General features: G+C 39.8%; 1 non-coding gene and 1 pseudogene across 1 annotated transcript; one reads left to right on the top strand and one right to left on the bottom strand.

Annotated features, from left to right (window-relative positions):
* Nucleotides 1–26,825: 26,825 nt before the first annotated feature.
* LOC138076855 (gamma-enolase-like) lies at nucleotides 26,826–124,488 on the top strand (annotated as a pseudogene).
* Nucleotides 48,008–48,114, bottom strand: LOC138093414 (U6 spliceosomal RNA). Its single transcript, XR_011146088.1, has one exon. It is a non-coding gene; the product is annotated as a U6 spliceosomal RNA (small nuclear RNA).
* Nucleotides 124,489–140,972: the final 16,484 nt, after the last annotated feature.

Below are 140,972 nucleotides of genomic sequence, written 5' to 3'. Positions count from 1 at the left end.
TAAACTGTGCTTATACCAATTTCAGAAGTTAGCAGTGGGTAGCCAAGCTTGTTTTATCTATACTCCAGCCTCCTTGCCCCAGGTTATTTTGAGAGAGATCATTCGATTCATACATGCACGTTAGGCACTTTCTCCTTCCAACAAAAATTCCACGTCGGAAAAGTGAATACCTAAGTATTGCCAAAGCAAGAGAGCTTTCAGAAACTTGAAGATGTTTTCTCAGAAGCCCAAGATCCAATGAGGGATTCTAAACAACTAGTGATATATGTGGAGTACTTTGATGTTCATTAATAAATGAAATGAAATGCATTGAATATGTAACTTATGCGTTCAAAATGATAAAAGAGGGCAAAAACAAAACAAACCCAACTCAGTTACCTTTGGAAAGATGTTGAGGAATTATTCTGAAAACTGGATATCTGAAGAGAAAGAAGAATTTATCCTGCCTTATCCCAGGATAATCAAATAATTGAGGGGAAGAATTATAGAATTATTGTAGTTAATATATGGAGAATAAGTGTTAGAATATCACCATTTTAAAATTCCAGATAAATTGACAAGAGCTAGGCAGTGCTTATCAGTGGCTGCTGAAGCTATTAATTGAAAAGCTGATGACGAACTTTGGATGAAATGGCAGCACCTGATGAACTCATTGGTTAATCTTCATGATGTGCCTTATAATACAATTCAATTAAAAGTGCCCAGCACCATCTGTGACTTCCCTGGTGGCTCAGACAGTAAAGTGTCTGTCTACAATGCAGGAGACCCAGGTTCTATGCCTGGGTTGGGAAGATCCCCTGGAGAAGGAAATGGCAATCCACTCCAGTACTATTGCCTGGAAAATCCCATGGACAGAGGAGCCTGGTGGGCTACGATCCGTGGGGTCTCAAAGGGTTGGACACGACTGAGCCACTTCACTTCAGCACCATCTATGAAGTGTCTTGATGGGGGCAGGGGGCTAGGGACCTCGAATTTGATCAAGCCTCCAGATCTGTCCATTAATAGAAAATGAACAGCACAAAGGGACATGTTGCAGGACACCATAGGAATACAATCAACAAAATCCAGAATAGGGATAATTCTACAGGATAAATGTCTCGGCCTTGTTAACAAATTGCAAGAAAAGGGAGGGGGACCCTTTAAGTTAAAAGAAAGTGACACAAAGTAAATACAGATAGCACCTTTGTATCCTGATTTGAAAAAATCTACTTTAAAACCAAGTGGAAACATAAATTTGAACAACTGAACAATAAGATGGATGTCTTGAGTAATCTCATCCCTTTTAATTTTGTGCTTGCTTTATTATGTGGAAAAACCATGAAACTATGCTGCTGCTGCTAAATTGCTTCAGTCGTGTCCGACTCTGTGTGACCCCATAGACAGCAGCCCACCAGGCTCCCCCTTCCCTGGGATTCTCCAGGCAAGAACACGAGTGGGTTGCCATTTCCTTCTCCAGTGCGTGAAGGTGAAGACGCTTAGTCGTGTCTGACTCTTAGCGACCCCATGGACTGCAGCCTACCAGGCTCCTCCGCCCATGGGATTTTCCAGACAAGAGTACTGGAGTGGGGTGCCATTGCCTTTTCTGAAACTATGCTAAGTGAGCTATATATCTAAATTTTGAATAAAGACATTTTAGTTCTCTTTCTTTTGAAGTTATTTGCCACTGGTCACAAGAATAGTGGCAGATCTAGGGCTCACTGTTGATTTTCTGGTTGACTTCAGCATTCTCTCTGCAATGTGTGTGCTCATTTGCTTGGTGGTGTCTGACTCTTGTGACCTGTGGACCACAGCCCACTAGGCTCCTCTGCTCATGGACTTTTCAGGCAAATTGTTTCTGTGCTTGGTTTTTCAGTCATGTCTGACTTTGTGACCCTATGGACCATAGCCTGCTAGGCTTCTCTGTCCATGGGGATTCTCCAGGCAAGATTACTCAAGTCGATTGCCATATCCTTCTCTAGGGGATCTTCCCAATCCAGGGATTGAACCTAGGTCTTCCACATTGCAGGTGGATTCTTCACCATATGAGCTACCAAGGAAGCCCATGAATACTGGAGTGGATAGCCAGCCTATCCCTTCTCCAGGGGATCTTCCCAACTCAGGAATCAAACTGGGGTCTCCTGCATTGAAGGCAGATTCTATTACCAGCTGAGCTACCAGGGAAGTCTAGGCAAACTGTTAGTGGGCTGCTGTTTTCCAGGGGATCTCCCTGACCCAGGGATCAAACCCGCATCTCTGGCATCTCTTTTCATTGGCAGGTGGGTTGTTTACCACTGAGCCACCTGGGAATCCCTTCTATACCATGTTGCAACTTTTAAGAACCAGAAGGATATAGTTGAAGATGACCATATAAATATAATTGCATAGAACATTTACATGCATTCTCAATTTTTAATAAATTAGTGGAGGGAAAGTTTTGTGAGGGCAAGGAGAAGTAGAGAAATCCAAGTTAAGATGCAAGGTTAAAAAAGTTAGGAGAGAGACTTAGGAAAAAGAGTAGAAAGAGAAAAGGGTAAGATCTTTTTTGCTTTGACCTTGAAATGTTAGACCTCTCATAGATCTATATAGATTACTTAGATTACTCTTGCCAACAAGAGTGTACTAATATATTGTCAACTATAAACTGGCACTTGCCATCTACCTCTACAAGGATTAAATCATGTACTTCTGCAACTGCTGATTTTCAACAACCCCTGAAAGGAGTTCAGAGTGGAGAGCAGAAATGAGGCACTGCTGAGGAGAAAACTGTCAGGACAGGTCTTCAGATATTTTCAGGAGCCCATTTTATGAGCCTAATTCTTATATCACCTCATATCTAGAAAAGCACTGAAGTCCTTTGTGATGACAGTTGTCCGTCGTGACTGACAGAAACCCGCAAAAAATATGTACTATATTGATGTATTTCTGCTTCAGCAAATCAGCCTATATACTGACCTCCTCCCTGCCTCTTTGGCGCAGTTTCTCAGAGCTATCTGAAATGCAGTCTCCTGGCATATAGTCTCCACTTTACCCCAAATAAAACAACTTGCAGCTCTTGTGCTTTTTATTTTTTCAGCCGACAACATTCTGTCTCTGGGACCTGCCTCAGCCTTTCAAGGTTATTTATTTTTTCCACTTTTATTTATCCTATAGATAACTTGAAACTGTACATCATGTCTTATACTCCAGGTTCTAAGAATACATAAGGTCTGCCTTGTAAGGTGACAAACCATTAAAGTAAGCTCAACCCTATGCAGTCAGGCCTGGGAGTTAATTTTAGCTTTCCTTTTAGAAGTTTATCTCAGGTGTTTAGGTAACAAAATCCTGAGGGGTCACCTATAGGCTTTTAGATGAAGATAGAACAAGCAGAAGCAATATTGTTGCTGCTAAGTCGCTTGTTGTGTCTGACTTTGTGCGACCCCATAGACGGCAGCCCACCAGCTCCCCCATCTCTGGGATTCTCCAGGCAAGAACACTGGAGTGGGTTGCCATTTCCTTCTCCAATGCATGAAAGTGAAAGTGAAGTCACTCAGTCGTGTCCTACTCTTAGCGACCCCATGGACTTCAGCCCACCAGGCTCCTCCGTCCATGGGATTTTCCAGGCAAGAGTACTGGAGTGGGGTGCCTTTGCCTTCAGTACTCTGCTTGTTTCTTTTTAATCCTGGAACAACGTCAGTGGCTCTTCAGTGACATTGAGTGGTCTCACTGTTTTTACATTTTTTTAATTTTATACTTAAAGACATTAATTATTGGTTTTAGTTTTTTTGTAAAATGTATTCATTTTTTTTTTCCTTTTTTTTAGCTACCCAGATGACTTAATTCTACTTACAGTGTTCTAAGGACTTCCCATGTAGGTTATCTACATTTTTTAAAACAATCACTTGGTAACTTTGAAAGGTGTGTTTTCAATTGTCTCATCAACAATTCTAAAAGTCAATCTTTTATAATTTTTTTAAATCAATGCCAATATTTTTGAGTTACTTTGATTTTTTCCTACTATTACTGGGACCGTATATTATTGTGTTCCTTTTATATGATATTTTTCAGACATAAATTATTTTCAAATACTGGGGAAGTAGAATAAGGTAGCAATTAGGAGAAGTTACAGGCAGATTTTGGTCTTAAACTAGTTAACGATACGAGTGTACTCTTAGACATAATGAAGGTTTGAGTATAATTCTTTCCTGTCTTCCTCTGTAACTAATATTCTCATTTAAAAAGTCATTTGCTGTTGCTAAAGCCACAAATAGAAATCTCAAACACTTAACACATGTCCCCCATGGAAAAATAATTTCTCTGGTGTCATCTGAGAAAAGGCCATGAAAAAGAGATAGACATCTTTGAACTGCTAAAAATGTATACTTAGATGTTTCCAGAGAGTTTGAATTTCTTCCTTGACACTTTGCCAGTTGTTCTCCTGGACAGATTATTTAACATCCACGAGATAGCGTTCGCATTAAAGAAACACAGAATGTCCTCTCCGACTCTTTCTATAAGTTTACTGGCCAGATGCAGTAATGTATGGGAAAACACTTTGTAAGCTGTAAAGTTCTATACAAGTGCATGGTAATAACAAGCATTGATGGTTTGCCCAGAGAGAAAGACGAGGCTTCATTCAAGGATTAAATAATTGGCTTCTTGCTAGCTTTTAATGCACAGGCACCCATGCCTTTCACCTCTTTATAATGTAAGGCTTTTTTTTCCCATGATCCAGCGGATGTTGGCAATTTGATCTCTGGTTCCTCTGCCTTTTCTAAAACCAGCTTGAACATCAGGAAGTTCACGGTTCACGTATTGCTGAAGCCTGGCTTGGAGAATTTTGAGCATTACTTTACTAGCATGTGAGATGAGTGCAATTGTGTGGTAGTTTGAGCATTCTTTGGCATTGCCTTTCTTTGGAATTGGAATGAAAACTGACCTTTTTCAGTCCCATGGGCACTGCTGAGTTTTCCAAATTTGCTGGCATATTGAGTGCAGCACTTTCACAGCATCATCTTTTAGGATTTGAAATAGCTCAACTGGAATGCCATCACCTCCACTAGCTTTGTTCATAGTGATGCTTTCTAAGGCCCACTTGACTTCTCATTCCAGGATGTCTGGCTCTAGATGGACTGCAAGGAGGTCCAACCAGTCCATTCTGAGGGAGATTAGCCCTGGGATTTCTTTGGAAGGAATGATGCTAAAGCTGAAACTCCAGTACTTTGGCTACCTCATGCGAAGAGTTGACTCATTGAAAAAATTCTGATGCTGGGAGGGATTGGGGGCAGGAGGAGAAGGGGACGACAGAGGATGAGATGGCTGGATGGCATCACGGACTCGATGGATGTGAGTCTGAGTGAACTCCGGGAGTTGGTGATGGACAGGGAGGCCTGGTGTGCTGTGACTCATGGGGTCTCAAGGAGTCGGACACGACTGAGCGACTGAACTGAACTGAACTGAATGTAAGGCTCTAAACCAGTTTTAGCAGGGGGAGAGGAAGCAGATATTTTTAGAAAACATCCTGTGGTTTAGATGAAATTGCCAAAGATATGATTCAGCATGAGAAATTTGAGTTTCCAGGTTCTTATGCTTCACGTGTGTGTGTCCTTGGTTACTCAGTCATGTCTGACTGTTTGCGACCCCATGGACCATAGCCCGTCAGGCTCCTCTGTCCATGGGATCTTTTAGGCAAGGGTCCTGGAGTGGGTTGCCATTTCCTCCTCCAGGGGATCTTCCCAAGGCAGGGATCAAACTTGAGTCTCTTGCATTGGCAAGTGGATTCTTTACTGCTGATCTACCTGGGAAGCCCTCTTATGCTTCATAGGATAATTATAATCAAAAGGAAAACAAAAATCACCAACTCTCTTGGGGGGAGGGGAATTGTTTCAAGACTATTTGTTAAATTGTCACTTTTGAAGCTTAATTTTTGCATCTTTCCTTGAAATATCTAAAGTAAGAAAAATGTCAGTTACTTAAATAAATCTCAGTTATAGAAAAAAAATGATACTTAAGGTATAGCCACTTGTTTTCAGCTCATGGTTTTACTTAGAACTTTCTTTATCTGATCAAAATTAAATGAAACCAGTATAGTATATATAACTTGAGCCTTACAGTTTTCAAAAGAAATACAGTGGTGCTGATATGAAAAAATATGCAAAGTTACTACTAATAAATAATGGACACTTTATCCCTATAGTACCAGTAAAAATGGGACAGAATCAGATGAATTCTTCTACTTGGCTTGCCACAACATGAGTCTAGGGCAAGGATTTAGTAAAGGGATAGGGATACTGGAAGGCAAAGAGAAATTGCTTGACAGATCCAGAGATTTTCTTTACCCTTTTGGATGCCTATGTAAGAATTTCCAAAAGTAATACAAGAATATATGCCCATTGAAATCACCCCTCTCCCCCACCTCAGCTCTTCTTTCCTTCAAATAAGCAACGGCTTTTTTTGCTACCTGTGTTGAATTGCATTGATGTAACCATACATACAGATTTTTATATAATGAAGATCATACTATGTAATAGGCATTATACTAGTCTTCAGCTGGAGTGTGTGTGTGTGTGTGTGTGTGTGTGTGAATCAGAACCCATCAGTCTAAATCTATTTCATTTTTCTAAATCAGAGGTTGGCAAACATTTTCTGTGATACTTTGTAGTCCATGTGGTCTTTGTTGCAATTCCTGAACTCTATCCTATAGCACAAAAGCAGCTGTAGACAATACAAAAACTCCTGATGGTTGTGTTCAATAAAGCTTTATTTGCAAAAACAGGCCAAGTTTGGCCCATGGGAGGAGTTTGCCAACCTCTGTTCTAAACTGTTATATAGTGCTTCTGCTAAAAATAACCATTCTTCTGAAATCATACCCAAATTTTTCTCTATTAAACACAACTGTTTTGAATATCTTTATACAAAGAACACTGTACATATTTAAGTATTTCTGTAGAAGGTGAATACCAGCTCAAAGATATTTGTATTTAAATATGAAAACATAGCTTCCAAACTCTCCAAAGACTGACCAGCTTACACTCCCCAAAACTGTGTGAGAATGGGCTTCGTACTGCCTGCCAACACTGATTCTTTCTTTTATATTTACGTATATTTTTGGCTGTGCCCCACAGTTGGCAGTATCTTAGCTCCCCAACCAGCGATCAGACCCGGGCCCCAGCTGTGAAAGTGCTGAGTCCTAACTACTGGTCTGCCAAGGAATTCCTAGAGTCCACTGTTTAAAATTATCATCCTAGCCCTCAACATTATCACTTTTATCTGACCTACCTAAATTATTTGTGAATATGTCTATACATATCCATGAAAATAAGTTGAATTTAAGGAAGGAAAAAAAATGTATCATGGGCCCAAGAGCAGGACCTGATCTCATAACACCCAGGAATAATTTGTAAGTATAATGTACCAAGTTCATTGTCCAGAGCTCTTTATTCTCATCTGGAAAAAGAAAAATGAAAGAAATTGTGTTCATGTCACTATATTCCATTTCATAAAACACTGTTGCAAATGCTATAAGGAGTGATGGGCCAAGATAACGTCGTAGTTTACCTCTGTGCCTTCGAGGCTGGAGAGCCCCACTTTGGGGCTCAGATGGCAAAAAGATTCTGCCTGCAAGGCAGGAGCCACAGGTTTGATCACTAGGCCAGGAAGATTCCCTGGAGAGAAGAAAGGCTACCCACTTCAGTATTCTTGCCTGGAGAAATCCATGGACAGAGGAGCCTGGAGGGCTACAGTCTACGGGATCGCAGAGTGGGACACAGCTGAATGAATAACACTTTCACTTTTCAAAGGAGGTTAATGGTTTATTTTTATTTTTATGAGTATTATATGTAAAATACTATTTCCCTTACTACTGATACTTAGCTGATGAAGCTTGAGAGAGCTAATAATACCCTTTTACCTTCCTACCTTATTTAGAGTAAATTGAGAGACAGATGCTGCAATCAAAAAGACAGAGAATATTGCCTATGCTATTGAGAAAGCTGTTGGACAGCATGACCTATATCCCTCATAACAACAGCTTTCTTAATGCTATATCCTATAATGAAACTTCCGCACTTTTAGCAGAGTTGGAAAATGACAGACCTTCTGCCATTGGTAGTCTCTCCTTGGAAAACATCTCAGAGAGTTTGCGATTCATAAGATAGTCATATCCCATAAGGAAGGAGAAAGAGAAAGTGTCTGAACCACACATATCCAGTTCCCTTTCCTAACTCACCAGTTAGATGAGTCACTGGGGACGGGGAGAAGACCGGCCAGGAGTGTCCCTCTCAGTCAGTCCTTCCACTTGGAAATGAGTCAGTCAATGTCTTGCTCCAACACTATAGCTCTAGCCCTTGCATTTTTGATGGCCATGTAATTGTTTTGTGAACTGCTTGCTGTTATCCTTTGACCATTTTTAAAAAGCTGGTTCATATTTTTCTGTTGATTTATAGGAGTGCCTCATCTTATTAAGGATATTAATCTTTGGCTATTAGCCACAATGACTGCATTTATCAAATTTAAGCTGCCATTGCTTGTAAGATGCCTTTATTTTATATATTCATAAAGGAAGGGAGGTTAAAAAAATATTGCTGATGAAGCTGTGTCACAGTGAATATTATCACTTAGAATTTTCTTTTAATGTATTGAAAGAGCTTGTTTAGACATTTTGAGTGTGTACTTAAAAGGGAAAATATAAGAAAAATTGATTGGCTAAGGGATTTGCCAAGTCAAAATTCATCTACTGTCTAGACTTACTTTTCTCTACAGTACCCTCTCTGTATGTGTTTTTCCACACTCTATGTCATCCTTTGTGTCATCAAGTACATTGGTACAGCCACATTTCTCCAAAGAGTGCTTTGGTGCTGGGTCCAGAATTTTTTTCCAAGTCATAGCCACCAATTCTTTAGGTTTTGATACTGGAACTTTCTTGAGCTTACCAATAGAAGTAACGGGATTTCAGACAAAAAGGAAAAAGACTCATATTTTTCTCCTTAAATGGTTCTTGAATAGTGTGTCAACCAAAGTGTTAGGAGATTGCGCCTTTTCAATGATAAGGAGAGTATCAACCGCATTTGAACATGTGCAGGCAGTGGCTCCACTTCACAACCACAGCCTGGTAGACAGCAAATGTAAGACACAGAGATGGTAAAACGAATGTTGATTCAGATATATTAAAATTTAAAGACATGCTTGTGTTCTAACTGGTGAATTAGAGTGCTTTTTTCCAATGTGTCATGACTTTTTTTTTTTTCTTTCTGTGGTAAAATATATAAAACATTTGTCATTTAAGTATTTTAAGTGTGCAATTCAGTGGCTATTAATTACAGTCACAATATTGTGCAGCCATCACCAGATTTCAAAAATGTTACATCATCTCAAGCAAAACTCTGTACATAATTAAGCAACAGCTGCACATTATCCCTTTCCCCAACCCCAGGCTTCTAATTTACTTCCTATCTCTATGAATTTGTCTATTCTAGATATCTCATGTAAGTGGAGTCATACAACATTTGTCGTTTTGTGTCTGGCTTCCTTAGCTTGGCATAATATTTTTAAGGCTCACTCGTGTGGTAGTGTATGCTGCTGCTGCTGCTGCTAAGTCGTTTCAGTCATGTCTGACTTTGTGCGACACCATAGATGGTAGCCCAACAAGCTCCTCTGTCCCTGGGATTATCCAGGCAAGAATACTGGAGTGGGTTGTAGTGTATAGCAGACTTTTATTCCTTATTATGAATGAATAACATTCTATTGTGTGTCTCTACAACATCATCTATATATGTTGATGAATGCTCGGATAATTTCCATCTCTTGGCTACTGTAAATAATCCTGAATGGAACGTTGGCCTATGGGTGACTGAGTTCCTGTTTTCAATTTTGGAGGTTATATACAGGAGTAGAATTGCTGGGTAACGTGGGATTTTTATTTTTAACTTGCTCAGAGATCTCCAAACTGTCACACATATTTTAATTCTTATTATATCTGGTTTGCACTAAGGAGATGAATAGCAAGTTGTTCATTGTTGTCCCAGAGTTGGTAAGGGTGCAGCAATTGCTGTGAGAAAACCAGGAGCAACGTCAACAGTGTCCACAGAGGAGTATGTCTTACTAAGTGCAAGAGTGCCCAGAGGTTCCTTCTTAATTATATGTTTAGAAACAAAGGGATTAGCCATTGTAAATAAATCTAAGGAATAAGCCTCTATACCCAGAGTTACTGAACAGTTCATCTCTTGAAAATTTGGAGCAGCAGGTGAAGAGCTAAATGGCTCTGCCTAAGAAAAGAGAGAGACAGAAACCACAGAGATGACCTGGAGCTTGCGGAGAGAAGCCACCAGAAGGAAGGAGGGAGAGAGAAGAAAGAATTGATTTAAGTCTGTTAACATCATTTTAAATGCGGGTCCCCAGAGCACATACTAAGTGATAGGATTTGTGCTTAACACTTTAAATCAAATCTTTAAGGCAAGACAGGTAGGCTGTTTCCTTTTTACATACTGGAAACTATGGCCTTAGAAGTTAAGTGCCTGCCCAAGGCCACAGAGCTAGTGAACTGCAAAAATGGGGTTTGTCCCTCTCCCGCAGCCCTTTTCACTCTGCCACTCTGGCCCTATAAGTTCCATATTTGAGAGTCTTTCTTTCACAGCCACTCTTCCCTGCCTACCGTTGTCAGAAAGGACAAGGCCTCTTGTCCTTGCCTTGCCCTTCCCGGGACTCGCTGGTGTTCTGCGGTGATCCTGCCTGGAGCTGTGTGGCTCCTTCAGTGTGTCTAGCGTCTGGTTGTGTGCTGTGTGTTTGCTCAGTGTGTCCGACTCTCTGTGACCCCATGGTCTGTAGCCTGCCAAGCTCTTCTGTCCATGGAATCCCCCAGGCAAGAATACCGGAGTGGGTTGTCATTTTCTACTCCAGGGGATCTTTCCAACCGAGGAATCAAACCTACATCTCCTGCATTGGCAGGAGGACTCTTTGCCGTTGAGTAGCCACCAGGGAAGCCCCTGGTGTCTGGTTAGTGACATACAAAGCTTCATTCCTAAACTCTTAAACCATCCCTTGTGCTGCGGGTGTGAATTTGCTTTATTTTAGCTTCCTCTGTCGACTTTTGTGCATAGTTCAAAGTCCTATCTCTTCCTGCATGTTGGGGCCACCCATTTTTACAGGAGAAAAGATAATTTATGCACTACCCTTCTAAAGGATACCTACCCACATATTCTATCCCTGCCCTCTCAGGAGACCCTCTATTTCCTATTTATTTATTTATATTTCAAAGACTGTCTCTCCTAAGAGCCATATTCAGGGATCCTATGTCCCTGGGGCCATATCTGCCACTTCAAGGGGTCTCAGATTTGTCATACTTTCTTTCCCCTGTTACTCTGAGCATTACAGTTACCTAGCACACACGTGCGGTACTAATTTGGTGATTAAATGATTGTCATAATAATATTCTCCAAAACACAACTTCCTCTCACTGATTTCCTCCTCAAGTGATTTAGTCACTAAGTCATGTCCTGCTTTATGGACTGTAGCCCACCAGGCTCTCCGTCCATGGGATTCTCCAGGCAAGAATATTGGAGTGGGTTGCCATTTCCTTCTCCAGAGGATCTTTCCAACCCAGGGATCAAACCCGTATTTCCTGCATTGGCAGGCAGATTCTTTACCATCTGAGCCACCAGGGAATCCTCCTCAAGAATTTGCACTTATTTTCTGTTTTCAAAAATTTCATCCCAGTTCTCTGCTCAAGACCTATAGGGGACAGGAGCACCAAGAGCAGGGGTCCTAGCTAGGAACCTTAATTTACTGTGGGGCTTCAGGGCACAGAGGAAGCTGATTAGAGGTCCTAACTCAACACCCAAGGGCAAGTACTGGGTGATATTGTAAAGAATTTAGAAAAGCTAGACATCTCTTTAAGGGATTAATTGAAAAAAGGATGGTCCATCTATGCAGTCAAATACTGATACCTTCTGGCACTTAAAATGATAATGCAGAGATACATTTATTCACATGGAAATGGGTGAATCCAGATATGTAGGGCCTGAAGTTTACAGAATTTCTTTAAGAAGATAGATTCAGATACCTATAAAAGGGGTCTATGCTTATGGGAACTTTAAAGCTTAAGTTTCATAAATATACTTTGGGAAAAAAAACGGGTTTCTGAATAGCATCTAAAACTTTGTTCTTATTTCAGAAAAGCCTAATTGGCAACGTAGAGGGTTGCTAGCAGTCATTATCTGTTGTATTTTTACTTTTAGTATATTTTCACTTTGTATACTTGTAATGTGATTATATATGTGTGTATATGCATATACATATATGTGTGCATTTCAAATGTATATGTGATTTATATTTATATATATATAGGAATTCCCTGGCTATCCAGTGATTAAAACTCTGTGCTTCCACTGCACGGGTCCTGGATTTGATCCCTGGTTGGGGAACAAAGATCCCACTTGCTGCATGGAGTGGCCAAAACAAACAAGCAAATAAAAACAAAACAAATATATTGTTTTTCACTTGAAGACCATGAGTCATCCAGACTTCTTTAGTCCAAAGGGCTAGGCAAATTAAGAGACTCCAGGTCCTAGATAGTAGGATAGAAGGTTGGGAAAGCAGATGTAAGTAAGGTTTAAGCCAGAGAGTAGGAGCCAGAGGAATTCTCCAAGAATTGGTTGCCAGGTATGTTTTTATTTATTTATTTTTAAATTGAAGGGTAATTGCTTTATAGAATTGTATGGGTTTCTGCAAAACATCAGTAAGCTTTATTAAGCTTTCTAGAGTTACAGAAAAGTTGCAAAGATAGTACAAGATAGTTCCCGTATAACTCTCATCTGCTTTCCCCTATCATCAGCATTTTTCATCTCAGTGGTAATTTTGTCAGAACTAAAGACCCAATAGGTGCCCACTAGGTGCTAGGTGCTCAGTCGTGTCCAGCTCTTTGCAACCCCATGGACTGTAGCCCTCCCTCCAAGCTCCTCTGTCCACGGAATTTTCTAAGCAAGAATACTGGCGTGGGTTTCCATCTATCCTTCAGGGAATCTTCCTGACCCAGGAATTGAAACCGTGTCTCCTGCATTGGCAGGCGAATTATTTACCACCGAGCCATCTGGGAAGCCCAAGGACCCAATGTTGGTATATTGTTAACTTGGTTCCATACTCTATTTAGATTTCACTAGTTTTTGCTTAATGTCCCATTTCTGTTCCAGAATGTCACATTACTTTTAGTCCTCATCTCCCCAACCTCCTCTCGTCTATGACAATTTCTCAAACTTCCCTTGATCTTAATGTCCTTGGCAATTTTGAAGGGTACTGTCTGATGTTTTCCTCATAGTTAGACCAGGGTTATGGGATTTGGGGAGAATGACCAGACAGGTGTCGTACCATTCTTGTCCCATTAGGGTTGATGTTCATACCAAGAGTTCATGTTACCAGCATGACTTATCACTGATGAATGTCAACCTCGATCACCTCTTTTAGGTAGTTTTTACCAGGTTTTTCCACTGTAAAGTTACTTTTTTTTCACTTTTCTATTCTATTCTTTGAAAGCAGGTCACTAAGTACAGACTATACTGGAGCGGCAGGGAGTTAGGCTGCATCTTTCAGAGGAGAAGTATCTTCATAAATTATTTGGAATTCTATCATATGATAGATTTGTCTCTTCTCCCCCATTTGTTTACGTATTTAATCATTTATTTATATCAGTACAGACTTCTGGGTATTTATTTTATATTTTAGTGACAACCCAATACTGTATTATTTATTGTATTGTTTAAATTGTTTTAGCTTTGGCCATTGAGAGCTCTTCAGATGGGCTCCTGTGTCTTTTTGACATGATGGGATCATTTGTTTTTTGAGCATTTCCTTACCTGCTGGCACTACAAAGCCCTCCAGATTCATCTCTTGTATTCCCTGCTCCAGCCCTAGAATCAGCCATTTTTCCAAAGACCACTGGTTCCTTAATTGGAGAATGATACAGAAAGCAACATGTGGGCCCTCAGTAGGACTGTTGCTACTGGAGTGTCATTGCTTCTAAGCCTTTCAGTGCACAGAGCTAGGAAATGTATGCATGTTTATTAACATACATGTGTTGCTATTGTTTAGTTTCCAAGTCATATCCATGTTTTTGTGACCCCGATGGACTATAGCCTGCCAGGCTTCTTTGTCCATGGGATTTCCCAGGCAAGCATACTGGAGTGGGTTGCCATGCCCTCCTCCAAAGGATTGCATCTCTTATGTTTCCTGTATTGGCAGGCGGGTTCTTTACCACTAGCGCCACCTGGGAAGCCCAGCCTTTGGGAGAGGCTGTGTTAATTTCTTTCTTCCTGCCATCCACAGGTGGACACGGTCCTGAACAAAGGCATTTTAGTTTAATATTCAGACAGAGGGGCAGGGGTCCCTGAGGCAGGCCATTATGTGTGGACAGTATCCTTTTCATGAACAGAAGCAGCGGGAAGGAAAGGTTAAAGGAAAAGAAACAGATCCAACATGGAGTCAGAATTGCCTCTTCCCTGCAACACTGCCTTGGTTTGGGTCTTCTTTCATGACATAGGCCTTGGCTTTCCAGGTGGTTCAGTGGCAAAGACTGCCTGCTGATGCAGCAGACGTGGGATATGCCAGTTTGATCCTTGGGTCAGAAAAATCCTTTGGAGGAGGATAGAGGAGGAAATGCAACCCATTCCAGTATTCTTGCCTGGGAAATTCCATGGACGGAGCCTGGTGGGTCACAGTCCATGTGGTCTTAAAGAGTTGGACATGACTGAGTGACTAAGCACCTTGGCCCCTGAAATTCATATCCTCCTTCTCATTTGATCTGCTCCCACTCAATAAACTTCTATAATTTAAGTCCACATCACCAATATTTGAGGGTTTCCGACTCATATTGTTCTGTTAAGATATGTCTAAAATGGATTTGCTTTTGATGTACATAGTGCTAGGACGATGAATATTAAAAAGGAGTAGAAAATAAAGGCATGAGGCAATGCTTTTTTTAAAAAGATTTATCTCATTTTTTATGGTAGCCACAATAAAAATTGAAGGTAGAAAGATATAGAAGCATCGTTACATTTCTCTCTCAATTTTAATTTTTTTCTTGTGATGTATACTTTTTCAAGTACAGGTATTTCACTCTGATTTTGAGAAAATAATCTGTTCACTCTTCAGTTCAGTTCAGTTCAGTTCAGTCGCTCAGTCATGTCCGACTCTTTGCGACACCATGAATCGCAGCACACCAGGCCTCCTTGTCCATCACCAACTCCCGGAGTTCACTCAGATTCACGTCCATCGAGTCAGTGATGCCATCCAGCCATCTCATCCTCGGTTGTCCCCTTTTCCTCCTGCCCTCAATCCCTCCCAACATCAAAGTTTTTTCCAATGAGTCAACTCTTTGCATGAGGTGGCCAAAGTACTGGAGTTTCAGCTTTAGTATCATTCCTTCCAAAGAAATCCCAGGGTTGATCTCCTTCAGAATGGACTGGTTGGATCTTGCAGTCCAAGGGACTCTCAAGAGTCTTCTCCAACACCACAGTTCAAAAGCATCACTTCTTCAGCGCTCAGCCTTTTTCACAGTCCAACTCTCACATTCATACATGACTACTGGAAAAACCATAGCCTTGACTAGATGGACCTTAGTTGGCAAAGTAATGTCTCTGTTCACTCTTAATTGGATTCATAAAGCTAAGTTCTCAATTTTAAGTATGCTGTTACCATCTCTAAAATCTAGATGAATCTTGGCAATTATGGGGAATATAGTTAATCTCTCTAGATCTTTAGCAATACTTTTGTTATTCTGACAAGCTATCCAGATAGTCAAAAACATACCTAGGTGATTCAGTCCCTGAAGAAAAATGTATTTATGTCATACTTTTGGATGAATAAATTCCTTAAGAAAACATTATAGTATTTTGGGTCCTTTTAGAAATTCCTAGCAATTCTTTCCCCGTAAGTGTTTTTACTAATTAAGAAGCATTTACTTACTATCTTCTTGGTGTGGCTGGATGGCATCACTGACTCGATGGACGTGAGTCTGGGTGAACTCCGGGAGTTGGTGATGGACAGGGAGGTCTGGCGTGCTGCAATTCATGGGGTCGCAAAGAGTCGGACATGACTGAGCGACTGAACTGAACTGAACTGAGAGGGATAAAGGGAGAAGGAAATGGCACCCCACTCCAGTACTGCTGCCTGGAGAATCCCATGGGCGGAGGAGCCTGGTAGGCTGCAGTCCATGGGGTCTCTAAGAGTCGGACACGACTGAGTGACTTCGCATTGACTTTTCACTTTCATGTATTGGAGAAGGAAATGGCAATCCACTCCAGTGTTCTTGCCTGGAGAATCCCAGGGATGGGGAGCCTGGTGGGCTGCCATCTATGGGGTCGCACAGAGTCAGACACAACTGAAGCGACTTAGCAGCTGCAGCAGCAGCAGCAGAGGGATAAAGAGTGATTAAAAAACTATGAATTCAAGTCATTTGTTTTTTATTTACCCTGCCTGCCTGGTTTTAATAAAAATTCTGAGTTTTGGCCACTGCTACAAAGTAAGGTTCATATCTGTTTTGTGTTTCCTTTTAAAATACTTTCAAGTCACATGTTAGGAAATAACCCATCAGTTGAGATTAGCTTTTGAGTTTACATGCCACCTCAGATTATATTTAGTGCTACTGGCAAACGATTTTATGGGTCTGCGGATCTTTCAACTTTGTTCAAGTTTTTGGCAACATTTTTTTCTGTGTGTGATATTTGTTTCCTCTTGGCAAGTTTCTGACAACTTGATACCTTTAAAAATATATCTCTGTGATGTGATCTTCAATACTTGCCTTGCACCATTTTATATTTTGACACTAAAAAGTTAGTTTGTACCAGCCTTGAGCTCAACAAAATATATGCTCATATGTGTTGCCACATTTTAAGAGGTTGTCCTTTCTGTGGAGGGCATTTCTGTTTGTGGATGAATGTGCAGAGAATTACATATATGAGAAACTGGGAAAAAGAAGAAGAGTTGTGGACCAGGGAACTCATCCTTCACCTAACCACCGCCTGTCTTCAACAAGACCAGAAAGCAATGATGAAACAGTTTTCAGCCTGTTTCCAAAGAGAAGGCTGTTGAAAAATCATTCCTAAAGGCAGGAAAAGCTTAATCTGAAGAAGTAGGACACATTCTTTTTTTTTTTTCTGTCTGTTTACATTTGAAATCTTTAGAAGAGCAAGTTCATCTTTACCACTTTCAAGTGATTTAAAAGGACATCAGAATGAGCTGTCTCATCAAAGTAAACCATTAGTACCTTAGTTTACTGGGTTTCCCAGGTGGTGCAGTGGTATACCACCTGCCTACCAATGCAGAGATGCAAGAGATGCTAGTTCCATTTTCTCTGGGTCGGGAAGATCCCTTGGAGCAGGACAGAAAATGGCAACCCACTCCAGTATTCTTGCCTCGAAAATCAAATGGACAGAGGAGCGTGGTGGGCTACAGTCCATGGAGTCACAAAGAGTCGGACATGGTTGAGCTCTCACACACACACACCTTAGTTTACTGTAAGTTAACATTTTTGGAAAATGTTGAGTTTCCCCTTTTCCCTCTGAGCAGCTGCCTTGTATATATATATATATATATATATGCATGCCTGGGCAACAGTGATGCTGGTGGAAGGAAAGAGAATGTTTAGGACATTTTCTTTGCTCTCTACTGAGGAAAACCAAAATTCAATTGTGTGCTTTACTCTGTAGGATGCCAGGAGGCAGTCCTTGACAAAACCTCCAATGTAATTTCCATAGGGAAGCTGTGACCCTAAAAGAACTCTCTTATAGTGTTCCAGATTTGAATTCCATCTGTACCCACTTTTTAGTTTTTTTTTTCTGTCACCCCAGAGCTGAGACACTGTGAATAATCTCTTCATCTCTGAGGTTAGGTCAGACCTGGAGGATGACATAACAAAATGCCTGACCCTTAAGGTTGAATTAGCTCTTTGGCTTTGAGAACAGATGTTCTTTGCTGAGGGCTACTACAATGTCTACCTGAATGTCTTCATCTTAGACAGTGTGGCATCAAGATCAGGATGGCTGCAACCTCAGGGTGAAGGCTGTTTTTATTTCTGTTAAACATCATTTGACAGAGAAGACTTGAATGCTGCTGTTTAGCTATGACAAAGCTAGTGACGTCTATGGGTAAATTTAAGGATATACATTCTCAGAGCATACTTAAGCATTTTAAGGATACTTTGTCCAATTCTTTAAAAAATACAGTTTGTCTCTTGAATTGTAATAGTTCAGAATATTAAATTTTAAAATTGAGAGCATTTGCTGAGCTTTTGAGAAAAAAGATTTAGATGCCTGAATATTTATGAGTGAGGCCTCTCTTTACCACTACTGAGCTGAATAATCATGGGAAAATCACTTCTCATTGATTTTCATATTTTTCCTCTTACAAGGAAATAGGATTAAATTATTCCTAGGGATATTTGCAGCTGCAGTTTTTTATAATTTCAAGTTCTTATGAGTTGACTGTGGTCTTTATGATACACTTAAGTATCATATCTTAAAAATTCTCTAGAAATCCTGTTTTGAACATAGTAACTATGCTGTGTTCTGAAATAATATCTACTATATCATTGGATAAGTCATATTGAACAAGTTACTAAAAGGTGGTTAAATATTTTAAAATACTCTTCTGATAAACATTACAACTTTAAGGAACTGGAAGTCTATCAGCACGATGGGAAGTAAACACGCATAACTAGAATATGAGTTAAAATGGTTGTATTAAAAGCTTCCTGGAGAGTTAGATGTGTTTTGTAAACTTCAGTGGGTCATAGCAGACTTCGTGTGAGAAACAAGTTGGTGCAGAAAGATGAGACCAAGGGATAAAGTTCTTCTCAGATCTATTTTTCCATGTTTTCCTGTGAGTAATTTTACTAACTTAGTAAAATATATTTGCTTTCATAGACATTCATGTGTGTGTGATGTGTGCTTTGTTGGAGGAGGTGTGGTGTTGATGGAGACGAATGTGGATGATCTCATTGCTAAATAAATGCGATTCCCTATAATTTGGTAAAGCTTTTTTTTTTTTAATCTATAGGAACTGTTTTTAAATTTGTATTTATTTTTAATTGGAGGACAATTGCATTATAATGTTGTGGTGGTTTCTGCTGTACAACAGCGTGAATCATCTGTAAATACACATATATTCCCTCCCTTCTTGAGTCTCCCTCCCACCCACTTCCCATCCCACCCTTCTAGGTCATCACAGAGCACCAAGCTGAGCTCCCTGGGCTATACAGCAACTTCCCACTAGCTATCTATTTTACACATAATAGTGTATGTGATCATATCAGTGATACTCTCTCAATTTGTCCCATACAGGAACTGTTTTAAAGCATTATAACATTGTGTTTCCTTTACACATTTTTTAAGTCTCTAAATAGCTGTGTGTTTTATTAGATCCTAAATATTAAAAGTCTCATCAGATTTCTCTCAAATATTTATAAAATAAAATTATACTCATATTTAAAATAGAACATGAATGTTCCCCTGTGGAAAAGATGCATTAAATATGACTGAGCCCCTTCCTTGGTTTATTTTTCTCGATGACACTTTTTATAAGTAGTATGTATTTTAGTTGCTTATTTTCTTATTTTCACTTGCAAAACTGGCTGCCAGCATCTCAGCCCAGTGTGTCAGGGGGCATCTCAAAGAGAATGGGGTAAATGAGCTGGTCTGATGCTTTGAAAATACGTATATCTGGATGAAATTGCCTATTTACTACACTATTCTATTATACACCATCTATGGGCTTTAAATACCAAAATATGAACACATTACATCTCCAATATCTCCTTTTAGAGTTTCCATTAAACATCACTTACCTGTGATTTATCTTTTAATTAAAATATTTATTGGCATAATTAAATAAACTGTAGATGGATTACTAAAATCATCTTAGAAATAGTACCTAAGGATCATTTGTTTATACTAAGAAAGTGACTTAAATGGGTGAATCTTTCCAATAATTGTTTTTTTCCAACAATTCTTCTATTGAAATTATTCCTTATAAGTAAAAGGGATGATGGCTACTAAAAAGCAGAATTTGTATTCTCAGGAAAACTTTTTCTTATTAGGAACAAATTCCAAATTATTATCATTATTATTTTTTTTTTTTTTTGTGAAATAGTTTCTAATGCTTCTTGCCCTGTAAAGTTTAGCATCTATTCCTGATTTTGCTTTTATTATGTATTTGTGCTGTGCTGTGCTTAGTTGCTCAGTCTTGTCCGGCTCTTAGTGAACCCATGACTACAGCCCACCAGGCTCCTCTGTCCATGGGGATTCTCCAGGCAAGAATACTGGAGTGGATTGCCATGCCCTCCTCCAGGGGATCTTCCCAACTCAGGGATCAAACCCAGGTCTCCTACACTGCAGGTGGATTCTTTACCATCTGAGCCACCAGGGAAGCCCAAGAATACTGCAGTGGGTAGCCTATTCCTTCTCCAGAGGATCTTCCCAACCCGGAAATCGAACTGGGGTCTATGCGAGATTAAAATTGATACAGTCTCTGTGCTCAGTCATGTTCAACTCTTTGCGACCCCATGGACTGTAGCCTGTCAGGCTCCTCTGTCCATGGGGATTCTCCAGGCAAGGATACTGAGTGGGTTGCCATGCCCTCCTCCAGGGGATCTTTCCAACCCAGGGATTGAACCCAGGTCTCCTGCATTGCTGGCAGATTCTTTACCATCTAAGCCACCAGGGAAACCCTTAGATCCCTGAAATACTGAACTAAATTAACAAGTCAGAAGGAAAATGTGACATTTCTTTTATACGTAATTACTGATTGAAGAATAGAGCATTGGTATTTTGCTCCAACAGAACCTGTTTCAAAACTTTCAGTGCTATCAAGGCAAACATAATAAGATTTGTTAAAATATTTATAGGAAAGAAATGACTCTAATGTCAAAATGAACATTAAGAAAAGCATGTAAACATGACAGAATCAGGAAAATGACACATTATTATCAAAGTGCATAGCCATCAGATGAAAGATAGGAAATACACAGCAGCTGGGAAATTTGAAGGCTAAATGCTTCCAGTATTATATTTGGAAAATAGTACAAACCACCAGCATCTAAGAAATGACAGACTGTCTAGTGAAACTTCTCTACCATCAGGAAGAAAATGCATGAATGAGAAAGTGTGGTCACACACCATTATGTTAAATCACTAGGTGCAGAGTTCAGAACTGGCATTAAACAGAAATTCTTGCCTGCCAGAGGGAAAAGTGGAGGGGATATTATGGTCAATATCCTTTGATTGTAAGTAATTCAACCTAGCTTGTGTGTGTTTTTTTAAAGTATTGATTATAAGTGGCTCATATGCTGATGGCATGACTGTGGCTAGGCTTCAGAAAGGAAGTAACTCCAGGAACTGGGAAACATCAGTTTCTCCCCATTTCTTGACTCTCCTTCTTCCTTGAAGTGTGCTGTGAGCGCAGATCTAATTCTGGCTAGGAGGACATTCAAAGACTATGTATACATGAACTGATAGGATAAAGCTAATGTGGTTTTTGTAGTGTTGATCATGAACAGGTTGGACCTGGGATGGTGACTCTTTGAACAAATTTGAGAATCCTTCAGGCTTATGATCAATGTGAAGGGAACCTGGGGTTAGAGCTAGTGTGTCATAGTAGGGCAGATTAGAAAGTAAATGTTCATGAGATCTGATATATGGGAGGTGGAGGCTCTAGAAAAGGACCAGGGGCTTGGCTTGTCCTTCTTGTCCTTTTAATTGAGAGAAGATTCTTCCCTGGACTCCTCGCATGGCTTGCCTCCTTCTGCCTCAGTACAAATGTCACCTACTCAGAGAGGACTTCCCTGTCCATTCTATTTAATGAAACCCCTATACACATTTATGATACTCTTCCATAATTACTGTGTTCCCCTTTAAAGCTTTATTTTTTTGAAATTGTCATATTTGTTCACTCATCTTTTGTCTGTTTTCATCTTCTTCCTCTCTTTATGACATCTGAGACCTTTTCTGAGTTGTTCTCCTTAGTATCTCTATCATCTAGCATGATGCCTAGCACATAACAGGTGCACAATAGCCATCTGTTGCATAAATGACTAGGAGCATATTTGCTGCTCTAGAATTGGAGCTAGGAGTAGTGTGTGGTACTAGGAGCTGGGGATGTATAGTATCTTGATTCTGTAGCAGAGTGAAGCTTTCTCTGGTCCAATCAGAGGAGAGTCTGCCCTTACAAGTTATTGGGGCCTAAAAGGACTTATTTATTATATCTATGCTTTAGCATCATTGGGAAATCAAGACTTATCAGCTAAGTTGGGGCTCAGTCATAGTGTAGGAGAGGACATTATGTGCTCAGAGTGTAAAGGGGCCTTAGGTACATCAGACACCTCTGTGCTTTATCTCCAAGATTCAAGGAAAGAGAAATGCTGGTTTGGAGAAAGAAAGAAGTGCTTGGGGCTATTACAGTGAATTTCTAATAGAGACCTTGGAGGGTGTTAATGAAGCAAGAATTTATTTTAAGTCACATCTATACATTTGAAATACTTGAATTAGAGTCTATAAGAAGGTAGGATATCTGCAGGTAAGCTTGAATTTTGGTGTTAGGATGCCATGGTTTTCCTCATAAAGTTTATCAATGTCTTTAATATCATAGGACTCAAACAAGGTAACACAATTGTACAGTTTCTTCCTTTGGATTGTCTTTCTGAGGAAGGCATTTTATGAAAGGATAAGATGTATGTCCATTTAAAGAAGAGGATATTCCCTGAGAGGGGAGCTGGAGTGAAATTTGGATGAAGGTAGGAAAGTTGGTCACTCGCAAGGATTATCTTTTTCACTAGAGTTCAGTTCAGTTCAGTTGCTCAGTCGTGTTGACTCTTTGCGACCCCATGAATCACAGCACGCCAGGCCTCCCTGTCCATCACCAACGCCTGGAGTTCACTCAAACTCATGTCCATCGAGTCAGTGATGCCACTCAGCCATCTCATCCTCTGTCGCCCCCTTCTCCTCCTGCCCCCAATCCCTCCCAGAATCAGAATCTTTTCCAATGAGTCAACTCTTTGCATGAGGTGGCCAAAGTACTGGAGTTTCAGCTTTAGCATCATTCCTTCCAAAGAACACCAAGGATTGATCTCCTTTAGAATGGACTGGTTGGATCTCCTTGCAGTCCAAGGGACTCTCAAGAGTCTTCTCCAACACCACAGTTCAAAAGCATCAATTCTTCGGAGCTCAGCTTTCTTCACAGTCCAACTCTCACATCCATACATGACTACTGGAAAAACCATAGCCTTGACTAGACAGACCTTTGTTGGCAAAGTAATGTCTCTGCTTTTGAAAATGCTATCTAGATTGGTCATAACTTTCCTTCCAAGGAGTAAGCGTCTTTTAATTTCATGGCTGCAGTCATCATCTGCAGTGATTTTGGAGCCCCAAAAATAAATTCTCACACTGTTTCCACTGTTTCCCCACCTATTTCCCATGAAGTGATGGGACCAGATGCCATGATCTTCGTTTTCTGAATGTTGACCTTTAAGCCAACTTTTTCCCTCTCCTCTTTCACTTGCATCAAGAGGCTTTTAAGTTCCTCTTCACTTTCTGCCATAAGGGTGGTGTCATCTGCATATCTGAGGTTATTGATATTTCTCCCAGAAGTCTTGATTCCAGCTTGTGGTTCTTCCAGCCCAGTGTTTCTCATGATGTACTCTGCATGGAAGTTAAATAAACAGGGTGACAATATACAGCCTTGACATACTCCTTTTCCTATCTGGAACCAGTCTGTTGTTCCATGTCCAGTTCTAACTGTTGCTTCCTGACCTGCATATAGGTTTCTCAAGAGGCAGGTCAGGTGGTCTGGGATTCCCATCTCTTTTAGAATTTTCCACAGTTTATTGTGATCCACACAGTCAAAGGCTTTGGCATAGTCAATAAAGCAGAAATAGATGTTTTTCTGGAACTCTCTTGCTTTTTCCATGATCCAGCAGATGTTGGCAATTTGATCTCTGTTTCCTCTGCCTTTTCTAAAACCAGCTTGAACATCTGGAAGTTGATGGTTCACGTATTGCTGAAGCCTGGCTTGGAGAATTTTGAGTATTACTTTATTAGCGTGTGAGATGAGTACAATTGTGCGATAGTTTTAGCATTCTTTGGCATTGCCTTTCTTTGGGATTGGAATGAAAACTGACCTTTTCCAGTCCCATGGCCACTGCTGAGTTTTCCAAACTTGCTGGCATATTGAGTGCAGCACTTTCACAGCATCATCTTTCAGGATTTGAAACAGCTCAACTGGAATTCCATCACCTCCACTAGCTTTATTTGTAGTGATGCTTTCTAAGGCCCATTTGACTTCTCATTCCAGGATATCTGGCTCTAGGTGAGTGATCACACCATCATGATTATCTTGGTTGTGAAGATCTTTTTTGTGCAGTTCTTCTGTGTATTCCTGCCACCTCTTCTTAATATTTTCTGCTTCTTTTAGGTCCATACCATTTCTGTCCTTTATTGAGCCCAACTAGAACTTCGACTCAAATGGCAGATTTTGGTAACATTGCATTGAAAATATGTTGCAAGTTTGTCTATATTATAGCCTGAAAATCTATTTTAAAAATCTTTTTTATATACTGGTCACTACTTTAATTGTTTTTATCTAAGAATAAACTTGTTTTTGCACCATCAGGAAACTATGTTCCCTGAATGCCAATTTCAGCAATCTCAGACTAAACAAATGAGCCTAACTTTAGTAACTCGTGGCTTTTACCACAGTCTCTTCTCCCTATATTTATGAATCTCTGATTTATATTCTTTCTGGAGGAAATTAAGTAAGAGAGTTAAGATTTGCTTATTCTAGAATGTGTTAGAAAAAGTGATATTTTAGCTTAATCTCTCCTGAATTCTCCCCTTAGAGGAATTCGCACCTTTAGATCATCTGTGCTTCTCAGGGTTGGTGTGAAAACACATTCAAGAACTTCAGGCCTTCACAGGTTAAATGTCATGTCTTAATCTTAAGTCTGCATCCTCTGTTCCAAGTTCTGATGAAACTGCTGAGTGAATCTCCACTGGCTTTTCAGAAAAACCCAGCTCCTATACAGAGGAGTAGGACCTAGGTCCAGTATATGCGCCTTTCCTAAGAGCACATTTCCCTTAGGCTGAGGTATTCTAAGAACTGGTGAAGGTGGGGTCCAAGGAGAAAGAAAATGTAGTTTATGGTGACTATCAGAATGCCAGATCCCACTGAAGGGTAGACTGGAGTAGGCAGATATAGGGTTTTTTCTCTTCTGTCTGTACAATTTCCAAATCTAGTTTCTTTCAAGATCTTTTCACCAGACTTCTGCTTCTAGCCAAGAGAGAATACAGAGATTGAATTTAATCTCCTGCTTTAAACAAACAAGAAAACAAGACAAAAATATATGAAAAATAGTTTTCAAGACACTGACATAAGCAAAGACAGATAAGCAAAGATCTTTGAAAGATGTGAAGCATGTGAAGTTAGCCATAGCTGTACTTTTATTCCCTGAGAGAGTTTCTAGGCCTTGGTGAAGAAAAAGTACACTGAGGCAGAGAACAGTGGACTCTCTGAGTTAAGGAGATGCTGCCCAGCGTCCAGAGATATTATGGTAGGTAGGGTTAACAGGAAGAGTTCACAGTATTGAAAGGAGAGAACTGCATAGAGCGAGAGTCTCTGAAATCGGCAGAATTCTCTGGTATTCGAGAGTACTAATCAACACATACTGAGGTCAAGGAACAAATGTGTGTGCTGTGTTCAGTCATGTCCAGCTCCTTTCAACTTCATGAACTGTAGTGCACCAGGCTCCCCTGTCCATGGAATTTTCCAGGCAAGAATACTGGAGTGGATTGCCATTTCCTGCTCAAGGGTATCTTCCTAATCCAGGGATGAAACCCACATCTCCTTTGTCTCCTGCTTTGCAGGCAGATACTTTACCACTAAGCCATCCAAGAAGTTCAGGAAAGAACTATTAAAAAAAAAAAGATTAAAGGTGATAGAACCTGGTATTCACACACTGCTAAGAAGAGGGCCTGATTTTACTAGCCACACTCAATAAAATCTCGCAATTCAGGGCACTGACTTATGGAGAGTAATTAATCGGCCCTAAACTAAATGTTACTCTAGTTCTACTTAACATACCTTAAAAGCAAAGTCTAAAGATTTCAAAATTTCCCCAAATAACTGCGTTGAAGAAGAAAATTTGAGAACATACAAAAAACATGCAGCCTTCAATGATATAAAAATCACAATGTCTGGCATCCAATCAAAGATTATCAGGTGCTTAATGGAGCAGAGATACATGACCCATTATGATGTGAAAACTCCATCAGCTGAAGCTGACCCAGAACTGGATTAAGATAAGGACATTAAACCATATTCAAAAAGCTAAATAGAATATCTTTAAAAGACTCAAACTTCTGGAGATGAAAGCCACAAGGACTGAAATTTTAAATATGATGAATAGAATGAACAACAGATAAGACATTACAAGAAAGAAAAAGATTAGTATACCGGAGACATAACAATAAAATGTATCTAAAATGAACCATTGAGAGACAAAAGGACAGAAAAGAAAAGTGCATTAGTGAGCTTTGGGACAACTTCAGGCAGCCTAATATGATTGTCTTTGGAGTTTCTGGAGAAAGGGAGTGGGGCATAGAAAAATATTTAAATAAGTAACGGCTGAATAGTTTTCACAGTTGTTGAAATTTTAAACCCGCAGATCCTAGAGCTCAATGAATCCCATTCACGAGAAACATAAAGAAACTAAACCGTCATATCAAGACTGAATTATTTAGAAGGAGTGATGAAAAGGAAATTTTAAAAACAGCTAAAGGAGAAAAGAAAAAAAATACTATAGATGAATAAAGGTAAGACTGATGACAGATTTATCAGAAACGATGCAAGACAAAGATGTCCACACTGGTATGGAGGTTTTTGCTCCCCGCTTTCCTCGACACTGTCACAGAGAGGGTTTGGGGCATCGCATTATAGCCTTGCAAGGCTGGATCCCTTGTTTAGCCTGCCCACTCCACTTTTGAAAGTGTGTGTCACCCCTATGTTGTGAGCAAGTTTCTCTGTGCCATTTTTCCAACAGTGTTATTTCTTAATTAACGTATACACATTTTTTTTAGACATAATGTTATTGGACACTTACTGGACTATAGTGTAAACTTAGTTTTATATGCACTAGGAAACCAAAAAATTCGTGTGACTTGTTATTACAGTATTCACTTTATTGCAGTGGTCTGCAACCAAACTCACAATATCCTTAAGATGTGTCTGTATACTTAAAAAAATAATGATCTAAAATAATGTGAACTCTATCAATAAAATTTTATATGTGTTAAACATGATTAGTCAGATTCATATTAAACTCCTAAAATTGTCCTGAAAATGTAATTTATTTTATGTGTCCTTGTTTTAAAATGATTTTTTTTGGCCCATATTGGACATTAACCCTCAATGAGATTTATGATTTGGAATTAATTATATTGCCCTCTAGTGCTACAGACATCACATGATTTGGCTTTCCCATGGAAGCACAAGACATAAAGCCTCTGAGGACAAGGTTCTTGTGTTTGCTTGCATAGCCTTCTCTTTTTTCTTTATATGTTCACTCAAAAATATGTGCCAAGGAGGGATGGAATAGTAATTCCTGGAAAATAATTCCTCTTTGTCTTTTTCCTTTGGCATTGTGACTTTCATTTCTACCGACTGGAGAACAGTAAAAACTAATCTTTATTAATAATATTCTTCAAATTGCATTTTTACAATATTTCAGGAGTGTCATTTGTGTTAAGAAGTCCATATTAAGCATTTTTATAATTTTAAATATAAACTCTCATAAAATATCCTTAATTGCTCATCTGTGTTTCTGAAACATTTTCTTTTGGATTTAGAGACTTCTTTATGTCCCTGAGAAACTCCACTCAGAGGACAAATCTGCAGGTAATTTTTGTGACAATTGGTATAATTTAAATGGATTTGTTGGGATTGGGAGTGACTAAAAATTGTTGGTGGGATTGATAGCATAATCACATGAAAAGTTGCATACAGATGTTTATAGCAGCTTTATTCATATCTGTCTAAGCTTGGAAGCAACTAAGGATGTCCTTCAGTAGATGAATGAATGAATAAACTGCGGTACCACCAGATAATGGAATATTACTTACTGCTAAAAAGAAATGAACTATCAAGTCATTAAAAAAATGGGATAAGCTTGAATGCATATTACTAAGTAAAAGAAGACAATCCAAAGAGGCTATATACTGTATGATCCCAACTGTATGACACTTTGGAAAAAAGCGAAACTATTTGGAGACAGTAAAAATAACAGTGGTTGCCATGGGTACAAGGGTGAGGTAATGAATAGGTAAAGCAGTGAAAGGATTTCTGGGGCAGTGAAACTATTCTGCATGCTATAGTGATGTGTACTTGAATTGCATGTGTGCATGTGTGCTAAGTCCCTTTAGTCAGTCCGACTCTTGGCGACGCTATAGACCGTAGCCCACCAGGCTCCTCTGTCCATGAGATTCTCCAGGCAAGAATATTGGAGTGGGTTGCTGTGCTGTCCTCCAGGGGATCTTCTGGACCCAGCGATGGAACCCAATCTCTTAAGTCTCCCTCATTGGCAGGCAGGTTCTTTACCACTAGCACCACCTGGAGAGCCCTGTGCTTGAACTGCATGTGTATCAAAACACATGAAATGTATAACATCAAGAGTGAATGAAGGACTTCCCTGATGGTGCAATGGTTAAGAATCCGCCAGCCAAAGCAGAGGATGCAGGTATGACCCTTGGTCTGGGAGGGATCAACTAAGCACTCTGTGCCACAAATCCTGAGCCTGCACACCTAGAGCCCAGGCTTCGAAACAAGAGAAGCCACCACAATGAGAAGCCTGTGTTTTGCAATGAAGAGTAGCCCTGCTTGCTGCAAGTAGAGAAAGTCTGTGTGCATCAGGAAAAACTCAGTGCGGCCAAAACCAATAAATAAATAATTTTTAAAAAGAGTGAATCGATAGAAAGAAACATACTGCTCTGATGGGGAATGTTGATAGTCGAGGAGGCTATGCATATGAGGGGACAGAGGGTATACAAGAGCTCTGTACTTTCAGTCAGTTTCTATTCAGTTTCACTGTGAATCTAAAATTGTTCTTTTTTAAAACAAACAAACAAACAAACTTTTAGTTTAAAAAATTGTTGGTGGGCATTTGGAACTGAGATTCCATTTGATGCAATGAAAATAACATGAAGGCCCTTGAATCTGACAAGCATTACTTGAAATTTTATGATCATTAGTCTGAAAACTTTGTGAAGTTTAACTTCTCTAGGACTCAGTTTTCTTGAGAATAAGTTAAGTGAATAATATTTATCATATAGAATTTATATGAGGAGGAACTTAGATAACTCTCTACATGCTCAATAAATAGTAGCTATCATTTGTAACATAATATAATTCAGATTCAGGGCCAAGGGGACTCATCCTTCATACCAGTGGGAGAACAAGAAAGGCAATAGATAAAACTACACCTTTTCAGAAGCAGTTTATGGGAGACAGAGAAAAGATTAAATTTGACCAGGCTCAAGTATATTGTATTTAAATTTTTTCCCCTTTTACTCTAGCAGTGATAATGTGAGATCTCTTTTGATAAATTGTTTGTATCTTAAAAAATATCATGCATACTCCCCCTAGAAAAGGTATTCAAATGATCTAGTATTGGAAATGGTGCATAAAAAGCCATTATTTCTTGATGAATTTGCCCTCCAAATATTAGAAATGACTAATATTTCTAAAAAAATATTGTTGTTTAGTCACTCAGTCATGTCTGACTCTTTGCAGCCCCATCGACTGTAGCCTGACGGGCTCCTCTGTCCATGGGATTTCCCAGGCAGTGCTGGAGAAGGTTGCCATTTCCTTCTCCAGGGCATCTTCTTGACCCAGGGATCGAACCCAAGTCTCCTGCATTAGTAGTCGAATTCTTTACCACTGAACCACCAGGGAAGCCCCATTTCTAAAAATAGAAGAAAGGAAAATACATACCTGAAAAACATTGCTAGGAAGGAGTAGTAACAGTATGCTGTATCCTAGTCAGTAATCTTACTGAGAAATTAAACTTGCAGTGGGGCTGATAAATGGGGAGTAATGACAGGACAAATATCTTGAAAAATACAAAAAGGAAAATTGAAGGCAGTTAGGAGAAGTAGATAACTATAACTGTCAGATAGCTTCTTTTTCATTTTGTTTTACCCTACACCAAAAATCCTCACTTAAGAAAACAAAATTATGTGCCACAGCATCCATTCCTCCCTTTTTTCTTCCTAACAATCCCCTACCCCTCCTTTTTGTTAATATCGCCCCTTTGTCCCTTGAAGCCCATAGGCTTCAGGTAAGAAAACTTCCCCTGGTTCTAGGGACTGGGATCACTGACTACTCATAATCCCTCTTCTTTGTCAGTGATTGCTGCAGAAATGAGCATGTGATGTGGCCCAGTTTGTGCCAATGAGATGTAAAGAAAGGTTTGCTAAGTGCTTCAGGGAAAGACATTTTCTTGCTCTTAAGAAAGAGCCGCTCAAAAGGGTTATTCCCCCTTTCTCTGGTCATCACAGAGGTGCAGATAAAAAGCTCAGAACCGCCACAGCCCTTTTTCCACCATGCAAAAGCTAATCTACGGGTGAAACGAATTCACAGTGGAGGACTTAGTGAATGACAGAGAAGTAGGGCTGGAGTTACTGGCTTGTTCCAGACCTACACTATGCCTTCCTCTGGAATTCTGGGTATGAACCTATACATATTCTTATCCGAGATAGCTTATAGTTTAATTTGCAGCTGAAAGCATCCCAGCTAATATCTGCTGACTAATGAACTATTAGAAATGGTTATTTCTGACGTATTGGTTTTTATTAACATTGTACACAAAAAATGTTAACAAAGATATGGTAAGACTTTTAGGTCAAGGCATGCCGGGGTCCAGCCCCTGTGGATCCAGGGAATTCGAAGGGTGGATGGCGTTGGTGTGGAAAGACTTGTTTATTTATTAATATAAGATTAGATTAAGAAACTATAGTGTAGTAAGAAGATTAAGTGGAGGAAGAGGGCTGAATAGCTTGGTTTACGCGGAAGACCAATAAAATTCCAGGCAAGGAATTTGCACCATCTACATTGGGCCACCGGCGCCCGCTTGAATATCTAAGGGTGCCTCGCCTTAAGCTCCCTTTCGCGCGGGTCTTAACAGCCAGGGCAAGTAAGTAGACCTGGCGAGCCTCCACGCCCCAGATGGAAATTCAGCCTGAAATTAAAGTAAAGAGCAGAGGGAGGGAAAGAGAGAGAAGAAGAGAGAGAGAGAGACACGGTGGGGAGCCAGATTCCCAAGAAACCAGGCCGAGAGACTAGTTCTAGAAACTGGTCCGAGAAGCTGGTCCCATCCTTTATTGTTCAGAAGGCCTTTTATACTTTTGATAAAACACGGAGATCAATGGGTAACAGAAAATTATGTAGCATTCGCAACCCAGACTCTTTCTGTATATCATTTTGTATACAAAAGGTCTCAGGTGATTTACATTATCTTCTGGCCAAGAGGCTTGTTAACACTTTTTGGCTCTCTTCCTTAATGAATGTTAATTTTGTTTCTCCTGAAGTGTTTTTCTTTAATCTACATCTCCTTAAAGCGCTAAAGTTACATCTCTATAGAACAAAGGCGCAGTGGGTTATAACAAAGAAGGTACTTAACTCAAAGATCTAATGTTGCTCATACAAGGTCTACTACTTGTTTTTCTATATACCAACTATATCTAAAAATAAAGGATATGAAAATTCAGCAGCAAGCATTGACTCAACAAATGAAACTTTTAATCAGTCCTATTCTAAAGATTTTGACTCCTCGGAAGCTCCTACATTCCTAGGATGTTTTAAGGTTCCTGTGCCTCCTGCGGTCAGGAGGCCTCAAACAATCACATGCGCAGCTGTACAAGTCCTGCAGGCAGGCCAGAAAGCCATCAGAGGGGTATTTGGATTGAAACACTCTTTCAAATGCAGAAGACTAAAGCCCTGAATTGACTTTTTCCAGAGAATGTCAGAAGAGTGGAAAAGCAGAGCACAAAAACCGGCAGATTTTTGTTGGGGTACATGCTTAGGAATTTCCAGAGGGGTCCCTGAAGTCTGAGCACTCCTATGCGTATGTCAGCTTCCTTCCTCATGACCTTGTCACGGGCGGGATTCCTCACACTGGCTCCCGGCAAAGGCATAGGATAAAGAAGAGTTTCCCAGGTGGCACAGTGGTAAAGAATTCACCTGAAAGTTGGGAGACGTGTGTTCGATCCCTGGGTTGGGAAGATCCCCTGGAGCAGGAAATGACAACCCACTCCAGTATTCTTGTTTGGAAAATCCCCATGGACAGAGAAGCCTGGCAAACTACAGTCCATGGAGTTGTAAGAGTCTGACATGACAGAGCATACACACACACACACACACACACGCACACACACACACACACACACAGAATAAAGAAAATCAGGAATTTGATACCCTAGGAAAAGAGTTCTGAAAAGGTGTTTGATTTGACTATCTGGAGCTACCACACCATTCATTTTTTAATGATTAAGCCCTTATGCTAATATCCTTTTGATTCACTTTGTTTTTTGACAATTTTATGAATTATATGACCTCATACCTATCTGGGTTACAGACAGCAGAAACATCATGAATATCTGTGTAACAGAATTGGAATAGATTCATGGGACTTAATCATATCGTGAATAAGGGAAGCTGAGTAATACTAACAGTTATAGAAAGGATGATGGCAAGGGATTTTTTTTGTAACTGGATTTAATATAACTGTAACTTCAGATGTAATAGCCTTTTAAGACTAGGTTTGCTAACAGGTCTAAAGGATGAATGTGTTATCAGATTGTGGAGATAGAATCACACTGATGCTTTCTATGATATAAAAATAACCTGTCTTGATTTTTCAATATACAAGTAATTAGCAACATATAGGAGGACAGCACATTTTCCCTAGTTATCTTGGACTGACTTTCATGTACTTTGCATTTTACTTGTAAATCTTCTTGATGGGAATGGAATTAGAATGCCACTGATGACGAGTAAATGTAGTATGTCATTCATGATGAAATAAATGTGTATTTGTTAAATCAATCAATGAATGAAGACTTTTTCACCTTTGTTTTAGTTACCACTTAAGCACATGGCTAGTAGAATAATCCTATATAGTTAAGATGCTGGATGCTACAAACCACTCATGAAACTCTTCACATTGCTTTATTGTTAGATATTACTTTTTTGTTCTAGATCCAGGTTCATCTTTCCAGGTGCCTATAGAACATTTTCATATGCATGTTCTACTATCAGCTCAAACTTTATATCTTGTCTGGATCTTCTTCTCATCTCCCCACCCCTCTTTTCAACTGGTGACTTGCCTCTCTCCCCATCACTAAGGGATACGTCTACAAGGCACCATTCACTTTTTTCTCTCCATTATCTCTCTTATTTAATTAGCCATGGAGCCTTGTTTACTCTTCCTTTGGAATGTCCCTTTCTTCCCAGTCCCATGGCTACAGCCCTTCACTGACTCATTGTTGTTATAGGCATGTCACTCTTTCCTAGCCTCTATTTACCTCCAAGTCAAATCACACCACACATTTTGGCCAGATTAATCTAACTAAAACATTGCTTTCATTGTAGCTTTCTTTGTCTTGAGAACTCACAGCAACTGTATGTGACTTGAAGTTTGAAATCCAATTGAACTTGACTGTCATTCAAGGTCGTTTATTATCAGTCTAACATTACTGATAGTAATTGTCTTTTAAATCTCCTCAGACTAAACTCTCTGCTGTAAGTTGGTTTCTGGCACAAACTTGGCACAACCCCACAACATTACTTATGTTGTTTCTGCCAGAAATGCCCGTTTTTAAATCCTTATCCAATTCAATCCCTTCCCTTGCTTTTTTGCCTTCATACCTGACTCTCAATTCAAATATCTATGCCATGCTTTCTTCAAGTTGAGCTAAATCTTACTTCTATTAAGTTTGTGTGATATACTCAGTTGCTAAGTCATATCTGACTCTTTGCAATCCCAGGGACTGTATCCCACCACACTCCCCTGTCCATAGGGTTTTCCAGGCAAGAATATTGGAGTGGGCTGCCATTTCCTTCTCTAGGGGATCTTCCTGACCCAGGGATCGAACCTGTGTCTCCTGCATTGGCAGGTGAATTCTTGACCAGAGTCACCTGAGAAATAATTGTGACTATCTCAGTTCAGTTACTCCTTCCTGAAGGAGCATATCCCCAAGACTAAATTGCCTCAAGTTGTTTAAAGTTATAAAATTGGATTGTCAGTACTATGCAACTTTGAATGGAGGCCTCCCAGGTGGTGCTAGTGGTGAAGAACCCTGCTTGCCAATGCAGAAGGCATAAGAGACCTGGGTTCAATCCCTGGGTTGGGAAGATCCCTAAGGGGAGGGCATGGCAGCCCACTCCAGTATTCTTGCCTGGAGAATCCCACTGGACAAAGAGCCTGGCAGGCTCCAGTCCATATGGTCACATAGAGTCATTCATGACTGAATCAACTTAACACACACACACACACACACACACACACACACACACGCAGCCAAGCCTCTGCTCCATTTCTGGCTGGATGTAGGGAGTGACAAGCCCTGGAGCCATGATTCCAGTCATAATATAGCTTGGTGGTTATCTACTAACTGTGGTTTTCCTCTTTGTGGCTTCCTTAATAGGAATTTCTCCAATGGAAAAGATAATTAAATGTTGACTTTAAAAATTCTTTCCTTATGCATAGGTACACTGTAGTTATAAAATCTACCCTGTGTTGGGAGAATGCTTTAAAATCATTTAAAATAATATTTAGGAAAAAAAACCCCTAATGATTGGACTTGTACCAATATATGTAAAAAAGCATAATAAAAAATTGGTTATATTTTTATCTTAGTATATCAAAATTTATGTACTCGAAAAAAGACTGGAATATTATTATTAGCAGTGGTTATTTTGGATGATGGTTATTGAATGACTTGCTATCTTTTAAAATACTTTATTTTTTAAACTTGTGTTTCAGAGAAGTACAGTAATGCATAGTTCAAGTAGTCTATAGAAGATACTGTTTAAGCAGGTAAAGTCCAGATATGTGCTGCATTTTTTGAAAAGCATTAGGAGTATGAATAAATAGGTCAAAAATTATTTATTCGGGCTTACAGGACACAAAGATAGTTAAATGCAATATAGTAACTATTTTGCTTTGAATTTCTAAAATTAAGAAAGTAAAAGACGTTACTTTAACACTAATTTTTGTTTTGTTTATATTTTTATTATTATTAAAAATTTAAAGCATACTGAAAAGTATAGAGAACACTATATATAAACACCTGTATATCTCCTACTGGGATTTTACAATTATTGAAACTTCTGCTGTATTTCTATTTTATAGGAAATCTTATAGAATAAATTATAAGCATCCTAACATTTTATCCCTAAATAGTTCAGAATGAATTTCTTAGAAAATGATTGCAGTTTTATACATAATTACAGTTCTATTATCACCACTAAAAATAGAATAATGATTGCCTTACGCTATCTTGTATTGAGCCAATATTCCAATTTTCTGTCTTGTCCCTAACATGTCTTTTATAGCTAGTTACTGAACCCAAGATCCTAACCAGGAACACACAGTGTATTGGCTGTGATGTTTCTTATTTGTTTTTATTTACAACATCCACGTTGCCCTCCTTCCCTCCCTTCCTTCCTTTCTTCCCTCTCCATGGTATTAACTTGTGGATGAGCTGCTGCTGCTGCTGAGTCGCTTCAGTCGTGCCGAACTCTGTGCGACCCCATAGACAGCAGCCCACCAGGCTCCGCCGTCCTTGGGATTCTCCAGGCAAGAACACTGGAGTGGGTTGCCATTTCCTTCTCCAATGCATGAAGTGAAAAGTGAAAGTGAAGTCACTCAGCCGTGTCAGACTCTTTGCAACCGAATGGACTGCAGCCTACCAGGCTCCTCCGTCCATGGGATTTTCCAGGCAAGAGTACTGGAGTGGGTTGCCATTGCCTTCTGTGGATGAGCTAGTTGCCTGGTAAAAACCCCTGCTTTTTGAATTTGTTTAATTGCTTTCTGGTGATGCTGCTTTAACTTGTTCTTCCAGCTCCTGTTTTTCTATAAACCAGAAGTTTGATCTTTAGGAGTGCTTCCATTCAAGTACATTTCGACACAAATACTTTATTAGTAATGTCACCTAGTTCCTAATGCATCCAACTCTCTTCCACCATTGTGCTGACACTAATCCCTGAGTCCAAGAGGCCCCAGCCAGATCTTTTCCCACAAAGCCGCATTCCTCTCCTCCAGCCAAGTCTCTCCAGTGATGCCTCAGCATCAATTTAAGATTGATTAGTTTTCTGAAAATGAAATCCTCTAATTAAATTAAGTAGTTAACATTTAAATACACTTAAATTTTAGACAGTAAAATTGTCTAAATTGTCTGTCTACAATGCGAGAGACCTGGGTTCAGTTCCTGGGTTGGGAAGATCCCCTGGAGAAGGAAATGGCAATCCATTCTGGCACTATTGCCTGGAAAATCCCATGGACAGAGGAGCCTGGTAGGCTACAGTCCATGGGGTTGCAAAGAGTCAGACACGACTGAGTGACAGAGCTAAGTTTTAGAAATCCCTTGGAGTATGTGAAAAATATCTTTGACTCTGAAATATGGTCTTCCAAATATAAATACTGTATTAAAGCAAATGACTTAGCGGGTTAATTCATTTTTCTTCAAGTGTTCAGTTCAGTCGCTCAGTCATGTCTAACTCTTTGTGACCCCATGAATCACAGCACGCCAGGCCTCCCTGTCTATCACCAACTCCCGGAGTTCACTCAAACTCACATCCATCCAGTCAGTGATGCCATCCAGCCATCTTATCCTCTGTCATCCCCTTTTCCTCCTGCCCCCAATCCTTCCCTGAATCAGAGTCTTTTCCAATGAGTCAACTCTTCGCATGAGGTGGCCACAGTATTGGAGTTTCAGCTTTAGCATCAGTCCATCCAAAGAACACTCAGGACTGATCTCCTTTAGGATGGACTGGTTGGATCTTCTTGCAGTCCAAGGGACTCTCAAGAGTCTTCTCCAACACCACAGTTCAAAAGCATCAATTCTTCAGTGCTCAGCTTTCTTCACAGTCCAACTCTTACATCCATACGTGACTACTGGAAAAACCATAGCCTTGACTAGATGGACCTTTGTTGGACAACTAATGTCTCTGCAGGTGTTAGCTCAATTCTTTTTTCACATTTTGCTAAATAAACATATCGATATGTGTCATGCATGCTGCAGAACTGTTGGCTTCTGCTGTGTAGGCATCCCAGGGCCCTTATGCTGCCTCTTTTCTGGGGCTCACAGGAGCCAGAACACAAGTGCCCTTGTGTATGCTTCCCTGTGCTTCCCAAGGCATGCCTTCTGCCAGTCAAAACTGGCTGTTCCCACTGTGCCAACCTCTCACATCGGTCCCTGGGCTTTTGCCAGTTTTTAAACTTGGCATGAGAACTTGTACTGCAAAAGTTTGTGTTACTACATTTACAGCTCACTTTAAATTCTAGGCAAAAATATAACTCCCCAGTGTTTCTTTGGGAGAGTACTTAAATACCCCTTTTGAACTTTCGGCACTCGGCACATGCACTTGTGTGAAAGGTGCTAAATACTTATGCAATTTAAATAAAAATTTAAATGAAAGCCTGTAACCATAATCGACTGTGTATATTTGCTGTGGTTATTATAGGGCATCACTTACCTAATTAATGGAATATACACTTGATTCATTGACATTTCTGAATGGCGTCTAGGATGTGGCCACAAACTTGCTCATGCACTTCATAATATTCTTAGTGACATTATCATTGGAAGTTATGTGCTCAAAACAAGTGGAGGAGTGAATTGATTACTAACTTGGTCTTTAATCGAGCAGATTTATATATCAAGATGCGTTGTCCTTGTGTTATTTTCAGATTGCAGAAAAAAACACTCCTTTAAATATGGATTGTTGGGAAAAAGTATAAGTTAGAAATATGAGAAATGTAGATGAAGAAGTAGATAGAAATAGAAACACTTATTTTTTTCACAGTTATAGATAATCTGCTTTCCACTTTAGAAATGCCTTTGACTGGAAAGGATTATATAGTATATGTTCTTCAAGCTATTATGTAAAATTTTATTTCTCCATGAGTTCCTAAGCTAGAAGCCAAAACAATGTTTTTTTGGGCCTAAGTGCATTGCTTGATCTTGCAGAGCCTATTTCATGGTCTGCTAGATCCTAATGGAGACGGCTGGTAATGAGAAAATATTTATTTATATATAAAATAAATTTACAACAGAGTGCAAAAAGTGTGTAAGCAAGCAGTACCAGATTTAAAAAATTCATAGTGAGACCATATGAATGTTTCTAGTTTTTTCTGAGAGAACCATCTCTCTACACACACAATTTAGCTGCCTTGTGTTCGTGTGTGTGTGTGTGTGTGTGTGTGTGTGTGTGTTTGTGTGTGTTTATTAGTTGCTCAGTCCCGTCCAACTCTTTGCAACCCCATGGACTGTAGCCCACCAGGCTCCTCTCTCCACGGAGAATCCCATGAATAATATTGCAGTGGGTAGCCATTCCTTTCTCCAGGGGATTTTCTCAACCCAGTTTACCTACATTGCAGGCAGATTCTTTACCATCTGAACCATCAGGGAAGCCTCTGTGTGTGTGTGTGTGTGTGTGTGTCTGTGTGTGTGTATTCCTCTTACTCAGCGGTACGTGAGTGCCTTGGGGTATCATAGCGGATGACTCTTGCTGTATAACTTAAGCTCTAGGATTCTTACTATCCTAAGAACTATTTATCAGATTGCTGCTTTCCTGAAAATTGATTAATAGCAAATGTTGAGTTTATTTGTTTGAGGCAAGTTCTGTGCCCCAGTTAAGTGATTTATATATTTCACCATCTAAGAACTGTAAAAGAAACTTCTATAGGGTCTTTCAGTGACCTTAGTAGCTGATGTGTTAATAACATTTCACACTGACGATTTGTGGCAGGCTTCTTGCCCAAAGCTCTGTAGTGAATTATTGCTGCATTGCAGATTACAGTTTAATTCCTTTAAAAAAAAAAAAAAAAAGCCTCATTGATGTTTGGGCTGCAGGATCCAAAACCATACTCAGTCTGCTACATCTTGGAAAAACTCATCCGTTTAGATGGAACTCATGAGATTCATAAATACACTTTGTGCCAAAAAGCATAATGTGATACCTTGATTAGTGAAAGCTCTAGGAACTGGTCTCCTTTATGATGAAACTGGCACTATTAAAACTGTGGGAGGTAAAAGTTTGTATGTGGTAAACCGGCTTGACAAATGGCACCGCACGGCTTCCACTTGTCCCATCTAAATACAGGAGGCCAAGGCTACAAGGAACAAAATGGTGAGGCTGTCAAAATATGCCTCACCCTGTGGAACCAATGCCCTCCTATGCTCTTTACCCTCAACTTTCCCAGAAGAAGAAAGCCTAATAACTCTCACTTTCATTAGCTTTCCTTGTTGACTGAATGCCTCTTGATGAGCAAATTATAAAATGGCAGTCTATATCCTCAGTTTGGCACGAAACTTTTGTTTGCCCCAGAGTGTTTTGTTTTGTTTGCGGGAATGAGTTAGTTGTCAATGTTCTGAAAATACAAACATTTTACATAAAAGTAGGGGTCAGCATCTGTCTTGAAATACCAGAAGCTCTTGTAACATTTGTAACCATGCGGACTTTCCCCTGACCACCCAAACTTGAAGCTGGGGGGTGTCTGGCCTCTGCAGATGGAGTGTGCCCTTTATGGGAAACTCATCATTGCCCCTCCTCAGTTGCTTCACTCATCTATGTCCCCTGCTTGCCCTTGTGGACATTTTATTTTTATGTTTTTGTTGTTGAATACTTATTCATTTACTTGACTGTGTCAGGTCTTAACTGTGGCCCATGAGAGCTTCGTTGCAAATGTAGGATCTTCGTCTAGTTGCTGTGTATTGCCTTGGTTGCCCTGTGGCATGTAGGATCTTAGTTCCCTGGCCAGGGATTGAACCCACATACCCTGCATTGGAACACAGATTCCTAACCACTGGACCACCAAAGAAGTCCCTGGACATTTGTTTGGATTCTTGTATTTCATGACTATTTTACCCTCAACGGAATGCCCAGGTGATACAGTGGTGAAGAATTCGCTTGCCAAGGCAAGAAACACAGGTTCAATCCCTGGGTTAGAAAAATCCCCTGGAGTAGAAAATAGCAATCCACTTCACTGTTCTTGCCTGGGAAATGCCATGGACAAAGGAGCCCGGCCGGCTACAGTCCATGGGGTTGCAAAGAGTCAGACATGACTGAGCATGCACTCACACATGCCTACTCTCAATAGCACTTAATGTTTTACAAACTTAAGTTTTATACCTAAACATTCAAATTATGAAGGGGAATATTTGGTTTCCTCTTAAAAGAGTATTAGACCTTGGGAAGCAGGTATATAAGAGACTCAAGTCATATGGTCTGTAGACCATGAAAGTAAAGTTGTCACTCCTATTAAAGATAGCATGCTGGGTGTGGGTGGAGGAAAGAAATAGATGAAGGAGATTAAAAGGTACAAACTTCCCCTAGCAAAATAAACAAGTTTTGGGTATGAAGTGTACCATATGGGGACTGTAGTATGTAATATCTTTGTGTGACATGTCACACATGTCAACTAGACATATTGTGTATAAATATTGAATCACTATAATGTGTAATGGGCTTCCCTTGTGGCTCAGCTGGTAAAGAATCCACCTACAATGCGGGAGACCTGGGTTCTTTCCCTGGGTTGGGAAGATCCCCTGGAGAAGGGAAAGGCTACCCACTCTAGTATTTTGGCCTGGAGAATTCCATGGACCGTAGAGTCCATGGGGTTGCAAAGAGTTGGACGCGACTGAGTGACTTTCGCTTTCGCTTTCATATTGTGTAACTGGAGCTAACATAGTCTAGAAGGTCAATTATGCTTCAAAAACAAATAAAGCCATAGAAACAGAGATCAGATTTGTTATCAGAAATGAAGGCGTCAGAGGAAGGGGAATTGGATGAAGACAGTCAAAAGGTACAAACTCCCAGTTATAGATAAATAGGAACTAGGGATATGATGTACAACATGACAAATTAACACTGCTGAATGTTACATATGAAAGCTGTTGCTGCTGCTGCTACTACTGCTGCTAAGTCACTTCAGTCATGTCCAACTCTGTGCAACCCCATAAGAGCAACCCACCAGGCTCCCCCATCCCTGGGATTCTCTAGGCAAGAATACTGGAGTGGGTTGCCATTTCCTTCTCCAATGCATGAAAGTGAAAAGTGAAAGTGAAGTCACTCAGTCGTGTCCGACTCTTCGCTACCCCATGGACTGCAGCCTACCAGGCTCCTCCATCCATGGGATTTTCCAGGCAAGAGTACTGGAGTGGGGTGCCATTGCCTTCTCCAATGAAAGTTGTTAACTCTTAGCAAATACTAATAGGTCTCATCACATAAAAAGTATTTTTTTTCTGTTTCTTTAATTTTGTATCTATATGAGATGATGGATTCTCACTAAACTTATTATGCCAGTTCTTTAGTGATTTGTATAATTCAAATCATTATGCTGGGCACCTTAAATGTATATAGTTGTCATAGTAATGTGCTCAATCATGTCCGAGTCTTTGTGACCTCATGGACTGTAGCCTGCCAGGCTCCTCTGTCCATGGGATGTTCCAGGCAAGAATACTGGAGTGGGTTGCCCTGTCCTTTTCTAGGGATCATCCCAACCCAGGGATTGAACCCATGTCTCTTGTATCTCTTACACTGGCAGGTGGGCTCTTTACTACTGCATCACCTGCTGCTGCTGCTGCTGCTGCTGCTAAGTCGCTTCAGTTGTGTCCGACTCTGTGCGACCCCATAGACGGCACCACCTGGGACACCCTTAAATGTATATAGTGCTGTATGTCAATTATATCTGAATAAAACTCATAAAAAAATGAAAAAAATTCAAATGAAGGGGGAAGAATGATACTACATTGTTTTCCCTAGACTACTCTTCCCTGTCTCTCCTCCTCCTCTATTCTTCTGGGTCAGCACTGGTACTTACTGGGATATCTGGAGCTGGATGAAGATGTTTCCTTTGCTACAGGGTCTTACTGAAACCTGGACTGTCTTGCCCTTTAACATATCACCTGGTGAATCTTTTCCAATCAACTTTCCCCCAAACCTTCTGCTTTTAACTACAGGGTTAATACTAGGTTTCTTTCTTAAACTCCTTTAACATGACTTCTCATCATTTACTTGAACACTGACTTGTAGGAGGACTATTTTATGTTTTCCAGCAGATTTGATGCTATTTTCTTTAGTATTTTGTCATATTTCTATATTATATGTCATATTTTTACCTTCCAACTTGAAGGTCTGAAGCTAACACCTAGATCTTTTGATTTTTTTTTCTGTCTTGCTTATGAAATAGTTGATGAATAAGTGTGTCATTGTAACGCATTCTCTTCATTAATAGAGGTATTACTGCAAGCCTGTGTTAATGTCCCACTGGAAATAAGCCTGCAGGAATGCTCATATTTTCAACAGGTTTTATTTGCTGAATTTCTCCCCGGTGGATTCTTTCAGAGTAAAGTAAGAAAAATGCATTTTTATGCCTGGCATTTGGATTTTATTTTAAAATTGCCCATTGTTTTTACACACAGTTGTATATACTGCTGCCTAAGGGTGCTTTGTAAAATTGCTTGTTCTTGAAACCTGTTGATCATAAAGTTAGCACTTGGGGCTTTTCTGTTCTGTCCCAAGTTGGATTTGCTGGGGAGCAATGAATTCAGACTGAGCCGAGAGCATTCCTTCAGTCTACCCAGGATAGGATCATGTACAAAGATGCTTTTGTTTCTATCCATTGGGATGTATGGTAACGGGATTTTACTAACCTAATATTTGTCCGGGGCATTGATGGTATAAAAATAATGTCCTGAGAGGGAGAATACTTATTTCTCATATGAGCTTAGAGACAAAGACTTAGTTTGGAAACATGTAAGAATATGGTGTGCTCGGAGTCAGGCTTGGCCTTTTGTGCCCAGTGATGGTACAGATCCCAGGGTATATGCGGGAATGTGAACCTGAAGGTCAAGGAAAACCAAGTGGGAGACCAGGGAGAACACATGTGATGGGGACAGAAGTTTTTTCTTTTTCTAAGACCCCAAGCTTGCCAACTTATTTCTCTTTTTAAAATATTAATTATTTATTTACTTTTGGCTGCATCAGGCCTTAGTTGCAGCAGGCAGGATCTTAGGTGTGGTTGTGGGCTTCTCTCCAGCTGCAGAGCAAGGGCTTAGTTGCCCTGTGGCATGTGGGATACTAGTTCCCTGACCAAGGATCGAACCCGAGTCCCCTGCACTGGAAGGTAAATTCTTAACCACTGGACTGCCAGAGAAGTCCCAGAAGTTTGTTCTTTTTCTTTTTTAGCAACAACCTTGAAGGAAATTTGGGGGATATTCCTTTAATTACTCTACTTTTTCTCTCATTTTACCCACTTCTTAAATATGTAGACACTCTTCAGAGTTTTATCCACAATTACAGTGTTAGTGGAGTTGATTCAGTGGAAAAGTGAGTTGATTCAGCCAGGGCATTGAATCCCATGGATTCTCAGGGGCCCATTTTAGTACAATTTTCCCTAGTATTGATTATAGTCATTAACTAGACAATTACATTTACAGAGCATTGTGACACCAATAAAATTACACCTGAGTAAAATTTAGTTCTTTGGCTTCATTTTCTTAAACTGATAGAATATCAAATCTCAATATGATATCTAAGGCTCCCTATATGATTTGACTGTAGTTGATTTCTCCAGATTCATCTCTCACTTAAGGTTCTTATATGCTATGTGCCACTGAACTGCTTTTTTTTCATCCTTTCCCTTCATCAGTGAGTGTGGAATACAATTTAAAAAATTAATAAAAATATAAATCTCTTTTTAAAAAACAAAACAAGACAATAACAACAACAATAAAACCCAGAAAACTTTGCCCCTAGTTTCTGGCACAGAGCTCCTAAAACACTTGTAATTTCCCAAGTGAGAAGAGCACTAGGAGCATCTTTTGTCTTTATATTGGATCTTTGACTCCAGTTCCTAATACAAAACTCCTAAATCCATTGGAATTTCCTGGATGATAGAAGTATCTTTTGTTCTAATAAGATGACTCTTGGTGGACTCCTGCATGGGGGCTGGCTATGAGAAAGACCAAGCTGTGATTAAAAGATTGGAACTTTCAGCCCCACCACCATTCCTTAAGGAAGCAGACAGGAGCTAGGTATTAAGTTAATGTTCCATCATACCTTCATGATGAAGCCTCCATAAAAATCCCAATGCTACAGGATTTGAAGAGCTTTGGGGTTTGTGAACACATCTACATGTTAAGAGAGTGGCATATCCCACATCCACAGGGACAGAAGCTCCTGCACTGGGGACCCTTCTGAACCTCGCCATTTATGTTTCTTCCTCTAGCTCTTCATTCTTATCCTTTGTTGTATCCCTTGCAATAAACCAGTGTATGCTAAGTGACTTCCATAAGTTTTTCTAACGAATTATGGAACCCAAAGTGGGGTGGTGGGAACCCTGACCCATATAGACAGTGGGTAAGAAGTTCAGGTGACGATCAGAGATTTGCAGTTGCTGTCTGAAGTGGGTCAGTCTTGTGAGCCCTTAATTTGCGGGATCTGGTGCTCACTTCAGGTATACCATGTTGTTGCAGGAAGGGAGACCCCTTCCATGGCCCGAGAGTGGGCTCTTGTCTAACACTCGGAAATAAATTGTCTGAGGAGACACATGAGCTGACAAAGCAAGAGGCTTTGTTGGGAAAGGGCACCTGGGCAGAGAGCAGTAAGGTAAGGGAACCCAGAACTGCTCAGTCATGTGGCTCATAGTCTTGAGTTTTATGGTGATGGGACTGGTTTTTGGGTTGTCTTTGGCCAGTCATTCTGACTCAAGGTCCTTCCTAGTGGCACAGTCATTGCTCAGCCAAAATGGATGCCAGCAAGAAGGATTCTGGGAGGTGGTCGGACATGTGGTGTCTCCTTTAGACCTTTCCCAAACTCTCCTGGTTGGTGGGAGCTTATTAGCTCCGTGTTCCTTACTAGGACCTCCTGTCATAAAATAACTCACACAAATGGTTGTGATGGTGCCTGGTCAGGGTGGGCAGTTTTAGCCAGTGTGCTTCCCTTAAGAATGTCAGATTTCAATTATGAAGACCCAGCTCTCTGGTATTGCAGAGAATTGCTTGATGTGTGGAAAACCCAAACATCTTATGTCAGAAGTATTATGAGAACAAAGGAAAATACAGGAGTATTTTTCCTCGACCATGGAAGAAATATCCCTCTGTGCATTTTCGTTTGCTGTATGTCACCCACCTTTGAAGACCTAGGTCAAATGTCACCAACTCCACGAAGATTCCCAGAGCACCTTATAGAAGAAATCTGTTCTTCCTTTATTTTCCCCACTGTATTTTAATATCTCTATTTTATTGCACTCCATTTGCCTTTAAAAAAACACACATTTATTTATTTGGCTATGTTGAGTCTTAGTTGCAGTATTTGGGCTCTCTAGTTGTGGTTCACAGGCTCAGTAGTTGCCGCACAAAGACTTAATTCCTCCATAGCATATGAGATTTCAGTTCCCTGACCAGGATTGAATCCACGTTCCCTGCACTGGAAGGTGGATTCTTAACCACTGGACAATTAGGGAAGCCCCTGCCTTATGTTTGCAGTTGCTTGTATCTCTATCTTAATTCTCACAAAAAAGAGATACATATAAGTGTGTGTATATATACATACATATATATGATGTCTCACATAATATATATTATATATAATATCACAAAAAGTTATATATATGCATATAAAATGTCACAAAAGATTATATGTAGAGGCAGAATTGCCATGTTGCTCGTCTTTTTATTTCCTGTAGTACTCAACACAGTATCCTAAGCCCAATAGATGCACAGTTGGGGCAATAGATGTTTATATTAAAAGATTTGTAGATATTTGGAATAGCTACTTGCCAAAAGAATTAATTTGATACCCAAAATATGAAGTAGAAGGAAAGTATATTATTTGGGCAAAAAAATAGACTTGGACGTTTGGGAACATGGTAGTTTAGAGTATCATGAGGTAAGTATAAATTGGAAAGCGGTTAAAATAATATTAATGTGAGATTCAGGGAATAAGGGAGAACTGGGGCTGAAAATATTCATACCTAACAAGTTCTGATTGGCCCACTAATTCTCAACTTGTATGTGGTTCAGTTCAGGGAAATCTGCCAATTTGAGCAATGTGACTTAAGCTCCATGATTCAACTATTATCTCAGGCATAATGGGTATTTGTGCACAATGAAAGAAAAATTCTCTCACAATGTCATATATACCCACTGTGGGAGGGAAAAATGCATAAATGCAGGCATGCTAAGTCACTTCAGTTGTGTCTGACTCTTTGCAACCCTGAGAACTGTAGCCCACCAGGCTCCTCTGTCCATGGGATTTTCCAGGCCACTGGACCACCAAGAAAGCCTCTGACTTGCTTTTAAACTAAAAAAAAAAAACTTTTTTGTCTATGGGATAAAATATAAATTCCTTAAAGTGCCCTTGATGAATCATCCTCTACTCCTCTCCAGCCTCAGTTCCCATCGGTGGTGCTGTCCTCCCATGGGTGCTGTCCTCCAGCCACTGATTATCATCAGTCCCACAAACAAATTATTTCCTCTCATCCTGCTATGCCCTTTCTCATGCTGCTCCTCCTTCTTCAAATATGGACACCTTCAGCCTCCCTTCTCTACTGGTTAAAATTCTATTGCCCTTCAAGGCAAAACTAAAGGTTAGCTCATCAGTGCTTGCCTAGCATGATGGAGCTGTTCACCTGCAGTGCTTCCACAATATTTTATAGGCCTGTGTCAGACCACGAGTCACATTGTTCTGTCATTATTACTCCTCTGACAGCTTCCGCCACTGCTGTGGGACCTTTTTATAGGACATACAGTCAAGGATTCCATGACTTATGTTGGTCTCCCCTGCTGAGCACAGGATGGACTTGCTGCATAGTAGGCACTTTCTACCCAGGGTGTTTGCTGTACAATAATAACAACTGTGAAATTATTCTTTCTGCTGCAGTGTTTAAAACTTGTTGTTCCTGTTAAGGATGCAAGTGATTGAGGCTGCTGCTGCTGCTGCTGCTGCTGCTGCTAAGTCACTTCAGTCGTATCCGACTCTGTGCAACCCCATAGATGGCAGCCCACCAGGCTTCCCGGTCCCTGGGATTCTCCAGGCAAGAACGCTGGAGTGGGTTGCCATTTCCTTCTCCAATGCATGAAAGTGAAAAGTGAAAGTGAAGACGCTCAGTCTTGTCCAACTCTTAGTGGCCCCATGGACTGCAGCCTACCAGGCTCCTCTGTCCATGGGATTGTCCAGGCAAGAGTACTGGAGTGGGTTGACATTGCCTTCTCTGAGATATTGAGGCACTGTTTTTGAAATATTACCTTGCTGAAATATGTATAAAACCAGAATTGCTGCCAATGGCAACTCTAGCCAAAAAGGAAATCCATTGTTACTAAGCTTCACTAAATACCTTACCTGCAGCAATCACTAGAATTTCTGCTTGGAAGAAGGGCCTCCTTTTTATTTTTTATGAGTAAAAATTACACTTAAAAATATTTTTATTGGAGTATAGTTGCTTAACAAAGTTGTGTTAGTTTCTACTGTACAGTAAAGTGAATCACCTATATGTATACATATATCCCCTCTATTTTGGATTTCCTTCCCATTTAGGTCACCTCAGGTTGAAGTAGAGTTCCTTGAGCTATACCATAGGTTCTCAGTAGTTATCTATTTTATACATACTATCAATAGTGTATATGTGTCAATTTTAATCTCCCAATTCATCCCACCCTCCTCTCCTTCCTCCTTTGTATCATATATTTGTTCCCTGTGTCTATGTCTCTATTTCTGTTTGCAAATAGGATCATCTTTACCATATTTCAAAAATACGGACCACTTCACAAATTTGCATATCATCCTTGCACAAGGGTCATGCTAATCTTCACTGTATCATTCCAATTTTAGTAGATGTGCTACCAAAGCAAGCACAGAGTTGCACTTTATGGGGCTTGCCTGGCGGTTCAGTGGTAAAGAATCCACCTGCCAATGCAGGAAACGTGGGTTTGATCCCTTGTCTGGGAAGATCCCACAGGCCACAGAGCAACTAAGCCATTGAACCCCAACTACTGGGCCTGCGCTCTAGAGCCTGGGAGCCTCAACTACTGAAGCCCATGTGCCTAGGGCCCGTGCTCTACAACAAGAGAAGCCGCTGCAGTGAGAAGCCTGTGACCCACAACTAGAGAGTAGCCCTCGCTTGCTGCAACTAGAGAAAAGCCTGTGCCGCGACAGAGACCCTGCACAGCCCAAAGTAAATGAATAGCTTATTTTTTTTTTAAGTTACACTTTCCGATTAGAAAAGAAAGCACAGCAATTTGTGTTATCTGAATAGCATCTTTCTGCTTCCTGCCCATTTTTTTCCTCTCCCATATAGACTAGACAAAAGAGAGACTCTGGGGTCCTGATCTGTGGGAAATGATTCAGCAGCAGATCTTGAATGAGAAAAAGCACAAATATTGTTCTTTGACCTTAAATACTCATGAGCAGCAATTACAAGACCCTTCAAGAATATCAGCACTAAGCTGTTCTGGAGTCTAACTCCAGAAACTTTCCTCTCTACCATGTGTTTCTCAAGTGATTGTCTTACTATTATTACCCAAGGAGGGCAGAGAAAAATTGCCTTTAAAAAATTGATATTAAAAAAAAAGGTTTATTTTTTAATTTTATTTTTTATGTAAAATTGCAATTTAGAGTCTTCAAATAACTGACTTTATCTTTCATGTTTCTTTGTATAGCTGCTGAAAACTCAAAACCAAGCATCAAGCTGAAACTACATGTGATTCACTTTATTTCTGTTAGTGACAGCTTCCTGTGGTGGTTAAGAAGTGGGGTAGGTTTATATTTTAACTGCCTGGGCAAGTTGTATGAACTCTCTGTGCCTCAGTTTCCTCATCTGTAAAGCAGACATGATAAGGACATCTACTTCATAGGGAGTTGTGCATTCAATGACCTGTAATTTCCAAATAGTTAAGAAGGGTGCCTGAAACACAGGAAGTGTTGTGTGAGTGTTCATAAAATATATAAATGTTCCCATAGGAGTGGATGGTGTGTGTGAACCCCCTCTATCATATACTCTTTGGTAGTGTTGACAAAAATTAATCAGTTGATCTAAGAAAGAAGTAGAAAATTTTACTGGAGTCAAATTGAGGATTATAACCTAGGAATAGCATCTCAGAAAGCTCTGAAAACTGTTCTGCACAGTTATTTAACTTTTTTGAGACAGAGGGCTGTACATTAAATGACAGCTTGCACAATCTAGATACAAGATCAGAAAGGAATGTTATCTTTTAAGAAGTTGTCTTGTTGATGCTAGGAGAAAAATGCCAGAAGAATGCTTTGTATGGTTGAACCAGTATTTCTGCTGATGGGGGTTGTTTGGCAGATATATAATGCTGATACACAAGGCACAGTAGAGAGGAGAGAGGAAGCCAAAAGGCAGAGAAAAAAATTTAATGCTTATTTTTTTGTCTTGCCATGAAATACAAATTGTATTTCACAGTTGAAAAAGGAACAGTGAGAATGGTTGCCTTTTTTGTTTTTAACTTTTTGAAGCACTGTCAAGTATATTTTCTAGATTGATCTTTACTACAATACTGGGAGAAAGGGAACAATAGATAAAAACATTAACATCTGAGTGACTTGACCACAGATGATTAACAGCATGGAGAGGGGCAACTAAAGTCTTTTGACTTTCCGAGGGCATCTGCATTCTTAAAAAATTGGACTGCATGATTAGAAATCAATATGTGTTTAAGTCAAAAATATTTTATTGATAAAATGACAAGCTTTAGCCTGTTTGTTTTTAAAATGCCTACAAAGGTATTTTTAAAAAATTATTGTGTCCAACTTTATCTACAAAATACAAAGTCTGAGTTGTCATTATTGATTAATTTTGACCTAGTCAGTAAGAATGTTAATGTTTATAGAGAACAGACGGGTGGTTGCCAAGATGGGAGCAGGGTGGGAGAGAGAGGGATTGGGAGTTTAATAGATATATATACTGAATCACTTTGCTTTACAAAAGAAATTAACATCACATTGTAAACCAACTATATTTCAATCAAAAAGAATATTAATGTTTAATATAGTGAAATAGCCTGTGCTATGACTAGAGCTTTTCAGTAATTGCCAGGTTCTTCTGGTAAATATTGGGAGTCTACCTGCAATGCGGGAGACTTGAGCTCGATCCCTGGGTTGGGAAGATCCCCTGGAGAAAGAAATGGCAACCCACTCCAGTATTCTTGCCTGGAAAATTCCATGGACTGAGGAGCCTGGTAGGCTACAGTCCATGGGGTCGCAAAGAGTCGGACATGACTGAGCGACTTCACTTCTACTGATAATTCTGGATCTTTTAGGCCATCTGTCTCCCACCACCCTATCCGAGGTGTATATTAGAATTAAAGTAAGATTTTGGCCAAATTCTATGAAGCAAGCCATTACTTATTAGCAAACGGATGTCATAGAACCTATTCTTGAATCTTAAACACCCTACTCCCAGTCATCAGACACTTGATTAATGAGATACTAGGCTTTATCCCCAGGCTCTGCCATGGATGGGAGAGGGTATGTGTTAGTTGCTCAGTTGTGTCTGACTCTTTGCGACCCCACGGGGTGGAGCCTGATAGGCTCCTCCATCCATGTGATTTTCTAGGTAAGAATACTGGAGTGGGTTGCCATTTCCTTCTCCAGGGGATCTTCCTGACTCAGGGATCAAACCCTGGTCTCCAGCTTTGCAAGCAGACTCTTTATCATCTGAGCCACCAGGGAAGTCCAAAATGTCTATGGGATGACTTCCCTGGTGGTCCACTTGCTAAGAATCTGCCTGCCAATGCACGGGAAGTGGATTCAATCCCTGGTCTGGGAAGTTCATGCCGAGGGGCAACTAAGCCGTTGGGGAGGAAATAGTATCAAAGGCTTTTGAAACTAAGGCATTTGCTATTTGTAAAAAATTTGCATGCACGAAGAACAAGGGAGCATCTATCAGTCAGAAGTCAGATACTTCAATTCTTAGGAAATAAAAGTGACTCAAGTATATATTTTGAAAATGAGAATATTAACAGTAAATTAGATCAAATGTGAATTTTTTAAAAATAAAATATACATTTGAAACAAGGATGTTGTGCTTAGTCACTCAATTATATCCAAGTCTTTATAACCCCATGAGCTGTATCCCATCAAGCTCCTATGTCCATGGGGATTCTCCAGGCAAGAATACTGAGGAGGTTGCCTTTCTCAGGGGATCTTCCCAACCCAGGGGATGTCCCTCCTCCAGGGGATCTTCCCAACCCAGGGATGGAAACCAGGTCTTCCACATTGCAGGTGGATTCTTACTGTCTGAGCCACCAGGGAAGCCCTGAAACAAGGGAGACGTAAATGAAGTGAATACAGATCTGAAGAGAAATTCAGATATCCACCGAAAAGAATGAGTCAAGTTATTACTTTGGAAGAGCAAAGAGCATTGTGATTTTGAAGGGTTCATGAAATTGCTTCCAGAGAGAAAAAATTAAGGATTTTAAAAGTGAATTGGAAGTTAAAACTTTATAACATTTGTTATAAATGTCTGTTGATTATAGAGGTTCTGATTTTTGTCATCATCTTCTCTCTTCTCTGGATAGAAAAATCCACATATTTATACCTACATTTTATTGCTATTTATTTTATTTCTTATTTTATTTCTTTGACTGTGCCAGGCCTTAGTTGTGGCATGTTGGATCTTTGATACTCATTGAGGTATGCAGGAGCTTTAGTTGCAGCATGTGGAATATAGTTCCTTGACCAGGGGTAGAACCTGGGCCCCCTACATTGAGAGTGTAGGGTCTTAGCCACTGGGTCACCAGGGAAGTCCCTGTAACTGTTTTTTTTTTTTTTAATATAATTTTTAATTAACTCTGTTAACTCTGCTTTTTTAAGCACTGTTATTATTCACTGTAAGAGATACTTGGGAAAGGTGAACCTGTGAGAAATGGGTTAGAAGGAAAATGCCTTATACAGAGCAGCAAAAGTGAGATAAAGAAGGAATGAATGACTTTTCAAATTTATAGTGCAGTCTTGAGGTTACTTGTCCTGTGTCTCCATGCAGGACTTTCAGGCTTCCTTGTACCATGGTATTGCTCAAGGAGCTCCAGAGAGAGAGTCAATATAAAGAGATTTATTTTAAGGACTTGGCTCAAACAATTATGGAGGCTGGCAAGTTCCACAGTCTACCATGAATAAGTAGGGGACCCAGGAAAATCAATGGTGTGGTTCCAGTTTGACTCCAAAGGTCTGACAACCAGGATCAATAGTGTAACTTTTAGTCCAAGTCAAGACTTGAAAACCAGAGGGCCCAATGGTGTAAATCCCAGTGTGAAGGCAGAAGACCAATGTCTGTTCAAGCAATTAGACAGAGAGAGAAAATTCCCCCTTCCTCAACTTTCTGTTCTATTCAGGTCCTCCACCATTCGGATGATGCCCACCAGCGCTGAGGAGGAGCATCTGCTTAACTCAGTTCACCATTTCACATGTTAATCTCTTCTAGAAATACCTCCTTCCCCTCTCCCCGCATATCCAGAAGTAATGCTTAAACCAGATACCTGGGTACCCTGGAGACCAATCCCAGGTGGTCTTTTCAGGAATACTCTGAGTCCCACTTTTATTTGTTTATTTATTTATTTGGCTGCACCAGGTCTTAGTTGCAGCACGTGGGATCTAGTTCCGTAACCAGGGATCCAACTCAGGCCCCCTGCATTGGGAGCAGAGTCTTAGCCACTGGACCACCAATGACATTCTCCCACTTATGAATTTTGTGTCAATTATCCTCAGTCTTCAAGAGGTGGTGATCCTTTAGCCAGTTCCCCTGAATTCCATTTCTTTCTATTGCCTGATTCTTCTGTTTAACCATAGAACTCTGCAGTTCCCTCCCAAATCAATCTCCTCACTTGGGGATCCTGAGAAATTTAGTCTTGGGACCTGGTGAAATTTTGTGTTCTTTTATATTCTTCAGATCATGTATGTCTTAAAAATATTTAAGATGGTTTTAGTTGGATGTGTACCTTTTCTGTGGCTTTCTCTGTACCCAGGTTATGCCTTATTAAGTCTTTCTATTGATATTTTCCATGAATTAGAAAATGCCTTTTAACTGATGTTTTTACATTTATTTGCTTCTGTATTCTTCATTGACAGACGATTCAATAAGACCATCTTGATTGAGTACAAAGCAATAGAAATATTTTTTCAGTCCTTTTTTCTCAGGTTATTTTACACTAGCCTCCTCTACCCCCATGTATTATTATGGATTTATGGCTCTACAGATTTTAAGTATGAGTCAATTTCAGCCAGTTTTCTCCTTTTGATGCTCAGATAACCACAGCTTTGGGCAATGAGAGCCCCATTATAGTTGGTGTTATTTTGGTACAATCTCATAAGCTTGCTTACTTTTTGGCCAGTAAGATGCTTTTCACTTGCATTGTGATTTCTTTGAAATCTGGGAAAAGCAGTATTGGTGGTCATAGAACCTGGTGCTAGGATACATTTCAGAAGTGACATTGCAGAATCAGGAAAGGTTTAAGGGAGGAGGTTGTTTGTTAAATTTTCTAAAGAAATGAGGCAGTCTTGCCTAATGGGCATATTTCCCATGAGAAATTTCCACTCCCATTCTATCAACAGATAGAATTTAATTCTTGATTTAAAAATATTTCCTTCTTTCTTTTATACTACTATACAATATATAGTATACTATACATGTCTTATAGGAATCTATCAATAGATTTCTAAGACACTCAAAATAGTTACTTACTATATTAACAGTACCATAGCTTCAAGATAAATATACAACATTAATTAATACACATAGTAAAATTACTAAAATCCAAACATTTCTATGTATTTCCTTTTGTTTTTAAACTGCATTACTCTAAGGATTTGCAGTTAAATTGCTCTGTTCTAGAAATTATACAGCTTTTGTGTAGCTGTATAATTATAATGTGATGGATAATTTAGTTCAACTGTTTCCATTAGCTTTCATTTTGAGGGCCTTGGCATATTATTAGCTGATTATCTAATTCTTAAAACAGGAGGCTTTTAGCTGCTAGTCTTTCCTTGGAGGCTATTGTCAATTAGGAGAGAGAAAAGTCTGCTCTACTTGAGACAAAATAAAATGCAAATAGCTCAGTTTTCAAAATTCTGTACATTGTCTATAACATCATCATCCCTAATAAAAACATAAAAGTAAAGCATATTTAAAATATTTTCCTGATAGCTCAGTTGATAAAGAATCTGCCAGCAGTGCAGGAGACCCTGGGTTGATTCCTGGGTCAGGCAGATTCACTGGAGAAGGGATAGGCTATCCACTCCAGTATTCTTGGCCTTCCCTTGTAGCTCAGCTGGTAAAGAATCTGCCTGCAATGAGGAATAGCTGGGTTCAATCCCTAGGCTAGGAAGATCCCCTGAAGATGGGAAAGGCTACCCATTCCAATATTCTGGCCTAGAGAATTCCAAGGACTGTATAGTCCATGGGATCCCAAAGAGTCAGACACGACTGAGCAACTTTCATTTTGTTTCAATATTCTTAAATTTCTAGAATATCAACATCTATGCATTTTTTGTATAATATTTAGTTATATATATTTTGCATGCATGCTCTGCCCACCAGGCTCCTCTGTTCATGGGATTTTTTTCAGGCAAGAATACTGGAATGGATTGCCATTTCTTTCTCCAGGGGATCTTCCCAACCCAGGGATTGAACCAATCCAAATCACCTGCCTCTCCACATTGGCAGGTAAGATCTTTACCACTGAGCCACCTAGGAAGCTCTTATATATATTTTAAAATCTGCTAAATCATCTAATTTTAAAACATTTAAATTTATTTTGCTTCCTTTTCTGAGCTACAAATTCTTTTTTTTCTTTTGATTTTACAATATAACATCCTAAGGAATCAACGTCTCATGACTTACATTGTTATACCAAGTTTCAGTTCAGTTCAATTCAGTCGCTCAGTCGTGTCCGACTCTTTGTGACCTCATGAATCTCAGCATGCCAGGCCTCCCTGCCCATCACCAACTCCCGGAGTTCACTCAGATTCACATTCATCGAGTCAGTGATGCCATCCAGCCATCTCATCTTCTGTCGTCCCCTTCTCCCCCTGCCCCCAATCCATCCCAGCATCAAAGTCTTTTACAGTGAGTCAACTCCTCGTATGAGGTGGCCAAAGTACTGGAGTTTCAATATGATCCTAACTGAGAGATTTGGATTTGTATATTGTAAACTTGGTAAACTATCCAAATCTCTCCGTTAGGATCATATTGACCCAATAGTGTCAAAGTCTTCCATGTTGTTCCAGGGATATCAAGGCAACACCTCATATATTACAACTCATGTAATTATCAAAGAGCAAAACATGGATATATGGACTTTTCAGGCTTTTTCTGGAATAAAATATCAAAAATACTTCATATACGTTATTGATATCCTTAGTTTAATAATGATTCTAATAAACAATTCTAATAAAACAATTCTAATACAATTCTAATAAAAAATTCTGTGTTTTAGAAGCCCTTGCCAAAGCACAGATCGATAATATCTTAGGGTTTATGAATTCATACTTCAAGAATCCAATGAGGAATGTTATAAATCTATCAACAGTATATCCAAATAAAACGCAGCTGATTTAAAAAATAATTAGAGAATGTGGAAGATTTTATACTCAAAAAAATTCAAGTGGAAACTTTTCCATGGATTCATGTAAATTTCACATTATCTCAGGGTCTTGTTAGAATTGTATTTGTAAAGTATGAGTGAGTGAAGTCGCTCAGTCGTGTCTGACTCTTTGCTACCCCATGGACTGTAGCCCGCCAGGCTTCTCCATCCATGGGATTCTACAGGCAAGAATACTGGAGTGGGTTGTCGTTTCCTTCTCCAAGGGATCTTCCTGACCCAGGGATTGAACCCAGGTCTCCCGCATTGCAGGCAGACGCTTTAATCTCTGAGCCACCAGGGAGGCACCTGTAAAGTATACCCAGGTTTAAAATTATAACACACTTTAATTACACTTCATTTCAAGTGAAAGAAATGTCATATTTTACATAAAATGTTGGCTCTTCAGTTTTAGTGCAGAAATTCAAATTCTTGAATGGAAACAAATATGCTATGCTCAAGATTCCTCACTTCATATCTCATAGTAATTGTTCTTGTAGCTAGGGTACAATATAAAATTATATTCCTTGCAATTCATGTACACCAATAGAAATTTCATTTTGATTATTCAAGTTTTTTAATAAAATTATGGTGTGAGATTTAAAGATGTCAAAGATTAGTAGGTAGATAGTTAAAAACATAATGCTTATATAAATATAGAATGAGTCAAAGATATATTCAACTCCATTAAAGAGGAAACCAGCAGGGTGGCGCCCTGGACCAAAGGAATATTCAAAAAAGAGTGCTGAAATAAGAGCAGTAAATAGGTGCAAAACAGGACAATAAAGCTTCAATCTTTGGGTTGTATTTTCTATAGGGTAGACATTATTTACATCTCTATCAGATCAAAATCATTTGCAGTTTATCTCTATTCTGCAAGTTGATATCTAACTTTACAGCATCTGAACTTTAATTAATGGTAGATAGATAGTGAGTCAAACAAAAGAATACTCCCCTAGTTGACTGACTCTTATTAAATAATGTTCCAGTATGACAATGAAAAGGCATACATTCATCTTTTTGCCTTTTTTCCATGTACTGTATATATATTTCCTAACAGGGGTTTTGCAGCAACAGCACCAACAAAACCACCTCAAACTTGCAGTGAATGTTTTGGAAATGAAAGTAAGATAAACTATGAAATTAAAGTAGAGGGAAGTAATGAGGTCACCTCTTCCCCAATTTTCTAGAACTGAAGTCTTTACATTTCCAGATTCTAAACCGACATCTTCCTCACCTCCTTCCTCTCTTTTTATTTACTTTCAAAGACTGGCCTCAGACTCAGTCCGAGTATCAATTATTGGTACTTGTTACTGGTCTTTATCAGACCAAAGATAGCTGTTTTTGTTTTGAATGTAAAGTCGCTCAGTCCTGTTTGACTCTTTGCAACCCCACGGACTGTAATCTACTAGGCTCCTCCATCCAGGCAAGATACTGGTTTTCCAGGCAAGAATACTAGAGTGGGTTGCCATTTCCTTCTCCATAGACACTTCTAGTAAACAAATTAAAATTATTTAGTATATTTTTAAAATTTCATACACAGATTTTTCAGTGTCATCCTGTCTTTCTGGTTAAAAAATCAACTTTCATATTTGATGAAATAGTCTACTTTAGATTCAATATGTTTTATACTTTTTAACTGTATTCATTTAAAAATAGACATTTTATATGGTAAATGTGTTTGGAGTGCTCCTTTTCAAACAGACAGTTCTTAAGATTCTTAAAGAATTTAGAACACCATTTGTAATTCAGCAACTTTATACTTGTATCTATGCAAACAAGTTTTTTTTTTTTAAGATAATATTTTTTAGGAAAATACTTCTCATCTGTGGAAGAGAAATTATATTACAACCTAAAGCAGAGTTGCTTACAGTTACACCTGATTGAATTTCAACATCTACTCACTGCTTCCTGGTAGACTAATAATTTTTCTATCCTACTATTCTTTGTAGTTTAGTCTTACTTAAGGAGAGGGGTTATTTTGATCTGCTAAGCTCGACTCTGTGCGACCTCATAGGCGGCAGCCCAACAGGCTCCCCTGTCCCTGGGATTCTCCAGACAAGAACACTGGAGTGGGTTGCCATTTCCTTCTCCAATGCATGAAAGTGAAAAGTGAAAGTGAAGTCACTCAGTCGTGTCCAACTCTTTGCGACCCCATGGACTACAGCCTACCAGGCTCCTCTGTCCATGGGATTTTCCAGGCAAGAGTACTGGAGTGGGGTGCCATCACCTTCTCCCTATTTTGATCTACTTTATACTATTTAAAAATGAAGGAATGGAGAGCAGAAAAATTAATTTCTGAAAAAAAAAAGACTTTTCCTGGGGATAAGTTTCTGTTCCATTTACTATAAATGGAATGACCACCACTGGCCATTATTTCTAAGGTGTGACCTCCTCAGTGTTTAGGAACTTCAATAATACTGTTTTGAACATTTAATCTTATACTGCGGTAGTTGTTCAGAAACTTTCCTGCCATCCTGAGGAAGGAAATCTGGAAGCTGGTAGGGGCTTACTGTGTGGGTGGTTATAAGCCTAGAAACCAAGTATAAAGGTTGTCGAGGTTATTGGGCACTATTTATCAATGCCAGGAGTTTCACAGTCATAGTCTGGTGGTGAGACCTGGCCTGTACCCTCTAAGGTAGGAGGATTAGAATTTTTACTCCTGGGGCCTTTTAGCAGATTCATTTATAAGGTTTGTCCCCACATTCTCTCTTTGTACTTAGTAAGGTTTTCAACTGCTCCTGAGCATCTGAGAGGGAGTCAATTAAAATATGGTTTGTGTGTGTGTGTGTGTGCGCGCACATGTGTGTGCTTCTTTTTCCCATAGATACCAGACTTCATCTGGCCAGAATGAAATTTTTCCATCAGGAAAACATTTTCTATTTTTTCCTGAGATGATTCAGGTCATGATGATCCTAAAAGTGATCAAGGGAATACCTTGGGTCATCGCTGGTAAACCAAATTATACAGAATGTAGTCCATTTGGTTGAAAATAACTGAGCAGGGCATGGCTTCACCTTCCTAATTTTGGACAGAGAGTGTCTGTTAAAAGTGGATCCCTGGTAAAGAATCCAGCTGCCAATGCAGGAGACACGGGTTCAATCCCTGGTTTGGGAAGATCCCACAGGCCACAGAGCAGCTAGGCCAGTGTGTCACAACTACTGAGCCTGTGCTCTGGAGCCGGAGAGCTGCAGCTACTGAATCCTCGTGCCACAGCTGCTGAAGTCTGTTTACCCTGGAGTGCATGCTCTGCAGCAAGAGAAGACATTGCAATGAGGAGCCCGCGCACCACCACTAGAGAGTAGACCTTGCCCTCTGCAACTAGGGAAAAGCCAGCTCAGCAATGAACACCCAGCACAGCCAAAAATAAAAACAAATAAATGAAATTATCTTTTAAAAAGTGGATCTTGCTTAAGGATGAAAATAGGCTCCGTTGAAAAAAAATCTTTTATGGAATCTTTGTAGACAATGTATTATGTGGTGGGGAGCGATGACAGAGAATGGAGCAAGCAAGTGTGGAATCAAGCTCAATGTACCTGAAACAATGAAAGTCTTTGGAGAAGGAAATGGGAATCCACTCCAGTATTCTTGCCTGGAGAATTCCATGGACAGAGGAGCCTGGTGGGCTACAGTCCATGGAGTGCAAAGAGTCAGACATGACTGAGTGACTGACACTTTGGAAGTGAAACCTGCTCAGGAGAGGTTTTTGGAGATTTCCTAAGACTTTTTCCTGTAGCCCATCCACTCTTTTTCAGGAACTGTTCTTTTCCCCAACTACACCAAAGTATGGTGAGAAAAATCCAGCATAACATTTATCACTTTGGAGGATGAAATGATGGGTCAGTCATTTCAGTCAGAGTCCAGAACTATCATACAACAGTTTTTAACACACCAACTTAAAAGCAATTATTTATTTTGCAAGTTTAGGAGAAAACAGTAAAGAAAAGATCAAATACACATTTGAAAAGAAATTCAAATAAGCATTTTAAAAAGAAAGGATAATAGAGTAAATAAACATTTGAAATAGAAGGGAGTCAATTGAGAGTCAATTCAGAACAAAGGAGTGTTTCCTGCCATGTAATGTATTCAAGGCAGTTATACCGTAAGGCCTTTCCAGGTGGCTTTCCCAGGTGGGTAAAGAATTCACCTTCACTGTAGAACACGAAGGAGACTGGGGTTCAATCTCTGGTTAGGGAAGATCCCCTGGAGGAGGGCATGACAACCCACTCCAGTATTCTTGCCTGGAGAATCCCATGGATAGAGGAACCTGGTGGGCTACAGTTCATAGGTTAGAAAAGAGTCGGACAAGACTGAAGCAACTGGGCACTCAAGTGCACCTTAAGGATATCTTTGCTATTGGAATTACTACGTTTCTTAGAATATAGGACATAATAAAGTTCCATGGGTTAGGAAGGCTTCTTTCATTATCATCACTGTTTGGCAGTGAGACCTTTGGTGACTTATGTAACCTCTCTGTGCTTGTTTCTTCGTCTGTGCTACATGGCTCTGCATGTCTTAGAGGGTTCGGAGAGAATGCATGAGTTGCTACATGTATGAAGCTTAGAACAGTACACACAGTAAATGATCAGTAAATCTTAGTTCTTCCTACTTCCAAGCTTCACTCTGACATGGACACAAGCCGTGTTTTTCTGTTCTAGTGACCCCACATGAACTCTGGAGTGGTCAAGCCACAAAGTCACTGGGGAACTGGGGAGACCCCAGAACCCAATGGGGCAAGGGGCTTAGAGTGTGCGGCTTGCTGACTGTTGTGCTCTCTTCATTCAAGGGTAGTAGAATCTGTATAATCATTTTAGTCCAGGTTAACACTGTTGAACACCATTTTTTTCACACCTGAAATTTATTTTCTAAATATCCTCTATGTTTATTAGTAAACATCCTGGTGCATATTTCAATAATGGCATTTAAAGGACTTAATAGACACCCCTGTCATGTAGGTTTCTGACTGGAATCTTCTAGTCACTAACAAGCCGTCTGAGGATATAGATTAATGTTCAGTTCAGTTCAGTTCAGTCGCTCAGTCGTGTCCGACTCTTTGCGACCCCATGAATTGCAGCACGCCAGGTCTCCCTGTCCATCACCAACTCCCGGAGTTCACTCAGACTTACGTCCATCGAGTCAGTGATGCCATCCAGCCATCTCATCCTCTGTCATCCCCTTCTCCTCCTGCCCCCAGTCCCTCCCAGCATCAGAGTCTTTTCCAGTGAGTAATTTACACATATATATCGCACTATTTTGGAGAAGGCAATGGCACCCCACTCCAGTACTCTTGCCTGGCAAATCCCATGGAGGGAGGAGCCTGGTAGACTGCAGTCCATGGGGTCGCTGGGAGTCGGACATGACTGAGCGACTTCACTTTCACTTTTCACTTTCATGCATTGGAGAAGGAAATGGCAACCCACTCCAGTGTTCTTGCCTGGAGAATCCCAGGTACGGGGGAGCCTGGTGGGCTGCCGTCTATGGGGTCGCACAGAGTGTGACATGACTGAAGCGACTTAGCTTAGCATCACACTATTTGGGCTTCCCCTGTGGGTCAATGGTAAAGAATTTGCCTTAAATGCAGGAGACACAGGAGATATGGGTTCTATCCCTAGAGGAGGGCATGGCAACCCACCCCAATATTCTTGCCTGGAGAATCCCATGGACAGAGGAGCATGACAGTCTGGGATACATAGGATCACAAAGGGTTGGAAACGACTGAAGCAAGTGAGCACATATGCACACATCATACTATTTATACTTAAAAATCACCACACAGATAATATGACCTCTCAGTAAATATGGGAGAAAGTTTAAGACACAGATCAGTTTTGACCCCGAGATTCCTTGTTAGATTCCTCTGTCAGTCTAGACTATACTGAAATGTTTATAAAGCAGGGCCCACATATAATATTGATGCGTTTGAACTGTGGTGTTGGAGAAGACTCTTGAGAGTCCCTTGGACTGCAAGGAGATCCAACCAGTCCGTTCTGAAGGAGATCAACCCTGGGATTTCTTTGGAAAGAATAATGCTAAAGCTGAAGCTCCAGTACTTCGGACACCTCATACGAAGAGTTGACTCATTGGAAAAGACTCTGATGCTGGGAGGGATTGGGGGCAGGAGGAGAAGGGGACGACCGAGGATGAGATGGCTGGATGGCATCACTGACTCAATCGACATGGGTTTGGGTGGACTCCAGGAGCTGGTGATGGACAGGGAGGCCTGGAGTGCTGCGGTTCATGGGGTTGTAGAGTCGGACACGACTGAGCAACTGAACTGAACTCAACCGAACATACAATATTTTTACCATTTCTCTCCTTACCAATACAGCTGCATTGATTTAACTTAGACATCAGGTTGGTATCATAAAGTAAAATATTATTACAAAGGATAGTTTATGTGACAGGAAATAAATCATGCAAGCCGTATAAAGAATTTTAAGTCTCTTTATATCAAAGTTACAGTTTTTCATATTTGTGCAGAGAATTGTCTTAAAAGCAACTATTAGCGAAATATTGCAGAAAATTGTGGTGTGATGAATATAGAAATATTCTTTTTCTGAGCAAAGGGACTTGGAGACTTGAGATGGAAGCTTTGAAAATACAGAAGCATAAATTCACAGAATATATCTTCCTTGTTTAAAGTGAATATGCCTTCACTTTTGAAGGAGAAACATGGTGAAAGGTTTTGAAGAGATGGAAGTGAAAAAATAATGATGTAAAAAATAGAGAATCATAACTCTTAAAAAAGTTGAATGTAATTTTTATTTTAAAACATTTTTATCTTTATAGAAAAAAAATGTGAAATAATACAAGGTTCTAATATGTCCTACATGCAAGTTTCCCCTATTATGAAAATCTTAGTGTGATACATTCATTGTGATTAATGAACAAAGTTTGATAGATTACTATTAACGACAGTCCATTCTTCATTCAAATTGCCTCAGTTTTTCACCAGGATACCATATTTAGTTCTCATGCCTCCTTTAGACTCCTTGGGGATATGATAGCTTCTCATTCCTTCTTTTTGATGACCTTGACACTTTTAAATAGCATAGTTCTGGGATTTTGTAGAATGTCTCTCAATTTAAATTTTCTCTGAAGTTTTTCTCATGATTAGACTTGGGCCATGAGTTTTTAGGAGAAAGACCACTGAGATAAAGCGACCTTTATCACATCTTATCTAGGGTGCTGCTGCTGCTAAGTTGCTTCAGTCGTGTCCAACTCTGTGTGACGCCATAGACGGCAGCCCATTAAGCTCCCCCATCCCTGGGATTCTCCAGGCAAGAACACTGGAGTGGGTTGCCATTTCCTTCTCCAATGCATGAAAGTGAAAATGAAAGTGAAGTCGCTCAGTTGTGTCCGACTCTGTGCGACCCCATGGACTGCAGCTCACCAGGCTCCTCCATCCATGGATTTTCCAGGCAAGGGTACTGGAGTGGGGTGTCATTAGGGTACATTGTGTCAAAATGAAGGAATGATCACTGATCATGATACTGATCATGATTACCTGGCACAGGTAGTGTTTGTCAGGTGTCATCCCTGTAAAAGTGATTTTTTTTCCCTCTTACCATACTGTACTTTGGGTAAAAGTCATTCTGCACAGACTACATTTAAGGAATACAGAGAAAATCTTAAATTTTAGAAGCTATGTAAAATGCAAAAGTTAGGAAAATGCACACGCAGAAAGACATGCCTATACACATCATTCAGTAGCTTAAATTTTTTCACCTATGAATGAACTATGAAAATATTTTCATGCCAAAAAATGTTTCTCCAGCATTGATGGCAACAGCTGCAGTTATTCCATGGTGCTAATGAACCATCATCCATTCAGCTGTCCATTGTTGGTTGTGTGAATGTAGACTCTGGGAACAGTAAAGCCCGAGGACACGGGTGTGCATTCCTCACAACCAACAGCTTAGTGCAGAGCAACTTGAGAGAAGGCTTGTTGTTGTCATTATTTTTCTGAGTCTTCACTGTGCTGTGACACAGAGAAGCTCACCTATTTCCTAATTCTATCTTCTACTTTCGTAAGACACCAAAGTAGTACATACAATGCATTTAATATATTTTAAGATATTTTATACATGCAGAGCAGATATAAGCTAATCTCCAATATTGCCAGAAAAACTATTGACACTTGGAAGTGAAGTGAAAGTCGCTCAGTAATGTCCGACTCTTTGTGACTCCATGGACTATACACTCCATGGAATTCTCTAGGCCAGAATACTGGAGTGGGTAGCCTTTCCCATCTCCAGGGGATCTTCCCAACCCAGGGATCAAACCCAGGTGTCCTGCATTGCAAGCAGGTTCTTTACCAACTGAGCCACAAGGGAAGTCCTTGACACTTGGAAATAGGTAAAAGAGATTACTGGGTATTCTTTCAGTTTCGTGCTGAGCTCTTATTAACTGGGCCTTGTATAATTCTGTGGGACAAAAGTTAACTTGTAAATTTATGTCAGGTAATATGCAGATAATTTCTGTCCAGTGGAATAGGTAACCTCAGCTGTTGGTCATTAACCAGTTTCAAATCTAAACCAGTAATCTTATCCTAATATTTTCTCCTTAAATTGCCTACGCATACTTTTTCAAATGTTCTTTGAACCATTTCTCTCATTAAATAATGAGTTAAATAAAATCTTTAGCATGTGTTTATATTTGCTTGAGAGCCATGATTTGCCATTTTGAAATTATATTTTGACAATATTATATAATGAAGGTTGTTTATATTGACATTTAAGCACCACTTTAAGATCCTGAAAGGTGCTTTGATTATGATGTTTTAGCTGAATACTATTTTCTTTTCGTGGAATTTTCTATATAGTCTAGTAGCACAATATTCTGTGATACATTCTAGTTTAATGAATACTTATTCATTGAAAAGAAGGTTAACCTGATTATATAATCAGAAGGTTTCATTTCCTACATATTTGTGGAAATATGAATTTAGTACAGTTAGAAAATGAAGTTGGAATAAATGGCAGAATTATTAGGTAAAATTTGACAGCATTGTTGGATCCAATTTTTATACTGGGGTTTTGCTTTACTCAGGTGTTAACAAACTGTATTCTATGGGTCAAACTGAGTGTGTCACTTGTTTTAGTTAATGAAATTTTATTGGCCCACAGCCGTGTTCATTCTTCAAAGTGTCGTCGATGGCTGTTTTTATGGTATAACTGCAGAGCTGGATAGTTGTAACAGAGACCATGTGGCCTGCAAATCCTAAAATATTTGCTATATGACTTCTAACAGAAGAAGGTTTTCAACTCTTGGCTTTACTTGTTCTAGGATAAGACTTTTCATCATACTTGGGTAATTGTTCTCCTTTACTAACAGAGGACCTTGAAGAGCAAAATATAATAGCAACAGCTGCTTTTCTGTTTTGCAGTGGAAATACTTAAAAGCCTAATCTACTTCTAATATTTTATTGATCAACATACATATTTATTACATTTATTAAATAAATATACTTTGAACTTCTCATTTGTGAGCTAGTCTTATGCAATCAAACTTTCTAAAATATTTGCATTTTACTGTTGACAGTTGATTCTGAGTCATAAGATAGTTTAATAGTTTAGTCTGGCAAATAATTGCTTGCCTTGGGTATATAATAGCCTTTGCTGAACGGAGCAGATAAAATACTTCCGTCATTTTACTCTAGGCCCACTGTCTGATGAAATGACAGAAAGTAATATATTTTGGGTAATATTTATAAAACTGCATTTTGGTAAGTGTGTTTCCAAACAGAAGAAATCAGATTTCATGTTAGTGAAAAATTAAAGGAGAAGTACATATTTTCATTTATTACAGATAGAACATCTTTTACTTCATGAATTAGTAATTTTCAGAAAGGAAAGCTTTGGCATCATATAATTAAGAGACGACAATTTCTGAAAATGCCAAGTCTTTAAAATCCAGATAATACTGATGGTAGCTTGATCAGTTTCCAAACTCACTAAACCAACCTCTGTGTGTGATTCTTTCTTCCATTTTTTTTCTTTTTAATTCATAAGTGAATCTGTTGGCTCCTGTCCTTTAATCTATTGAAATGTTCCCATTCTCAGTTCTGGTCTGTGTGCCTTTTTAACAGATGCTCACTGAGGATTTTCAGGAGGCCAAGGGGTTGAATGGTGTTAGAGATAAAGGAAACTAGGGCGTAACAGGGAAAGGACCTTGCTGTACACCTGTTTCTTTCTGTGTGACCAGACCCTGCACATGACAGATACCTCACAGATACTTATTAAGCATGATAAGTGAGCACCTGCAGACAATTCACATAAAGCGAAAGGTAGAGGCTGCTGATGACTCTGGGATTACTTTTTCCAGCTGCTAGGTGGAAAAACGTGCAGACAGGTGCAGACTTCCAGTCTTCAACCATTGAGTTATCTCTCTAGCCCCCAAGGTTGCTGAGAAATCCATCACAATAGATTTACAACCTGTGTTGGCTCCATTGTCCCTTTTGTTCATATCCTACTCAGGCTGCTGGTGGAAGGGATTAAGAGACTATCCCAGGATTCTAGCTTTAAATCTGGATCATGAGAGTTAGTTGGATTTATATAACTTCCCAGCATGTGCTTGCTTTCTATGCTTCATAACTAATGATTTCCTGCTCATTCCTTCTAAGCTAGAGCCTAGAAGTTAGCTGGGAGTTTTCTTGATAAATCCAAGTCACATACACATAGGTGACAGAAATTTTGTGAGATTGAGCATACCAGCATTTCTTTTTAAAATGTGGACCATTTTTTAAAAAGCCTTTATGTAATTTGTTACAATATTGCTTCTGTTTTCTTTTCTTTTCTTTTTTTCTGGTTGCAAGGCATGTGGGATCTTAGCTCCCTGATCAAGGATCAAACCCACACCTCTCCCCGCTACATTGAAAGGTGAAGTCTTAACCACTGGACCACCAGGGAAGTCCTAAGCATACCGAGCTTTTTAGACTGTTCAGCTTTAGACATATTCCCAGTTACTGGAGGTCGCTCACATTGCTCTGTCTTGCACAGTGTAGGCCCTCTCAGGCAGATTTTTAGCATTAACCTTTTTTGTACTCAAGGGAAATGGTGAGTTCCAAAATAAGAAATGCTAAGAAACACTTAATGTACCTTTTGGGGTCCAGGAGAGGAGGCTCTTGATATGTGTCTGTCAATACTCTGCTCTGTTGACTCTGGATTGTGGCTGAGTTCATTCTGTCAATACTGTAAAATCAGATCCTATTTTTGTTTGCCTAACGCCTAATTAGGAAAGTAAGGCAGTGCTTTTCTAAGTAATTGTTGAAAACATCATTAGGACAATCGGGATAATCTTTGTTTAAAGAAGCAAATATAAAAGGTGTAATCACAGTCATGCTGTGGGTTATGGAGGAAATCCTAGACAAATATCTTCCTGTCTCTGATTCCCATTCTGGTAATCCTCTTATTTTTCATCGCCTAATGTTATGGTTCACCTCTTGTTGACTTGACCTCTCCTTTCTGTTTCGATTGATGGCTAATCTATGAAAGAGACAGGGCACATTCATCCAGCTTACCAATGTCCCAACCTTTGACTCTGCTTAAAAACATTTTTCAGGGACAAATACATCTAAAATTGAGGTTCTTGCCAGTGGTTCTTCTTTGTTGGTACATGAGCTGTTGATCATGCAATATTTAAAAAATTTTCAAATTTAAAATCTCTTCTCTTTCCCATCCATGGGCATGTGTGGTTATGGAGGTTAATATAATGACCATAAAGGAATCTTAATGTTATGTTGTAAATGATACTTGAACTTGACTATAACAAAACCCAAATTACACAAGAAGCAAAACTGGAATGACAGGTAATTTTCTGAAGTCAGTGATACAGGCCAGCCCTAAATTGAAGGTTATTCAGATACAGAGAACTTGGCAGGCTTGCAGACACTGTGTTTGAGTTTTGTTCCTGTCGGGGAACTCTCTGAAAAGTGCCAGGTTTAATGGAATTTCGATAAAGACATTCTCATTTCAACTCAAAGTTAAACATATTTCTGTGTCTGATTCATCCCTGTAATATTGCCAAGCCTGATAACATTTCAGAATCACTTCAATATTTTTAACAGTCTCAGTTGCTGAGTTAGCTGTCACAGCATCTCCACCTGGGGGTTAGGAGAAAAAAAAGAGAATCAGAGTCACTCTAGGCAGGTGAACTTGAGAGGTGCCAGATAAAGGAGATTTCTAGTATAGTGATAACATTCAAGAGAGAAGTGAATCAACTGGCACAGGTGAATTTAGGTAGCTTCAGTGGGTTGAGATTTAAGGAGTCCAGAGAAAGCCCTTACCCTTGCTCTAGAATTTTCCTCTCCCTGCCGTTAGACCAAGTAGAGATTTATAAACTAAAGCATAGCTCAGAAAGCAACTATGACTATTTCATGTGAGTCAGTTGACTAGCTTTCTCTTGCAGTGTTGCCACCTGCTGAGGACAGGTCCCTATAGGAATTACACAAAAAGTAATGAGGAACTGAGGTGGGCCAGTACCTGCGAGGCAGGCTTGGGCGGGTTGTTGCAGTGTGGCTCAGAGTAGATGTAGCAATTGGCTGTGTGCTTTGGAGAAAAGGAAAACTGAAAAAAGTGTCAGAGGAAGAGTTCAAAAGACATCTTGTGTGGATCATTAGTACTCAGAATAGTGTCTGTGTGGACCAGCAGTAGCAATAGCATCTGGGAGGTGTTTAGAAATGCCTGACTCAGAATGGGCATTTAACCAGATCCCCAGGTAATTCATATGCACACCAAAGTTTGAGAAGCGCTGGTCTCTTTTTGTCAAGGGCCTGTTCAAATAAGGTAGATTCTGTGTTCTCCTGAGATCCCTGATAGACATTCAGGATGCCCTCTTGAGCACATGGATTCACCAGCTAAATGGAGAATTGAATCAGGTTCACTTTTCAGCAGTGCCATTTCTCTTGGCAGCGATTCTATCAGAAAGAAAGGAAATTAAACCTTGTCTATTGCTATAAGGATGAAGGTGTCTTTGAACTGCCAGAAAGAAGAGTCAATACCTATTAAGGATGAAATGATGCCATAAGAGAGAATTAAATAGTAATCCCGAAGAAGCAGGAATTTGCAATCCAGGAGCTTCAGAAGTGACAGAGTTCAAGTCTTTATCATCATAAAGTCTTAGGAAGGTTATGGACTACATTAGGATAGTTTTCAGGTTTTATAAGAAATTGGGAAGATTTTGCATCAGGAATAATTTGTGAAATGTTAAGAAAAAGCTAGTTTTTAAAAAGACCATTTTCAATACCAAGACACAAATTTGGAGCTTGCATAATGGTACTATGAAAAGCAAACTTTGTTAAGACTTTCTGGATGGCAGATTCTGATAGGAGAAGTGAGAGATTGTTTTGATAAAGCTGGCAGCAGAGCCAGATAAGAAGGTAGCCAGATGTTCACTGGGTATAGCCAGAGCAGAAGGAGCTACCAGGAAGCACTAGGGAAACACCACCATCCATCAAATTCACATCAGAGTTTATGAAGCTGGTACTTTCTATCAGGACCCTGCTAGATATGTTAGTGATAACAGCATAACCATTTCCCGTCCTCCAGTTGTTAGGTGTAGACCATTAGCTATAGTACAAGCCAACCTATGGTAATGAAGGAGAATGAGAACATTGTACATTATCAAAAGAAACCAAGAGTGAATGTGGTCAGAATAGAGCTAATTGGAGGGTGAGGTGTTTTGGCCTCGTGGTACTTGGGATATATAATTTAGGACCTGGCAGTGCCCTTGCCTCAGTACTTGGCCCTCTTTTGAATCCTATAAGAACTTTCTAGCTTGCTACCCAACACCCATAAACAAATTGGCTTGCAAGAAAGACCAGCTGCTGTTCTATTACAATTCCTCTTTTGCTTTGATTCCTTCTTGGTTGCCAAGATTTGATGGCAGTTTAATAATATGATTCTTAAATGTTTTAATGCTTTGCATAACATTTAATATTACATGGTAAATGAAAGGAAAAGTTAGCAACTTTCTCCATATACTGTACTTGGTTGATTGATTGATTAACGGCTTAATACACCAAGTTGCCAATAGAAGTAGTTGTTTAAAACAGAGCTGGCCTCTTCCAACTTTGAGAAATTGATAACACGTTTGCAGTCTCATCCCTATTTCCTGGGACTGTTGAAGAACCTCTAGAACTTCATAGCTTCTCAAGTGCATCTAGTTTAGTTGCATTAAAATAAAATAAAATAAAAAAATCCCCGACCATTGTTTAATCTGCATCTGGGCTTTCTCATCTTAAAACCCATTGCTGTTCTCTTAACCAGGCTCTCTCCTTCATCTCCATTATCAAAACCAAGCCATTTTGTGTTTCATTTCTGTTAGTTTTAGATTAAATCTTTTTTCTGATTTTATAAAAGTATAATTGTGATTATTAATATTTCTTCTTTCAGATAGTATGATTACACTTAAACACTATGGTTTATACCTTTAAAGGAGCAGGTGCAGATAGAATTTCACTTCACATAGGGATTTCCTACTCCAGAAATAACAAAATGGTAGCTGGGATGCCCAACAAAATATGGAGCACAAACATTTTTTATTTGTGACTTAATTCTCAAGAGTTTTTTTTTTTTTAATATTTGTTGCTAATGGATATATTAATATAAATCCAAATTTCTGGCTTCTTTTGATGAACCAAAAGCTCTGATTTCATCTGGCCAATACTCTTTCCTAGAAAAAGTTGGCTGGTACGGAGTGGCACTTGCCTGCCTCAAATGGACCATATCCTCTTACTGTGCAGGGTAGTTCTCCTTTCCTCATAAATTCACAACTTTCCTGTCACTGGTAGTCATTGCATTTGGAAATCCTGGTCTAGTTATTCTGGGTGTGGGAGCTAGTCTAGATTTAGTGAGCAAGTGAAATGAAAGAATAAATTACGTAGTCTGCCTCTTTGACATCAAGCTAAGGTTTTACATAGGTATCAGCTCGTGAATAATAAGAAAAAGATCCATTTGGATTTAATAAGTTGGCAAACTCTTCTAAAATCTCAGATAAGTTCTCATATTACTGTGGTTGAAATTAACCATTATGTAGAAAATAAGCAATTTTGTCTGTTGAGAAGGCTATCATACTTTGCAGATATAATTTAGAGGTCTTTTGGAAACTGAGCCCATAGTAATAAAAAGAGATGCTGACTAAATTATTTTAACAAAACTCTAATAACATTTCACCTTAATGAAAACTTATGAAACTCTAGAAGTTGGAAGTTAGCAAAATTAATCTGTCAAAATGGAAGGTAGATTTTGAATATCTCTTAAGAATTGAGACAGAAAGTCAAGTATAACTAAAAAATGATAGGCTTTTACTAAGGGAGAGAGTAAGGTTAATAAACAAGATACTCTTAACATATTACAAACTTAGTTGTGCTAATGGATGCTTTCCATTAAAAAACTGAATTTCCTTATTGTTGTTCAGTCGCTCAGTCATGTCTAACTCTTTGCAGCACACCAGTCTTTCCTGTCCTTCACCATCTCTCGGAGTTTGCTCAAACTCATGTCCACTGAGTTGGTGATGCCATCCAACAATCTTGTCCTCTATCATCTGTTTCTCCTGCCTTCATGATGCCCTTTCCCAGCATCAGGGTCCACTGAATTGACTCTTCACATCAAGTGGCTAAAGTATTGAAGCTTCAGCTTCAGCATCTAATTCATATTCTAGTGAATATTCAGGGTTGATTTCCTTTAGGACTGACTGGTTTTATCTCCTTGTAGGCCAAGGGACTCTCAGGAGTCTTCTCTAACATCACAGTTTGAAAACATCAATTCTTCAGAGCTCAGACTTCTTTATGGTCCAGCTCTTACATCCATACACAAATACCAGAAAAACCACAGCTTTGACTATATGGACTTTTGTTGGCAAAATAATATCTCTGCTTTTTAATATGCTGTCTAGGTTGGTCATAGTTTTTCTTCCAAGAAGCAAGCATCTTTTAATTTCATGATTGCAGTCACCATCTACAGTAATTTTGGAGCCCAAGAAAATAAAGAAATTAGTATTCAATCATAAATACTAGTAAGGAAAATAAGATTTGTCTTATTAGTATTTATTTTTAAAGTTATTAAAGTGAAAGCCACTCAATTATGTCTGACTCTTTGTGACCCCATGGACTATACTGCTCATGGACTTCTCCAGGCCAGAATACTGGAGTGGGTGAAGTGAAGTCACTCAGTCGTGTTCGGCTCTTTGTGACCCCATGGACTGTAGCCTACCGGGCTCCTCCATCCATGGGATTTTCCAGGCAAGAGTACTGGAGTGGGCAGCCTTTCCCTTCTCCAGTCCCAACCCAGGGATCGAACCTAGGTCTCCTGCATTGAAGGCTGATTCTTTACCAGCTGAGCCACAGGGAAGTCCATGAATACTGGAGTGGATAGCCTATCCCTTCTGGAGTGAATCTGCCCGACCCAGGAATTGAACCAGGGTCTCCTGCATTGCAGGCAGATTCTTTACCAACTGAGCTATAAGGGAAGCCCTTACGTTATTAAAGATGAATTTATAACTGTGAATTAAGTTCTTTGTTTCAATACAGAATTTCATCTGAAGCAAGTAAAACAAAAAAAGGCAACTTTTGTTTAAGGTAGATTGAAGTAGAAGGGAAGTTGCTCAGTCGTGTGTGACTCTTTGCGATCCCATGGACGATAACATACCGGGCTCCTCTGTCCATGATATTTTCCAGGCAAGAGTACTGGAGTGGGCTGCCATTTCCTTCTCCAGGGCATCTTTCCAACCTGGGAAGCGAACCTAGGTCTCCCACATTGTGGAGAGACCCTCTGAGCCACCAGGGAAACCTGAATGAAGTAGAAGCAAGACATTTTTAATTGTACTAAGTAGTGCTAGAGAACTTTTGAGGACATGTAGCTGAATGGAAAAGAGAAAAGTGCGTATGAACGTGCTTCTAAAGTATGGCACTTGTGAATCCTTCTTAATCTCAAAAACAAAACATCAAGTTTGTGTTTCCTTACCTCAAGAATTTGTCTGTATACCTGTGGTAATTTTTGCCGCCAAGGCTTCAGTCCTGTAATGCAAATGTAGGCATCTATTTGAGGGGTATGCGTGTATTGTGGGGACAATACCTTTATTATCTATAATTATTTTACTATGAATTTTTTTGTAAGTAGGTATTGTTTTGTATTATAAACTTTAAGTTCTGATTTTGAAAGCATGGAAACAGTGTGAGAGACAGATTTTTTTTTTTTTTCCAGAATGACTTGCTCTAGGCCAGAAACTCAATGATCTTTTCAAAACCTGCTCTCTTGTTTTTTAGCTGGAAGATCTTATCTAGATCTCTAAGCCTCCTCCCTAAGTGTCATTCTGACAGGTGATGAATGGGTTTGAACATTGGGTTCTGAAACTAACCATCTAGATCAATTACTGTTCTTTTCTTTCAGTGGTTGTGTTTCAGTTTCATTTATTCCACTTTAAAAAGAAAGTGAAATAAAAAAATAAAGAAGTGAAATAAAATAAGATAAAGAAAAATAAAGAAGTGAAATAAGAATAAAGAAATGAAATAAAATAAAAATAAAAAAGAAGGCAGAGCACCAAAGAATTTATGCTTTCAAACTGTGATGTTGGAGAAGACTCCTGAGAGTCCCTTGGATAGTTAAGAGATTAAGGCAATCAATCCTAAAGGAAATCAACCCTGAATATTCATTGGAAGGATTCATGCTGAAGCTGAAGCTCCATCTTGGGCCAATTGATATGAAGAGCCGACTCATTGGCGAAGACCCTGATGCTGAGAAAGATTGCAGGCAGGAGGAGAAGGGGGCGACAGAGGATGAGATGGTTGGATGGTGTCACCAACTCAATGGGAAGGAGTTTGAGCAAACTCTGGGAGATGATGAAGGACAGGGAAGCCGGCATACTGCAGTTCATGGGGTCACAGAGAGTTGGACACGACTTGGTGACCGAACAACAATAACAACATTCCACTTTGGAAAGAAATTGATGTAGCAATTGATATAGCAATCTTGGGAGGGAATTTAAGATCTCTTTTTTATCCAGTTAGCAGTGTCAGCAGGAAAATCCACTAAAGAAGTAGAGATTCAGGTGTCCTGGCTTTAGAAGAAGTGAAGCTTCATCTCTATGCAACCCTTCCTGTGAGGGGCTGGCCTTACTAAGTGTAGGGTTTGGTATTTGTAAGAAATCTTGGAGACCATTTATTTTCTAGACTTTCTCCTTGATTGTCCCATGGATCATTCATTCTCTCCCATTTCCCTCGTAACCTAAATTTATTCTATGTGTTCAATACAAAATGGAGACCGAACTTGAGACATCCCCAAGCAGACAAAGCCATTTAAGCCATTTAAGCAAAGTGAATCTAGTTTGTTTCATGAACATAGGCAAACCTTAATTTAGGTTATTTCTTATAAATGCCCCTGTCCATCATAAAAGCAACAAGTTGTCTTCCTTAAAATTTTTTGAAATAATCCCTTTTAACCAGTACCCTGCTTCCTGAAAACCCTCACTGTAAAGGTTAGCAACTTTCTCATTTAAACTTTATAAGCCATCTTTAACTTCATGCCCCTGAGCTTCATATCAGTCTTGGAATTAATATGGCACAGATGAACTTACCTGCAAAACAGAAACAAACTCATAGACAGAGAACACACTTGGTGCTGCCAAGGGGGAGGTGGGAGAGGGAGAGGGATGGACTGGCAGTCTGGGATTGGTAGAAGCAAACTTACTACATTTAGAATGGGTAAACCACGAGTTCCTAATGTACAGAACAGGGAGCTATATTCAAGATCCTGTGATAAACCATAATGGGAGAGAAGATAAAGAGAAGAATGTCAGCATGCATGCACGCACATACGTGTATAACCGAGTCACTTTGTTGTACAGCAGAGATTGGCACAACAGTGTAAATCAATTATATTTCAATTAAAAAACAGAAAGCTCCCACCTTGCAAACTGTTCTTATATATACAATAAACTATTACTAAATACCATTTTTTGATTTGGTGGCTTTAATTTTGTTATTTTTGAATTTTTGACATATGAAAAAATATTGGATCAATATTTTCTGCCTTTACTATAGAAATGAAAAACATCTTTGATTGGTCAGACACATCATTTGAAAGATACTTGAATTCTGAAAAATGATTTTAATATCACTAAAACTGTAGGATGCTCAGAGGTACATAGGCAACCTCTTATTGGAACACATATAATTTATAGTTTCTTCCCTATTAAAGTAATACACAGTCACAGTAGAAATATTAGGAAAACTTAAAAAAACAATAGAAATCATTCATAACTTTACACAGAGATAAGTTTGATATATTGTCTTTAAATATATTTTATGTGGAATTCTGTATTTGTGATTTTTTTTAACAAAATTTGAAATTATGCTATATTCTTTTGTATTCTACTCTTCTAAAAATAACCTGAAAAGTTTCCTGTACCCTTATACATCTTCAAAAACATTTTAAGTGACTTAATAGCATTCTATTTATAGAAGAAGCATAATTTAATTAATTATTTTCAGTCATTTAGATTGCTTTCTGTGTTTTACTATTATAAAAAATTCTGTGACACCTTTTTACCTAATGTATTCTGTAATCTTCTAATTATTTCTTGAGAATAAATTCCTAGAAATAGAGTAATTTAAACTGTTTTACTGAAATACCAATGATCCCCAGGCTGCAAAATCCCAAGTGTACTTTAAAGGTTTTTTTTTTTAATAAATCATTTTATTTTCTAAAAATTTTACTTAATTAGACTGCACCAGGTCTTAGTTATGGCACACAGGAATCTTCCAACTTCACTGGGGCATATGAGACCTAGTTCCCTGACCAGGGATTGAAGCCTGGTCCCTCGCATTGGGAATGTGGAGCCTTAACCACTGGGGGACCACCAGGGAAGTCCCCCCAAAATGCTTTTCATTCTTACATTTACTTGACTTCTCAGAAGTGTTACATCCACAAAATTCTTTTTCTTCACAACTCAGCAGTTCCAACAGCAGTATCCCTTTCTCCCTCTGTTCTCTTTTCTTACCCTATCTTATCTATACTAATGGCCTTAAATATAAACTCTAGGTTGACAACTCACAAATTTCTATTTCCCAAACAGATCTCTTTTCTGACCTGTTCCTCACGTCTCTGAAATTCTCCCAAGAGTGTCACACCAGCATTTTCACACCTGGTCAACTTTTCCCTCCTAAGCCTTTTCCTTCTTAGCCTTTCCAGTGAAAGAGCCACCATCTACTCAGTTGTGCTGTTGATCAATTGCTCGTTAGAAACTTGTTCTTGGTAGCAGATACCTCACATCTCACATCCAGGTTTATGATTTCTACATCCAAAATAGGTCTCAAGTCCATTTCCTTTTCCAGTCGTCATCTCACACCATCACTGTATTACTATAACTATTTGTAAAGTGATTTGATGATGGCTTCTCCCCATCAGATCATAAGGAAACTTTTCACATCCTGCTGTCTCTCCAGTCTGCAGCAGAGTATCTGACTTTTATTTGGCACTCAGCAAATTTGTCTTAAACACGTAAAATAATTTCTATGGCCAAATGACCTTTCAGAAATGCTTTAACAAATTAAATTCTCATCACCCATTTATAATTGTGCTGGGTTTCTTGAAATCGTAAGTTCATAGGAGAAAAATGATTATGCTTTATTTTACAGTTTTTCTTATGGTTAAAATTGACAGTTAAAAGATATGTTTATTAACTATATTCTTTTGTGAACTGTCATATCAAATTTTTTATTGTACTCTTTATATTAATTGATTTTGAGTTATTTATATGTTAAGAATGCCAATCTTTTGTTAGCATATTGTAGATATTGCCCCATGTTGTCATTAGCCTTTTAATTTTTTATGATAGTTATGATATGCAGACATTTTAAACTTTTATCATTAAATTTTAACATGATTTGTTTTACAGTTTTTACTTTTCGTTTTATGTTTAGAAGGCTTTCCTTTTCATATGAAAAATTAGTTATTATTTTTTTTCTGGTTAGTTTAAATTAAAAAAAAATGCATTGTTTTTGTCACATAGAGTTTATTTTGGTGAATGGTATATGGTAAAGTTTTAGTTTTATTATTTTTCTCATATATGCATATTAAATAAAAATATTTTATCTATTGAAATCATATTAAATATTAATAACATAAAACAGATTCATTTTCTTTAATGAGATAACCAATATCTTAAATTTTCTCTTAAATATTTTTATCTCTTTTTTCACCCAAGTTACTCTTCATAGCTGGCTTTGATAAATTGGTGATGGACAGAGAAGCCTGGCATACTTTAGTCCATGGGGTCACAAAGAGTCAGACACAACTGAGTGACTGAACTGAACTGAGACCTGCGTGTGTGTATGAAAGAGAGACAGAGAGAGCATTTTATCATTCTATCTCGTTGCTTTATGATGTTCAAAGCACTTTTATGCCATTTTCTTTTTCAGATATCAAATAATTCATTGATGTTGACAGAGAAGGTATAAAAAACCCATTTTGTAGATGAGGAAACTGACAAGGAATTTCAATTTGCTTGCTCTAATTCGAACAGCTGCTAGAGGATGGAGCTGAGATTAGTATTTTGCTTTCTTTAATTCTCAGTCCAATTTTGTTATATTACATGTGAGTAATTAATATTTAACTTATATGCAGAGTACTGAGAAACGCTGGACTGGAAGAAACACAAGCTGGAATCAAGATTGCTGGGAGAAATATCAATAATCTCAGATATGCAGATGACACCACCCTTATGGCAGAAAGTGAAGAGGAGCTAAAAAGCCTCTTGATGAAAGTGGAAGAGGAGAGTGAAAAAGTTGGCTTAAAGCTCAACATTCAGAAAACGAAGATCATGGCATCTGGTCCCATCACTTCATGGCAAATAGATGGGGAAACAGTGGAAACAGTGTCAGACTTTATGTTTTTGGGCTCCCAAATCACTGCAGATGGTGACTGCAGCCATGAAATTAAAAGACGCTTACTCCTTGGAAGAAAAGTTATGACCAACCTAAATAGTATATTCAAAAGCAGAAACATTACTTTGCCGACTAAGATCCGTCTAGTCAAGGCTATGGTTTTTCCTGTGGTCATGTATGGATGTGAGAGTTGGACTGTGAAGAAAGCTGAGTGCCGAAGAATTGATGCTTTTGAACTGTGGTGTTGGAGAAGACTCTTGAGTCCCTTGGACTGCAAGGAGATGCAGCCAGTCCATTCTGAAGGAGATCAGCCCTGGGTGTTCTTTGGAAGGAATGATGCTAAAGCTGAAGCTCCAGTACTTTGGCCACCTCATACAAAGAGTTGACTCATTGGAAAAGACTCTGATGCTGGGAGGGATTGGGGGCAGGAGGAGAAGGGAACGACCGAGGATGAGATGGGTGGATGGCATCACGGACTTGATGGACGTGAGTCTGAGTGAACTCTGGGAGATGGTGATGGACAGGGAGGCCTGGCGTGCTGTGATTCATGGGGTCTTAAAGAGTTGGACACGACTGAGCGACTGAACTGAACTGAACTGAACTGAATTAATATAGAACCTTGTAAGAATGACCTCCTTTATTTTTGCCTTTGTTACACTGTATTGTGAAATGAGATTGCTTGCATTTAAAGTCTAGTTGGTTTTGTGTAATTAAAGCAGTTATTTCTTTTTTTTAGTGTATTAATTTGAGACTGGGCACACTCATCCAATTCATAGAAATGCATAAAAAATTACTTAGTTCCTCCAAAACAGACTCTGTATTTTCCAAATTTACTTCCCTTCTCACAAAATCAAATGGTTCTCACCATTCACTGAGAGCTACCTGGACACAGCAGTCTTGGTCCAGTCTATTATAGCAAGGGTTACAGCTGGAGATTTTGGCCCAGAGCTCTTTATTTGAAATTAAATATTGTGTAGTCCTCTAGGCAATGAAATTTGTCTTCTTAAAGAAAAGAAAATGATTTCATTGTTCTAATAACACTATTGTTTCTTACTTGATGACTTCTTTGTGCCAAAGTTCTTTAATGTTCACCTTCGTATTTTTCCATATCTAGTGGGTCTTTTAATCTGGAGCTCCAGTTGAGTGGTTGTTCGGGGTGTTGGCAAGAGTTATAAAGAATTTATATTTCATTCTTGACTGGATTCTGGTTGAAAATTGAATGGCACAGATGTTGAAAGACTAGCTTGCTGTAGACATAATGAAGCAAGCAAAATGAAATCTCCCAAGGATGAAAGTGTAATGTCCTTTCCTTTTTATCTTTTAGGTACAGGCTTGTGCCACATCTGACTTTCTTGCTGTGGGCAATAAAGCAGCCAGGGTGAAGAGATGAGTTTTTATGAAGAAAGACCAAGAAGAAAAAAAAGTGAGAGTGTAGTGGAGAGGGAAGAGAAGTGCACCTCAAACACAGACCACTGTCACAGAATTTTTCTTTTTTTGAGAATTATATTGAATTTAAACATTTTCCAGTGTTAATGAGCATTGGGAGGTGTGTTTATTTTTATATATAAGAGAGTGGTCTCTCATAGTTTATAGTACAGTTTGTAAGAAAGAGCTCTTAAACTTGGTTCTAACAGTAAGACTTATGGGCGCATTAACATCAAATTGAAGAAGGATGATTCAGATAATCTAGGAGATTCAACACTGTATATGAATCTTTCTAGACTTAAAAAAAGTCATAGAAATTCTTATTTTTATTTTATTCCCATGGCAACACACTAAAAGAGTCTAGCCAAGGTCTTTGAAACTGGAAAGTAAACTTTTCTTATCTGCCTCAAAGAATTTAGCTCTTTCTATAGTAACCTCAAAAACAGAAATCTTACTCATTACCAAAATGTTTATTGCATAACTTTTTGATAATTAGAACATATAATGGAGAGTTTACCTGTTCCATATAAACATGGAAAATAACTCAAAATCCTAATTCATAATTTCTACCTCTAAGAAATCAACATTCATTTTCTTGGTTGTTATTTTTTTTTTTAGTCTTTTCTCTTTTTTGTACATGAATATATTTGAAATATTCGGGACAACCTTAAAGGTTTAACTTTATTTTTGTTCCTTCAGTATCATATAATGTTTATTTTTATATGAGAACTAATATTTCTTTATAAAAAATATAAGAAACCAAGTCTGGGTCATTAATATGCAATACAAAACCACAGAACCTGGGAAAAGAACCATAACCAAGAAATCCTTTGTAGTATTTGAGTTTGGTTACTCTATGGATCATTGCTTAGTTGCTCAAAAATGTTTGTTGCAATTAAAAAAACAATTAACTAGGCTAAAAGAATAAGAAACATTATTTTTATCTCCTTTCCTCTATTTATTATTTTGGATTTCTGAGAAGCAGATGTCAAGATGGGACTAGATTGAAAGAAATTTATTGGAGAAAACACTTGTGTTTTAGTTACTATAATAGAGTGCCATAGCTAGATAGCATATAAACAATAGAAATTTACTTCTCACAGTTATGAAGTCTGAGAATTTCAGGATCTGAGTGCCAATAGATTTAGTGCCCGATGAGGGTCAACTTCCTACCGCATAGATTACTTACTTCTCATTATCCTCACATGGCAGGAGCAAAGAAAACTCTCTGAGTTCTTTTCTATAAGGACACCAATCTCATTCACTGGAGCTTTGCCCTTATGAGTTAACTGCCTTTCAAAGGCCGCCTCATTTCTAATGTCATAATATGGAGGTTCAGCATATGAATTTTGGGGTACACAAACATTTAATCTACAACAGTGCATTCACTGCTTGCTCCCTCAAGTCTTAACTTAGTCTGGCATCAACTTAAGTATAAAGTTCAAAGTCTTTCCTGAATATCATCTAAATCAGATATGGATGAGACTCACGGTACAGTCGTTTTGAGGCCAGTTCCTCTCCAGCTGTGAATCTGTGAAACCAAACAAGTTATGTGCTTCTAAAATATAAAGGTGGGACAGGCATAGGATAGACATTCCTTTCCAAGAGGGAGAAATAAGAAAAAAGAGGGGCAACTGATTCCAAGTAAGTCCAAACTCCACGAGATCTTAAGGTTTGTGAATAGTTCTCTTTGGCTCAGTGCTGTGCCTTCCAGGGTCACTGTGATGGCAGGGTTACCCATGGGCACAGTGGACCAGCACTGAAGCAGCTTTCTGCTTGGATCCTGGGGCTCTGCCAGGTTGGGGTCCTGTGCCAGAGACTCTGCTGGACAGTCTCATCCTTTGAAACCCAGGTGGAGGCAGTCCATTCAGCCCACATGAAAGTGAAAGTGTTAGTCCTTCAGTTGTTTCCGACTCTTTGAGACCCCATGGACTGTAGCCCACCAGGCTCCTCTGTCTGTGGAATTCTCCAGTCAAAAATACTGGAATGGGTTGCCATTCCCTTCTCCAGGGGACCTTCCCGACCCAGGGATCGAACCCAGGTCTCCCACATTGCAAGCAGATTCTTCATCATCTGAGACCCACAGGGAGACTGCTAAAATTTGCTCTTATACCCACTGGAGGGGCAGCCAGAGCAGCCTGTGCTGCAATGGGGCCCACAGGCACAAGTTTTTTGACTTTGGAATCATTCGATCCCTTCTGCACTCTGACCCTTCTCTGTTGTTCTGGAATTGTTGTGGACTGGCAGCTCTGATGCTTTCTGAATTGCCTTTGGGGTCATTCTCCCACTTGCTTGGAGAATAGTGCCCGACTTCTGTTGAGATAGCTAACTAGGTCCATGGTTCATACTCAGACTAAAATCTTTATCAAATGGTCACTTGACCACACTCTAGTGTTCCCTTCCTAATGCGCTCTCATCTTTTTTAATATCCACAGGCTGAGAGTTTTCCAAATCTTAAAACTAGAACTTAGTTTCTTTTTGCTTAACAATTCTTTTCAAAAGTCTCTGCCTTTAACACTCTGCTTAGAAATCACTTCAGCTAACTATCCGATGTCATCACTCACAAATTCTACCTTTCACAACGGAGCCAAGTTCTTTGCCACTTTGTTTAACAAGGATTGCCTTTCATCCATTGTTCAATAACATGTTCCTCATTTCTGTCTGAGACCTCATTAGGATAGCCTTGACTGTCCACCTCTGCCAGCACTGTTTGTGGCTAGTTAGGTCATCTCTCAGAAGACTGGAGCTTTCCCTGGAGATCTCCTCTCCTTTGTGAGCTCTCAGCACCACTGGCTTAATAGTCTGCTTGTGGCAATAGAGGCTTTTTCTAGCATGTACGTCCACGCTCTTCCAGATTCCACCTGTTACCCAGTTCCAAAGCTCCTTTCACACGTTCAGGTATTCCTTGCAGCAGCACACCCTCACCTCTGAGTACCAATTTCTGACCTAGTCAATGTGAGCTGCTGTATCAAAACACCAAAGCCTGAGTGGCTTATGAGCAGCAGAGGCTAATTGCAGTTCCAGAAGCCGGAAGTGTGAGATCAGGTTGCCCACCGGGTTGGGTTCTGGTAAGAAATATCTTCAGGGTTGCAGATGGCTGTCTTTTCACCATATTATCACATGGAGAAAGGAGGTGAAGGAGGCTGCTGAGAGTTTTTGTTTTGTAAGGACAAAACCCTAAGTCCATTCATAAAGGCTTCCCTCTCATTTTGTTGAGAGTCGGAGATATTAAATAATATTCTCTGAACTGAGAAGGAACTTTGAGACTGAAAAACTAAGTGTACAACTCCAAGAAGTACAATTATGAAGTTTGTTGTGGGTAGGTTACTTACAGGCAGGAAAGATTGGGCAGGAAGACCGAAGATCCAGAAGCACTGGCAGCTGCACTGTGCGCCACCGAAATGGGTATTGGAAGATTTAAAAGGAACAAAACTGAAAGTAGTATTTGACTATAAAGTAAGAAACACGTCTGTACCGACTGGAACTGAAATTTTTTCCTTCCCCCACAGGTGTCTCATGACCATTAACATCTGTATCAGAAAAAGGCACTCTTCCAGTTTTCATATCAGACAAAGGCAAGCGTGAAAATAGATGGGGAACTTATCAGGCTTGGGCTCATTCCTTGTGAATAGGCTAAAGTTCAGTTACATAGAGAAGTGAGTGGTAGGATTGTGGGTCTAAGATGGAGCTGACAAACTAGAGTCATTATGGTTCAGACACACATACCCTTAAATGTCCTTTTTTTAAAAAAATGAAGGTATAGTTGCTTTACAATGTTGTGTTAATTTTTGCCATAGAGCAAAGTGATCCAGTTATAATTATACAATCTTTTCCATTATGGTTTACATAGGATATTGAATATAGCTCCCTGGGTTATATAGAAGGACCTTGTTGTTTATCCATCCTATGTATACTAGCTTGCATCTACTAATCCTAAACTCCCAATCCATCCCTCCCACCACCCCTCCTCCTTGGCAACCACAAATCTGTTCTCTATGTCTGTGAGTCTGTTTCTGTTTTGTAGATAAGTTCATTTGTGCCAAATGTTATTTTATTTATTTTTTAAGGAATGCTTTCTTTTTAAAAAATAATTTTATTTATTTAGTTTTGACTGTGCAGGCTTTTCTGTAGTTGTGGCAAACAGGAGTTACTCTCTAGGTGCAGTGCATGGGCTTCTCATTGTGGTGGCTGCTCTTGTGCAGCCCAGGCTCTAAGGCACACAGGGTTCAGTAGTTGTGGTGCGAGGGTTCAAGAGCTGCAGTTCCCAGGCTCTAAAGCATGGGCTCAGTAGTTGCGGTGCATAGGCCTAGTTGCTCTGCAGCATGTGAGATCTTCCTGGATCAGGGACTGAACTCATGTCTCCTGCATTGGCAAGCAGATTCTTTACCACTAAGCCACTAGGGAAGCCCCTGTGTCATATTTTAGATTCCACCTATAAATGATTTTATCTTTCTCTTTCTGACTTACTGATAATCTCTAGTTCCATCCATGTTACTCCAAATGGCATTATTTCATTCTTTTTATATCTAAGGAGGAGTCTGGTGGGCTGCAGTCCATGGAGTCGCTGAGGGTCAGACACGGCTGAGCAACTTCCCTTTCACTTTTCACTTTCATGCATTGGAGAAGGAAATGGCAACCCACTCCAGTGTTCTTGCCTGGAGAATCCCAGGGATGGGGGAGCCTGGTGGGCTGCCATCTATGGGGTCACACGGAGTCGGACACGACTGAAGTGACGCAGCAGCAGCAGCAGCTTTCCATATACATGTACAAATTTATATACATATACCCAGTATTTTCTTTATCCATTCATTTGTCGATGGACATTTAGGTTGCTTCTATCATGGCATCCCATCCAGTCTCATCACCTCAAGGCAAATAGATGGGAAAAAGTGGAAACAGTGACAGATTTTATTCTCCTGGGCTCCAAAATCACTGCGGATGTTGACTGCAGCCATGACATTAAAAGACACTTCCTCCTTGGAAGAAGAGCTATGACAAACCTAGATGGCATATTAAAAAACAGAGACATCACTTTGCCAACAAATGTCTATATAGTCAAACTGTGGTTTTTCCAGTAGTCATGTAGGTATGTGAGAGTTCTACCATAAAGAAGGCTGAGTGCTGAAAAACTGATGCTTTTGAACTGTGGTGCTGTGAAGACTCTTGAGAATACCTTGGACAGCAAGGAGATAAAACCAGTCAGTCCTAAAGGAAATTGACCCTGAATTTTCAGGAGTGATGCTGAAGCTGAAGGTCTGGTACTTTCGCCACCTAATGTGAAGAGCTGAATCATTGGAAAAGACCATGATGCTGGAAAAGACTGAGGGCGAGAGGAGGGCTATAGAAGGTGATAGAAGATGAGATGATTGGATAGCGTCACTGACCGAATGGACCTAAGTTTGAGTGAACCCTGGGAGATAGCGAAGGACTGGGAAGGCCAGTGTGCTGCAGTTCATGGGGTTGCAAAGCTTCAGACACAACTGAGTGACTGAACAGCAATGAACAGCAGCATGTCTTGGCTGTTGTCAACAGCGTTGCTGTGAACATAGGGTTGCAACACATACCCCCAAAGGTCCTGACTCCTAAGACCATCATGTTGGGGGTTAAGATTTCAACATATGAATTTTAGGGAGACATAAGAATTCAGTCTAGAGACACTTGTAAGGGAAAAATGGGAATAAGCTGAAAGAGACCGAAAGAGTTGTCAGACCCATGGAGGTCAGACCTTAGCGAAGGAGAGAGGGAAGGAAGAAGTTGGGATAAATGGAGCCTCACTGCAGTGCAGTTCTAAGAAAGCTTCAGTAAGAAGTCCTTGAGTCAAATTTGCCTCTGAGACAAGGGCCATGTTTTGTAGAAAGGGACCTGCTTTAGTGCTCCAGCCACTTCAGTCATTGGCACAGAGTCCTTGGAGGCAGCGCAGCCTTGGTGGTAACACATTGGTGGATTCAGAGTATCTGAGCCTTCAGTCCTTATGCCCCTGCAGCAGAAGATCCCACCAGTGCATTTTCTTGGGCACTGCATCCTGAATTTTCTGGCTCTTACTCTAAGAGTTAAAGCTGATATCAGCAAGAATTTATTTCCCCAACCTAAAAATCTTACTGTGGCAAGTGACTTTTTCAGTCTTTTTGATTTTTCATAACTCGACTTTCAAATATCCCCTCTTTTCACTACTATCACATGTGCCAGGTCCTTGACCGACCTCTGGAAGATGATCATCGTCACCAGCCAACTGGTCTGTCTTGACTCCAGTCGCTACCTCAACAATCCACCCCACACCGCCAGACAAATATTCCTAAAACAGGACTCACTCTCTTGCTTAAAAGCATTTCATGTTTCTCAGCTAATTTCAGGGCAAATTCAGACTTCAACGCAAATTCCGATAATGCAAACTGCTTTCCAGCCTCAGCTCTCACCACTCCACACTCCACATTTTGTATACTCTTTTAGGACCATATTGGATTTGCCACTAATCTCTCAATACAACATGGTCTTTAATACCTCCATGGCCTTTCCTCTCTCCTGGAGTTCCCTTGCCTTGCTGTCCTCTGATAAACTTAAACCTACTTCCCCAGCCCCACAAGCATTAAGAAACATTAGCATTTTGTCATATTTCCTTTAGAACTTTAATAGCTCTGTTGAGATATAACTCACATTTCATAAAATCTACCTATTGAAAGAGTTTAATTTAACAGCCTTTAAGATGCTCATGATCAATTTTAGAATATTTTCATCACTCCAAAGAGAAACCTCGTATCCACTAGCAGTTATTCTCCATTTTCCCTCTCCCCAGCTCTTGGCAACCGCCAATCTACTTCCTGTCTCTGTGGATTTGCCTATTATGCACATTTTAGATAAAGGGAAATAGTCAATACGTGGCATCTTGTGACTTGTCTCTTCTACTTTGCGTAATGTTTTCAAGGTTCATCTGTGTTGCAGTATGTATCAGTACTTTATTACCAAGTAATATTTCATTGTATGGACATACCACATTTATTTATCTGTTATCAGTTGGAGGCTTATTTCTCTTTGGGGCTATTATTAACATTTGTATACAGGTTTTTGTGTGACCATATGCTTTAATTTTTCTTTGCTATATACCTACAAGTGAAATTGCTGTGTCATACGGTAACTCTACTTTTAATTTTTTGAGGAACTACCAAACTGTTTATAAAGCATCCACACAATTTAAAATTCCTGCCAGCAGTGTACAAGGATTCAGATTTCTCAACATTCTTGCCAAAACTTGTTATTACCTGTCTTTTTTTATTAGCCATCCTAGTATTTGTGAACTTGTATCCTCAAGGTTTTAAGTTGCATTTCCCTGATAATATGATTGTTGTGGTTGATTTTAATATTAATATTAATTTATTTATTTACTTCTGGCTTCACTGGTCTTCCTTTGTTGTGGTGCACAGGCTTAATTGCTCTGAGGCATGGGATCTTAGTTCCCCAACCAGGCAATGAACCCATGACTCCTGTGTTGGAATGTGGATTCTTAATCACTGGATCACCAGGGAAGTCCCTGAAAATGACTGTTAAAAATAAAACCCAGCTATCATTTCTTCTCATAGGCTTTGATTCCCTGGATCAGACCCCTGCCTTGCATTCCCATAGCTTTCTACATGTTACTCTTACTCTATCTATTATTAATATATCGGACAGTCACCCTTTGTTGGTGAGTAATTCCATCCTAAACTTTGAGCTTCTTGAGGGCAGAGATTGGTCATTTATTCATTCTTCACTTCTACCTAGATCTCATTGCTCCAATGTGATTGAGAGTGGACTGACCTCAAGCCATATGCTGCACATCCTTTATTTTATCCATTATCTGCATGGCATAGGCCTGCTCTTTTCATTTCTGCCAGGAAGCTTCCTGGTCACAGTGTTTGAGGGGATATGTATCAGAAAGGAATACAGCACAAAATTAAGATATGTGTGTTTCTATCCATATCTTCTCAAAGCTAATATCTTCATACAGTTCCATTTGCTCTGGGGATACTGGGACATTCTACAGTTGAGATGTACTATAGTTTGTTATCCATTTATTACTTGCAGGGTATTTGAGTTTTTGGCAATTATGAATTGTCATGAATAGGTTTTTGTGTGAACATAATTTTTTAGGAGTTTATCTTTTTTAAAAAATTGAAATATAGTTGATTTACAACATTAAATTAAATTAGTTTCAGGTGTACTGTAGAGTGATTCAGTATTTTTATGGATTATATTCCATTAAAAATGATCACTTTTAATGGGCTCTGGGGGCAGCAGACCTGGGTATGGCAAAAGCCGTCTTGGAGGAGGTTGCCATTAACCCCACCATAGAGCTGCCATAACTCACACAGGACTGGGGAAGCAGACTCTGGGAGGGCACAGACAAAACCTTTTGCACACCAGGACCCAGGAGAAAGGAGCAGGGACCCCACAAGAGACTGACCCAGACTTGCCCGTGAGTGTCCAGGAGTCTGCAGTAGAGGCGTGGGTCAGTAGTGGCCTGCTGCAGGGTCAGGAACACTGACTGCAGCAGTGCACGGTGGAGGTCACCATTTCTTCATTACCTCCACCATAGTTTGGCCTCAGGTCCAACAACAGGGAGGGAACACAGCCCCACGCATCAACAGAAAATTGGATTGAAGATTTACTGAGCATAGCCCCGCCCATCAGAACAAGACCCAGCTATCAGTCAGTCTCTCCCAACAGGAAGCTTCCATTAGCCTCTTATCCTTCTCCATCAGAGGGCAGACAGAATGAAAACCACAATCACAGAGAACTAACCAAACTGATCACATGGACCACAGCCTTGTCTAAGTCAATGAAACTATGAGCCATGGTGTATAGGGCCACCAAAGATGGACGGGTCATGGTGGAGCGTTCTGACAAAACGTGGTCCACTGGAGAAGCGAATGGCAAACCACTGCAGTATTCTTGCTTGAGAACTCCATGAACAGTATGATAAAGCAAAGAGATAGGACACTGAAAACTGAACTCCCCAGGTCAATAGGTGCCCAATATGCTACTGGAGATGGCTGGAGAAATAACTCCAGAAAGAATGAAGAGACGGAGCCAAAGCAAAAACAACACCAGACCATTTATGTATGACTTAACAAATCCCTTATGATTATACAGTGGAAGTGACAAATAGAGTCAAGGGATTAGATCTGATAGAGTGACAGAAGAACTATGGACAGAAGTTTATGACATGTACAGGAGGCAGGGATCAAGACCATCCCCCAAAAAAAGAAATGCAAAAAGGCAAAATGGTTGTCTGAGGAAGACTTAAAAATAGCTGGAAAAGAAGAGAAGCAAAAGGCAAAGGAGAAAAGGAAAGATATACCCATCTGAATGCAGAGTTCCAAAGAATAGCAAGGAGAGATAAGAAAGCCTTCCTCAGTGATCAATGCAAAGAAATAGAGGAAAACAATAGAATGGGAAAGACCAGAGATCTCTTCAAGAAAATTAGAGATATCAAAGGAACATTTCATGCAAAGATGGCATAATTAAGGGCAGAAATGGTATGGACCTAACAGAAGCAGAAGATACTAAGAAGAAATAGCAAGAATACAGAGAAGAATTATACAAAACAGATGTTCATGACCCAGATAATCATGATGGTGTGATCACTCACCTAGAGCCAGACATCCTAGAATGTGAAGTCAAGTGGGCTTTAGAAAGCATCACTACGAACAAAGCTAGTAGAGGTGATGGAATTCCAGTTATTTCAAATCTTAAAGATGATGTTGTGAAAGTGCTGCACTCAATATGCCAGCAAATTTGGACAACTCAACAGTGGTCACAGGACTGGAAAAGGTCAGTTTTCATTCCAATACCAAAAAAGGCAATGGCAAAGCATGTTCAAAGTACCACACAATTGCACTCATCTCACATGCTAGCAAAGTAATGCTCAAAATTCTCCAAGCCAGGCTTCAACAGTACATGAACTGTGAACTTCCAGATGTTCAAGCTGGATCTAGAAAAAGCAGAGGAACCAGAGATCAAGTTGCCAACATCCGTTGGATCATGGAAAAAGCAAGAGAGTTCCAGAAAAACATCTTCTGCTTTATTGACTATGCTAAAGCCTTTAACTGTATGGATCACAACAAACTGTGGAAAGTTCTTCAAGAGATGGGAATACCAGACCACCTTACATGCACTGGAGAAGTCTATATACAAGTCAAGCAGCAACAGTTAGAACTGGACATGGAACAACAGACTGGTTCCAAATCAGGAAAGGAGTATGTCAAGGCTGCATATTGTCACTCGGCTCATTTAACTTATATGCAGAGTACATCTTGTGAAATGCTGGGCTGGATAAGGCACAAGCTGGAATCAAGATTTCTGGGAGAAATATCAATAACCTCAGATATGCAGGTGACACCACCCTTATTGCAGAAAGCTAAGAAGAACTAAAGAGCGTCTTGTGAAAGTGAAAGTGAAGTTGCTCAGTCATGTCTGACTCTTTGCGACCCCATGGACTGTAGCCTATCAGGCTCCTCCGTCCATGGGATTTTCCAAGCAGGAGTGCTGGAGTGGATTGCCATTTCCTTCTCCAGGGGATCTTCCCCACCCAGGTATCGAACTGGGTCTCCCATATTGCAGGTGGACGCTTTACCGTCTGAGCCACCAGGGAAGGAAATTGAGAGAGGACAGTGAAAAAGTTGGCTTAAAACTCAACATTCAGAAGACTAAGATCAGGGCATCTGGTCCCATCACTTCATGGCAAATAGTTGGAGAAACAATAGAAACAGTGAGAGACTTTATAATTTTGGGCTCCAAAATTACTGCAGATGGTGACTGCAGCCATGAAATTAAGACACTTGCTCCTTGGAAGAAAAGCTATGACCAACCTAGATAGCATATTAGAAAACAGAGACATTACTTTGCCAACAAAGTTTCATCTAGGCAAAGCTATGGTTTTTCCAGTAGTCATGCATGGATGTGAGAGGTGGACTATAAAGACAGCTGAGTGCCGAAGAATTGATGCTTTTGAACTATGGTGTGGGAGAAGTCTCTTGAGAGTCCCTTAGACTGCAAGGAAATCCAACCAGTCTCTCCTAAAGGAAATCCGTCCTGAGTATTCATTGGAAGGACTGATGCTGAAGCTGAGACTCCAATACTTTGGCCACCTGATGCAAGGAATTGACTCATCTGAAAAGACCCCGAGGTTGGGAAAAATTGAAGGCAGGAGGAATAGGGGACAACAGAGGATGAGACAGTTGGATGTCATCACTGCCTCGATGGACATGAATTTGAATAAGCTCCGGCAGTTGGTGATGGACCGGGAAGCCCATTGTGCTGCAGTCCATGGGGTCACAAAGAGTTGCACAGGACTGAGCGACTGAACTGAACTGAAAAGTTATCACATGATAGTGCTATAATTCCCTGTGCTATCTGTATACATAGCTTATATAAACAGCACAGGAAATTATAGCCATTTTCTTGTTGCTTATCTGTTTAACACAGAGTAATTTGTATCTCTTAATCCCATATCCTAACTTTCCTCTTCCACTATCCTTTCCACTCTGGTAACCATAGTTTACTTTGTATATCTATGAGCCTGTTTCAGTTTTACTACATATATTTGCTGTTTATTTTTTAGATTCCACATATAAGTGATACCATACAGTTTTGTCTTAGTGACTAAGCATATTATTCTTTAAGTCTATCCATGTTGTTTCAAATGATATAATTTAATTATTTTTATGGCTGAAGAATATTCTATTATGTATGTATCTATACTTATATATCACATATTTTTTATTCATTGTCTGGGATGGACCCTTGGGCTTACTTCCATAATCTTGGCTATTGTAACTAGTGCTACTATGAACCTCATGGTGCACCAGTCTTTTCAAATTAGTGCTTTCATTTTTTTTTCCAGGTAAATACCTAGAAGGAGAATTGCTGGATCATATGGAAATTCTGTATTTCCACAGTACATGCATCATGAGATCCAATTTTTCCACATCCTTGTCAACACTTGTTATTTTCTTTTTTTTTTTTTTGATAGTAGCTATCTTAATGGATGTGAAGTGGCATTTTATTATGGTTTTAATGTACATTTCCCTTATAACTAGCAATGTTAATCATCTTGTCACATGCTTTTTGGCCATTTGATTATGTTCTTTGGGGAAATGTCAAGTCTTTTGCCCATTTTAAAAATTGGTTTGACTTTTTAAAATATTGTTGAATGAGAATAATTTTCAGTGGTTCTTGGAAGCAGAAATTCTCAACTTTTTTGACAAGGGTGAAGGTCAGTTCTGATAAAGAACAAAATTCTTGCACATTTATACTTCGACACTTACCGCAAGGTGGCTTGAACTATGGCTAATTATCTTCGCTTGAACAAACTGAGAGCAAGAAAAGGTCATGTTATTGATTCTTACTTGATAAATCTCAAGTTCCTAGGAAGGTAAGTAGTACAATAGAGTTCAAGGGAGGAAGTTAAGGGTGCATGGGCTTTTCAGAAAAGCTCTCAGGTGTTTCAGATATTTATTCTTGTTGCAAATCATTCCCAAACTGAGTGGTTTTAAACAACAACCATTTAATTTCTCGTGATCGTGTGGTTTGGCATAATGTATCTTCTGTTAGTGTTCCCTAGACTCACTCATGTTGCTGCACTCAGCTGTGCATTCAGCCGGCAGCTGGGAGGTGGGAAGGTCCAAGATGACTTCAGTCAAACCATCCTATCTGGGGCCTTGTTAAAGATGCCTAGGGGGCTGGGAGCATTCTCTGTCCACATGGTACCTCATTATTCCACCTCAGCTTTTTTCCACGGTGTCTGGCTTCCAAGAAGGTAATAACAGATGTTGTAAGTTCTCTTAGGATGTAGGTCCAAAACTCAGAAAGCGCCAAAGTCAAAATAAGTCACAGGGACAGCCCAGCTTTAAGTGGGGTGGAAATAGACACACCTCTTGATAAGCATGCATTTGTGCTAAGTCACTCTGGTTGTGTCTGTCTCTTTTTGACCCTGTGGAATGTAGCCTGACAGGCCCCTCTGTCCATGGAATTCTTCAGACAAATACTGAAGTGAATTGCTATGCCCTTCTCCAGGGGATCTTCCCAACCCAGGGACTGAACACGCGTCTCTTCTATCTCCTGTATTGTAGGTGGATGCTTTACCATTAGTACCACCTGGGAAGCCCACCTCTTGATAAGAAAAATTACATTAGTGAAAAACTACATTAGTGAAAGAGCACGAGGATGTGAGGGATCACTGTCATCCTCCTAGAACATACTATATAGTGGCAGGTGATTGTGAGGTCTCGCTAGGGACAGGATGACTCTGGTGTGAGAATCACTAGTATGTAAGCTCAACTACTCCAATAACTGTTTTGTTGTATTCCTCTCTCTCCTCCATGACTGTTCAATTCTGTGTCTATTTCTTATAGTTAGTAGCAACAAGACCCATACATGTAGGACCTGTTGTTCAAGTTTATGAAACTATAGCAACAGGTTTGTAAACATGGCATCAAGGCTATGGAAACAGAAATGGTTCCAAAGAACAAAGTATTTTTATTCTTGTTTGTATTTTCAGTGGGCTGTCTATAATATAATTTACAAGTACATTTTTCGTGTAAGATAATAGGGTGGAAGATTCATTTTGAGTTGTTATTGATTCACTCACAACCTTTCACTGATTGGTCTTGTGGCCCACAAAACACGTTTATGAGACAGCTGCCTGGTTCAGGTGCAGATGGGCTGAGAAACTTTACAAAGCAATGTTATCCATGCAAGGTTTGCAGTCCTTGCTGCTGTTGTTCAGTCGCTCAGTCATGTCCGACTCTTTGCAACCCTGTAGAAGCAGCGCACCAGCCTGCCCTGTCCTTCACCAGCCCCCAGAGTTTGCTCAAACTTATGTTCATTCAGTCTATGATGCCATCCAACCATCTCATCCTCTGTCACCCCCTTCTCCTTCTGCCCCCAATCTTTCCCATCATCAGATTCTTTTCCAAAGAGTCAGCTCTTTGCATCACGTGGCCAAAGTATTGGAACTTCAGCTTCAACATCAGTCCTTCCAATGAATATTCAGGGTTGATTTCCTTTAGGTTGACTGGTTTGATCTCCTCGTTGTCCAAAGGACTCTGAAGAGTCTTCTCCAGCACCACAGTTCAAATGCATCAGCTCTTCAGCGTTCAGCCTTCTTTATGGACCGACTCTCACATGCATACATGACTACTAGAAAAACCATAGCTTTGACTATATGGACCTTTGTCGGCAAACTGATGTCTCTTTTTACTATTAGGGTGGTGTAATCTGCATCTCTGATGTTATTGATATTTTCCTGGCAATCTTGATTCTAGCTTGTGCTACATCTCGCCTAGCATTTCTCATGATAATGTTATAGAGCCTTGACATATTCCTTTCTCAATTTTGAACCAGTTCATTCATTGTTCCATGTCCGATTCAAACTGTTGCTTTCTGTCTTGCATACAGGTTTCCAGGGAAACAAGTAAAGTGGTCTGGTATTCCCATCTCTTTATGAATTTTCTACAGTTGCAGTCCTTACCGCTTTATGAGAAGCAGGACAGTGGGCAGAAGCAGAAAGAACCCAAAATCTTGACCTCTTTTCAGTGCCAAGTTGTGGTAAAACCTTGACCATGTCAACTAAAGGTTCCTGAGCTTCATCATCAACATTTGTAAATTTATAATACACGTTTTGGTGTTGGAAAACCAATAAAATAACCTGTATAAAAGCTGGCAGCTGTATCACTTACTAGCATAAGTGTAGAAACGAGCATTCAGAGCAGGTAAACAAGACATAAAGATTCTGTTGATATATTATTGCATGTTGATCTCTGATACTGGCCTATTAGACTTAAAGGCAATTTCCAGGTGGTTTTTCCATTTGTACTTGGTGTCTAATCATTCTGATTAAGTCATGGCTGTGATGGCTGCTGCTCAAACATGTCCTTTGGTTGTGCTGATAAATGTATAATTAAAATAAAAAGGAAATGAAAGTGTCATTCAGTTTATAAAATTTTATCTTACTCTTCATCACAAGTACATTGTATTGTTATTTATTTTGTGTGTGTATCCAGTTTCTCAATTAAATTGGTTAGTGTTTGAGGGCAGAATTTGGGATCTTATGCTATGTGGACCTCCTCTATCTGTACCTGGAGAAAGGAATGGCAGCCCACTCCAGTATTCTTGCCTGGAGAATTCCATGAACAGAGGAGACTGACGGGCTACAGTCCATAGGGTCCCAAAGAGTTGGACACAACTTAGCGACTGAAAAACAATCTGTACCAGATTCTTATTAAAATTTGGTGATGGTCAAAATCAATAACTTGCTGCATAAGACATGGCACAGTTCATCTAAACTGTGCCTGATATTTAGCTAGCAGTGTCTCATTTTGGGCTAAGCCGTGTCCACTCTAAATTCATATGTTGAAATCCCAACTCCTTGTCATTTCAGAATGTGACTGTATGTGGAGATAGAATCTTTATGGAGACAATCAAGTTGAAATGAGGTCATTAGAGTGGGCCCTAATGCAACATGACTGATGTCCTAAGAAGGGGAAATTTGGACATGGAAGTGCACATAAAGGTAAGAAAATAGGAAGAGATGTAGGGAGAATGCTGCTGCTAAGGCGCTTCTGTCACTTCCGACTCTGTGCGACCCCATAGACGGCAGCCCACCAGGCTCCCCCGTCCCTGGGATTCTCCAGGCAAGAACACTGGAGTGGGTTGCCATTTCCTTCTCCAATGCATGAAAGTGAAAAGGGAAAGTGAAGTCGCTCAGTCAACCCCATGGACTGCAACCTACCAGTCTCCTTCATCCATGGGATTTTCCAGGCAAGAGTACTGGATTGGGGTGCCATTCCCTTCTCCGAGAATACAGCCATCTAAAACCAAGGAAGGAGGCCTGGGACATATTCTCCCTTGGAGCCCTCAGGTGGAATCAACCCTGGTGACATCTTAAGTTTGGATTTCTAGCCTCCGTAACTGTGAGCCAACACATTTCTGCTGTTTAAGTCACCCCGTCTGTAATGCTTTGTTATGGCAGCTCAAGCAAACTAATACATGTCTTAGGATGACAGAGTGTTGCTCAGCACCACTTGTTACATGCAGAGAGGAATTGTGTATCACCTGTGAACTCATTGGTGATAATCACAATGTTCAATACAAATTAAAGAAATTGTCCATGTGAGGCCTCTATGCATCTTCTTCCTGATGCCCTATTTGATAGGTGTCTGGAAGAAAATAAAGCTATTTCTCAATTCATATCTTTCTCATCTGAGAAAAAGAAGAGATTGGAGACTCAGTGATAGTTCTCATTTTCAATGTGGATTATGTTCCTTTTTCTAAGAATCCTTTTTAATCACAGGGACAGCTTTTTGGCAAAGGGGTGGAATATGTGTTTCATAGTAAGAGCAAACATTGCTTGATGAGTTGGTACCAGTGTGGGTAATTTGCATCAGTATGATCTTCTGCATGATAATAAGGTTAAATAATGAATGGTGAAAATCTATTTTTTACTCATCCTCTGTACAAAAATGAAAGCTTTCAGATAGTTAAAGGGGACATTTGGACACCATAATAAGACCTCTTATTCCAGGTTAAGTCTGATCCACAACAGGGGGCCACAATTGTGCATTTTGGATAAGTTTTAGTGTCCTTTTACTTTTGAGATTCTGAAGATACCTTTTTCCATTGCTTTCCCTTGCTGCTGTGAATAGCTAGCAAATGCCATGAAAATTAATGCCGGCACTGGTTAAAGACATGTTGAATGAGATGAGTACCTGTGAAACCGCCTGAGGCTAATTTCGTTATCAAACTTGGAGTCTAATTACTGGCCTAGTTATGTTTAAAGGTATGGTAGCAGTATTTCTTTCTGTATAATTGCAAGTGTTGCTTTGCTTACTAATTTTTGGGGGGATTTTTAAATATTTTTTTGGCTGCACTGTGCAGCTTGTGGGATCTTAGTTCCCCAACCAGGGATCAAACCTGGGCTCTCACCTGTGAAAGTGCAAAGTCCTAGCCACTGGACTGCTAAGGAAGTCCCTACTCACTAGTTTTTAAGAAAAGAAAATTGTGAGAAATTAAAATCTTGTGGAATCCCAGTGAAAATGACACAAATTCTTTTTGTCTGGGCTTGCAGAATCACCAGATGTTAATAAAGAAGACATAATATTGCAATTCAGGAGATGCAGGTTCCATCACTCGGTTGGGAAGATCCCCTGGAGGAGGAAATGGCAACCCATTCCAGTATTCTTGCCTGAAAAATCCCAAGGACAGAGGAACCTGGTGATCTGTAGTCCATAGGATCACAAGGAGTCGGACACGACTGAACAACTGAGCACCTGAGCACAATATTGTAATTATGACATAATATTGTAGTTTTTCTAATAAATAAATAAATAGGCACATGTGCACGTGTGTATGCATTGCATGCTTAAACATTATGGAGAAATTCACTTGATCGTGATTCTAGAATCTACCCAAGTTTTCTTTAAGGAAAATGAGGGAGAGGAGAGAGCAGGCAGTAGTGTCAGAATGGAAAGAAGCACTCCTTTGTAAAAAGCCACTGGGCTGTAAGTGTGGGTTAGAATTATATTCAACTAGAATGTATACTCTCCACCCTTCAGTTGTTTTTATTTGGGAAAAAAAAAATGTGCTAAATCTAAGATGATGAAATAAATCTTTCTCTCCTCCTGCAGGTTCTTTGGATGAGCTAGTTTAGAAATAGCAGTCTTTGGAAACTATGACTAATCATGAAATGTAGTAATTAAGTTTTATAGAAAGATGTTGTAAGGAATGAGATGATAGATATGAAAACACCATAAATTCTTAAGGAGAAAGTGATTACTAGAGTGGGTTTCATTATACATCTGGGTAGCTTACTTCCTGGTTTCAACATTTTGTGGATGCGGGATTCATTAAGGAAGCATGGCTTTGCTTGATTTGTTTTTAGAGGAAAAAGAGTTGTGTTTAATTTAAAATATTAAAAAAATGCCCACAATGTAAAGTCAAATTAGGATTAATCTTGGGACCTCCCTGGAGGTCCAGTGGTTGAGAATACACCCTCCCATGTAGGAGATGCAGGTTTGATCTCTGGTCAAGGAACTAAGATCCCACATACTGCAGGACAACTAATCCCGTGTGCCACAACTAGAGAGCCTGCATGCCACAGCTGCTGAACCTGAATGCTATGGTGCCTTCACACCACAACACGAGACACCCACGTGCTGCAACTAGAGAAAACCTGTGTGCTGCAATGAAGACCCCGCACAGCCAAAATAAAAAAACAAAACAACAACAATAAAGTATTTATCTTGCATGAGATAAGAGGAGTGTCTCAAGAAATTATATTCTGTCACTGTTGAGGTGAAAACAAGGCTGGAAACCCAGATCAGCAGGTTGTCCACATACTATTATGACATAGTGAGCTTTGGGGTAAACAGACAGTGGTCACTTGCTGGCTGTCTGCATTTGGGCAAGTTATTTAACTTTTTTGAGCTTCAGTGTACTCAGCTATACAAAGGAGATGTTATGGTGGTGGTTTAGTCACCAAATCATGTCCGACTCTTTGCCACCCATGAATTAAAGCCTGCCCGGCTCCTCTGCCATTTCCTTCTCTAGAGGATCTTCCCAACCCAGGGATCAAACCTTGATTTCCTGCATTGCAGGCAGATTCTTTACTGACTGAGCTACTAGGGAATATACAAAGACAGGATAATTTTGTCTTATCCATGCTCAAATGATGTCCTGAGAGCCCGTGGCTATTAGTAGAGGTTCAAAAGCTGGCTTTGGAAATTTCTTGCTCTAAGTTTTACATCCTTGGTGGGAAACATTGTAGAATGGGAATAAAAGTCATAGAACCGCTCCTGTGAAGGCTGCAACATTTAAACCAGGAAAACCTTCCCCAATCCACTTTATTTGCCAGGAGACTGTCAAAGAGCAGCCTTTTTTAGAGAGAACATTTGACTGTGGAGTTTCCTTATGCAAACCATTGCACGGAGGAGAAAAAAATGAGGATTTTAAAAATGTACACTCTTTTACTTCATCTATACTCCGTATGTGACTTTGCTTTCTGTCAAAGTAATAAATATTGGGAAGTCAGAAGATTGCTTCATTAAACTCTAGAGTATTTAAACTTTCTCTTCTGTTTTGGGACTGCTTTAGTCTCTGATAAGAATGCTAATTTCTAGGAAGGCAACTAGATCTAATTTAGGAGATAAAGGGCAGCTCTCTGACAGAAAATTGCCATCTGATGATAGAATTTTCCATTCATTCGGTAGAACTTATTTCATCCTTTCACATTAGTGTAGTCTTTGGAACATCAGAGTCTGACAAAATGCCAAGAGACAATTTTTAGATACAGTGTATGTTTGGCAGAAGGAATTACACGATATATTTAATTATATAAATAAAATGTTATTTCTTTGAATATGGAAATTTTCAACTATTTGAAGAAAAAGTCTCTCTCCCAACCCCCACCCTTCTGTCTTCTTATAATAGCATTTTGTAATTTAATCAACTTATATCCATTCCTTGAACAGAAACAGATCAGCACAAAGAAATTTATGACTTGTTTCTTATTGCATCACTCATTAGCCTTAATTTGATTGTCTTTGTCTTTCCTTAGAGATTCTACCAAAAAGGTAAGCCTTGTAGGGAAACGAAGTTTCCTATACACATTGTGTTTACATGGGAGTTGCTGAAGGATGCTATCTCTTACAACACATATTTTACAACAGGTATGTTTGGGCCTAGCCACATCCTTTCTCGTCTCTGGGCTTTATCTGCTTTTTTGCTTAGGAATATAAAGAAGAAAGAACAACTTTTCTCAGTATTAGACTGGTTCAATTAACTTTATTTTTGTAAGTATTTACATAAATCTTTGAAAAACGCTATATAACTTCTCTTCAAGAAAATAATTACAAGCAGCCTCTTACTTAGTTGCGTGTAGCTGGAGTGCTATTCATAATTATATATTCCAAGCTTCTCTAATAGTTGATACAAAAGGGATTCAAAAGGATGGAGAGACCTGTGTAAAGGCATGAATTAAGCCAGTAAAAAGGCTGAAATTAAATGTCAAAGTCTCAGGTCAGTACCCCTTCCTAGAAACCATTTTATCTTAGAGTGGAGATTTGAGTGTTATTGCGTCAAGACAGATTCATTTCATGAGAAAATTCATATTTGGGGAAAGAATGTAAGGTCTCATATGTCCTTGACAACAGATATTTTTCTGGAGCTTGAGAAGTGTAACAAAGGCTTGGCTCTGATCTTTTCCTAAAAAATCAGCTCTCTCATCCATTGTTAACCTTACGAGCTTCAATTCCATGCCGAGCATGGTCCAGGTCTGTGCTCAGTCTCACAGTCCAGTTCAGTTCAGTTCAGTCGCTCAGTCGTGTCCGACTCTTCGTGACCCCATGGACTGCAGCACGCCAGGCCTCCCTGTCCATCACCAACTCCCAGAGTCTACTCAACTCCTCTCCATTGAGTCGGTGATGCCATCCAACCGTCTCATCCCCTGTGGTCTGCTTCTCTTCCCATCTTCAGTCTTTCCCAGCATCAGAGTGTTTTCAAATGAGTCAGCTTTTTGCATCAGGTGGCCAAAGTACTGGAGTTTCAGCTTCAACATCAGTCCTTCCAATTAACACTTGGGACTGATCTCTTTTAGGATGGACTGGTTTGATCTCCTTACAGTCCAACGGACTCTCAAGAGTCTTCTCCAACACCACAGTTCAAAAGCATCCATTCTTTGGAGCTCAGATTTCTTTACAGTCCAACTCTCACATCCATACATGACTACTGGAAAAACCATAGCCCTGACGAGATGGACCTTTGTTGGCAAAGTATTGCCTCTGCTTTTTAATATGCTATCTAGGTTGGTCATAACTTTTCTTCCAAGGAGTAAGCATCTTTTAATTTTATGGCTGTAGTCATCATCTGCATTGATTTTAGAGCCCCCCAAAATAAAGTCAGCCACTGTTTCCACTGTTTTCCCATCTATTTGCCATGAAGTGATGGGATCAGATGCCATGATCTTAGTTTTCTGAATGTTGAGCTTTAAGCCATCTTTTTCACTCTCCTCTTTCACTTTCATCAAGAGGCTCTTTAGTTCTTCTTCATTTTCTGCCATAAGGGTGGTGTCACCTGTATATCTGAGGTTATTGATATTCTCTCAGAAATCTTGATTTCAGCTTGTGTTTCATCCAGCCCAGCATTCTCATGATATACTCTGCATATAAGTTAAATAAGCAGAGTGACAGTGTACAGCCTAATGTAATCTTTTTCCTATTTGGAACCAGTCTGTTGTTCCATGTCCAGTTCCTACTGTTGCTTCCTGACCTACATACAGATTTCTCATGAGGCAGGTCAGGTGGTCTGGTATTCCCGTCTCTTGAAGAATTTTCCACAGTTTATTGTGATCCACACAGTCAAAGGCTTTGGCATAGTCAATAAAGCAGAAAATAGATGTTTTTCTGGAACTCTCTTGCTTTTTTGATGATCCAGCAGATGTTGGCAATTTGATCTCTAGTTCCTCTGCTTTTCCTAAAACCAGCTTGAACATCTGGAAATTCATGGTTCACGTATTGCTGAAGCCTGGCCTGGAGAATTTAAACATGACTTTACTATCGTGTGAGATGAGTGCAATTGTCCTTTGGCATTGCCTTTCTTTGGGATTGGAATGAAAACTGACATTTTCCAGTCCTGTGGCCACTGCTGAGTTTTCCAAATTTGTTGGCCTATTGAGTGTAGCACTTTCACAGCATCATCTTTCAGGATTTGAAATAGCTCAACTGAAATTCCATCACCTCCACTAGCTTTGTTTGTAGTGATGCTTCCTAAAGCCCACTTGACTTCATATCCCAGGATATCTGGCTGTAGGTGAATGATCACACCATCGTGATTATCTGGGTCATGAAGATCTTTTTTGTACACATCTTCTGTGTATTCTTGCCATCTCTTCTTAATATCTTCTGCTTCTGTTAGGTCCCTACCATTTCTGTCCTTTATTGAGCCCATCTTTGCATGAAATGTTCCCTTGGTGTCTCTGATATTTTGAAGAGATCCCTCATCTTTCCCATTCTAATCTTTTCCTTTATTTCTTTGCATTGATCGCTGAGGAAGGCTTTCTTATCTCTCCTTGCTGTTCTTTGGAACTCTGCATTAAGATGGGTATATCTTTCCTTTCCTCCTTTGCTTTTCGCTTCTCTTCTTTTCACAGCTATTTGTAAGGCCTCCTCAGACAGCCATTTTGCTTTTTTTGCATTTCATTTTCTTGGGGATGGTCTTGATCCCTGTCTCCTGTACAATGTCATAAACTTTCATCCATAGTTCATCAGGCATTCTGTCTACCAGATCTAGTCTTAAATCTATTTCTCACTTCCACTGTATAGTCATAAGGGATTTGACTTAGGTCATACCTGAATGGGCTAGTGGTTTTCCCTACTTTCTTCAATTTAAGTCTGAATTTGGCAATAAGGAGTTCATCATCTGAGCCACAGTCAGCTGCTGGTCTTGTTTTTGCTGATTGTATAGAGCTTCTCCATCTTTGGCTGCAAAGAATATAATCAATCTGATTTTGGTGTTGACCATCTGGTGATGTCCATGTGTAGAGTCTTCTCGTGTGTTGTTGAAAAAGGGAGTTTGCAATGCCCAGTGCGTACTCTTGGCAAAATTCTGTTAGCCTTTGTCTGGCTTCATTCTGTATTCCAAGGCCAAATTTGCCTGTTACTCCAGGTGTTTCTTGACTTCCTACTTTTGCATTCCAGTCTGCTATAATGAAAAGGACATCTTTTTGGGTGTTAGTTCTGAAAAGTGTTGTAGGTCTTCATAGAACCGTTCAACTTCAGCTTCTTCAGCATTACTGGTCGGGGCATAGACTTGAATTACCATGATATCGAATGGTTTGCCTTGGAAGTGAACAGAGATCATTCTGTCGTTTTTGAGGCTGCAGCCAAGTACTGCATTTCAGTCTCTTTTGTGGACTATGATGGCTACTCCATATCTTGTAAGGGATTCTTGCCCACAATAGTAAATATAATGGCCATCTGAGTTAAATTCACCCATTCCAGTCCATTTAAGTTCGCTGATTCCTAAAATGTCAATGTTCATTGTTGTCATCTCCTGTTTCACCACTTCCAATTGGCTTTGATTCATGGACCTAACATTCCAGATTCCTATGCAATATTGCTCTTTACAGCATCGGACCTTGCTTCTATCACCAGTCCCATCCACAACCGGCTGTTGTTTTTGGTTTGGCTCCATCCCTTCATTCTTTCTTGAGTTATTTCTCCACTCTTCTCCAGTAGCATATTGGGAACCTACCAACTTGGGGAGTTCCTCTTTCAGTGTCCTATATTTTTGCCTTTTCATACTGTTCATGGGGTTCTTGAGGCAAGAATACTGAAGTGGTTTGCCATTGTCTTCTCCAGTGGACCACCATTTGTCAGAACTCTCCACCAAGACCCATCCATCTTGGGTGGCCCTACATAGCATGGCTCAGTTTCATTGAGTTATGAAACACAATCTGGAATCAAGATTGCCGGGAGAAATATCAATAACCTCAGATATGCAGATGACACCACCCTTATGGCAGAAAGGTTGCTGCTACTGACCTTGGACATAGGGTATCTCCTCTGGGCCACACAGTCTCGCAGAGTCAGAGGCAAATAAGACTCTATTGAGGACCTCAAGAAGGTCACAATTTAGCACTGGTCTCTAACTATCCTTCCTCTCACTTAATGGTGGAGGAAAAGATACTAAAACTTTTAGTTATATGTGTTCTCCAAAAATAAGAAAAACATCAGCTTTGTGAAACATATAACCCATGGATCAAAGTAGTCCAGGTAAACCATGTGTAAATCAATAAACTTGCTTTGAAGATAGATATGCAAAAAATTTACTAATAAGAATGCACGAAAAAAAAAAAAGAATCTATGACCAAAAATGTCTGGAGATAGTACACAGTGAGAACAACAAATAGCCTAGTGAATTTGGAGGTTGATATCAAGGTGATAGTTTTCCTGAACTGATTTTAATATTATAAATGATTGATTTTCAAATTGAGAGGGAAGTCTCCCATAGTAGATCATCATATATATATATATATATATATGATGATATATATATATCCCCTGGAGAAGGGATAAGAATACTCCAGTATTCTGGCCTGGAAAATTCCGTGGACTGTACAGTCCATGGGGTCACAAAGAGTCAGATAGGACTGAGCAACTTTCACTTTCACAGATACATATATGTGCGTGCTTGCTTAGTCACTCAGTTATGCCTGACTCTTTGTGACCCTTTGGACTGTAGCCCTCCAGGCTTCTCTGTCTGTGGATTCTTCAGGCAAGAATACTGGAATGGGTTGCCATTTTCCTCCCCCAGGGGATTTTCCCAACCCAGGGATCAACCCCACATCTTCTGTGTCTCCTGCATTGCAGGCAGATTCTTTACCCGCTGAGCCATCAGGGAAGCCATATATACGTGTGTGTGTCTGTGTGTGTGTGTGTGTGTGTACATATATATTGTATATATATACATATATATGCATATATTCTTTTTAATGGGAAGAGTATAGTTTGAAACAGTCCATGGGGTCGCAAAGAGTCAGACACAACTGAGTGACTTCACTGACTTCACTGATAGTTTGAAACAACTTATGTTCTGTCTTCTTGCTTGAATTCATTTTTGAAATTTAATACCCAATATATCTGTGGGATGGTGAGAATTTTTATCACTAAAAGTTATAGATGAACAAATGAGGAAGAGTTATTAAGTGCATTAAGTGAGGTTTGGAGGAAAAATGGACTTCAGAATCCATCACTGGAAGTTTCACATCTTTGCTGACCACTCTGATCAAGTCCTTGTAGTTAACTCAATTCTTTTATCTGTAAACAAGATATAGCAGTAAGATTGTGGTGAGAATTAAAATAAAATGGAGTGCCTGAGCACATCTATACATCCTGATAGATTCAGTGTGCCTGCTCGTTGCTTAGTCATGTCCAGCTCTTTGCAATTCCATGGACTATAACTCACTAGGCTCTTCTCTCCATAGAAGAACACTGGAGTGGGTGGGTTGCCTCACTCTTCTGCAGGGGATCGTCGCAGCCCAGGAATAGAACCCGTGTCTCCTGCAGGCAGATTCTTTACCACTGAGCCACCTGGGAAGCCCTGAGAGATCCTAGAAGAGGCAACAAATATAATGTTCTTTGAAAGAACATATCTTAAGAGTTAAATACCCATCTTCACGTTAAACACTGGTTTCTAAAGATTAAAATTCCACCTGAAACTTTCAGTTCCTTATGAGTGATTTTCATGTTGCTTTAAGTTATTCACTGTGACTGTTGACATCTTGATAAGATCTTCATATTTGTTCCAGAAAGAAGTACACAAAGAAACTGGCAGCATTGTGGTGAGATGTGAAATTCTATTATGGATTTAAAAATGAGCTGAGAGATTAGTAAAACAAGGAAGAGAAAAAGGCAGGTCACAGCTTGCAACAAAATTAGTTGTACAACATCCATGCCTTCTACCCTGGGACTTGAAATGTTCATATTTTCAAAGAAGTTTCTGACAAGCTGGGCAGAATGGCCAGACTGTTGACATGCCAGATGATAAATTATTTAGTCAGGGCAAAGATGAGAACAGAGCTTTAAAGACTCCCAGAACATATTAAAAAGATTCGATAATTGTGGAACAAACATAGTTAATTGAGCAAAATAACAGCAGGTGAAATTTGAAACAGGCAAGTGCGAAGTAGGACACATTGAAGAATAGGAAGTAAACCACTTATACACATGCTACCTTCCTAATTGACTGTAAAATCTCTCAGGGCCATGAACTAACAGATACTGTGGGTCAGTTAAGAAGGCATCTTGGCTGGTACATGGAACTTTCCATAGAGTGAATGAGCATTATCTTATTAATAGAATTATCTTCATTATTTAAAATATTATATTTGTACTCAGTATGGAACATTGCAAAGAGGAATGAGGAAATTCTTGGAAAACAACAAGTGGAACTGGGATGGAGGAAATGGGAAAGATATAGAAATAAAATTTACTGGATATCTAACATGTGCCTGGCACTGCGTTACCATAGTAAATTGTATCATTTGCCCACAATTTTTGCTATTCTCTGCATTCAAGGCCTTTGTCCTGTGACTTTGCAGTTTCTCCTACCAGAGGTGGGTATATTTCCAAGCTCTTATGAATGCTGGGCTTGCCATATGGCTTGCTTGAACTACTCAGATATTAGCAGATGTGATGTGAATGGATGCTTATATGGCTTGTACATGAAATGGGCACGTTCTCATGCATGTCTGCCACTGCTGTCAGATCATGGTTGTGGTAGCCATTGTCTAAGAAGAATGAATGCTCCTTGTGAACCACTAAGATCTTGTAGTGATGGTTAACTCTATGTGTTGACTTGACTGGCCCATGAGTGCCCAGATATTTGGTCAAACATTGTTCTGAGTGTGTGAGAGAAGGTATTTCTGGATGAGATTGACATGTGAATCTTTGGACTGAGTGAAGGAGATTGTCCTTCCAGTGTGGGTGGGCCTCATCCAATCAGTTGAAGACCTGGATCAACCAAAAGGGCTAACACCCTGACAATTAAGATAGATCTCTTCCTACCTGACTTCTTGAGCTGGAACATCAGTCTTTTCCTGCCTGAAACATTGGCTCTTCCTGAGTCTGAAGTCTGTTGGCTTTTTGACTGGAACTATATCATCAGCTCTTCTGAGTCTCCATAATCTTCATACTCTCTCTCTCTCCATGAATATATCTGTTAATTATATGCTTATCTATCTATGTATTTATCTGTCTATGTATTGATATCCATGTATTTATCCTTATATCTATGTATCTAACTATGTATGCAGGTATGTATGTAAGAATCTATCAATCATCTGTCTCATGTTGGTTCTGCTTCTTTAGAGAACCTAAATACAAGACTTTGTATACTAGCACTGAGTTGATACAGTTATAATGTTTGTATCAATATGTAGTTATCTCAGTTAATTTTCATGATTATCTCCTGTGGTAAAATTTTCTCCCCTTATTAAAAAATATATATATATATGTTTAATTTTTGCCTGTGCTGCATCGTTGCTGCTGCTCGGGCGTTTCTCTGGTTGTGGAGAGCGGGGACTGCTCTCTAGCTGAGGTGTGCAGGCTTCTCATTGCAGCGGCTTCCCTTCTCTTATGGCTCTACGGGGCTCAGGTTTCAGTAGTTGCCACTCCCGACCTTAGAGTACGTGCTCAGTAGCTGTGGTGCATGGGCTAAGTTGCTCTGTGGCACGTGGGATCTTCCAGGATCAGGCATGGAACCTGTGTCTCCTACTTTGGCAGGCAGATCCTTTAACACTGAGCAACCAGGGAATTCCCTCTCCTTATTTCCACAGATGCAAAAATTCAGTTTCAAGTGGTTAAATGACTTGTCCAAGGTCATATAAAAAGTGTCACATGGTGGCATTGGAATTTAAATCTAAGCCTTTGTAGTTTCAAAGCCTGTGATCCTTTACATAGGCTATGTTTTTTCCCAGAATCCTGGAGAGATCACAAGCAGAGGATATTAGAAAGTCAGTTATGGTGCAACTATAGTTCTTTTTGGAGGCCTGTTCTAGGCTAGGTTCAGTACTCAGCTGGGCATTACTCTCTAGTGCCTCTGATGTGGGATCAGCAGTCTAGGCTGACCCAGGGATCACTCTCATTGGGCGAAGAAATTACAGATGAGCACCTGGTACCTGAGTTAATTCCTGCCTAAATGAGACATAAGGAATGACCTCTCCTTTGCTTCTGTCACTGTCTGGTCTCTTTAGTCATGACATCACATGGATAAAGTATGTTTTTATTTATATCCAAGTGGCCCTGGGAGAGTTTTCATTAGGAGAAATGAATGTGTCTGGCCACTTGGTATAAAACAGCTCCCTTCAAGATAGTTGAGAAGGAAAAATACTAACCAATTTCAGAGGAATCCTGGAAACTTGTACCTTGTTGATTATCCACCATATACTGCCCCAAGCTAACTGTAGTTAGTAAAGTAAGTAAATGTCGCTCAGTCGTGTCCGACTCTTTGCGACCCCATGGACTGTAGCCTACCAGGTTTCTCCATCCATGGGATTTTCCAGGCAAGAATACTGGAATGCATTGCCATTTCCTTCTCCAGGAGATCTTCCCAACCGAGGGATAGAACCCAGGTCTCCCGCGTTGTAGGCAGGCGCTTTACCGTCTGAGCCACCAGGGAAGTCATGTTAATGTTAGTTAATGTTAGTACAAATGTGAGTTTCTGAGTAGACAAAGTCAATACACTTACTTTGTTTTTTATACTTTTGTTACATCTGATCCAAAAAATTAGGTTACTTAATTCTAGATTTAATAAAAATTTATTTTTTTTTCAGTTTAAGACTCCTCCTATGTTTGATATAATTTTTCTCCAGAGAATAAGATACTGCCAACATTTATTAAACTGTAAAATTAAAATTTAAATCTTTGTTTTAATACTTGGTGATGGAGTGATTTTAATAGGGGCAGTCCTGTATTGAAGCTCAAATTTTCTATCTTGACACTTAGAGTTATGTTTTCTCCCTCAAAGATTTTCTCCATGCCCAGATATATCTCTGTTCCTCTTCTAAGAATACAGAAGCCTGTTATAGAAGAAGACAGAGAGAATGTGCCCAATTCTACTAGGAATGTGAGAATACATAGCTTATTGTTTATAACTGGAACCATGTAGCCTCGAGAAAATTGATTCTTGCATTGTGTCCATTGGACTTTTGTGAAGTGTGATTTTTAGTCAGTAGAAGGATTTTTGAAACAGACCTCTTTTTTAGAGACATTTATGTTAAAAATCTTATCAAGGTTTAACAGAAAATTTGATTATCATTTATATTTTTGCATATTCTTTTTTACTGTTTTTCTTTTCTGTTTATAAGAATAACATATGTTCATTATAGAACACTGGAAGAAAAATTGATAAAATTCATTCATATATTCATAATGTTGACGGAATGATAATGTATTGATCATTTTGTTTTTACCTTTTATCTAGGAACATATATTTAAATACATTGCAACCGAAATCTATATATTACTTTTTTTCCACTTAAGAATAGTTTCCTGGACATTTTCCTATGTCTTCATGAACTCTTTGAAAATATTTACTTATAATTCTCATCTTGAATTTTCCTTTTTGGGGGCATGACTCGCAAATCTATCATTTCAATGTCAAGTTAACAACTTCTTAGTAGATTTTTTTAAAATAAAGTTTCCCTGGTTTAATTATTTTTCTTTTTTAATTTATTTGACCAGGTATTAATTGTGGTAGACAGGATCTAGTTCCCCAACAAAGGACTGAACCTGGGCCACGTGCATTGGGAGCACAGCAGCTTAACCACTGCACCACCAGGGAAGTCCTTCTACTGGACATCTTGACCTGGACAGTCTCTTACATATTTAACCTTGAAAGGCAGCAAAGTGTCCTCACCTCCTTCTCCTAAAATACTTTTCTTTTAAAATGCAAATTTCTCTGTTAATGGTCCTGAAATTCTCTTGAAATGCTAGGCTGGAAGAAGCACAAGCTGGAATCAAGATTGCCAGGAGAAATATCAATAACCTCAGATATGCAGATGACACCACCCTTATGGCAGAAAGTGAAGAGGAGCTAAAGAGCCTCTTGATGAAAGTGAAAGAGGAGAGTGAAAATGTTGGCTTAAAGCTCAACATTCAGAAAATGAAGATCATGGCATCTGGTCCCATCACTTCATGGGAAATAGATGGGGAAACAGTGGAAACAGTGTCAGACTTTATTTTTTTGGGCTCCAAAATCACTGCAGATGGTGACTGCAGCCATGAAATTAAAAGATGCTTACTCCTTGGAAGAAAAGTTATGACCAACCTAGAGAGCATATTCAAAAGCAGAGACATTACTTTGCCAACAAAGTTCTGTCTAGTCAAGGCTATGGTTTTTCCTGTGGTCATGTATGGATGTGAGAGTTGGACTGTGAAGAAAGCTGAGCACTGAAGAATTGATGCTTTTGAACTGTGGTGTTGGAGAAGACTCTTGAGAGTCCCTTGGACTGCAAGGAGATCCAACCAGTCCATTCTGAAGGAGATCAGCCCTGGAATTTCTTTGGAGGGAATGATGCTGAAGCTAAAACTCCAGTACTTTGGCCACCTCATGCGAAGAGTTGACTCATTGGAAAAGACTGATGCTGGGAGGGATTGGGGCAGGAGAAGAAGGGGACGACAGAGGATGAGATGGCTGGATGGCATCACTGACTTGATGGACGTGAGTCTGAGTGAACTCCAGGAGTTGGTAATGGACAGGAAGGCCTGGCGTGCTGCGATTCATGGGGTTGCAGAGTCGGAAACGACTGAGCGACTGAACTGAACTGAACTGAACTGAACTGAATGTAGGCTAACAAGTTTTGAATCCTCTTGCATTTCTCTCTCCTATCCACTTGTTTCCAATTACTCATTATGCCCTAGGGTATGATCTTGGCAATGACACTCATTCTTTCTTCCTTCCCGGTGTCATTTGGAAAATTTCTGAAGTAAAGCCTAGAGCAGGGTAATGATTGTTCCAGTGTTGTGGACATCATGGCCTTCTTCCATTGCCACCTCCCTAGTGTAGGCAACCATTACTCTCCTCTGGATTATTATGATATATATTTTAACTTTTTCATACTGTTCATGGTGTTCTCGGAAGGGGACGAAAGAAGGGGACAGAAGAAGGGGATGACAGAGGATGCAATGGTTGGATGGCATCACTGACTCAATGGACATGAGTTTGAGAAAACTCTGGGAGTGAGTGATGGACAGTGAGGCCTGGCATGCTGCAGTCCATGGGGTCACAAAGAGTTGGACACGAGTGAGGGACTGAATTGAACTTGTAACCGGATTCTAGATCACAGCAAAGCAAGCTCATAAATCCTTGAGGAATCATAAAATATTAGACATGAAAGAAGCTTTCATGTAGGAAAGAAAATACGGTTTAGAATGATTAATTTTCTTGATCTCAAATAACTGTAAGTAGAATTAGAACTGGGCTTCCTTACTCTCGTTTTAGAATTCTTTAAATTCTGTTACATCTTCTCCAGAGCTTTTTAATGAGTGTTAAGTAAACAGCAACATCCTTAGCCAGCAATTCAAGGTCCTTCACAATATGACTCCCAGTTCATACTTCCAGCTCATCTCTCCTTGTCCTTTGAATATTCCACATCCTTCTGCCATATTGCTCTTACATTTCTCCCTATGTAGAACCGAGTCACAGCCTACCATGTCCTGCCCAAACTCACCTCCATTTGTTGAAAAGCTCCTTGTTATTCAAAGATAAGGTGTAACGTAGCCTTCTCCAGTCATGTCTTTCTTGAAGATTCCTGTTGAATTACCTTTTAATTTGCCCTCTACAAATCATTTGAGTGTATGGTAGTTGTCAGTTCCTGGAAATGTAGATTTTACGTAAAACTACAGATTGCAACATCTCTTCTGAGTTCCATGCTCCTTAAGGACAAAAATAATGAGTTCTTAATCATTGCTTCATTCAAAACACATAGAAGACACCCTTCTGTGTAGTTCAGAATCATGAAATCTTTTTTTTTTATGAATTAAAAAATTTTTTTGGTCACTATGTGCTGCATCACTACAAACAAAGCTAGTGGAGGTGATGGAATTCCAGTTGAGCTATTTCAAATCTTAAAAGATGATGCTGTGAAAGTGCCACACTCAATATGCCAGCAAATATGGACAACTCAACAGTGGGCACAGGACTGGAAAAAGTCAGTTTTCATTCCAATCCCAAAAAAAGGCAATGCCAAAGAGTGCTCAAATTACTGCACAATTGCACTCATCTCACATGCTAGTAAAGTAATGCTCAAAATTCTCCAAGCCAGGCCTCAACAATACATGAACCATGAACTTTCAGACGTTCAAGCTGGATTTAGAAAAGGCAGAGGAGCCAGAGATCAAATTGCCAACATCCATTGGATCATTGAAAAAGCAGGAGAGTTCCAGAAAAACATATATTTCTTATTGAGTATGCCAAAGCCTTTGACTGTGTGGATCATAATAAACTGTGGAAAATTCTGAGAGAGATGGGAATATCAGACCACCTGACCTGTCTCTTGAGAAACCTATATTCAGGGCAGGAAGCAACAGTTAGAACTGAACATGGAACAACAGACTGGTCCCAAATAGGAAAAGGAGTACGTCAAGGCTGTATATTGTCACCTGCTTATTTAACTTCTATGCAGAGTACATCATGAGAAACGCTGGGCTGGAAGAAACACAAGCTGGAATCAAGATTTCTGGGAGAAATATCAATAACCTGAGATATGCAGATGAAACCACCTTTATGGCAGAATGTGAAGAGGAACTAAAAAGCCTCTTGATGAAAGTGAAAGAGGAGAGCGAAAAAGTTGGCTTAAAGGTCAACATTCAGAAAACTAAGATTGTGGCATCTGGTCCCATCACTTCATGGCAAATAGATGGGGTACAGATATTAATTATATTCACATGCAAAAATTCTTATAGTATGAACATTATGAGAAAATTACTGAGCTTTAATATTTTTATATTCTATGTTAGATTGTGTGTACCACAAGGAATACGTGATCCTGGAGTGCAGGAAGGAAATATTAAAACTTTTATAGGTGTTTATCTTTTGGTTTTTAAAAGGTTTTGCTATTTCTTTCAGAAGATTTTATGCATAGTTTATTACTAAAGAAGTCAATGTGTATAATTTAGAAATGAACTTATTGTAAATAGGATATGATGGATGTATAGGAAGCTATGAAGTCAAAAAATTATTTCCCTGGGGTGCAATCAGAAATGTACAAGGAGGAGTTTCATTTCTTGCAGTGGCTGACTATTCTGGACAGTCTTCCTGCTATCATAGTTTCCTCAAATAGCTTTGCTGCAGCTAAAATCATGGAAGTTTCTTATTGCCCAGTGTTCAAAATAGATATATGCGCCTGCTTAAATTGTGGTCCTGATTGTCATCTTTAAAGAAAGTCCAGTCTCCATAATGATACAGGTGAAGCTGAGGGCTGATCTTCATCATGGGTCTAGTCATATTTTGTTGGTTTGTAACAGATGAATCAGGAAATAGGGAAATGTATTGGCTCATCTCCTGCCCTGAAGTGGCTCCTTGTGAGTGAACTACATGATTGCCACAGCAGCTGATTGCAGGGTACCAAAGTTTGGATTTCTATACACAATCAGTTTCCAGATGCTCACAGATATAAACCATCAACTGCCCCAGAAGCAAAATTTTTAGGAACAGGCAATAATAATCATTGAGCAAATACTTTAAAAAAATCTACTTATATATTCTTTTGGTTGTTGCCTTTATTTATTTATTTGGCCGGGTCTTAGTTGCAGCATGTAGGATCTAGTTCCCTGATCCAGGGATTGAACCTGAGTTGCCTGCCTTGGGAACATGAAGCCTTAACTGCTGCACTGCCAAGGAAGTCCCTACATATATATATATATATATAAATTAAAAAGTCTACTTTTCCATGAATAGAAATTTATATTGTAGGTTTTTTCAACTTATGATGATTATTGTTATATTTTGTGAGACAGATGTTGAAGCAAACTTAGTTTTATGAGGCCTCTATCAAAATAATTTTAAAACATTTTATTTAACTTTGAATGGGCAATGTATCTATATAGTTAAATATTCAAAAATATAAAATAACTTACAGTGAAAACAGTTTTTTCTCAGCTCTGTATGTCAGCTGTCATTTTCCTTCACACTGGGAATCAACATGATTCATTTTTAAACTATTCATGAGCAAAAATAATAAATAAAAATTAAAATAAATATGAGCAAAAATCTTATATATCATTCACTTTTCTTGAGCAAATATTATCATACTATGTGCATTTTTTTGGACTGTACATCTTTAAAGATATTTTCACTATATATATATACACACACACACACACACACACACACACACACACACACACATTAGTATACTAGCACCTCAGTCTTCCTTTTTTTGCTTTTCCTCAGACATATCATTTTCCCTTTTCACTTTCATGCGTTGGAGAAGGAAATGGTAACCCACTCAAGTGTTCTTGCCTGGAGAATCCCAGGGATGGGAGAGCCTGGTGGGCTGCCGTCTATGGGGTCACACAGAGTCAGACATGAATGAAGTGACTTAGCAGCAGCAGCAGGGAGCTCAGTTGGTAAAGAATCTGCCTGCAGTGCAAGAGACCTGGGTTCAATCCCTGGGTCAGAATGATCCCTTGCAGAAGGAAATGTCAACCCATTCCAGTATACTTGCCTGGCAAATCCCATGAACAGAGGAGCGTGGCAGGCTACAGCCCATGGGGTCACAAGAGTCAGACATGACTTAGGGACTAAACCACCCATGCAGTATATTTAATTCTTTAAATCAGTCCTCTACTGACAGATATTTAGATGTTTCTAGTATTTTTCTTACAGTACATGTATGCTTGTTTGTTTATTTGGTATCACTTTTCAAAGATGGGAAGGTACATTGGGATAGAAGTAAGACTCAGTGGAAGTTTTCGAACATTGCTGATACCACAAGAACAGAGACATTTGACTGTGGCGATATTAAGCTTTTCTAACAATATTTTAACATCACCAGGGGTAGGGGCTTTACATTCATTTTTAAACCAAATCTCTATAAGTCAATGTTTTTCTTGAATTTCACAATCCATGTTGATGTGATGTGTGAATCAGAGCAGGGTCCAATAGTCTATTTATGACTTGGGGTTAGTAATTTTTATTAGTTTGAGGAAAGTATTTTTTATTTTAGAGTGGATATTTCTAATGTTACCAGTAAGATAAAAGTCTACCAATTTCTAAAGAGCATCTTAGTTTGGAAATTGTTTATATTTCCTTGCTGTCTACAGTAAGTTTTTAAATCTTATAAGTTGTAGTTGTATATCTGTTTTTGCTAAAGCATTTTATTTTGTTAATCTTTTATTAATTTTTATTGGAGTATGGTTACTTTTCAGTCAAGTATTTTGTTTTAAAAATAACTTTGCTGTGAATCATCTTGTTACCAGAGATACAATATGGGACAATATTTTAAAACTGACTTTGTTGGCTCAGCTGTTGTTCAGTCAGTCAATTGTGTGTCTGACTGTTTGCAACCCAATGGACTGCAGCACACCAGACTTCCCTGTCCTTTACTATTTCCTGGAGTTCGCTCAAACCCATGTCCAATGAGTTGATGATGCCATACAACCATTTCCTCTCTGTTGCCCCCTTCTTCTCCTGCCCTCAATCTTTCCCAGCCTCAGGGTCTTTTCCAATGCATTGGCTCTTAGCATCAGGTGGCTCTTCACTGGCTTAGAGGGCATGTGTATTTGTCTTGTGGAGTACTGTTAGTTCCTTACCCTCCAGAGAGGTCTCTCCATCTCCAGTTCTATAGGAATCACATGCAGCTCCTGCTTTCTTGAAGTTTTGCCCATAGAAGACATTACCAAGTTTTTGGCTCTTGCCCAGTCTAACAGGTAAAAAATTGTGTTGCAGTGCAGTTTTAATGTGAATTGCTCTCCCTATAACTAAACTGTGTCATTTTCATATACTTCCGAATCATTTGTATTTCTTCTTTCAGGATCTTTGTCTCTATGAACATTATCCAGTTTTTAATTTGACTTTTTTCTTTCCAATTTGAAGGGATTTTCTTTCATATATATATACACATACATATATATGAGCTTCCCAGGTGACTCAGTGGTAAAGCATCTACCTGCCAGTGTAGTAGATGCAGGAGACCCGGGTTCGATCCCTGAGTTGGGACGATCTGCTGGAGAAGGAAATGATAACCCATGCTAGTAATCTAGCCTGGGAAATCCCATGGACAGAGGAGCCTGGTGGGTCTAGAGTTTATGGGGTTGCAAAGAGTTGGATACAACTTAGTGACTAAACAACAACATATATAACTATATATATATATATAACATATATATATTCATCTATATATATAAAAAGTGAAAGTGTCAGTTATGTATATGTGTATATATATAATATATTTAAAATTAGCCATTTTTCTGTATAAATGGCAAATGTTTTTTACCTCTTTGTTTTCTCTTCATCTTCATGTTATCTGAAATGCCTTTGTAGCGTTAAACCACCAACTTCCTAAATTTCAACAAAAAGCAAGTAATACAAATAAAGAGAAGAAAATTTGGAAGAGGAAGATAACATTTCATGCAAGATAATTAACAGAAAGTTGAAAAGTAACATAGGGAACTAATAAAATTCCTTATTTTACAGATGAGGATGTCAAGTTAAACATTATATACACATAGTAATCCAGGATGGAGTGGTAGACTATACGACGTGCGTAGTTGGTTGCCAGCCCAAGGCCATTCACTCTTCCTTGGTGGGTGATTCTGATTTTTTAGGTTTTTACCTCTGATTCATTAACCCAGAGCTAATCCTGACTGGTCTCAGCCATAAGAAGAGGCATTGAATTCTTCCTGGCAATTAGCCAGTGAAATGAGAGAGAAAGTCTGTTGAAAGGGTTCGTGTAAGGTTTTTCTGGCTCATGAAAGCAGCCACACAGGACTGATGCCCTCCTTTTTTCCAGCTGGGTTTTGCTGATTGAGATTTGCTGCCTAGAACTGAGGCAGCCACCTTGTCACCATGAAGGGCATTAACCCTAAAGGCCAGTGGCATGCTGAGGATACAGAGTAGAAAGGGAAATCACTGGGGGTTTGGATGATGCTGTTGAGTTGCGGAATTAACCAGTTTTGGAAACTGTCTGCTTTGGATTTCTAGTTATATGATGCATTCATTTTTATATGTCTGTTTATTTTTACAAGTGATTCTTTTATTCTGTTTCCACTCTACTTGATGCCCCACAATGGAAGAAGTGAGGACAACTCAGGTGCTGCTGGGGGCTTAAGATTGTCAGTGTCATCTTCTCCTGTGCCCTCTGCTTTTCTCTCCTACCCCTCCTCCCAGCTCATGACTTCAGTTATCTTCTCAAGTGTGGGAAAACTCAACATGCAAATATATACCTGTGTCACTTACCAATGGCTTTTTGGCTTAAGAGTTGGTTATTTTCTTCATTTGTTTCTAGTTTTTCAGTATGTGCCCAACTCATCTTTAAAATTTTAATTAAATCTTTTTATTGAAGTACAGTTGATTTATAATATTATATTAGTTTCAGGTGTACAGTGCCATGATCCAGATTATATATATATATGTGTATATATATATCTCATTTTCCCTTATAGGTTATTGCAAAATACTGAATATAGTTCCCTGTGTTATACAATAGCTCCTTGTTGGTCTTATTTATTTACTTTATTAAACTGCTTTATTGACTTCACAATATATAATGAAGATCTCTCCATGCAATAGGAAAAGCTCTCCTGCTGGCAGAAATTTACAGGTTGGGTCAACAACACAACAGTCAATTAGAAGTTGATAATAGGAGACCTGCAAGAAACAAGTAACTCCAAAGTCTTACAACAAAAGCACATCACAGATATGTATATTTAGGAAGCAGGTGTGTCTCCCTATTAACTTCAGGGAAAACATCAGGATTTAAGGCATGTGGGAAAACTCATTAAGATGATCATGGTGAGGTGGGGGTGGGGTGGGGTTTGGGGGCTGTGGTGGGGTGGGATCGGTGCTAACTGCGCACCAACTATGACTCAACTGCTTTTCCTTCAGCCATCTCACCTTCTCCCCATCGTTTCCAAATTCTTTCTCATTCTTGCCTGTGGCTCTCCAAGCCTCTGAGTCATGCACCATCTGTATTATAGGATGCGCTGCCTAACAGGGAACCGCCTATGATTTCCTCCAGGTATGCAATAGTCACCAGCTTACAAAGGGAGGGATAAGGGCTCTTTCTTAGCATCTTGCTCTTTTTCACCCTTTATTTCATTCTCCTGGTTGGCATTTCCCACAGTCAGTTGTTGTTTTTTTTTTTTTTTTTTTTTACTGCTTGTTTGTTTTCGGACGCCATTGCTCCTGGGTTTATCCTTGCTGTTTCCTGCACCTCCTAAACCCACAGACCTGCAGAGGGTCGGGGTGGAGGCATTTGGCCCCTTTCTGGCCCTTATTTACTTTTTTATGCTAGTTTTATTTAAGCTTTCTATCACTTGCAGCTGAAAGCTTTTCAGTATTGATATAGCCCAGTACTTAAATCTTCCCACTCCAAGCGAAGTGGAGTTTTGAATACATTGTGTTCTTTACAGATAGACATCAGGTATGAAAATCTTATCATTTTCATGGAGAAAGATACTGGAAAACGTTTTCGCCCTGGATTAAGAGTGTAAAAATATGTGTTTAAGAAATTTAACAAACTAAATTAAAAGTTGAAATGCAAAATTCTTTACCCTGATGACTTTTCAAGCAGGCTAAGTCACCGGTCCTTTGTTGTAATGATTTTTCAAAATGCGTGGAAAAGTTTTACTTCTTTGTGACACTGAAATCAAAGATGATTCTGATATTTGCATTTAGTGCTGACACAGTAAAAGAACACACCTGTCCATTTTCGCTTTGCATTATCCTTTTTCTGTCAGTTGTGTAAGTGATATAAAATAAGACCCTTCTATGTATCACCCGAGAACCTCCAAATCCATCCTCAGTTTACCTCTCTGACCCCATTTCTGACAGATTCTCTTGATTTATCCTCTGTGCCAGCAAGCCTGAATCGATATCCTTCTTACACATGACCTCTCCATGTCCGTGATGCTCTGTTCACCTCCCAGTGTTACTTCCTTCTTTTGGCAGGTCATGGCTTACCCTGTGTTTGAAGTCCAAATTCTGCCTCTCCTGTCTCCAATTCCATCTTCCTGGTGACATTTTCCATGATACCTCCTTTCTCTGCTCTCAACCCTGCTGGAAGTAATACTCCTTATTCGGAACTCCTGGAACATTTTATCTTTGCCTCTTTAACAAATTGATGCCTTTTATTTATCCCTATCTTTTAAAATGCATTTTTCTTCCAGTTGCTTTCTCCTGCTTTTTAAATATGTCTAAATTTGTAAGTATGCCTTTAAAAATGGCAATACCTAAATGGTCTTCAATCTCCTATCATCTAAAGTTTTTTAAGGGAATATTCATATTTGCTTCATTGTTATAGCTGTCCAGCAGTGCTAGCACTGACACTGAGCTTTGCCCATAGTATTTGTAGAATAAATACATTGGATATTTTGTGATATTTTTCCTAAACACTTTTACAGCTTGCTTGTTTGTACTTGTGTCAACTGAACTAGCCACTAATAAATCTACAGAATGATCTTTCAGAGTTGAAAAGCAGTCAATCACATTCCATAATTCTTTAAAAAAGAAAGGGTTTCATTGGTGTCAGGTAATGTTGGTCAGAGTAACAAGCTATTCTTGCTAGCCATGTTGAAGTTCAATAATTAAAAGTCAGACCTTTTTTCCTGAATCACTTTCCACCTCTGTACCATTTGCTCCTAGGGAATCATAGCAGAACAATAAGACCCTAAGAAATGTATCTATTAAGTCAATTATCTTTGTGGGAGGGGTAAGCTATAATTACTTGCCTTACAGTAGACTAATAATAATGTACTTTTAAAATTTACCTATTTCTTGTGGAACCTGAAACAAAATGATACAAATGAGCTTATTTAAAAACAGAAATAGACTCAGAGACATAGAAAACAAAGTTACAGTTACCAAAGAGGGAAGGTGGGGGGGTAAATTAGGAGCTTGATAACAGATACCCACACTGCTGTGTATAAAATAAATAAACAATAAAGACCTACTGTATAGCACAGGGAACTATATTTAATATCTTGTAATAACCTATAATGGAAAAGAATCTGAAAAAGAATATATATTATATATACACGAAAGTGAAATTCACTCAGTCATGTCTGACTCTTCGTGACCTCCATTGACTAAGCAATCCATGGAATTCTCCAGGCCAGAATACGGGAGCAGGGAGCATTTCCCTTTTCCAGGGGATCTTCCCAACCCAGGGATTGAACCCAGGTCTCCCACATTGCAGGCAGATTCTTTACCAGCTGAGTCACAAGTATAGCTGAATCACTTTGCTGTATATCTGAAACATTGTAAATCAATTATACTTCAATTAAAAAATAAAAATAAAATGTGCATATTTCTATAAAATATAATTGTTGCTGTGTGTGCTTAGTAGTGTCCGACTCTTGCAAACCCATAGACTGTCAGTTGTATAGACTGCCTGCCAGGCTCCTCTGTCTATGGGATTCTCCAGGCAAGAATACTGGAGTGGGTTGCCATTTCCTTCTTTAGGGGATCTTCCTGACCCAGGAATCGAACCTGGGTCTCCTGCATTGCAGGCAGACTCTTTACTGACTGAGCTATGAGGGAAGCCCATAAAATATAATTAATGTATATTATATTCTAGATTAAAAATCCAATTTTCTGGTATGTGTTGTGTGACTATTTACATTTTACACATGAGTGTATGCATTGATCCTTCACTTTATAAGGTAGATATTGTTATCTTAATTCAATAGACAAGGAAGCTGAAACTCAGTACAGAGAAACTTCTCAAGTTAGGTCAAACATTTAGAGAGTGGCAGGGCTTGGAATGAAATCCAAGCCTTACTCACTCCTCAGTCTGGGGTTTTTCCACTGGCTAAGATGCCTTCTTTGATAGTTTTCATATAACTTAGTACATACACAGGTTAAAACTTAAGGTCCACACAAGAAATGAAGAGGGGAGGAGATAAATTTTATTGAGTCTTCTTTACTATATGACTGTCTTATCTCAAATATTGTAAAGTTGAAAGTAGCAGTTTCTGTAGAATTTAACTAGAGTTATAGAGATACTCCTCATATCCTCAGTTTTACTTTCTGTGGTTCCAGTTAATCCTTGTCAATCACAGTTTGCAAATACTAAATGACAAATTCCCAAAGTAAACAATTTGTAAGTTTTAAATGGTACCCATTTTTTTCTAGAGTGATGAAATCTTGCGCCATCCCACTCCATCCCACCTGATTCCATCCCTTTGTTCAGTGTTTCCCATCAGTTAGTCACTTAGAGGCTGTCTGGGTTATCAGGTCAGCTGTTGCAGTTTCTCAGTGCTGGTGTTCAAATAACCCTTCCTTATCGATAATAATGGCCCCAAAGCACAAGAGTAGTGATGCTGGTATCAGATATGCCAAAGGGGAGCTGTAAAATGATTTCTTGAAGTGAAAAGGCAAAAGTTTCTGACTTAATAAGGAAAGAAAAAAAAATCATATGCTGAGATTGCTGAAATCTACGGTAAGAACAATTCTCCATGAAATTGTGGAAAGGAGCAAAAAGAAATTTGTACTAGTTTTGCTGTTGTGCTTTAAACTGCAGAAGTTATGGCACAGGCATCTGTGATAAGTGCTTAGTGAAGATAGAAAAGACATTAAATTTGGACAAGATAATTGGAAGGACAAGTGGGATTCACATAACTTTTTGGCTTCCAAGTGGCTCAGTGGTAAAGTACCTGCCTGCCAATGCAAGAGACGCAGGAGACACAGGCTGGATCCCTATGTTGGGAAGATCCCCTGGAGAAGGGATGGCTACCCATTCCATTATTCTTGCCTGGAGAATTCCATGGACAGAGAGCCTGGTGGGCTACAGTCCATGGGGTTGCAAAGAGTCAGACCTGACTGAGTGACTGAGCACATTCACATAACTTTATTACAGTATATAATTATTTTGTTTTATTATTAGTTAGTATTGTTAATTTCTTTCTGTGCCTAAACAGTAAACTTTATCAAAGGGATGTATATATAGAAAAAGCAGTATTTTTACAGTTTGGTACTATCTGTGGTTTCAGGCATCCACTGGTGTTTTTGGAACACATCCCCTGTGACTAATACTATATTAGCAAACTTTTATGACATAAACATGCCAGTTAGAGCAGTTAATGTGTACACAATTGAAATGATTACATTTTGGTAAACTTTTGTTAAAAGAACTAACCATATTTTTTCCTCCCAGTTGTCTGAACAATTTGGGTAAGTATTTATCTCTTCCTTTAATAATTTACTATATTACTATCGACTAACAAGTCTTTAAATTCATATCAACAGAAGTATTTCCCGAGAATTTGCAAGTATGTGGAGTTAAACAGAATTACTGCATAAGGAAATTTAAGGATATTCTTCGGAATTTGTTAAAAGGAAGCTGTTTCATAAGTCAGGAAAGCTCTTTATATGTATAATACTTGATCCAAAAAATTATGTTTTTGAAACAAATATTGCCCTTTTTGTGAGAGAGACAGCTTTAAGATTACAAGTTACTAGTAAATTCAGCTGCAGTAAATTGTTAATATTTATAATTCTGACATATTTAAATGATAGCAGATAAGTACAGTAGCAAAAAAGACCCCTGGGTGCCCATTAATATAGTTGAAGCACTTCTTGTAACACTCCCAGATCCGATTTCCCTTCTTCATTTTTAAGAAGTGACCTCCATCATGAATCTTGTATTTATCATTCTCAAGTACATTTTCACACTTTATTCCATTTATATACATGTGTATACTCTTCCCCCACCCCCCAATAGACTCCTAGGTAATCCTTAAAGTGTTACATTTTCAAAGCTTGTATAGATAGTACTAGATTTTACATTACATCTTTAAGATTTATCTGTTTTGATACATATTGCCTTATACATGATCTAGAGATCATTCATTTTAGCATTAGGTAATATGGTATTGAATGAATATTAAATATACCTCGTGTAAAGAATCCATTCTCCTTGACATGTATGAGGTTGTTTCTAATTTTCACACTGACAAATAATGCTACTGTGGTACTCCTTCCTTACATTTCTTGCTCATAAGTAGGGGAGTTTCTCTAGTTCCAAGAATGGGACTGATGGTTTGAAATGCATCTTCAACTTTCCCTAAACAACAACAGGTTTTTGGAGATGCATCCTGCTTCTTCCCCCTGTGTGTGCGCTGTGTGTATATTGTGTGTGCTGCCTGCATAGCGACATTTCTTGGGTTCCTATTTGTGCATGTGGGGTTCCAATTGGGCAGATGAGGAGGCCATTGCTTATGCATCTGCCTCCATGTCTGAGTGGGAGGGGTGGGTATTAAGGAGCAGTATGTGGAGAAGGCTGGATGTGGCTACAGGAGTGAAGAGCTAGAAGGCTGAAGGACCCTCTGGTCACTGTAGTGTCCTCCGTCTTCCTCCTCATTCCATGTTCTCCTCTCAGGTCTTTTCCAGGCGGCAGTACCCAATGGAGCCTCCACTGTTATCTCTGAGGCCCTGGATCTAAGGGATAGGGACAAACTGCAAAACAATGGTGTTCTGAAGGCAATGGACCACATCAACATTGCCACCGTCTGCACCCTCATCAGCTTGTGTCCCTCTGGGATGGGACTTGAGAAGCTGGACAACCTGATGTTGAACTTGGATAAGACTGAGGACAAGTCCAAGTTTGTGGGCAAAGCCATCTTGTATGTGTCCTTGGCCATGTGCAAAGCAGGGGCAGCTGAACAGGAATTGCCCCTTCACCACCACATTGCTCAGCTGGTCAAGAACTCCGATCTCATCCTGCCTGTGCCTTCAACACGATCAGTGGTGGCTCTCATGCTGGGAACAAGCTGACCACACAGGAGTTTAGATCCTTGCCATGGGTTTTCATTCCAATCCCAAAGAAAGGCAATGCCTAAGAATGCTCAAACTACCACACAATTGCACTCATCTCACACACTAGCAAAGTAATGCTCAAAAGTCTCCAAGCCAGCCTTCAGCAATACGTGAACCATGAACTTCCAGATGTTCAAGCTGGTTTTAGAAAAGGCAGAGCAACCAGAGAACAAATTGTCAACATCTGCTGGATCATGGAAAAAGCAAGAGAGTTCCAGAAAAAGATCTATTTCTGCTTTATTGACTATGCCAAAGCCTTTGACTGTGTGGATCACAATCAACTGTGGAAAATTCTGAAAGAGATGGGAATACCAGACCACCTGACCTGCCTCTTGAGAAACCTATATGCAGGTCAGGAAGCAACAGTAGGAACTGGACATGGAACAACAGGCTGGTTCCAAATAAGAAAAGGAGTACGTCAAGGCTGTATATTGTCACCCTGCCTATTTAACTTCTATGCAGAGTATATCATGAGAAACGCTGGGCTGGATGAAGCACAAGCTGGAATCAAGATTGCCAAGAGAAATATCAATAACCTCAGATATGCAGATGACACCAGCTGTATGGCAGAAAGTGAAGAGGAGCTAAAAAGCCTCTTGATGAAAGTGAAAGAGGAGAGTGAAGAAGTTGGCTTAAAGCTCAACATTCAAAAAACTAAGATCATGGCATCTGGTCCCATCACTTCATGGCAAATAGATGGGGAAACAGTGGAAACAGTGTCAGACTTTATTTTTCTGGGCTCCAAAATCACTGCAGATGGTGACTGCAGCCATGAAATTAAAAGACGCTTACTCTTTGGAAGGAAAGTTATGATCAACCTAGATAGCATATTCAAAAGCAGAGACATTACTCTGCCAACAAAAGTCCGTCTAGTTAAGGCTATGGTTTTTCCTGTGGTCATGTATGGATGTGAGAGTTGGACTGTGAAGAAAGCTGAGCGCCGATGGAATTGATGCATTTGAACTGTGGTGTTGGAGAAAACTCTTGAGAGTCCCTTGGACTGCAAGGAGATGCAACCAGTCCATTCTGAAGGAGATCAGCCCTGGGATTTCTTTGGAAGGAATGATGCTAAAGCTGAAACTCCAGTACTTTGGCCACCTCATGCGAAGAGTTGACCCATTGGAAAAGACTCTGATGCTGGGAGGGATTGGGGGCAGGAGGAGAAGGGGACAACAGAGGATGAGATGGCTGGATGGCATCACCGACTTGATGGACGTGAGTTTGATTGAACTCCGGGAGTTGGTGATGGACAGGGAGGCCTGGCGTGCTGCAATTCATGGGTTGCAAAGAGTCAGACACGACTGAGTGACTGAACTGAACTGAACTGATGGGTGCTGAGAGCTTTCAGGATGTCATGCGACTCAAAGTGGAGGTCTGTCACACACTTATGTAGGAATAGCATGGCAAAGATGCCACCAATGTGCGAGATAAGCATGGCTTTGCCCCCTGAATTCTAGAGATCAGAAGCTTCCAATCAAAGCCTTGGAGCTGGTAAATGCAGCCATTGACAAGGCTGGCTGCACAGAAAAGATTGTCATCAGCATGAATGTTGCCACCTCAGAGTTTTATCATGGTAGCAGATATCACTTTAAGACTTTAAGTCTTACTGATACATCACTGGGGACCAGGACTTTGTTAGGGCCTATCTTGTTGTCTCCCTTGAGGCTGAAGTTTAGGCAGATCAGTTTGATCACCAAAGCCATCCAAGTGTGCAAGCCCAGGAGAATGGCTGAGGGTCATGATGAGTCACCATTTGGGAGAGATTGAAGACACGTTCATTGCCAACATGGTGGGGGAACTATTCACAGGCCAGATCAATACTGGTGCCTGGTGCACCTGGCTAAGTACAATCTGTTCATGAATGAGAATCACAGAAGAGCTAGGGCATGAAGCTCGATTTCCAGGACATAATGTCTGCAGTCCCAGCATACTGTGATCCTTCTACCTGGCCGGAGACTTGGAACCCCTGGCTCATCCTCCTGGAACTTCCTCCTTTTGATCCTGCTTGCAATTTCATTCCAGACACCCAGGCTGCCCTGTTGCACTGCTCATTGGCTGCTTCAGCCCCTACTGCCTCCACTCTCCGCTCTCTGGGCTCAGGTTGCTTGGAATGCAGGACCTGCGCAGTGCTGAATGAAGGCAGGTCCTGTCTGTGTGCACCGGCCTGGCCTAAGATTATGTATGTGTTTGGTGGTGGTAGTTTAGTCACTAAGTTGTGTCCAACTCTTGCAACCCCATGGACTGCCAGGCTCCTCTGTCCATGGGATTCTCCAGGCAAGAATATGGGATTGGGTTGCCATTTCTTTTTCCAAATAAATGTATGTTTTTATTTATTTTTTATTCATCCTGTTAGTTAATAAATCACTTTCCCATAACTCCAGGGGACAGTGTGTCTGTGTTTCTTGTGACTATAGATTACTAGATGGCTTGATGTGGGGATCTTGCTGAAACGGGAAGAGTAACAGAAAGGGGCCTCGATGATGGTTCCTGTGTGTGTTGAAAGCCTTCACTGCAACCTAGGTCAGTCCAGAGGTGGAGATATGTGCCTGGGGGCTCTACCCTTGTCCCACTTTTCCCAATCCTAGCTTCCCTGTTCTTCCTCTCCATCTATCTATCTATCATCTATATTAGGAGGGAAGTCCTGGTGGCATACGGTAAAGAATCTGCCTGTAATTTAGGAAACACAGGTTTGATCCCTAGGTCGAGAAAATCCCTTGGAGGAGGGCATGGCAACCCTCTCCAGTATTCTTGTCTGGAAAATCCCATGCACAGAGGAGGCTGGTGGGTTACAGTCCATTGGGGTCACAAAGAATTGGACACAACTGAGTGACTCAAAAACAGAACTATTTTAGGAGGAGATCTCCCTTAAGTGGGAATGGGGTTGCCTGGAACAAAGGCCACATTTCCCTGCTGCATTTGCTGCTGAGGGTGGACATTTCATTAAACTTCGGCAAAATATATGTAAATGAATGTGTTCTGTGAGACTTTGAGGAGTGTCTTTCAATGAGGAGGTCATGCCCCACTTCCCCTTTTTCTCCTTCCTGTTGGCTGCGATAAGATCATGGTGATCGAAGCATTAGGCAATACTTTAAAATCCTGTTTAAAAGCACTATAAGCATTCTTTGAATCTTGATATTATGAAATGGAGTTTGGGGCCAGTTTGGCAAAATAAAACATACACCGTTAAGGTCTCCTCTGATTTCTCTTTTAAATTATAGCTGCTTTCTTTCGATAAAAACCTGTAACTTTAACATTAAGATAACCCTTCTCATTCATTTTTAAACAGAAGCTACTGAATTTGATGTACTGTTATTTACTTCATATTTTTGAATCTGTGCTCATAAGAGAAACAGATATCAATTTTCTTTTGTTGTACTCTTACTATCCAGTGTGCCCACTAGGTTATATTGGCATTCCAAAATGAGTCAGGTAGCTTCCTCACTTTTTCTCATCACTGAGGCAATTTCTGTAAGATTTATACTATTAGTTACTTGAAGTTTTAGTAAAACTGCTGAGGTAATTTCCTATAATTGTCTAAGCCTGTCTTTAGGCGGGGGAAACTTTTGCTTTCTAATTTGATTTCTTTAGTGGTTATTATTTCATCTCAGCTTTCCTAGTTTCTACCCTCTTCATCTGTCATGTTAGTGTTTCATCATTGAGTCTGTCCTGACTTTCCTGATTTTCCTGGCCTCATTAGCCCATACAATTGATCTCTATGTGGAATTTCAAAATGCATTTTGCTTGATTTTTTTGTTGCTGCCTCTCAGCGTGGGAGGAAATAGGACAAAACAGGACACTTTCCTTCCCCTTCCCACCTGGTATCTTTTGTTGTTGTTCACTCACTAAGTTGTGTCTGACTCTTTGTGATCCCGGGGACTGTAGCACGCCAGGCCTCCCAGTACCTCACCATCTCCTGGAGTTCATCCAAGTTCATGTCCATTGAACTGGTGATGCCATCCAACCATCTCATCCTTTGCTGCCCTCTTCTCCTTTTGCCTTCAATCTTTCCTAGCGTCAGGGTCTTTTCCAATGAGTTGGCTGTTCGAATCAGGTGGCCAAAGTATTGGAGCTTCAGCTTCAGCATCATTCATTCCAGTGAGTATTCAGGGCTGATTTCCCTTAGAATTGACTGGTTTGATCTCTTTATTGGTATCTTCAGTCTCTCCAAAATTGGTGTTCCACAGTTGGCAGACATAGGTAGTTTTTTTGCTGCAGACTAGACCAGTTATTTTGGACTTTGCTCTGGGTCCTAGATACTTTAAAACATGTGTGTGTGTGTGTGAGTGTGTGTGTGTGAGGGGGCGTCCTGGTGACATTTCCTTTTTCTTCTAACCTGACCTTCCTTCCCTCAGGGTCTCCACTTCTATGCCCCAAACATCCCTGTCCTTTTCCACTTATCTAAAAATACCCCTTATCAAAGGAAAATATCTGGCAATTTGGAGCATCTCTCTCTTATCTTCCTTTATTTAGTGAATCTTGTTGTATTGAGTATGGGAAAGGAGAATTTTCAGTTCAATGGATAGGGGATATTGTTTCTCCAATTTAACTTTTCCTTTCGATGGTCCCTCATCAGGAGTCATGAATCAAGGACTCTTTTTTTTTTTTTTGTCTTTATAGTAGAATTTTACTGAGGGAGGCAGAAGGATAATGTGGAAAGAATTATAACCTTGGTTTTATCCTTTCCTGTTTTTCTTTCTTTAAAAAAATTTTTTTTTGAGTATAGTTGATTTACAATGCTGTGTTAATTTCTGCTGTACAGCAAAGTGAATCAGTTATATGCAAATATATATATATATATATATATGTACACACACACACACTTTTTAAGATTCTTTTCCCATATAGGTCATCACAGACTGTACAGAAGAGTTCTATGTGCTATACGGTAGGTCCTTACCGTGCGTCTGTGCTTAGTCTCTTAGTCATTTCCGACTCTTTGCGTCCCATTGGACTGTAACCTGCCAGGTTCCTCTGTCCATGGAATTTTTCAGGCAGGAATACTGGAGTGGGTTGTCATTTCCTTCACCAGGGGGTCTTTGCAAACCAGGGATCAAACTCATGTCTCTTTCATCTTCTGTATTCGTACGTGGATTCTTTACCACTGTACCACCTGGAAAGTCCAGGTCCTTATTAGTGATATATTTTATATATAGTAGGTTTAAAGTACCTAGGACCCAATGGAAAGTCCAAAATAACTGGTCTAGTCTGCAGTAAAAAAAAAACTACCCCAATTTCCCAATTTATTCCTCCCCCATTCCCTCCCTGGTAATCATGTCTGTTTGCTATATCTGTGATTCTGTTTCTGTTTTGTAAGTTCATTTGTACTATTTTTTTTTTTTTTAGATTCCACATATAAGTAATATCATATGATATTAGTCTTTCTCTGTCTGACTTATTTACTCAGTGTAATAATCCCTGGGTTTATCCATGTTGTTGCAAATGAGATTATTTGGTTCTTTTTAATGACTGCATAATATTCTATTGTGTCTATATACCACATCTTTTTTTTAATCTATTCCTCTGCCAATGGATTTAGGTTGCTTCTATGACCTGGCTGTTGTAAATTGTGCTTCAGTGAACATTGGGATGCATGTATCCTTCTGAATTATGGTTTTCTCTGGATATATGTCCAAGAGTGGGATTGCTGGATCATGTGGCAGCTCTATTTTTAGTTTTTTAAAGGAATCTCCTTGCTGTTCTCCATAATGGTTGTGAATTGTGGATTCTCAAACTGTATGCTTAATACAGGAAGCTTGTCCTGCAAAATTAAACTGTAATGATGGTGAAGTGGATATCTGGTTCTCATTTTTTAAAATGATTTAATCAATATTAAGATCTTAATCTTGCATCAGAAAACATGACAGGCATTTGGTTTTTATGATGCAGCTGAGGAACATTTGTTGCCTCAATTGTTGAGGAGTCAACTTGCTTCACGAAAGAGCTTTATGAACTTCCAATGACTATTCCTCCCATCTTGGAAAGTGTTACCTTATTAAATTATTTGGAGTCAGCAGTCCATGTATGATTGGGAGACTGAAATAGGAGAGAAAGATGAAGGAATTAACAATTTCTTCCACCCTAAAGTTTTGAGTATCACCTCTGCTCTCCAAATTTCCAGGAAGAATAAGGAGTAATGATAATAATAATTGTTCTTCCAGGCCTTGTGCCAAGAATTTACAAACATTACTTTATTTAATCCTTACAACAACCTTTAAATTACAATTATTATCTCCATTTTATAGATGAGAAAAGTAGGTTCAGTAATTAAGCAAGACCACCCAGCTGTAAGTGGTGGGACCAAATTTAGTGCTTGCATGCATGCTCAGTCGCTTCAGTTGTAGCCGGCCAGGCTTCTCTGTCCAGACGAGAATACTGGAGTGAGTTGCCTTGCCCTTCTCCAGGGGATATTCCTGACCCAGGGATCAAACCTGTGTCTTCTGCATTTCCTGCATTGCAGGCAAATTCTTTACCGCTGAGCCACTGGGGAAGCCCACCAAATTGAGTCCTAGGTCTAATTCCAGAAACCGCGTTCTTGGCCCCTAAGGGAGCTTCCTCTAGCATGCCATTCTTTGTGGGAGGGACATTCCTCCGTTAACGTGAAAATCTACCAGTTTTCTGGTGGGGAAAACCACCTGAACCAAGCAGCGCCAAGTCTACCACCTCTGAGACACTCTCTCCTGGCGTGACCATGCCACCTCGTACAGCTCTGGGTTGGGGGAGCTCTGTCTTCTCTGGAAAGTCCCACCACTGAGACAGGCTGATACGAAAAGACTCAGTTACTGGAGTGAGTACTGAGGGAGAACGTGAGAAAAACAAACCAAGAAAACACTCAGGGCATAGATACCGTCCAGCTGGCAGCTTTGTGATCCTGAAGCTCATTTTCTCTCTGGGCTTGCGAGTCTGGCCCCGTTCCACATGCTGCAAGGTGTTCCCAAAGGACTGGGGCATATTTGGCCCGCGTTATCAGGGAAACAGTTTGGGGCTTCAGCTGGCACAAGATGGGAGCTGGGCCCTGATTCCCCCACTAGCCCGAGGCTAGTCCTTCCTTATTTGTTTTCACTGCTTGGTATAAGACAGTTTGCTGCCTACCAGGTGCCTCCCACCAAGTTGATTTTCCAGTCCTCTTTGGCCAAGAGTTGGCAAGTCTCTGGCGATCAGCACGACAATGTGCTGTCCCTGCATGTCCAGGCATTTGCTCTGAGCCTGAAGGCAGTGGAAAAACAACATCTCCCAAACTCAATAGCGCAAGCGGAAATGGCAGGGATGGGTTGCTCCACCACCCGGCTCTGCTATTCATCATGCAGGGTGAGGAGGTTGTAGGAGGAAGCTCATGGCAGCTCCTTTGTTTGACAAGTGAAATTGATCTGTAGAAGGCTGAAGGCAACACTCAGCCACTTCCCATGACCCAGGCAGACCCCAGTGCCCCCAGTACCCCTGAGTGGGCCCTGCTGGCTCACACATCCTGACCCCCATGCCACTCATTTGCACGGGGCCCACACTTGCCAAGTGTGGAGAAGAAATGGAGCTAGAGAGAAAGGAAGTAATGGGACTGAAGTTTCTAGCAGTCTGTGTGCCATTCCTAGAAAAAATCTGCCTCCTCTAAGTCATCACTGACCTTCCCCATTCCTGTTGCTGATGTCTCTCCCTACCCTGAACCTACCCTCAGAGAGAAAAAATTCACCTGCAAAGTGAAACCGGTTTCTCAGGGCAATTGTTCCAATAAATATCTACTAACATATTGATTTTTGGTTCAGACTTGGCCTTTAGAAACTCTCATAGTGGTGATTTTTATTTAAGGAGAGGATGTTGCTAAATTTGTTTAATGCTAGCATTTCTCTCAGGAAGGCACTCAAGACTTTGGAATCACATTCCCTTCCATCCAGTTTCTTTACAGCTTTTAGGCTGCCAACATTGTCTATGGTCAAAAGTCCCATTTTGTAGAGACTGAGGCTCAGAAAGAATAAAGTGATTTACACAGTGGTGTCTGCTGCTTATTATCAAATGTGGCCTTTTATCTTTGTTTCTTTCTTCAATCTCCTTTTTTTTTTGACTTATGAGTTTAGCCATGTATTAGTAGATTTGAAGAAGTAGAGACAGTTCAGAAATTCATCAGAAAATATACTTAGGAGGTAGGAGCAAGGGTGTGAGATCAGGAAGGTTGTTTGGAGAGAATCATATTTCCCAGATCATGACTGGTAGTTTTTTCTTTTTCTGACATCTCAAGAGAGTCTTAAGTAGTTCCAGGTTTTTCTCACATTTGATTTTTGGTTATGATAGTGACCCAGGTGGCTGAGTATCAGAAAGAACTTGTTTCAGTCACTTGTCCATACTTGTTGAAGGAAGATGAAAGACGGCTAGAGTGGCTTTGGTCCCAGCATGCATTCTAGAACCAACCCACAGCCTGGAGCAGTCATGTCTGCAAAGCGAAAGACCTGTGTATAAAGAAGCAATGCTGGTGTTTCAGTCCTCTGATTTTTGACTCCAGTACTCTTGCCTGGAAAATCCCATGGACAGAGGAGCCTGGCAGGCTGCAGTCCATGGGTTTGCTAGGAGTCGGCTATAACTGAGCGGCTTCCCTTTCACTTTCCCCTTTCATGCATTGGAGAAGGAAATGGCAACCCACTCCAGTGTTCTTGCCTGGAGAATCCCAGGGAGAGAGGACCCTGGTAGGCTGCCGTCTATGGGGTCGCACGGAGTCAGACACGACTGACGTGACTTAGCAGCAGCAGTTATTATGCTGCCGCATTACAACAGTAGCTGACAAATCCGTTTTCTCTCCCCCTCCCACTTTCTCTTGTGAAACAATGTAATTCCTCCACCTCTAGCTCTGCCTTCATTCCTCTGGCTCACTTGGGATACCTTAAAGTGTCTAATATCTCCTTTTCTCTTTAGGACCCTTGTCTTGAAGCTGGGAAACAACACAAGGTCTTTTAGGATGTAAAATATTATAAGCTTGAGGACATAGGAAACTGAATGTTGTCTGTGTAATCTCAGTTGTCAAGCTATAAAGCTAAAATGTTTGCCCTGCACTCTCAGAATCATTCCTTCCACTACTGTTTCATGTTCTTTGGAAAATCAGAAAGAATCACTGGTACTTCTCAAAACAATGATATAATAAATAGGCAGATTACCGAGGTGTTTGATGTAATGCTGCCTTTATTCCCCTCCAGAGGGCTAAACACTCCAGACATGGCAAGATAATTTAACCACATCTTGCTGAAAAGAATCTTAGATGTATACCTATTTTTGTCTTTGAGTAGTTATTGAAATCTGTATGTGACATTATAGTTTTCACTTTAGAGTTTCTCTACTAGTAAGGATGTAAAGTATGTGTCAGTGGTCATCTGGCCTAGTTCATACGTCACTACTAGAAAGCTGAGCACAGAAGAATCGATGTGTTTGAGCTGTGGCGTTGGAGAAGTCTCTTGAGAGTCCCTTGGACTGCAAGGAGATCCAACCAGTCCATCCTAAAGGACATCAGTCCTGGGTGTTCATTGGAGGGACTGATGTTGAAACTGAAATTCCAATACTTTGGCCACCTGATGCGAAGAGCTGACTCATTGGAAAAGACACTGATGCTGGGTAAGATTGAGGGCAGGAGAAGGGGATGACAGAGGATGAGATGGTTGGATGGCATCACTGACACAATGGACATGGGTTTGGGTGGACTCCGTGAGCTGGTGATGGACAGGGAGGCCTGGCATGCTGCAATTCATGGGGTCGCAAAGAGTTGGACATGACTGAGCAACTGAACTGAACTGAACTGAACTGATGGATTACCTACATGGTCTAGAAACATTGCAGTGGAAAAATATAGCAATTTGAATAATTTTCATGATACATTTGGCCACAAAATTATAAGAAGCCATTCTATTGCAAGTAGTTTTTTTTTTTTTCCAAACAATTTTGTAAAGATTTTTTTTATGTGGGCCATTTTTTTAAAAGTGTTTATTGACTTTGTTACAATATTGCTTCTGTTTATGCTCTGGTTTTTTGGTTGCAAGTCATGTGGGACTTGGGATCTACCCTGACCAGGGATTGAACTCATGCCTCCTGCATTGGAAGGTAAAGTCTGAACCACTGGACTGCCAGGGAAATCCCTCCAAGTAAGTCCTTGCTTAACTATATAAGATTATTAAGAGAGCAAACCATGAAAAAAGTAGAGCCTAGACATGGCTTTACTGAGGACTTCCCTGATGATCTAGTGGGTAAGACTCCATGTTCTCAAGGCAGGGGACCCAGGTTTGAGAGCTAGAGCCCTCATGCATTCAATTAAGAGTTGACCTGCTGCAACTAAGAAACCCACTTGGTGCAAAAAAGATCCCATCAGCTGTAGCTAAGACCCATAGCAGCCAAAATAAAGAAATAAAATAAATATTAGAAAATATCATTACTCCCTGTGAAAGTGAAGTCACTCAGTCGTGTCCGACTCTTTGCGGCTCCACAGACGGTAGCCAACCAGGCTCCTCCGTCCATGGGATTTTCCATGCAAGAATACTGGAGTGGGTTGCCGTTTACTCCCTGTGGACCCCACCAATTCAGAAGTGATGCTTTCATCTGCTCTGTATTCCCTTTGCTATGAACATCTCATGCTCTTCTTTCAGTTCACATTTCACTAGTTCTTCATTGTCTATGCTCAGTCCCACAACTTCTCATCCTGTCTCATTTTTTTTTTTTTCTTAAAACATGAAGGTCCTGCACCCTTGGATGCAGTATACTTATTCCAGGGTGCTCTTGGTTTTATCTACATATATATATATATATATATATATATATATATATATATATATATATATATATATATTCTCAGTCAATAGAGGTTAAAAGTATAATCACAATCGTACACTTCCTTGCCACACACACACACACACACACACACACACACAGGCATGTAGAAAAGGATGCTTGCAGGCTGTCACATGCCACGACAGAGTTTGTGTATAGTAACTGTACCTGGCCGTAGATCCTCAAGTCCAAAATGAGAATCACTTGTCAATACCACACTCTCTCGCAATTGTGTTAGAGTTCTCTTAATTATTTTATATCTGTAGGGCTTGTCTCCTTGACAGTGCAAGCTCTTTGAGGGAAATATCCATGAAAAAGACATTTTCACAGCTACCAGAATTATGCACATGATAATAGAAGCAAAATAAGCATGTCTAGATCTGTTTACTTTCCCCCAAGCCCCCACTCTCCACCTGCCCCACCATTCTATTCAGGCTCCAACTCCTGCATCTCCTTCATGAAACTTGTTTTGAGGGGAGTTGGGAAGATCCACACTATCCTTTTTCTCCAAAGAGTAATGAGTAAGATTCTTTTTTTGAATCGTCAAAAGAATATCATCAGTTCATACAAGTCGAGTGTTTGTGTGCATGCATGCTTAGTTTTAGGATATAAAAGTTCAGAAAAACAAGGTTATGAATCATTTACCTTTATTGAAATTCTAACACTTCCACTGCCTCAGCGCCATCACAAATAATAGTAATGATCTGGACGAACAGATGGTACAGAAGTTCTGGCACCACAGAATGGTTTCTGCCACTCACGTGGAGGGAGGCAGATGAGCCCAGAGGATGAGCCTGTGTGCTCAGGAGGTGGCCAGGCTGGGTTCACATCCCCACTCTCCTACTGCTTCCTTTGCAAACTTGTGAGATCTTGACTTAGGGTTACAGGGCCTCCTGGTGCTCCATCTCCTCACTGAGTAACAACTGTACCTTCTGCCAGAGTTGTCCTGAACGTTAAGTGGGTTCACATACCTAAGCAGCAACAGCAGTGTCTGCACAGTGTGAACACTCCCTTCAGTCTTATTTTGTGCCGTGTCCCTTCTCTGAGCTTCAGCTTTCAGAAGACAGTACCTGTAAGATTCAAAAAGATCAGATGACGTAAACATGGGAAAGTGCTTGTCATGTGTAAAGATCTATACAAATACAACGCTTTGTGTCTTTAAAAAAATTATTTATTTATTATATATTTTTGGCTATACTGGGTCTTTGTTGCTGCGTGGTTGTTGTGCATAGGCTTCTCATTGCGGTGGGTTCTCTTGTTGCAGAGCACAGACTCTAGGGTGCTCACGCTTCAGTAGTTTGTGGCTCCTGGACTTTAAGAGCACAGGCTCAGTAGTTATGGTGCACAGGCCCAGCTGCTTCAAGACATGTGGGATCTCATCTTCCCAGACCAGGGATCGAACCCATGTACCCTGCACTGGCAGGCAGATTCTTCACCACTGAACCACCAGGGAAACCTAGCATAGTGTCTTTTAAAGGGCCACTTTGAAACGTAGCACTGATTTCTGTGCTGCTTCTTGGAAATCTCTCCCCAGATGCTGATTTCCTTGCTTGTGTGATTTGACAGCAATAATGTTGGTTATTACTTTGGATATACTGTTAGGAAGTAAGATATGTCAGGCCAGACCTTTGAAGATTCATTTAGGAAACAGGGTGGAGCATGAGGGAAAGAAAGAGAGTGAGGTTGTCAGATGTGTTGGGGAGAGATTGAAATGTTTGAGGAGCACATCGGGGATATGATCAGCGGCACAGCTCACAGGAATGCTCCTTTCATAGCAAAGCTGTGAAAACTGTGAAATTCTTGTGTTTCCTAACAGACAAGGCACAGGTATTATAGGTACTTCTGCATCCTGGACAGAATCCCACGGCTGCTTTCATAACATCTCATGCCCTTGACTTCACTCCACACTGCCACATGAGGTGTGTCAGATTCCACCGAGAGCACCCCACGATAAGCAGATCACTGTTGTCTCATTTCACAGAGGCTTGGTCTAGTTCTGCTGTTTGAACTCTAATTCAACGACCTGATTCATGTCCATGTGTAGACAACCTTACTGCGTCTGTGTCATTTGGAATCACTTAAGGCAGAGCACAAGGATTACTTACAGTGATGAATTACTTGCACATCAATTCACTGTGTGTCTTTAAAACAGGTTGGACAAACTCTCGTACCTGAATGAAGAAGGTGAAATTTAAGGATGAAAGTCTCAGAGTGCCTGACTCCTCACTTCTGCAACTCTGTAGGTTCAATTACTTCCTATTCTTAATCCCCACCCCTTACCCCTACACCCACCCACAATAGGTTCAGTCCTAGGCCCCTATTAGCTCTCTCCTCTCTGTATTTTCACAAAATTTTTGATAGCCAACTCTATGTCAGATAGCTGAGATTCACCAGTCCCCATTCTCATGGAGCTTACTCCCAGTTTTTAGGATAAAACCAGAGTATAGGAAGGAGGGATTTCATTATTTTCTAAAATATTTGTTTATTTATTTTCGGTTGCCTAAGCAAGAGTCCCTTAGAAGAAATGGAGTAACCATCATGGTCAACAAAAGAGTCCAAAATACAGTACTTGGATGCAATCTCAAAAATGACAGAATGATCTCTGTTTGTTTCCAAGGCAAACCATTCAATATCACAGTAGTCCAAGTCTATGCCCCAACCAGCAACGCTGAAGAAGCTGAAGTTGAACAGTTCTATGAAGACCTACAAGACCTTTTAGAACTAACACCCCAAAAAGATGTCCTTTTCATTATAGGGGACTGGAATGCAAACATAGGAAGTCAAGAAACACCTGGAGTAACAGGCAAATTTGGCTTTGGAATACAGAATGAAGCAGGGCAAAGGCTAATAGAGTTTTGCCAAGAGAACACACTGATCATAGCAGACACCCTTTTCCAACTACACAAGAGAAGACTCTACACATGGACATCACCAGATGGTCAACACCAAAATCAGATTGATTATATTCTTTGCAGCCAAAGATGGAGAAGTTCTATACAGTCAGCAAAAATAAGACCGAGAGCTGACTGTGGCTTAGATCATGAACTCCTTATTGACAAATTCAGACTTAAATGGAAGAAAGTAGGGAAAACCACTAGACCATTCAGGTATGACCTAAATCAAATCCCTTATGACTATACAGTGGAAGTGAAAAATAGATTTAAGGGACTAGATCTGATAGATAGAGTGCCTGATGAACTATGGATGGAGGTTTGTGACACTGTACAGGGGACAGGGATCAAGACCATCCCCATGGAAAAGAAATGCAAAAAAGCAAAATGGCTGTCTGGTGAGGCCTTACAAATAGCTGTGAAAAGACGAGAAGAGAAAAGCGAAGGAGAAAAGGAAAGAAAAAAATCTGAATGCAGAGTTCCAAAGAATAGCAAAGAGAGATATGAAAACCTTCCTCAGTGATCAAGGCAAAGAAATAGAGGAAAAGAACAGAATGGGAAAGACTAGAGATCTCTTCAAGAAAATTAGAGGTACCAAGGGAACATTTCATGCAAAGATGGGCTCAATAAAGTAAATATATTGTATGGACCTAACAGAAGCAGAAGATGTTAAGAAGAGGTGGCAAGAATACACAGAAGAACTGTACAAAAAAGATCTTCATGACTCAGATAATCATGATGGTGTGGTCACTCATCTAGAGCCAGACATCCTGGAATGTGAAGTCAAGTGGGCCTTAGAAAGCATCCCTATGAACAAAGATAGTGGAGGTGATGGAATTCCAGTGGAGCTGTTTCAAATCCTGAAAGATGATGCTGTGAAAGTGCTGCACTCAATATGTCAGCAAATTTGGAAAACTCAGCAGTGGCCACAGGACTGGAAAAGGTCAGTTTTCATTCCAATCCCAAAGAAAGGCAATGCTAAAGAATGCTCAAACTACCACACAATTGCACTCATCTCACATGCTAGTAAAGTAATGCTCAAAACTCTCCAAGCCAGGCTTCAGCAATATGTGAACCATGAACTTCCTGATGTTCAAGCTGGTTTTAGAAAAGGCAGAGGAAACAGAGATCAGATTGCCAACATCCGTTGGATCATCGAAAAAGCAAGAGAGTTCCAGAAAAAACATCTATTTCTGGTTTATTGACTATAAGCCAAAGCCTTTGACTTTGTGGATCACAATAAATTGTGGAGCATTCTTCAAGAGATGGGAATACCAGACCACCTGACCTACCTCTTGAGAAACCTATATGCAGGTCAGGAAGCAACAGTTAGAACTGGACATGGAAGAACAGACTGGTTTCAAATAGGAAAAGGAGTACGTCAAGGCTGTATATTGTCACCCTGCTTATTTAACTTCTATGCAGAGTACAACATAAGAAACGCTGGGCTGGAGGAAGCAGAAGCTGGAATCAAGATTGCCGGGAGAAATATCAATCACCTCAGATATGCAGATGACACCACCCTTCTGGCAGAAAGTGAAGAGGAACTAAAAAGCCTCTTGATGAAAGTGAAAGAGGAGAGTGAAAAAGTTGGCTTAAAGCTCAACATTCAGAAACCTAAGATCATGGCATCTGGTCCCATCACTTCATGGGAAATAGATGGAGAAACAGTGGAAACAGTGTCAGACTTTATTTTTCTGGGCTCCAAAATCACTGCAGATGGTGACTGCAGCCATGAAATTAAAAGATGCTTACTCCTTGGGAGAAAAGTTATGACCAACCTAGATAGCATATTCAAAAGCAGAGACATTACTTTTCCAACAAAGGTCCATGTAGTCAAGGCTATGATTTTTCCTGTGGTCATGAATGGATGTGAGAGTCGGACTGTGAAAAAGCTGAGCTCCAAAGAATTGATGCTTTTGAACTATGGTGTTGAAGACTCTTGAGAACCCCTTGGACTGCAAGGACATCCAACCAGTCCATCCTAAAGGAGATCAGACCTGGGCGTTCTTTGAAGGACTAATGCTAAAGCTGAAATTCCAATACTTTGGCCACCTCATGCAAAGAGTTGACTCATTGGATAAGACCCTGATGCTGGGAGGGATTGGGGGCAGGAGGAGAAGGGGACGACAGAGAGTGAGATGGCTGGATGGCATCACTGACTTGATGGACATGAGTTTGGGTGAACTCCGAGAGTTGGTGATGGACAGGGAGGCCTAGCGTGCTGCAGTTCATGGGGTCACAAAGAGCTGGACACGAGTGAGTGACTGAACTGAACTGAAGGTCTAATTGTGGCACATGGGCTCAGTAGTTGCACCACACAGGCTGTGTTCCTCCAAAGCAGGTGAGATCTTAGTTCCTAGCCCAGGGATCAAACCAGCGTCCCCTGAATTAGCAGGCACATTCTTAACCACTGGACCACTAGGAAAGCCCGGTTTCATAATTTATATTAAAATATTTTTTGAAAGCATAGTTTGTTTAGAGTAATTCATGCTTATTTTGGACAGAATGTTTGTGCTCTCACAAGATCCAAATGTTGAAGCCCTAACACCCAATAAGATGGCATTTGGAGATGGGGCCTTTGATAAATAATTAAGATTAGATGAGTTTTAAGAGTAGGGCTTTAAGATGGGGTCAGTGTCTTTATAAGAAAAAACACTAGAGAACTTGTTTGCTGTCTCCCCTCTCACGTGGACAGAGAAGATGTCATATGCGCATACAGAGAATGGTGGCTGCCTATAAGCCAAGAGAAGAGGCTGCAGAGTCATATTTACCCTGCAGTACCCTGATCTTGACACCCTAGCCTCCAGAATGATGAGAGGCATGTCTGTCCTTTCAGCCACCAGCTCTATGGCATTTTGTCATGGCAGTGGGTGCTTACTGTAAAACATTCAGTAAATAAGGATGTATAAAGCAGAGGCCCTGAACAGGAGAGTCTGCAGGCAATGTCAGGCCTGCAGATATGATTGTTTGGCTCATTGGTGTTTTTTTAAAACCAGTTTTACTGAGATATAGTTCATATACCATATAATTCACCTATTTATGATACACAATTTAGTGACTTTTTTAGTATATTCACACAGTCATGCATCCATCACCACTATCAATTTTAGAGCATTTCCATTACTTCAGGGAGAAGCATGTACCCGCTATCCTCCCAACCTCTGGCAGCCACTAATATGTTTTCAATCTCTATCAATTTGTCCATTCTGGACATTTTGTTTAAGTGGGAACACACAATATGTGGTCTTTTGAGAGTGACTTCGTTCATTTAACACATTTTCACATTTCTCTCTATTGTAGAATATATCAGTACCTCATGCATTTTCATTGCCAAATTACATGCCATTGTATAGATATAATACAGTTTAGCTTTTCATTCATCAGATGATGGACATCTGGGAGTTTCTACTTTTGTGAATATTGTGTACAAGTTTCTGTGTGAATGTTTTGTCTTGAGGATGTACCTAGGAGTGGGATTGTTGAATCATGCGGTAATTCTATGTCAAAGCATTTTAGAAACTGCCAGATTGTTTCTGAAGTACTGTTTTCTATTTCTACCAGAAGTGTATGAAGGCTGCAATTTTTTAACATCCTCACCAACACTTGTTATCTGACTTTTTGATTCTAGACATCCTAGTGGATGTGAAGTGGTATCTTCTTATGGTTTCAAATTTGCTTTTCCCTGATGGTAAATGGTATCTTTTTTCATGTGTTCATGACTATTTGCATTTCTCCTCTGAGGAGATGTCTATTTAGATCATTTACCCATTTTTAATTGGATGTTTTTTTCACTTTGGATCTGACAAAATCTCACAACTAGATGTGAGAGTTGGACCATAAAGAAAGCTGAGCACCAAAGAATTGATGCTTTTGAACTGTGGTGTTGGAGAAGATACTTGAGAGTCCCTTGGACTGCAGGGAGATCCAACCAGTCCATCCTAAAGGAGATCAGTCCTGAGTATTCATTGGAAGGACTGATATTGAAGCTGAAACTCCAATACTTTGGTCACCTGATGTGAAGAGCTGACTCATTGGAAAAGACTCTGATGATGGGAAAGATTGAGGGCAGGAGGAGAAGGGGACAGCAGAGGATGCAATGGTTGGATGCATCACTGACTTGATGGACATGAGTTTGAGCAAGGTTCGGGAGTTGATGAAGGACAGGGAAGCCTGGTGTTCTGCAGTCCATGGGGTCTCAAAGAGTTGGACATGATTGAGCGACTGAACTGAACTTTGTCATTTTAGTATTTTTGTTTAAATGAGCTATTACTTAAAGATCAGAAGAGTTTACATATATACTTGAATCTTGATGTTCCAGATAAAAATCTTCAGATCTGTTTCTTCTGGGTTCTAATTAAGTATTTGGGCACGCAAACTATTCTTTTTTTTTTTTATTTTTGTTTTGTATTGAGATATAGCTGATTAAAAATGTGATAGTTTCAGCAAAGGGACTCAGTCATACATACACATGTATCCATCCATCCCAAACTCCTCACCCATCCAGGCTGGGGCAGACTACTCTTAATTATGAAAATTTGAAGCAATGTATATGCATTAATTTTAGGGAAACCT

The sequence above is a fragment of the Capricornis sumatraensis genome, chromosome 1 (genome assembly GCF_032405125.1).
Source record: "Capricornis sumatraensis isolate serow.1 chromosome 1, serow.2, whole genome shotgun sequence".
Taxonomy (NCBI): Eukaryota; Metazoa; Chordata; class Mammalia; order Artiodactyla; family Bovidae; genus Capricornis; species Capricornis sumatraensis.
This window is presented reverse-complemented; position numbering and strand designations above follow the sequence as displayed.